Genomic DNA, 121896 nt, shown 5'->3' on the forward strand with positions numbered 1-121896 from the left:
GACAGCCAGGCCTCAGGCAAGCGTCACCAAGGCTACTAGCTGCCTGTCCCCTCCTACATGCCCCCTCCTGTTAGAAGTCTCTTTAGTTGAGTGTTCAGCCAAAGGACACCCCTCCGGACTCCCTAGCAGCCGTGCTCGTGACTGAGCGTGGTGATGGGAGGCGAGGGGGTGCGTTGTGTGGCTGTCCCGTGGAGTCTTAGCAGCAGGGGTGTCTGGCCTCTGCTCCTTCTGACCTCCTACGGCACAGAACATGCATGGGCTGTGTGGAGGCTGCTGGGGGCACGGACAGCATTCTGGCTCCTGAGGACAACGATGGCAGTCTAGGGACGATGCCACTAGAACGCTGGGGGCGGCGAGGACGGGGAAGCCACCCAGCCAACCCTGGATTGATGGTCTCTCTCCTAAAAGAGACATTAGAACTTGGATCGTGTCCGAGCCAGCACTTGTGTGCCTCTTCCGTCAGAGGCAACTCAAATTAATCCTAAATGTTATAACAATTCATGGGAAGGAAAATGTCACCCCATCTTTACATTTGACCTTTTTTTTTTTTTTAAAGATTTTATTTATTCATGAGAGAGAAAGAGAGAGAGAGGCAGAGGGAGAAGCAGGCTCCATGCAAGGAGCCTGATGTGGGACTCGATCCCAGGGCCCCAGGATCAGGCCCTGGGCTGAAGGCAGCACTAAACCGCTGAGCCACCCAGGCTGCCCACATTTGATCTTTTTTATGGCTGAGTCACACTGTTCAAAATAAGGTAGGACGGTCAAGTTGAAACATAACTATGCGCAGCTGGTTATAGGCCTCGGCAAGTCAAGTGCAGGATGTGCCTTCCTGGCATGTCCCCCATCCCATGCACTGGGCTTCTCAATGGGGCCAGTCTGATGTGTATCGAGTCTGCATTTTCTCCTTGCCTCCGTTCAAGCAAGGAGCAGGCTCCTCTTGACGCCAAGGAGTTCAGAGATTAAAAATGCAAAGACAGCAAGGTGAGAGGAGGGAGGGCCCACGTGGGGGGCAGGGGGCGCAGAGGTGGGGGCTCCCCGGGATGCTGCTGGCAGTGGCTGGATGGTGCCCTGGGGACCTGGGATCCAAACCCCACTGGAGATTCCCCAGCCTCAAGGAGGGACAGCAGCAGAGCAGCCAAGGGGCGGTCGGGGCTGGGCCACATCCAGAGTTGACATGAGGGACGAGGGACGCACACACCGAGGGACGAGGACCTTTGGGCAGAGAGAGAGAGAAGGGGCACATCTAACAGGCATCCTAACTCAGCATGCTCCAAATTCAGACTTAAGCCTGCCCCTTCCATATCCCCCTACCTGGGTGCACAGCACCCCTGCTGTTCCAGCCACTCAGGCCGAACCTTGGAGTCTTTCTTGAGCCTCTTCTTCTCTCACACGCCGCACCTAATGTGTTAGCAACTCCAGAGGGTCTGCTTCCAAAATGCAATTGAATTTGGGCACAGAGCAGCCTGGGTGGCACAGCGGTTTAGCGCCGCCTTCCGCCCAGGGCCTCATCCTGGAGACCCGGGATCGAGTCCCACTTCGGGCTCCCTGCATGGAGCCTGCTTCTCCCTCTGCCTGTGTCTCTGCCTCTCTCTCTCTCTCTCTCTCTCTGTCTCTCATGAATAAATAAAATTAAAAGGAAAAAAAAAAAAAGAATTTGGGCACAGCTCACCACCTTGGTCCATAGCAGTTTCCTCTCTTCCCTCCCCTGTCACGAAGGCCTCCCAGCAGACTCTGTGTGCTCTCCGTGTCCCCCCAGCGTTTATTCTCATGGTGGCACATGTAAGTCACATGTGCTCCAACCTTCCAGTGGGGCCCTAGCTCACTTGGAGCAAAAGCCAAAGTCCTTACGACATCCTACAAGGCCCTGCCTGACCTGATCCAGTGAGCTGCTACCTCTCCGCCTACCCTCAACCCACTGCTTTAACCGCACAGGACTCTCGGGTCCTGTGAACATGGACATGACCCTTAAGAACACGGGCCATGGCCCCATCTCAGTTCCTTTGTAACTACTGCTCCCTCTGCTTGGGGAGCTCTCCCCAGACATTCAAGGGACTGTGCCTGCATCACCTTTGGGTCTTTAGTCAAATGTCCCTCAAAGAGGACTTCCTGACTATTCATAACGCCCACCTCCCCACCTTCTCCCCCCCTTCCTGACCTTTCTTCTAGACCTCCTCGATACATATGTGACATGCTGTAGATTTTACTTATTTTGTTCAGGTCTCTCTCCCCTGACTTAGAATGTAAGCTCCAGGGGCATCTGCGTGGCTCAGTCGGTTAAGCGGCCGACTCTTGATTTCGGCTCAGGTCCCTATCTCAGGGTCCTGGGATCAAGCCCCATGTCTGGTTTTGCACTCAGCAGGGAGTCTGCTTCCGGAGTCTCTCTCTCTCTCTTTCCTTCGGGCCCTCCCCCTGCTTGCTCACTTGCTCTAAATACATCTTAAAAAAAAAAAATCATGTAAGCTCCATGAGTACAAGGACTTTGTTTCACTTACAACTGGATTCTCAGCAACCAGAATAGCACCCGATACCTAGTTGGTGTGCAATAAATATATTGCACTACCTTAATTTGGTCTCTTTTTGCCTCACTCTTGCGGCCCTGGGATGCACTTACCCCAAAATGATGTATTAGCATATAAGCTTTACTCCGGCTCTGCTTTCTGGGGAGCCTGTGCTACTAGAGTCTCTTGCCATGGCCCAGGTGGTTGGTAAGAGATAGATCCAGGTTCAGACAGTGTAATGACACAGCCACGTGGCTGTGCCACATGCTACTGATCTCCTAGGAGGTTCATGTGCAAAGACTCAAGGCGAGTGAAGAGTCATAAAGGGCACATTCCCAACAATCCCTACAACTCAAAAGCCAACTGGCTTCATTTTCACCCTGGCCACAGAGTCCTCTTGGTTGGGACACGGGAAACATGGTGCAATTTTTGACCAGCAAAGACAGCGAAACACAGGGAAATAAAAGTCATCAAGGAAACAGACAGTTCATGAAATTTATACTTAAAAATTTTAAGAATACATGTGATTTTCCAAGACCATTCATCATAGCACCGAGCCTACTATTCCTTAATAGAAAACGGTCAAATAGCAAATACTCCAGTTAATTTCCCACAGGTATAAATTATGCAAATAGTCATTTATGTCTTCATTTACAATAATCAATAAATAAGAGTGCACATTCGTACAATTTTTTTTACAAAGATCCCTTTTTACAAAGCTACGGCTATATATATATACTAAATAGACAAAATAATCCTTGTTCTACAAAATAACATTTTACTTTTTTTTTCCCAGTAGTTCTCTTAGAGCTCTCAGTATCAATAAAAATGTTCTGACATTGTCCGTGAAGCTTAAAAGAAACTATAGCACTGAATCTGTTAAACATATCACAGAGCTTGGAACAAACTCGTATCACCATCCAAACAGAACAGGCTCTGAAGAAACCGTTTCCAGGCTTAGTCATCTGTCCGGATGACATTTGGCAGGGAACAACCATTTCTCCTATTTGTCTTTGGCTGCGATGCAAGTGATGTGGGCACTAGGTTATGGTGCAATTTCAGGCACAAAAGGCAGGCCTCCTCCTCGGGGCACCTGCCCCGCAGGTGCTGTGCCCACTCAGGGCCACTCTCCGCAAACGTGCCAGCCTTTGGCTAACGGGATCCAATGTTAGCAAATAGCCCAACTTGAGTGGGATTTCTGTACCTGTTAACTGGGGGAGTCTAGAGGAAAGGGGGAAAAGATGGGAAGGGTGGGAAGATCCAGTCCACAGCTCTTTGTTTCTACGGCTGAACTTTGGCACATGGGATGGGTTTCCTTGGCAAACTGCCTCCGACACAGACTTAATTTAAGGGAATCAGTTTAGGTCCAGGAGCCCTGGGAAGCAGATCTCCCCCATCCCACTCTTTTGTTTCCCACCCCTAACGGACTATACTTTTACCAAACCCTTTCCGAAGGCACCTTTATCAAACAATAAAGCCGAAAGCAACGTTCTGAGCTTGGGGTTTCACTTCCAAATACAGAGAGATGCACTTATTTTAAGCAAAGAGGTCAATTACTGAGATTAAAAAAAAAAAAAAACTACTTTGCTAACCCTTGGGTTTTTAAAGCTAGGAAGGACTTTTACAAAGATTTTCCGACTTCTGACCCAGAGAGGTAAATGAATTATTCAAGGTGTCCCAGCAGGTGAACCAGAGCCGGGATGTGGGCCAGTGTTGTCCTACTTTGGAACAATGTCAATTCTCTAGGTTACAGAAACTCCTAGAGTTTCCTTTAAAGGAATGGTTCAATCCTTGCAGGACGTTTAGGAACAGAGGCCTTTGTGGCTGTTCTTCCTCATAGCACAGCCCTGCAGAGGATCCGTTCTTACCGACTCTGCATGGGGCTAAACGAAGTGGTAGCGGCTACAAATGGAATAAACCAATCAAAATATATTTCCGTTTTTGGAACAATGCAAAATCACAACTTTTAAAATTAACACAAAGGAAAAATAAACATTCCTATCTCACAGCCCAACCAATTATGGCTTCATCCAAGAATCCAAATCCCCCATCCCTATTTTATTTATTTATTTAAAGATTTTATTTCTTTACATAGAGAGAGAGAGAGAGAGAGAGAGAGAACACAAGCAGAGGAAGCAGCAGGTAGAGGGAGAGGGAGCAGCAGACTCTGCAGGGAGCCTGACTCAGGACTCAGTCCCAGGGCTTTGGATCATGACCCGAGCCTGAGCCAAAGGATGATGCTTAACCAAATGAGCCACCCAGGCACCCTCTCCATTCCTATTTTAATTATGCTCGGCCCGGCCCAATGAAATGCGTTTGTGTTTTGAAGGACAGTGAGCCTAATTTCCTGCTCTGAAAAAAAAAGTATGTTGGAGGGCACCTGGGTCAGTGGGTTGAGCATCTGCTTCTGGTTTTTGGTTGAGGTCAGGATCTCAAGGTCATGAGATGGGAGCTCCACCTCAGGCTCTAAGCCCAGTGCAGAATTTGCTTGAGATTCTCTCTCCGGCTCCCTCTGCCCCTCCCACCACCTGCACCTGCTCTCTCTCTCAAATAAATGAATATACATATTTTTTAAAAGTGTGTGTTGGGAGTGGAGAGGTGATTAGCGGGGACGGGGGGAAGGATGGGTAGTTAATCGGTGGCTGAAATTTTTGAGGTTAGATGCTGAGATCTTACTGCTACAGTTTCTTTAGAGGCATTCATTGTAGTTGTGAATCTGCAACCATAGGCTAAAACAGGAATCGGGGGCATCTTCAGTCATTTTTACACGAACACGAAGGAGACATTTAAGCAGTTTTGATAAGGAGTTGGGAGTGGTGTGCAGAAATTTAGGAGTGGGGAGGATGCATGATGGGGCCACCAGACCAACCAAGTCCACCACCTTCCCAGCTCTGGGAATCTCCACCCTCAGTTGCAAACTTGGCCAAAGTCTCAAGAATCAGAAACTTATTTTAGGGCATAACTTTATCTTCTAAGCAGTGACGTCCAGGGTGAAACTGAGCATTTGAAAACTAGCGTCCTCTATGTTCTGGGCTCTGGCACTCTCCGGCTCTGTTGTGATCTCATTTTTCCTCCCTGGGCTTTAGCTTTGTCTCTGCAATAACCTCCCAAGGTGGTCCTGAGGGTCCAATGAATAATGGGTACAAAGTGGCTTCAGCTTCCTAATTATTTACTTATTTTTAAGGAGGCTCCACACTCAGGGTGGAGCCCAATGCAGGGTCTGAACTCACGACCCTGAGATCAAGACCCAAGTTCAGACCAAGAGCCAGATGTTCAACTTCCTCTTTAAAAGCCTAGGATTAGATTTGAGACAGAGCAGCTGGTGGGGATGAAAGGGGGCTGGAGAGGCTGCAAGAAGCTCTGGTCAATGGAACATAAGGAGAGGAGGCGACTGCAAAGCTTGGAGAGGAGGGGAATTCAGAGCAAGGAGCCACTTACTGGACACTTACAGCTTTGTGGCCAACTTGCAAGGAAGCCTGATTCATTCCACAAGTATGTACGGAAGGTCTGCTCTGTACAGAAGACACTTAAGAGACCTACGTGATCATCCGGATACCAGGTGACAGAGCAGGGCCTCAAACCTAGGTCTAACGATTCCCAAACTTGCACTTTTTGGATCCCACACCACCTCCGGGAGGAGGAGGAAAGGAATCCTGATGGGTTCAGTGAGGCAGGCCCCTGCAGGATGAAAGATAGACCTGGCTGCTGGGTGCCAGGAATTTCAAAAGCCAGCAGTGGGACCAGCCCCCGGATGGTCGAGTAGTGTTGTGTTTAAAGAACAACGTGGTCAAACAGGACAAAATCCTGGTTGTCTCTTCCCCATACACGAGAACGTCTTCTGGCTTGTTGATAAGACAGCCCTGGGCCGACGAGAACTCTTGCCTGATGCATTTTCATCAAGCTTCTCAGAACCAAGTATAAACACACATCAGTCGTCTCCCCGGCTCTGTGGGGCCTGCTGATTCCAGGCCAGGCCAGGGCGCCCAGGAACTCAGATGGTCCTCCGGCGACTCTCGGAGAAGCAGGAGCTCCAGGTCTCTAAGCCTTGGCCCGATTACTCCCTCACCCAAGCTCACCCCAAGCCCAAGTGGGAGAAATGACAAGGCCTGCCGGCCAGTGGGGGACTCTGAAAAATTAGAGCAGGGAGGGCTGAGCCTCACACGGAGCCTGAAGCCACAGTGCCTGCACTCGACAGAAATGGAAGATCTGGGGGCAAAATGCATCCCAAGCCCATGTTCCCAGGCACCTGACTCCTTTCCCCCAAGCTGTTGTCCTTCTGCAATGAAATGCCTGACAAAAGTAGAGTCGAAAGATGCGTAGACTCAATGTCCAGCAAAGCAGCCAGGTCTCCTTTCTTGGCTCCCTCCCTTGGCTAAGGGTGAAGGCAACCTCAGCACCAATTTTCAGCAAATAAGCATGATGTCACCCCTGCCGGCTCCCAGCCTTCAGCGTTGCGCCCTGGCACCTGGACTGTGTCACCGGAGCCACCCTGCTCACCAGCTGGGAGGGCCAGACCAAGAACCTACTATTGGGTGGCAGCTTCCCACGGCGGCTGCAGGCCCAGGATGTTCAATCTTCCCCTGGTGGTTTCAGCAGTGATTAGGCAATGTCAGGGAAAGAGAAAGAGCCCAGCTGGACCTTGGAGAGCTTTATGTGCTGGCTTCCTGGCAAGAGCATTGCTGAGAAGGTTCTGGCTTGAAACTCCAACGCAACTCACTTTGGGGACTCCAGGATGTGAAGCTGAGTACAGGTGGGTAATTCGGCAGAGATCCCTGAGGAGGATCTCTAAGTGGGATGGTGGGGGCACATCTCCAAACTCCAGCAGGCGTTCCAAAGATTGAAAAACTGAGCTTGCGGGGAAAAGCATCATGTCACGTGACTGCATTCTAGTGCCCTAACCATGGAAAGGGACTAGTTCTCACCAAAGCAGCTCCGGTGGTTTCTGATACTCAGTAAGATACATTCTTCACGTGTTTACTCTGATTCGTGTTTGAGAGGTTAGCTTCCTGACATTGGGAGTCCTGGGAAAAGAGGGAGGAGCAGGGTAGCTTCAGGATGCAGTTGTGTAGAGAATGTGATTGGGAATCAAGAGGACCATATTGGGGTCACTAACTAGCAGTGTGACTAGTCACATCCCCTTCCTGCCCTTCAGTTGTTCTTGCTGCTTGGATGATGTGCTAGACCCTCTCACGAGATCCCTAAAGCTATAGAAAACTCTAGGACTTATAAAGACAGACCAAAGAAGGGGCCTCTAAATGCTTCTGCCTCCTAAAATGCTCACCCCTTCCAAGGAGCAGGCATGCACTGTGTGGGGGAGAGGGCTGGTGGCACTTCGCTGCATCCCAGAAAGGGAGAAGTGGCATCCAGGTGGCTGTCCTGGGCCGTGAAGGTGTACTGCCTGGCTCCAAGTCCTGGTGGGAACCCGTCTTCCCACGGAGGCCACGTCTGGCCAGGACAGGACGCTGTGCTCACCAGGTTCCGCACAGCTGACCAACAGAGAGGGAAGACCCTGTTTGCTGGCAAACATGAGTGGGGACTGCTTGTTTCCTAAATGTTTCCACAGGACACCTCAGACTAGAGCTCGTGGAGAGTGGGAGATCTGAGTGTCTGGGGGCAGGGGATGAATGAAGAAGGAGGGAGGGAAGGAAGGAAGGAAGGAAGGAAGGAAGGAAGGAAGGAAGGAAGGAAGGATCACTTCTTACTTGGGGGGCTCAAGTAGAGCTTTCAAGGGCCATTCCTCCCTCTCTGCCAGCTGGTATGCAATTATGCGGAGGCACCTGGCTGGCCACAGCTCAGCAGGATGGCCACTGCCACTGCCACAGCCCCAGCCGGGCTCAGGGTGGGCTCACAGACACATGCACCGAACAGCGAGCCACCCAGCAAAGCGGCAAGAAGGCTCAAGTGGGATCTGTGGTTCAAGATGGTGTGCTCTCATGCCTCATGAAAGCCCATGAAAATAATAGCAAAGGAATGAAGATAATGGGATGGAGAGGGGCTGACGGTAGGCGAGAGATGCCAACCAATGAGTAGCAGGGCACAGGACTTGACCACCACACACCGGCAGAGGCATGCCATGGAGCAGCCTCAGCTGCAGTCCTACTCCACAGCGGAATCAGGGGGACTCCAACTCAGGAACACCAGGCATAGCAAGGCAGGAGCAAATTAACGAGTCTAAGTACTGACTGTGAGGAGACCGCCTGCTTGGGTCAGGACACAAGCACTCAGGTGTATGCTAGATCTCCAGGTACAGCTCTACAGTCTGTGCACTGCACAAAGGTGCTTGGCTAAGGGAACAGCTGGGAGTTAAAATCTAGTCCCTGCTCTGCTCCTCAAGCCTTGTCCTAGCTCAGGTCTACATCTTGCTGGAGAAAGAGGCAAAAAATGCCATCTGCCAGTAAGCCAAGTACCTATGGGTGGCATCTGCTCAAAGGGGCATCTTTCTCTAAGTCATCCACCCAGAGGGAATGCCTTTTATTGAAACTGCATGAGGACACTACATAGGCCAGTAGAAGCTCTATGTATGTCCCTCTTTCTCAGGCAGGAGAGAAGTGAAAATATCTTGAAAGAAACACAATAAGCCCTAGAGAAAAGACCTGAAATTGATATGTAGGGTACTCCCATGAAGGGTCCAGGTGCTAACTTGGTGACCATACCGAAAAGCCCACCGGTTGATACACAGAGCTTCCAATTTGTTTTCTGATGTGTCACTCTTTAATATGAACAGATCCAAGAACCATCAGGTATTTGAAAAAGCCTGTAATATGAACAACAGAGCCTGAGACTAACCAGGAGAAAGGGAACTTAGAGTAAACATAGATAGCACAGAGGAGCAGAAAAGAATTTCCCCAAACCCCGTCAGGAACATCCACAGAGAGAGAAGAGCTGCATCCATGAAACAAGAACATGACACGATAAAACAGGAACAAGAGAATAGCAACAAAACATTCTGGAAATAAAGCATTAAATATTCAACCAGTACACGAGAAGATAAAGCTGAATGCCTCTCCCTGAAATCAGATCCTGACAAGAAGACTATAACTAGAAAAGATAAAAAATATTAAAGGATTATAGCCTGGAAGGTCCAACATTGGAATAACAGGAGCTTCAGAAAGAAAGGATGTGAACCATCGTAAAAAAAAAAAAAAAAATCCACGAAGTTTCCCACGAGAACCCAGCATGACATCACACCACCTCTGGTGAGGACATGCCACCACCAGAACAGCTCAGAGCACTAAGAAAGGGATCTTGAATGCTTCTTTGGAGGTAGGGAGAAACCCAAGTCACATCTAGAGGCTTGGGGATGTGGATGGTGCCAGAAGTCCTAACAACTATGCTGGGTGGGGGGCAGTAGGAGGGAGTTATTCTTACGAGCAATCCTATACCCAGCTACCCTTGGGTATGGGCAGAATCAAGACATTTTAAGGTATGCAAGATCTTAAAATATTTACGATATTTACTTCCCATGTTACTTTCCTCAGGAAGTCACTAAAAAATGTGCCACGCCAAAAAATAAATAAATAAATAAATAACCCAAAAAACAAAACAAAAGATTATCAAACCAAGGGGGAAAATTTTGGCAAGAAAGGGCGTGTTACCACAGTGCACTGCTTGGCTCAGGCATGAAGGGTCCTTATGCACGCACGCTGAACAGACATGCATGGAATGATGTGACGTAACCACATCAGGAAAACAAAGTGGGGGATGGAGAGGGGCGAGACCCCCATCCACTGTAAGAGTAAGTTGGAGAAAAAAAAAAAAAGAGTAAGTTGGAGACATTTCTAATTTAAAAAAGCAAAACAAGTATAAGCATGTTATGTAGAAAAGCAAAAGCAAATAATAAGAAACAGCTAAAAGGGTTGAAAGTGTTGCTTCCAGGGAACCAGACTTAGGGGACTGCTAGTTTTCATTAAAGGTCATATAGTATTTGTTTCTTTATATACTGTGAATAAATATTACTTGGATAAGAATTAAAAATCAATTCTTAAGAAAAAATTAAAAACCATGGGTTGGTCTTCCCTGTAGGCTTCTCTATCCACCTTTTATATCCAACTTCTTCTTCCATATAAGCCTATACTCAAATGAGAATTTTTTTTTTTTTTTTTTTTGCCTTTAAAGAAGAAATTTGTTTACAGCCAACTGGAACCAAATGATTTTTAGGCATCTTGCCACTGGGTGGTTTTAAATAATATTACATGTTGTAATGGGTGAGAGAAGCAGCCTAAAGAGATTTTTCTGAGCAAGGTCTAGACTTGCAAAATGAAACGATTTGTGTTTGGGTCGGCTCCTCCCTGGTCTTCTAGAGTCTGGTTTAGGCAAGGGCTGCGTGGTGGCAAGGGTTCTGAAACATCACGCACGTGCTCTCTACTACCTGTACCTTTGGGTTTTCAGGGATGCCGGGGAGCTCATTAATTAGCCCATTCTCCATGGGATGCTTGGCCTTCAAGATGGAACCGCTCCAAGCTCCCGGCGGCTTTCGGCTTGGAAGGCTCAGATTTGTTCTAAGAACTAAGAAGGAGAGAAGGCAGGCTAAACCCAGAATGGGATTTGGGCTGTCATCGATTAAAACGTGCTACGTAACTTCCGTGGGCCATGCTGGGACTCGGTTAAACTTGAAACGCGCTGCCTGAAATAAGCAAGCATCTTGGCTTGCTAAGAGAGAGCTGGGATTTCTGGAGGAGGAACAACTGGCGGCATGGCAGCCGACAAGCTGTCCCTACCATCAAGGGCACTCCAAAAGTCACGGGGGACGAGCGTGAAAGCGCATGCAGCTTCCTCATGGGGAAAATAGGAGTACAAAGCAAAGGTTGTCACTGGCCCCAGTTTTTGGTTTTGTTTAAATGAGGACATTTTAATCTCATCATTTAGTTTTTTTTTTTTTTTTTTTCTGGGACCTTCATGGGCCCAACACGAGTTTCCTCAAAGAGGTGACAGCTCATGGTGGCACGGGTGCCCTTGCAAGTCTGTTCCTGGTTGGCTGCGTGGCCTTGGTCAACCTGCTTTGCCTCTCTGGGTTTGGCAGACAAGAGGCTGTCTGAGGCCTCTCCTGACCTAATGGTTTGTGATCATTTGAGTACCACTTGCAGGGGCAGGAAAGATGGGAGGAGGGTCACCATGGCCCTGCATCTTGGAGGGAAGTGGGAGCTGGGGGGTGCAGGGCAGAAGGAAGATGGGAGGGTGGGGAGACCTCACAAACTGCCTGTTCTGGTCTACTTCTCGGGGTACCTTCCAGAAAGTCTTTTCAAGAATCCCATCATGACCGACCACAAAGGATGCCCACGCTGTCGCAGGTGTACGTAAAAGGCAGGTGGCGGCTGGGCCACTCCCAGCTTGAACAGCAGCCCGGACTTATTCTGAGCCCAGCCACTCCTGCGCTCCTCCTCTGGGCTTTTAAGGAGCTTTTGGCAGACCCTGTGGGGCCTTGGAGACTGGCGCAGAGGCCTCGGGAGCCATCAGTAGAAGCTGGGGGTGCTGGTGAGGCAAAGTGGGAGGGATCCCAGGCCCTGGCCTGTGTCTGCTGAGCTGAGAATCTAAATTCTCCCCTACTAAGAAGTCATTTGAAAGGAGGGTTCCGTTGGTGGCAAATATTTGAAAATCACAGCTTTAACCTCAATTCAGCCGATGCAAAAAATTTACATCCTACCCTTCCCAGCTTCCCCCCAAAAGTAGGCTGAGAGAGAGTGCACCACAGCTCACTACACAGCCCCCACGCTTCCCTCGGGCCTCCCGTTCCTGGACACGTGTTCCTGGAGCTTGCAGCTTTGTGCTGCTCGGATACAACCAACAGCCAGATGAGAGCAGGTGCACAGACCCCCAGTGCCTTCACTCAAACCCCGCTCTGGGAGGAGCTCGGGGCAGTTTCCTTCCCAGGGGATGTCTCCCCGTCTTCCCCATCAGGAGGACCCTCCTCCAACCTGCCCTTAGAAACCTGCGTGGGGGGACGAGCCACGACCCAGATTATGGCTAAATATGCAAAGATGCTTCATACCTGACAAAGCAAGGCACTCAAAAGCAAACCCCATCTAACGATCCAGCCAAACACACACCTGAGTTTCGAGGACGAAGCCGAAGAGGAGAGCATGCTTGGGACTTACAGGACACAAAGGACACCGTGGAGAAGCGGGGGGGGCGGGGGCTGCTTCCCTGAGGCCCTCAGCTGTCTGCAGAAGTGCCCCTTCCGAACACCCGAATAAAGTGAAGTAAAAAGAGCTCCCTCCTGCCCCTGGTCAGGGGCCTGTGGTTTTTATTATGCAGACGCGCGCATCAGAGTCTGTTGACGTCCAGCTGTGGGAACAGCAGCAGGCAGTACACCAGAAGCCAGAGGAAGAGAATAAAATACATCAAATCCGGCTGCTGGACAAACTGCGTCAGAGAGTCGCTCTGTGGGCTCTGGCTCTCCGGCAACGTGGCTTCACCCGAGTTATTGGCCTTCCTGCAGGAGGAAGACACAGGCAGGGCAGTTATGAGCAGGTCCTTACAGCTGGATGGCCGCCCCCCTGCCTCCCCAGAGGGCTGAGGGCTTCCCAGGGGGCCGCCCAGCGCTCTGCGCTCTGGTACAAGCTCAGTCCAACTGCACCACCCTAGCAGGGAAAAGCCGTCAGCCCCATGCCGCAGATGGGCATACTGAGGATTGTGGGGTGCAGTGGCTTTGCTTGCTCAAGGCCACACGATGACTAAGCCCCCCATCCAGGACACCTTCCTTTATGCCACAGTGTCCTGAAGGCAGAGCTGCATACTGACAGCACTCTGCTATCCTTAGTGACAGAGGGGGACGCGGTAAGTCATCTAAAGAAATAGAGTTCCCTGATTACAGATCATTTAAAAACAGCCATTGGAGACAGAGGCATGCTCTACCCCCCACCACCAAGTTTTTTTTTTTTTTTTTTTTTGGCTTTGGGATAGAACCTTGAAGATAATGATTAGTTTGACTTTAGCTTGGTTGGATAAGGCCCAGAAGGATGCGGTGGTGACTGACCACAGCTCCCAATTCCCACAACGGAGAGGGATGGGGCCATAATCTGATTGGAAAGGGGTTGGGGGGGGGGTGCGCCTGGGTGGCTCAGTTGGCTATAGGCATCTGCCTTCAGCTCAAGTCAAGATCTCAGGGTCCTGGGATCGAGCCCCATGTCGGGCTCCCTGCTCAGCAGTGAGTCTGCTTCTCCCTCTGCCTCTGTGATCTCTCTCTCTTTCTCTCAATTAAATAAATAAAACCTTAATAAAGAAAAAAAAAAAGGAAAGGGTTTGGGAACCTCTGCTTAGAGCTGCATTTATAGAAGCCAAGAATGTAAGCTTCTTAGGGTCATTTGCGGTGGAGATTATGACAGAGAGAACCACCTCATCCCTGAACTATCTCCTGATGCAGACAGAGGTAAGGCCAACGGGGGATTAAACGTTTGCCTTTTGGTCTGGAAACGGGTTCACATAGGACAATGGACAGACTTTTTCTTTCTTCAAACCTTTTTAAAAAAATGTAAACTATATTTTTTATTACCAAGCTAGTCAACGCTCAAAAACATGGAAAGCAGGACTGCATTTCTCAACCTTCTAGTTTCTTTTTTTTTTTTTTTAACTTTCTAGTTTCAATTTTCAAAATCTCTATCTCCTAAAAGTGAAAAGCACTACTTTCCTAGGGAGGATGTCATGTCGGGTGGACAATGTGAATTAATATTTCCATTTTATGGTAGGTGAGGGAAATAGGTCTTGCCGAGGGAAATAGGTCTTGCCTCTTTCTTAAAAGCCAGATGGGTAGGCTTCTAGGGATTTTACACTCAGAGATGCTGGGCGATATTCAGAGAGGCTTTCCATTCCAATAATCTAAGTCCTTCCAAGCCAACTGAAATCCGGGGCAAATAGTTAAAAAAAAAAAAAAAAAAGTCAGTAAAATTAAGTGATTCGGTCACTTTAACGGGGTTGGGGGCATCTCAGGATTGTCAAGAGTTAGTGAGATTTCTCTGGTCTCCTGTGTTCTAAATGGGCAGTTTTACAGCATTTCAGCAATATCAGACTGGGCCATCTAGTTCTCCAACAGCAAGAAATACTTTCATAGACATCCTGGCATGTTTGCACTCCCTCTTCATGTCTGCTCTGATGCCATAAAACTGTAAAATCAGCTCAGTGAGCTTCTGAGTATTGTACCTGCAGTGGCGACACAGAATGAACACGTTGTCAGGTGCTGCAACACGGGAGAGCACGCACCGCAGCACGTCACTACTGCCCGGCTCCACCCCGCATGGAGTAAATGCACCTGCAGCCTCGGGCCCGGGAGCACTTTCTGCACCGTGTCCTGCCCACCGGGGTCCAGCAATTTCCACTCTCCCTCCTGCTTTTATAGCTCATGCATTTGCCCTGGAGCGGGGCTCTTCTGCATTACCTCGGACTATTACTATTGCCATCAACAAAGGAGAGCTGGAGGGGAGCCACCCCCACCAGGTAGGCTGCATAGTTAAAAAAGAAAAAAAAAATTAAACCCCACAAAGCTGGCAGTGGAGCCACCAACCTGGTTAACATTCGGTTTCTTCGGTCATCCAGATCTGCTGCGTTCCTCAATTGAACATAGCTAAAATGATCCTACAGTGAAATTTATAAACAAAACCCCGCAACCCAATTAGTAAAGATGAAATCTCTGAAACAGAAAATAAAATGATTTTAAACACACAAAGCCGAGCACGCCATGCTTCTCTCAACATTGCAAACATTTTAGTTCCAAAATCAAACTGCTAACTGATGATCTACAGAGTTCTACTCTCTCCCCCCACCCCTGCCTAAGTGAACCAGAGGGGTCCCGCCACCCACCACCCGAACCGGGGTGCAGACCACGGTGCTTTGGGACCCAACACACCCAGCACTAAGGAGCTGCTACTGTAAAGTGGATCCTCCACCTCTGTTCCGCTTCTGTCTTTGAGGGCGATCTTCCTGGGTGTGTGCGCGGGGGTTGGGTTGGGGGTCTTGGATGCATTTTTTTTTTTACGACAAAGAGGCCTTCGGGCTTTATGATCATCACTTTATTTATTTACATCCCCTATTTGCCCAAATTGGACATCCAACTGGACTACGCTTAACGACAAGGTTTGAATTTGCTTGTCTTCTATCCAAAAGTATATTTGTTGCACATCAGTAATTTCAAAGCTCTGGGCTGAGGAGGAGGAAGGATGGAAATGAATTGATTAGCAGGGGCCACGCAGAAGAAGAAGAAATTCACATACTAACCGATTCCAAAGACCTGTTAGTATGTCGTCGAACGTAAATGCTGGAGTCACTGTGACTAGTCCTGAAAAACAAACACACATGTTGAATTGGTTGCCACCAGGAGCTCCTCACGGCTCAGTCGTACGGTCACCCCCATCCTAAGTCTCCCACAGGTGGATTTAGGCAAGCTAGGAATTCAGACCCAGCAACGGAAAGGAGAAATTTTATCCAGTATGCCCAGTTGGGGTGGGGTGCGCTCACAAATAATGGGATGGATATTAAAGATACACTGTGGCCTCATCTACAAGAGAAAAAAAAAAAAAACAGTGAGAAAGAATTTTAAATAGAAAACAGACCACGATTTTTTTTTTTTTAAGTGCCAGGGCTTCAGGGAGGGAAGGGAGGTCTTTCTCCAAGCATCCTGAGATCTGGGAATTGCTGAGGGTCCTCTGCATGCTAATGGCAGATCGGGGCTGAGACCCGCTACCTGGACTCCTTCTCTAGGTGCTCCTTCCATGCAGGATGCTGCTCTCTGCTTGTCTAGCTCTTGGGTGCACCATCTCTTTTCCTTTCCTGCGCAAGGAGACTACTTTTCTGACTGTATCGTTGAGGCTGATGGGCAACGTGTCCCTGATGATCTACTAAAGCTGGTTCACCCAGGGCTGAGGCAAAAGACACCCAGCCAGTGGCCTGGGCTCCTGATTCACTGGCAACCTTAGCCACACATTTTACATCTGTGATCAGTTTTCCTTATCTGCAAAATGGGTCATTGTTCCCACCTCCACCACGTCATGGAGCTGTGGTGCTGGTGCTGAGAACAGAATACTCCAGGTACCAGCGGCCCTGTCTGGTGCTCAACAGGAGAACTGGGTGTTGGGTGTCAGACATAGTCATCTCAGCTTCCTTAAGGTAAAGCTACCATGTGGCATCCGGGGATCCAAGAAAAAGGCATGTGACCCAAGAGTTTATTTCCAGGGAATTCATCATTGGCAGCCTTGCTATTCCTGCCCACTGCACTGCCCTCCTGAAACTTCACCGACCTCTTCCCCTGCCTTGGGCATGTTTCCAGCTAACAGGTACTGAGTACCTATTATGTGCCAGGCGCTGGGTGAGGTCCAGGGAAATTTTAGTCCTGTCCTCAAACCAAAGCCTGTGCTAGTTTTCCCCAGCAGGTACCATAGCATAGAAACAAAACAAAATGCACTGCAAAGGAAAAAGAACCTCGAGTGCCTGGGACCCAGCACTGTCCCATGAGCATCGATCAGTTCATGGAAGTACCTGGAGATGCAGGTGAGCCCCACCTGCTTAATACCCACTAGTATTTTCTAGTAAAAAAGCACATCTGCATCAGGAAGGGCTCCTGCTCTTCCCCCGCCCTCTCTCGGCACACTTTCCCATAGGTGGTTTCTGAGTTCTAGTACCATCCAGAGGAGGCTCATCCAGGTATGCCTCCTCAACTTCATCCTCTCAGCAAGCATCATCAAGAGCCCTACTGTGTGCCGGCACGGGGCTCGGCACTGAGGGCCCGGCTCCTTGGGAGCCCAGCCACTGCAGGCTGAGAGGGCAATTCATCCATTTATTCATCCACCTGAAGAAGAGTTTTTACTAAAGGGCAGCTGCAAGCCAGGGGTGGTGCTAAATGCCAGGGCTGTGCTGCAGGCCCTCCCTGCCCCCAGAGAGCTGCCTCGCCGTCTAGGGTGAGAGCAGATGATAAATACGGCCTTACACAAATGATCAGAGAAATGACTATTTTGATAAATGTCATGAAGATAAAGAGTAGGAATCTTTATATGTTCTGAGAACACATAAAGGGGGATTAAAAATAGCCCAGAGGAATCTAAGAAGGCTGCCTGGAGGAAGTAGTAGTCGAGCCGAAACACAGCGAAGTAAGACAGGGAACAGGCAGGGGACAGAGGGTCCTCAAAGGCAAAGGAGCTTGGGAGGCATTCAAAGATTTCAATGAGGGACACCTGGGTGGCTCAGTGGTTGAGCATCTGCCTTCGGCTCAAGTCATGATCCTGGGGTCCTGGGTTCGGGCTCCCTGCATGGAGCCTGCTTCTCCTTCTGCTTGTGTCTCTGCCTCTCTCTGTGTCTCTCATGAATAAATAAATAACATTAAAAAAAAAAAATCTCCACGAAGGCCAAGGTGCTTGGCAGGTAAGGCAGGTGACCAAGAGTAGATCCAGATGCGTCTGGAGAGACAGGTGTGGGAGGTCCTGCACGCTCTGAACAAGACCAGCGGGAAGCCCCAGGGGTGACCGGGTCAGGGTACGGCCAGGAAAACATGCTCTGTCCGGCGGGGAGGTGCCCAGGGCTCAGCCTTGTTCAACAGCATTGGGCCAGGCAACGACTTCTCTGAACTCACTTTCTCGGCCATCAAAGGGGTGGTGGCACCTGCTATGGCACAGGAGAGGGGCTCCAGGGGTCCTCGCTCCTTCCCTCCAAGGAGCACACCTCTGCGCCACCTGCTTGCAGAGGGCATGTGGCTTTTCCCGCAGCGAAGACGCTCTGTCCTCTGTAGAGCTGTGCCCGGGGTGGCCGGGAGGCCGCGGGAGGGGGCCCGCTGCTTGCTCTGGGCACATCTGCCTGCAGAGCCGTCAGGCCGCTGCCAGGAAAAGCCAACCGGGCCTCCGTCCCACACCCACCCAGAGGACCTATCCTTTTCCACATTTACCCGCTTGTCTCATCTTCACTGGGACTGGTTTCGCGGGCGCATCTGCTGCAGCCAGTACGCACGATGCTCCAGCCAGTGCTCCCCCTGCTGCCCCCAGACCCCCCCACATCTGCCCAACACGTCCAGAGGTGCCTGCTGTTTGCTCAGGCTGTTTCTTCCACCCGGAATGCCTTCTCTCCTGCTCCCAAATCCCAGTCCCGCGCTATCCCTCGTGCTGAGCTCCAAGGCCATCGCAGCCCCCAGGCGGCCCGACCCTCTCCACCCGCCTCTGAGGGCCTCTGAGGGCCTCTGAGGTCTGAAACCTGCGCTTGCCTCTTGAACCCAAGGAGCAACCCTCACGCCCAGCACAGCAGAGGGGGCACGCCTGCATGTCATCTCTTCCCCAGGGGACCACCCCAGGAGCACTGCCAACGACCTGCTCGGGGAGGAGACGGGAGCCTGGACCACCTGCCTGCTAAGCCACGGATGTCTGCCGGACGGTCCCCTCCAGGTCTCTGCAGGGACAGGGACTCGGGGAGTCCCGGGCGAAGCGGGCGGTGGTGTTTCACTGTGCCTCGCCCCTCACCTGGGCCCCCATCGAGGCTCCTTTTGTCCCCTGCAGCGCAGGTGCAGAAGCAGAGCGCAGGGCAGGTGGAAAGCAGGGCCTCCGTGCCCACCGTGGTGATGTGCAGTCCCTCCCACCTGCCTAAGGCCCCGCTGTGAGAATTCATGGGGGGACTAGGGGAAATGCTGGAAGCATTCAGGCATTAAATTCAAGGTTCAATAATGACCTTGGTGGCCCTGAATGATAAGGGGGAGAAAGCAGGATCTGCCCTTCGGCAGCTCAGTGATCTCCCCGGGGCGACTCCAGCTCCCCCGGCGCCCTCAGGAGCGACAGAGCAGATGTGCACTAGAAGCTTCCTGCACGTAGTTAAAGCCCATGATTCTCTTGCTTCCTCCTCCTCTGAGGCCAGTCAACCCTCCTCACTTCCCTGGACCCCCATTAATGTCCAGCTTCTGTGTGACATTCGTGAGGATGAATCTGCTTCTGGTCCCGGCACAGGACCCCTCGGCCAGATGAATTCTGTACGAACTATGAAGCCGTGTTTCCCTTGCTGTCTGCTCCCACCCCTGGGCCCCCCCTCACCCCCCGAATCAGAAACCAAGAATGGAACGAGTTCAGGGACTAACTCTCTAGCTGGGTCCCCAGGGTAAGAAGATAGCAACACAATACCTGGAGAGGACTTTGTGATCACCAGTGTCTTCTTCTAGGTCATCTGAGGATCGGACGGTGCCGGGTGCTATAAATACTGAACTTTCTACGTGGTCCACATGCTTCCTTTTTTCCTTTTTTTTACTGCTGATTGATTCTCCCATTACCTTCTCTTCTAAAGAGTTTGCTAAGGTTCCAGAGTTTCCGAATTCCTGGGCCTTAAGGACAAGACAACCGGAATACAAGTCAGCCTTTCTCGCAGTGAGGTCGCGTGCCTGACGCCCCACCGCAGCGCTCCGCTCCACCTGGAGTCCAGGAAACTAGGGTGTCCCCTCCAGTCCTGCCCGACCTGGGGTGTCCTTGCAGCACAGCTTGCCGTGGCAGAGAAGCCCACCCGCACTCGGGCTCCCTGGGCAGAGGGCAAAGGCCACAGATTATAAAAACAGCATGGATTTCAGAGTCACTACGATCTGGTTTCGAATCCTGAGTTAGTCACCTTATGCAACCGACTTTATTTCTCTCACTCTCAGTCTCATCTGTCAAATGGGTATAATAATTATCGACCTTCTGGGGCACTTGGGTGGCTCAGTTGGTGAAGCATCTGCCTTTGGCTCAGGTCATGAGGTCCTGGGATCAAGTTCTGCGTCGGGCTCCCTGCTTCTCCTGCTGCCCCCTGCTTGTGCTCTCTCTCTCAAATAAGTAAAATCTTTAAAAAATAATCATCAACCTTTTTCTCACTATACCACGGGGTTTCCCATAATGGATGTCCTGTACAGTGGGCAATGCAACCATCACCCACTTAAACAGAGGAGCGGATCCTGGAAGCCCGGTAGGCCAACAGGTGCAAAGGTGGCCCCTGAGCTGGGAGAGGTACACACACAGGCAGACCTGTAGCTTGTGGGGTGACAGCTTCCCTGTGCCTTTGGTGGCACAGAGCAACATCTCTAGCATTTATTTGACAAGGAAGATTCTTTGACCAATGTCCACAACCAGCATTCGGAAGCCCATTGGCAATGCTCCCGAGTGAAATTAAGAAGCCGAGGAGCACGGGAGTTGTTGGAGCCACCTCCCAAGAGTCCCTTAAGGGGCTGGAAGAGTCTGCTCAACAGGTGTCAGAATACGAGTAGAGTGGCCAGCTGGTCACACCCCAGGAGAACAAGGCTCCGAGCAGGAATTAAAAATGCTCCTGAAATGCTGGTCCTTCCCCTGTCACCCACGGGCCAATGCTACCTTTTCTGCAAGGTGAAATGAGAAGAGGGACCTTTTTTTAAAAAAAAAAAAAAAAAAAGAAACGAAGACTAAGAGAACAAACTTTCCATTTTCTGGTGCTGTTGGAAGATTTCTTTTTCTTTTTCCTTTTGTTATGTTTCAAAGAAGAGCCAAGTATCAGAGAAATGCTCCCATGTCATCTTATCTGCCTGGAGGCAAGACTCACAGGCCCCGCCTGTCATCCTGGGCCACAGGCCATCCCTCTGCTCACCCATAAGACTTCTAGGGGTGCTTGGGAGCAGTGGGTGCCTGCCCATTGGATGGGCGAGAGCCAGAGGGGGCAGGCCAGAGTCCAGAGACGCAAACGGTGGCTCGCTGGTCCTGAGATCCAGGAATGAAGTTCTCCCCAAAAGCTCATGCTCAGCTCAGGGGAAGGTAGATTCAAACCTACATCTCCCAATCTCATTCCCAGCCCAAGACTCGTTCAGCCACACCCCAAATCACCTGCCCACAGGCACACATACCCACACCACCTGCTTTTGGCAAATGACTTCTCTCTTTGCAAAGCAGAAGAGAATAAAGTGACGTCTGCATTTCTGAGGCCGCATTCCGTCTGCCCAGGGAGAGGAAGTGAGCGGCTAATAAGCCACATTAAATAGCAGAGATGCAACTAAGGCTTCCTTCCTGCCACCCACCCAGTCCCCTTTCTTTTGTCCTAAGAGATCTTCTGTCCCTTAACAGTCCGGCGAATTGCTGTAGCTATTGTCATGATCCGCCAACCTGGGGATCCCAAGACCTGATCTCACTGCAGGACATTTCTACCCCACTGGATCATGGGGTCTCCTGCTGGAAAAGCCTGCTCGGCTGGGCTGGCTTCCAACGTCACAGACAGTGGGTGGGTGGTGGTGGGCGCCCGGGACCGGGTTCCTCTCCCTGGCGGCAGGAGGAGCAGATGGCAGGTGGGTCCTGGCACCTGCAGGACTACCCTCACTTCTCTTCTCTGTCCGAAGACGGACATAATAGGGGTGATCCCAAAGGGCCAATGGCTCCTGCGATGCTTGCTTCTAGGCTGTCACTGTCCGAGAATTCTGCTCCACCCAGTGCATTTTCTGGGGTTGGCAAACTGGTAAGAGCAAACTTCCACTTCTAGCCTATCTAAATCCTAAACGTTGGGGTGCCTGGGTGGCTCAGTGGTTGAGCATCTGCCTTCAGCTCAGGGCATGATCCCTGGGTTCTGGGATCGAGTCCCGTATCGGGCTCCCCGCAGGCACCTGCTTCTCCCTCAACCTATGTCTCTGCCTCTATGTCTTTCATGAATAAATAAAAATAAAATCTTAAAAAATAATCCTAAATGTTTTAAGGCTACTGATAATGCCCCTTTCTCTTGCAGCCCTCCAGATGCAAGGATTTCTCATTCCCCTGAGCACCTTTCAGCCCCTCACTCAGCCTTGACTCTCCCCTGCCATGAGCCAGAGCATTGTCTTTATCTTGGGGTTCACTTTACCCTACATCCACCTTACACCCCCACACCACCATGCAATCCACCTTTGTCTCCCGCACTGCAAGCCCTGCCAGGCTGCTCTCCAGAATTTGAAGCCAATACACAGATGCTCATTCTCTCCTGGGAGAGAAAAATCACAACCACCAAACCAGGGTAGCAGAAGAGTAGAGCGCTGTCACGTGTCCCTGACTATGGAGGAGAAAGCAACTGTTCTGCCTGAGGAGAAGCTGGGCAGGCTCCTGGGAGGAGGTATTGTTGGCATTGGGATTTGAAGGGGCACAAGTGCTGGCCAAGTGGTGCCGGAGTGGGGCAGAGCAGAGTGTGGAGTGCCTGAGAGTTGGGCAGGGGGGTGGGGGAGGGAAGCCAGTTTGGCTGGAGGGGAGGGGAGGGAGAAGATGGCAGGGGCCCCTGCACCCTCTCGCTGCCCACTCCCGTGGCCCCTCGAGCTGCTGAGCTCAGTGAACTGGGAGCACCAAGCGGTGGCAAAGCATGTGCCCAGCTGCGAGAACTCAGAAGTGCCCTGTCCCCCACTTCCAAGCACAGGAGCTAGATAATTATACCAATGGGCCACCTTCAAAAATCAAGGCTGGGGTCAAAGGTGAGCTCACGTGGTTTTCTCAGGCCATCGCAGGAGGCGGGGGCTAGGGTTCACGGAGCACACGCTAGGTGTGGCTGCCAGTACCCCCGACAATGACCACGGCTGCTACCTCTCCCGGCCATCAAACATGACCCCCTTCCATCCTCTTGGCTGCCCGGGAGGCCCCGAGGTACTAAATCTCAGGAGTGCTCCTCTGGGGTGCTAGCCCTGGCCTTCCCGAGCTGGAGTGAGGGCCTCCTTAAAGTCTGGCCCGGGCCACCGGGCTGCTTCTGCTTCCCTGTTCCATGGAGGGGGACGAGTAGAGTCCTGGGGCAGGACTTAGGGTTCCCGAACCCGCCATCGAGTACCTGATGGCTCTCCACTGGGGCACAGTCGTCGGCCTTCCCCTCGCTGGCGGTCGTCTGGCGGGGACAGGGTGGCGGGTTCTGCGGCCAGTGTGGCGTCCTCCACACCCCCGTCGGGACAAGGCGCTGCGGGGATGCTGGCCTCGGGGACATCCTCCTCCGGCCCTGAGAAGCTGCAGCTACTCCGAGAGGCCTCAGCCTCCGCGGCCTCCTGGGCCTCGTCCCTGGCCCCCACGGCACACGGATAGCCCTCCGGCTCCTCGAGCTCCAGGTCTTCATTTTTCAAGTCCTCCACGCCCTCCGCATAGGCCTCTAAAACCGCAGCCAGGGGCACCTCGTAGTGCGGGTAGTAGAACAGGTCGTGGGGGATGACGGAGATCTTGGACAGGGGTGGAGAGGGCTTGAAGTCCAGGCCCTCCTCGCTGCGGCTGCACAGGGTCTCCAGGCTGTCGCTGCCTCTCAGGGGGTCAGGGGACAGCTCCCCCTCTGGCTCCTGCAGCCCCGGGGCCTCCCCGTTGTCCTCGCCCCGACGGCGCCGTGGGGACTTGCGCTTGGGCTTCTCGTACACCTCTGGCTTTTTATCCACCGGCGCCTCCCCTGGGGCTGGAGAGGAGCCCTGGTCTTCCTGCCCGGTGTCCCTGTGAGGTTCAAGGCCATCGGGCCTCTCTGGGGACTCGTCCGAATCTTTCCTCTGGTGCACAGACTTACTCCTCCTCTTCTCCGGTTTCTCAGCGTGATCCTCCAAAACCTCGTCCTCTGCTGGTTTTTTCTCATGAGGAGAAGGGACCTCATTGAAAGCCTGGCTGGTCGAGGCGACATCTATGAGGTCGCTGCTAAATTTAGAGGTTTTGAAGGGTATGCCCTCAAAATAGTCTTCCCCACCCATAGCTTCTACGGTCAGCAGCTTGACCTTGAACTCCAAGGAATTGGCCATGATGGTGTTGTCCTCAAGGGGTGAGAGGGGACAGCTCTCCTCCCCTGGGCTGCCCGCACCCTCTGGCTCCCCGTTCCAGGATGGAGAACTCTGGGAAGTCTGCGAATGATTGCTCTTGCCGTCCGCCAAAGAGACGTCACCCGGGGACTCATCAGAGGCTGCTTCCGCAATCTTGGGGGCCTCCTGTTGCGACTTTTCCTCAGCAATCTCAACTGCCAGGAGGTACCCATCCTGCTTCAATGAGTCCTTTGTCCCTCTCGGGCTCCCTTCAAAGCGAAAGTCATGACTGTAGAAAGGATCGTTACTGCAGGAAGCGTCCTTGAAGGTGTCGGCCTCAAAGTGCACGGTTTTCTTGATCGGCAATGAGTTGGACCTCCGGCTGTCCTTTCTCGATGATAAAATGGAAGATTCTGGAGACGGGTCGTTGGTGCTGCTGGCCTTACCTGGGTCCCCTTGCAGGGCCTGGTCGATGATCTGGTGCATGAACTCGGGGGCGCTGTCTGACAGCGCACAGCTGGACACGCCATCCTGGAAGCTTTCTTTCACGCTCTCGGGCTTGTCACAGACGAAGACTTTGGAGGGTGGTGGTTGGCTGGCTTCGTGGTTAATGGTGTAGGCCCGGTCCCCGTTTTCGGTCAGAAGGAAGACCGTGCTCTCCTGTTCAGAAGGAGTCTCTTTGATGCGGACAAAAGTGGATTCAATTGGAGCTTCTTTATCCAAATCCGAGAAATCCTCCTGCAAAAACACACGGGGCATATCGAAATCAGGGGAGTACTGACAAACAGTGTGCATCCCCCTCTCCTAAAACAAAAACCGACGTGGAAAAGCCACTTCAGAACTCAGGCGAAGTGTTCTAATTAAGAGACGCAGATGGTTGCTCTTGCTGAGATGTGGAGACACCAGATAAGTTAAAAAGAATATGTTTTTAAAAGCTATGGATACGAAGAAATGCTTACTTTGCTTCTGTCTAGTACCTACCACTACCTGAACTTAGAGAATGTATTTGCTCACTTGATAACTGTCTTGTCTCTCAGAACGAGGCTGTGCGAGGTCAGGGACCTCATGCATTCAGCTTACTGCTGAGCCCCCCTCTCCCACCCCCGAGGAAGCAGCGGGTGTTCAGTAAATTTTCTTTTTAATTATTATTATTATTTTTTTTGGTGTTCAGTAAATCACTAGTGAATTCAATAAAGATCTACTGTTACATTGTTGCTGTCACTAATATCATCTCAAGGTTGGGGACAGCATGGGTTGCAGGCTCAGTGGAGCTGTGGCAACTTCTGAAAGGTCTGATTCCCCTCCAAGTGTAGTCTGGGATTCTGAAAATAAGAGGGTGTGCTTCTGCACTGTCTTGTATCCTTTTTCACATTCTGATAAAACGCAGTAAACTGCTAACATGTTCCGGCCGACATCTAGAAGATCGTGTAGCCAATCCGTGTGCCAAGCAGGCATTTTAACCATCTCAGTGAAGTTTGGTTTCAGGGAAGATGTTTGCAAGAGGTATGGCTGTCCAACTTGCTATCTGCTTATAAATGGAAAGCGCCTTATCTAGGATCCTGAAATTAAAATGTGCCAAGGGGGGGTTCCCTAGGTGGCTCAAGGGATCCCGGGGTGGCTCAGTGGTTTAGCACCTGCCTTTGGCCCGGGGTGTGATCCTGGAGTCCTGGGATCGGGTCCCACATCAGGCTCCCTGCATGGAGCCTGCTTCTCCCTCTGCCTGTGTCTCTGCCTCTCTCTCTCTCTCTGTGTCTCCATGAATAAATAAAATCTTTTTTTAAAAAATAAATAAAACGTGCCAAGGCAACGCTCAAGGGAACTTGAGATCCAGTTTTGATCACTACTGCTCACTGCACAGAACCACACAGCCCGAACCCCAGCTTTGTGTGATGGCCAACAGATGGACACGTACGCTTTCCGCATCGAAGTAAAGGGAAACAAACCTACCGCTTCCAACTCCGGGAAATGTTCCAGAAACTGTGCCACGTAAGTCACAATAGACTGCTCGTCTGGCGTGTCAACCATGATGTCTGTCAAGAGAGACACAAGAGTTGGAAGGATGGTGAATATGCGATTTTTTAAACAGAATCAAGGGATGCTTGATAGAGAAGAGTCCCACAGACCTTTGAGGTTTTCTCTTTATTTTATACTTGAGGAGATTTAAACCCAGGGGGGATGAATCACTTGACTACAGTCTCACATCTGTCTGATGAAGAGCGGAGCTGGGATGCAGAATCCAGAGTTCCTCGTTCCCAAGACCTGTCCGTTACTCCCTGCTGTCCGAATCCCCCCACGGGGAGCAGTCAGCTCCCTGCCGACCCCATCAGCGAGTCTGCTGAGCCAGGCCCTCCGTCACTGCTGGAGGGAGTCCCAAACCAGCTCAAGCCACGCAGAAAGCGATCTGACAGAGCCAAGCGCCTTAAAAAGGTGCGTACTTCCCGACTCTGGTGTTCCACCCGTGGCGTCCGGTCCCGAGGGGCATGATGTGGGATGCACACTGGGCTCTACGCAGCAAGATGTTCGCTGCATGTTGTATGTAAACGTGACTACACCCAAAACAACCTCATGTCCACCAGGGGTAGGAGACCTAAGTCAATTTTGGTATGCCCACCGGATGGGCCATTGTGCAGCCATTAAAAATACATAACAATGACATGACAGCAACAGGTAAGGTGCTGCTGCCATAATTACAACAGTAAGTAAAAAAAAGCAAAATATAGACACAGGTGATGGGGATGAAGAGCACTGAGCAATGGTCAGAATTGTGGAATCACTGGATTGTACACCTGAAACGAATACAATGCTCTATGCTAAGTATATTGGAACCAAAATGAAAAACTTAATAAAAAAAAAAGTAAAATACAGAACCACAATTGATCCTTGAGCGACACGGTTTGAATTGTACAGGTCCCCTCATAGGCAGAATTTTTTTTTTTCAGTAAATACTATATAGTCCTGTAAATGTATTTTCTCTTCCTTAGGTTTTTCTGAATAACGTTTTCTTTTCTCTAGATTACTTTATTGTAAAGAACACAGTGTCTGATACCTATAACATACAGAGTTAAGTGTCCATGTTGTGGGGAAGGCTTCCAGTCACCAGCAGGCTATTGATGGTTAAGTCTCTAGGGGGTCAGAAGTTATACGTGGATTTCCAGCTGTGCGGCGGGGGGGGGGAGTCAGCAACCCCAACCTCTGCACTGCTCAAGGGTCAACTATGTAGACAGTTGATCTCAATTATGTAAAAAAAAAAAAATTGGCATGAGACGCATTGAAAAATACTAAGGGGTAGGAATATAGGAAATAGCAACATGACTTCATTAGATTTTTCTGTATTTTCCAAATTTTCCTACATGCGCATGCATGTATTACACACGTCACAAAAATAATTAACAGGGAAGAAAGAGAAAGAGAGAGAACCAGCACTACCTTCTGGCTCCAGGAGCCTGGGAATGTGAAGAGCCTCGTGTGCGATGCTAAAAGCCTTCTCTAGGTTTTCCCGCATGGAATCTTCCAGAGCCTGCTTCATGTCAACCAGGCTGGGGTCGATGGCCTTGATCACGGCCAGGAAAGCCATCCCGCTCCTCCAGCTGCCTGCAAAGTCCTGCACCGCCACGCCATACCTGCAGCAAAGCAGCCACGGTGCTTTGAGTGATGCAGGTCAGCCAACGGCCTGGACTCCCCTCCACAGTGAGCGAGTGGCACGGGGCAGCCTGCTGGCCTTCTGAGTGGGGCCAGGAGCTGCCGACTCGAGAGGCACTGAGTCCTGGGAGGGCTGGACCAGACCACCATGTCTCCATTTCCAGAGAAACAGAATAACATTAGAATAATCTAGAATAATAGAATAGAGGGACACCTAGGTGGCTCAGTGGTTGAGCGTCTGCCTTTGGCTCAGGGTGTGATCCCAGGGTTCTGGGATCGAGTCCCACATCGGGTTCCCACGGGGAAGCCTGCTTCTCCCTCTGCCTGTGTCTCTGCCTCTCTCTCTGTGTGTCTCATGAATAAATAAATAAAATCTTTAAAAAGATAGAATAATAGAATAGAAAGGTGAATGCTGCACCCAAAGGCAGATGAGGAGCTTATGTTCCCAGATTCCCAGGCATGTAAAGGAACAACTCTCCAAACTGGGCACTTTTCAGTGATGGTCAAAATAGCAAATCAGGGGATGGAGCCAGAAAGATCCAAGCTCACATCCCGGCCTCCCTCTGTGCTTCCCCAGTGCTGTGGCCTTGGGCAGGTCCCGTATCCTCTCGGGCCCTCAAGCTCCACAGGTGTAAAATGAGGACCACCTCACTACCACCTCTCTCTCACCTCTTCCCCACCTCTCTGTTGTGGGGAAGCGTTAGGTTCTGCCCACAAGAACGGCCACGGTGTGAGATCAGCCTAACGTGTGGCACACATCGCCCACAGAAGCCACCAACTAAGCGGCAACTAATGTTACTATTCACATAAATAGCATTAAATTTTTTATTTTTATTTTTAATTTATTTTTATTTTATTTTTTTTAGCATTAAAATTTTTAAAGCGAAGGACAAAGATAACCCTGCCTGGCACCCTGTGCTTTAGAATCCATCCCCTGCGATGCTGCCGATCTTCCAACTGTGGTCACTGACCTCTCTTAAAAAATAGTTTTATTTAGAAATCACTTGAGATTCCCAAGAAGCTATAAAAGTACGGAGAGCGTCTCTCAGTGTATCTTATGTCACGCAAGTGGATCGCCAGAAGCAGGGCTCCTGAACCCAGTCCACTGGGATCTCTCCAGTGTCATTCCCGTGGGGTGGGGGGCACATCCCACCAAGCTGCTCCGTCAAGTGCAGACGCCGCAGCCACCGCCACGACGGGATGGAGATCCCGAATCGTCTCACCATCTCAGGAACGCACGTTCTCCTTGACCGTCACCCTCCCTCCTGACTGTGCTCTCTCTTTCGGTTGATTTCTTTTTAAACCACATCTAAGGGTTGTCTACACTGATCAACTCTGTCATGATCAAAACCCCAAAGATCCAACTCTCTCCTATCTTCTTTTTTTCTTTTATCTTTTATTTCCATATACCGGGGAGAAGGGATCCGATGAGTAAGTGTTTTAAGGGCTGGTACCTCGCAAGGCGCTTTCACGAGCTTGCTTCACTTAATCTTAACTGTCCTGGAAGGCTGCCATTGGTTAAGTTTACCGTCTTGCAGATGCGGCCGTGACACACCAGGAAGGCCCCCAGTGTGTGCATGGCAGGGCTGGGTGGCCTCACAGCGGAATGGCTCTCATTACACGTGGCCTAGCTTTCCAGACATCCCTGCCCACGGCCCAGGCCCCAGGGGCTGTCAGCTGGCTGCCAGTACAAGACCTGATATAAAATTGCAGAGACCCCAATTGCTGGCACGGGGTCACAGAGCAGCCCAGGACCTTTGCTCCAGCTCACCTGTCTGGGTTTTGGAAAGGCCAGCCCTAACCAAGCACGACACCGCCTTTATCATTACTGGTGATTATTTAAGTAGGTACAGACTCTGAAAGATGCCCTGATGTGCATGTGTTGAGGATCCAAGAGCCTTTCTCACTCTGGCATTTAATGGGGTGAAGCCCCTTTGATTTGTACTCAGATCTTCCTATCCGTTTCCTGCAAACCAAACGGTGTGCAGATATAGCTTTGTGTGTCCAGAAAATAAACCGTATGGTGCTCTCTGCTCTCGGAGCCCATATGAAGCGACAGGCACATAATATATGCTGGTGACCCCTTCCCCTGCCACCGCCTCCCACCCAGGGAAGCCCCCCACCCTCTGCCCGACAATAGCATGTAGTTGAGGGGAGGGGGAGCGGACGGGATGGCTTACTTCCTCGTTTTCCTCTGCACCCACGCCAGCAGAGTCCTGATGGCCTTCCTCTGATCTTTCACCGATACCGCCATGCTCCTCTCTGCGGTGGGCGTGGGTGGGAAGGAAGAGTCTGAGTCTGTACCCCCTGAGCCAGGTGACAGGCTGGAAGATGGAGAGTTTCTGCTGAGATTGCCCGTGAGCTCCTTAATCTGGAAGGAAAATGGTATTTCAGGCCCTGGAGACAATCCCAGTGCCAACCCTTCTCTGACCCATGGCCACAGGGAGTCTGGCTGGAGGGACCAGCTCACACCCAGCTGCTTCTCCACACAAGGACAAGGAAGCACCTGTGATGGTCGGGCTGTTTTATGTGGCTTGTGGTCCATGCAGACATTCACAGGAAGCTCCTCTCTTCCTGGAGTCTCTCACTTTTGGCGCTTTGGCCACGCACACACAGTCTTCCTTCCACAGACCCGCTTCTGCATACCCCTTTCCTCTCATGGCCTATGGGCTCCAGAATGCATGATGCTGTTTCAAGCCCCATGCCTGTGTTCATCCTGGTCCTGCTGCCCAGATGTTCCTTTGCTCCATCACCCAATTCCTGGCAACTCGAAATGTGGCTCCTATCGTGTGGCTCTTGCAAGAAATGCAGAAGCCCAGGCCCTGCCCCAGACTTACAGAATCAGAACCTGCATTTCAACACCACCCACGGACAACCTATATGCACAGGGTAGTTTGAGAATTGGCCTAACGCACTCCTGCTCATCCTTCAAAACCCAGCTCTGGTGTCACTTCCTCCGGGAAGTTTCCTCACTCACATAGTTGCTCCTCCTCAGTATTCTAGCAACACTCCGCTCATACCTTGATCAGAACCTGCACCACACAGTCCTATAACTCGGGCCTGCCTTGTCCGTGGTCCCAGAGAGTCACAAGAGGAAGAGTGTGTGTGTGCAGAGCCTGGCACATAGGAGAAACTCAACAGACATTTACTGAATGAATGAATGAATGAATGAGTGAAGAGCTGGGGGGGGGGACTTAAGGCCTTGACTTTTTACACATTTTCAGAGTGTTTCCAGCATCCATCGGAGAGTTTAATAAGACACATTAGTACCTGAAGCCTGTATATAACAAGGGGCTTTCCTACATAGCTGACCACTGCTCCCATTTCGCAGATGTGGAAACAGAGGCTCAGGGAGCCAGCCTTTGGTTTTTTTAAGTCCAAGGCTCACACAGAACTGGATCTGTTGTCTCTAAACCTTGCTTGTACATGCTCCTCTCAGCAACACAAGCACTGGGACAAAAGCCGCAGCAAGTCACCCCTCTGCAGGTCACTGTTCCTCTCGGCAGGGCCGTTAAATAATAAGCCATGACTTTCTGTTTCAGAAAAGGAGACTTTAGAAGACGAAATGTCAGCTTACTCCCTCCTACTCAGGGGCAAGAACTCGAGCTGGTTTTAAATGCCACCCTCAGACTCCAGCCACAGATCCTGTCCTTCCCTATAAAACCCACGTTTCCAAACCCAGGCTGACGTTGCCAAGGCTGGAGAGCACGGTCTCAACCTATCACGTATGCCTCTTCCCGCAACCCTCTTTCATTCCGTCTGTGCTGTGCATGAGTCACTTTAGGATAAGTAACTCCAAGCTCAGTGTTTGGGCAGAAGTGTTTCCCTGGTTCTTGTGATACTTTATAACAAAATTATTTTCTGCGACAAATATTTAACTCTCTAAGTCCCAAGGGGATGGCTCGACTCCTCTGGAGAACCGAGCTCGTGTCACTATATTAAAATCACAGGGACCCAGATCAGTGGCAACCAGATGGCCTCTGGTGTTTTTGCAAGCAACAGAAAAGTCAAAATCTGTCGGAAACAAGATCTCACGGGGTCCCTGGACGCGGCCCCACGCTGTTCCGCGGGCACTAACCAGGCTCAAGGAGATCGTTACTGTGTGTCATGGAAATCACTTTACCTGGAAGAAGAGGATTATGTTCCATATCAGCCCAAGAACCAAAGAGGGGTTGCCATCTGCTATTTCTGCTGCGTCGATGCTAACCAGTTTCACCTGGAGAGAAGCAATTTATGAGCTTAACACGGGGAGGTCAAGTAGGTGCTGGTTTTCCGATGCCCTCGCAGGCCTCTTGCTCTTTCTCATCTGTATCGTTTGGGGCTGCCCAGGGCCCCTCAGGGACCCCAGCATGCAAGACGTATGCAGATGAGTTTCATAAACAGGTACATAGTACTTACCAGGGGCAGACACTACCCTAGGCTCCTTGTACGGATTGACTCAGTTCAACCTCACAACAACCCCACAACGTAGGTACTTCTATTATCTCTGTTTCAGGTGAGGAAATTTCACCGAGGCCAAATGTCACGCACCCGGGACACACAGCCAGGAAAGGGCTCAGTCATTCTTTTCAAGGGGAGATGGTAAGTGCCCACTGGGTCTGTCTGTATGCTACACTAATGCCACCAAACCTCCAGATTTTTTTTTAAAGATTCTGTTTATTTATTCATGAGAGACACAGAGAGAGGCAGAGACACAGGCAGAGGGACAAGCAGGCTCCCTGCTAGGAGCCCGGTGCAGGACTCGATCCCAGGACCCCGGGGTCATGACCTGACCCAAAGACAGATGCTCCACCACTGAGCCACCCACGTGCCCCCAAACCTCGAGATTTAACACATTTTTGGACAAACACAGAGCACTAACACAGGCAGTCAGGAAGCACAGATGGATAAGACCGTTACCATTGCTGGTTAGAAACAGCATGTTGGGGAGGCGCCCAGGTGGCTCAGCTGGTTGAACACACAACTCTTCATTTTGGCTCAGGTCAGGAGATTGAGCCCTGTGTGGGGCTCTGCTCTGGGCATGGAGTCTGCTCAAGATTTCCTTTCTCTCTCTGCCCCTTGCTGCCTCCCTCCCTCATCTCCCTCTGTCTCTTTCTGGGGGGGGGGGGAGAAGAAATAGTGTGTGGGGATAAGGCTTACACCCTGAGTTTCTGCATCATTACAAAATATCCTGCTTAAATTGCATCTATTATAGAAACCTTTAGGGGATTAACGTATTTATTGAACTATGTTCTGACCACAGGATGATGCTTTCAGTGAATCCCTAAGGCACTGGTTTTCTTTTCTTTTTTTCAGTTGTTTTTATTTTTAACTGTTTTAAAAATATTTCATTTAAATTCAATTTACCAACATGTAGCATAACACCCAGTGTTCATCCCATCAAGAGGCACTGGTTTTCAAAGTGTGCTCTCTGGGCCAAGGGCAACAGCATGGCCCGTGATTTGGTTAGAATGCAAATTCTCTCCTAGTCCCCCTGAATCAGGAAGGCCGAGAGTAGGGCCCGGCCACCTGCATTTGAACCAGCGCTCCAGGTGGTTGTCTGATGTGCACTCAGGTTTGAGGCCCACAGGCCCACTGGCTCAAACAGAGTCTGAGCACACAGATCGGGCACCTGCGTACTTCTGTCAAGGGTTGGAGATAAACTCAAGAGTTTGGGAGCCACACTGGCCTCTGGCACATTTGCTTCTTCCTTTATAATTCCTTTACAAAAGTAAAAACCATACTTCGGGGGCAGAGGAGAAATAAAGGCGGTCAAGGTCTCCTCTCAAATCCACCCTGCAAAGTCCTGCCAGGAGACTGGCAAGCAAGCACGAGGAGGGCATCTCGCACAAATGCCCCTTTCTCCCTTTCCCTCGGGTCTTCTGCAACTGTTCCACCCTCATCTCAGATCCTATCAGTTTGTCAGGGGTTTCTGACAACCCCACCCGTAGGGCCCGGCTCTCCTAACCTGGGGGAGAGGCTCCCGAGCTCCCTGGCTCAGGTCGCTCTTGCAGAGGGTATGACTCGCTCCTCGCCGGCAGGCTGGAGCCAGGAAGGAAGCTGTCGATGTTGTGAATAACACGGCAGATCAAATTCAGGCCCAGGGTTCCCTCCACACCTGTCCCCCGGGATGGATCACCTGCCATCGGCGGCCTGCTGTCTCCTGAGCCCCTGCGCTGACAGCCCCCTCCGTCCTGGAGGCTCATGCACTCGTTCGGGTGTGGGGAGATTAAAGCGGTCAAGGTGACCATCTCTGCCTTCACTCCCACCTGGAGGAAGCCGAGCGTGGCTCTTGGAGCTGAGCTTTACGGGAAACCTTCCAAAGCCAGAAAATGATAGGGCTGCCTTGTCGGGAGACACTGGTCCACACTGGTGACCGGCCCCGGAGGGTGACCGAGGCCAGGCCTTCCTGCCTTAGCTGTGGCTTCCCCAGTGCCACACCTGTGCGGGGCTGGTCCTACCTGCACGGCCCACCAGCCTGGCTGCCCACTGCTGGCCACTGCTGTTCGCCCCTAAGGGATCGTGACCACCCAATCCCGCCTCCCGTTTGCCCCTGGCATGACATGCACCTTGCTGTCCACCTGAGGCCTCTTCCATCAGACCCTAAGCTCCTTGAAGGCGCCGACATGCTTCTAATGCAGCTGTGTGTCCCCAACGATGAGCACAACCCCAGGCCCATGGAAGACACTTGGTCAAGATGCCCCCAAGGGCTGCTGGAAGCAAACCCACTATCTACGGTGCCTATATTCCAGGCCCATCAACGCGGGGCAGCTGACGCAGCAGGAAAGTGGTTAGGGGTCAACCAGCAGGGAGGAAGAGCGATGAATATTCCAGGTATCTGTTCTAAGGTTCTATGTTATCAGAGGAACAATGGCCCCTTTGAGATGAGAGGGGACACTGCTCGGTGCTCCCTTCCAGGAGCAGAGATGCAGGGGGCAGGGAAGTGGTCAGAGCAGGTGTTCACAGAGCCCTCGCCCAGGGCCGGGGCACTTGGTTAAACTCCACCGGGCTGGGCACACTTGATCCTCAAGACTCTGAGCTATGGCGTGGTGCTTTTATTATTTCCATTTTATAGATGAGGGAACTGAGGCCCCGAGAGTCGGCCTAATTTTCCCAGGTTGGAAGCCTGACACGTGTGCGCCAGGACCTGTGCTCTGAACCGCACAGAGGCACAGAGGCCAAGGTGAGGCCAACGCTGGGGACAGGCCAGCCATTTTCATGAGTATGTGATGTACTTTTTGAAAAAACAGCCTGGGGAGCCTAGGTGGTTAGGCTGGTTGAGTGTCCGACTAGGGATTTCAGCTCAGGTCATGATCTCAGGGTCGTGGGATCAAGCCCCATGTTGGGCTCCGTGCTCAGTGGGGAGCCTGCTTGAGATTCTCACCCTCACCCTTTGCCCTTCCCCGCCCCAAGCGTGTGTGCCCTTGCTCTCTCTCTAAAACAAATAAATCTTTAAAAAAAATCCCGGCTTTATTGAAACATAACTCACATTGCATTCCATTCACTCGCGTATGGTATATCAGTCAACGGTTCTGGCTTACTCTTGGATGCATGCACCACCCGTCACCACAATTTGAGAATATATTCATCACCTCAAAAAGAGAACCCATGCTCTTTAACTATCACCATGTCCCCCACAAACTTAAGCAGCTATGAATCTATTTTCTGACTTGAAGTTCCCCAGTGTTGGACTTTTCATAGTAACGGAATCAAAGGAATAAGTGCTCCTCTGTATCTGACTTCCTTCACGTGGCATCATGTTGCACCCCATTCTTTTTTTCATGGCTGAATAATATTCCATTGTGTGGATAGACCCTATTTTGTTCATCCATTCACTGGCTGATGGATACTTGAGTTGCCTTCACTTAAAAAAAAAAAAAAGATTTATTTATTTGAGAGAGAGAGAAAGAGAGAGAGAGAGAGAAGGGGGCGGGGCGGAGGGAGAGAAAGAATCCTAAGCACATTCCACACTGAATGTGGATCCCAACACGGGGCTCGATTCTAGGACCCCAAGCTCATGACCTGAGCTGAAATCAAGAGTCAGCCGCTTAACCCACTGAGCCACCCAAGGCGCCCAAGTTGCCTCCACCTTTTGGCTGTTGTGAATGATGCTGCTGTAAACTGCCCTATGCCTTTTGGCTGCCACCATCTGAACTTCCTCCTGTGTCTGGAGCTTTCCCCACAGTATGGCAGGCGGAGCCTACCTCTTTCAGAAGCCAAACGTGCTTTCCCTCCTTCGTGGCAGTGGAGACATGGGTGGGATCCAGGCATGGGAGCCCAGGCCTTCGACTCTCAATGTGTAACACTGAGAGTTCAGGCGAGGGGCTGTGACGGGGGCAGGAATGTCCTTCTCCCAGGGGCAGTGGCAGCCCTGTGCACACGGGTCCCTGTCTTCTGGGGAGGCGGGCTCTGCAGTGGTCCTGGCACCTCGCATCCCTGGATTCCCTCCCCGACTCCTCAGTCTAGCAAGACATTCTGTGCGCTACTCGGCATCCCTTCAACACTTTCCTTTCCTGCGTACGGCAGCCCAGGTCAGCCTCTGTTGCTTACCATTAAGAAGCCCGGGTGAGTCACACTTGATGAAGTTCTACCGCACGCGCCAACACACCGGGCAAGCCGAGGGCTTTTTACCTCTGGTGAAACTTAATGGAAGAGGAGCTCTGGAAATTTCATCCCTCCAAGACCATCTCATCCCACTTTTGTTTTTTTTTGTTTTTTTTTTTGTTTGTTTGTTTGTTTTCATCCCACTTTTGAAGGACATGAAGCAGAGCTCAAAACACAGAGCTAACAAATCTAGAACGTTACTTGCTAAGAGAAAGCCCCCCAGTGCAGCACACTCTCTGCACTACGATTCAAAGGGATAAAGAAGAAAACGTGAACTGCTGATGGCCGGGGGTCCGGCCTGCTGGTCTGCCCTTCCCATAGCTGGGTGCCCCCCAGAGTTGGCGGCCAGATGGGACAGGGAGCGGCGGGCAGGGAGTCAGGGACCATCCCTCCAGCCCAAGGATCACCGGAGTGAGTCCCACTACATTTAAATTTAAATTTGACCAATTTAGCAGGGTCCCCCTTGGCACGCTTCTCCTGTGACTGGCACTCAACTTCAAACGCTGCCCCCCTCCTCGCAAGGAAAGCGGTGTTACCACGATGTGTTCCAAATACTTACGTTGCTATCTTCCAAAAACTTAAGTGCTTTCGCTATGTTGTTCAACCGGAAAATACGATGGGATGAGGATTTGTATTCGTGCAGCTGGAACACAGAACAGAGCAAACCCGAAGTGAATCCGACGGAGGCGCTCAATGCCCGGCGGTGCGGTGGGGTGTGCCTCTGTCTTTACCTTTTTCTCATTAGTCTCAGGAGAAAGTTAGGGGCTTGCAGCTGAACCCCACCCCTTCCTTCTGGTCCTTGGGACTTAATTCACTGGAGTTGGTGAGTGGGGGAAGGGCGCCCTGGCACGTTAAACAGGGGACAGATTTGTCCAATTTTTCTCTCTGACCCGGCTCCTGGTCTAGGTGTTCTTCATCCTCCAGAGATCTCCAGGGACGTGTTCTCCCGGCCACGCTGACAGTTTTGTCAGGCAGGGAGCATCAGCTGGGGTGTCCCCACAGCTGCTAAATCATCCGACAAGTCCCTCCTGCCAACAGCAGATGTTTCTGTTTTCTGCCAGGAGCCTCGTGGACAGTTGTCCCAGGTTGGAGAGAGAGGCAGACAGACAGACAGGCAGAGGGAGAGAGAGAGACAGACTGAGACAGAGAGAGGGAGACACAGAGACAGAGATGGAGAGAGAGAGAAAGAGAGAGAGAGAGATGCTTGCAGGAGCTAGAACTCTGCCAACGGTAGCGGAGTATCCCGAGGAAGCTCCTCCTGACCCGGAGCTACTCCAGATGACGGTTTACATTACAAGGCAAACCAGTGGTGTCAGCTCCGCCAGCTGGGAACTCCAGCCAAGCCAGTGGGTAAGCAGAGGCCTGCTCTTGTCTGGGCTCCAAAATCAAAGACCACCCCCAACAGAGGCCCAGCACGGCCATGGTATCTATCAACTAGGGGCCTGGACGCCAAGTAGGAGCTGGTGTTGCTGGGAGCACAGAACAAGGAACCAGGATATACTTTTTCAGGACGCCTGTTGGGGACTGTGCTGCTGGCTCGTTGTCAGATCCACTAAGGAGCCAAATGCTATTTTTGCTGCCACAGGTCCACCCTTTGTGAGAGTTCATTATGTGACTTGGTTCAGTCCACTCAACACCCCCCCCCCGCCCCCCACAAAAGTAGCTAACGGAAATTCCCATTTTGCTTTTGGGAAGGGTCAAGGGGCATGACAAGGTTCCAGCTACATTAGATCTGAAAGTAGGACGGGCTCTTGACTTTAAACCTACAATCAAAAATCGATCTGGAGAGGTCCACACTGGCTGAGCTCTGGGCCAGTAGACCTGTGATCCGCGGCTGCACCTTTGCCTTCGCCACAATGGGGCATGGAGGCCACATCAAACACTAGACTGTAGTGTGTGGTTTTGAGACATCACCACCACTGGCATTTTGGCCAGGTCACTGTGCCCCCTCAGTGGACATCTGGCCACGTCAAGTGACATTTTTGGCTATCACACCTAGGGGTGCTACTGGCATCCAGTGCATAGAGACCAAGGATGCTGTTACCTATTCTGCAATGCCTAGGACAGCCCCCATGACAGAGCTGTTAGACCCAAAATGTCAACAGCGTTGAGAACCCCTGCTCTGGGAAGGAGAGAGAGAGAAGGACAGACCTGTGCACAGCAGACCCACACAACATGGACAGGTATGGTGGAGATCCAAAGTGGAATGAACCTCGAGCTCAGCTGGTTTAGTTCAATGTGTCCTATCGTGGTCGCCCCTTAGATGAGGTCTCACTTTCCAAGACCACAGTCAACTGTGGTCTAAAGCAGATGATCCTCCTTCTGATGTGCGGTCAGAGGGTTAGTGGTGGCCTCACACTAGGTCACATGCCTACGTCATTCCCCTCGCTTCCTCTCATCACGTGGACATGATATCGTCTCACATCGTCCCAAGAAGAAGGGTGAGGAGAGGACAATAAGGTATTTGGAGAGAGGGAGAGTCCATATTCACATAATTTATTCTTAATATATTTTTTGACATCCACATAATTTTTATAATAGTATGTGGTTATATAATTGTTCCATTTTATTATTAGTTACCCTTGTGAATCTCTTACTGTGAATCTTTAATTTCTGAATTAAACTTCATCATAGGGATGTGTGTATGGGAAAGCACATAGCATAGATGGGGTTCGGTACTGTCTGCAGTTTCAGGCAACTGCTGGGGGTCTTGGCATGTATCCTCTGCAGGTAAGGGGGAATGACTATACTTATGAGAAAGTTCTAGAAGCCAGCAGTTGTTTTAGCCTCAGGTGGATAATAGAATTTAGTTAGTAAGATGCCTTTCTCCTCCATCTTCCTGATTCTTGGCTATTGTTCTAGTTCATGTAACAGCTGGAGAGCTAAAGTTTAATGATCTAGTTTCAATCTTTACCCTTTACAGACTCCCAGAAGACACCGAGCATTTATTTATTTACATACTAAAGTATATTTACTTATTTTAAAAAAGAGGACACTGCTTAGTTATACCTGATTCTATCAGTCTTGGGTCACTGAGAAAGGAATGTCACCCCTCCACGTTTCTGGTCACAGGATCACGCATGGCCAGGTACGTGTACCTATATCCAAGGGTGTACTGAGTGCAAACCTCCAGCAGTGTTTTCCTTTGCATTTTATGCCTGCCTGACCTTTCCGTGACATACGTACCAGATTTCGCCCAGACAGGACTTCTAACAAAGCCATTAGGATTTTGCCATCTTGTATATCAACGAATAAATCTTTCACTTCTAGAGGAGGGTTGCACTGTGGAAGAAGGAGAGGAAAGAAGCCCATGAGTGGTCTGTGTAATCCACCAAACTGTGCCCGAGCTGCAGGTCTCCCCCAAGAGACGACTTGCACGCACCTAGATCTGTCTACAGGCAGCCCCTGGGGCAGCCCCTGGGATGGAGGGTGGGCTGGCAAGCCATGGAGGAGACTCGGCACCAGACGGCCCATCACTCAAGTGGCCCTGAAGACCCTTGGGACCCTGAGATCTGAGGACCCTTCCCCCAATCACATTACATCCACACTTCCCCCTAAGGGGAGGAAGAAAGGGCATGTCTTGATTATAGCCCTCCATAGAAGAAAATAATTCCAGCAGGACTCCCATGAAATTACCCTAGTATAAGCCCTTCACTTCAAGTCCTCAAAGAGGCTAGGTGACATGCCCCGCATTTGGTCAGATCAGCTCTTTAGTACAGTCAGTCCTGGTTTTTTTTTTTTTTTCTTTCTTTTTTTTTCTTTCTTTTTTAAGATGTTATTTATTCATTCATGAGAGACACACAGAGAGAGGCAGAGACACAGGCAGAGGGAGAAGCAGGCTCCCTCTGGGGAGCCCAACATGGGATTCTGGGACCCCGGGATCACGCCCTCAGCCCGAATGCAGATGCTCAACTGCCAAGCCACCCGGATGCCCCAGTCCTGTTTCTTCATCAGGACTCACTGGCTGCCCACAGGGGTTATGCAGACCTGTGCCACGATGGCAGGACCCTGGGCTGATGACCCTCTGGGCCTCAGTGCTGGGAGTTAGCAGGACTCCCTCGCCTCCAACACGGCTCCATCTCTCTATGCGACCTTCCTGAGGTGCCAGTTGACACTTCGTCAATATTCAGTCCAATTGTGGAGACTTGGGCAGATGTGGGACCTTTGGTAGAGGAAGCTGGGAAGGTGGCTAGCGTGTGTGACTCAGCTGTGGGGCACAGGAGCCAGCCAGACAGGCCGCTGGCCCATAGAGTGGCTGGATGGCTGGGTGAGGAGGAGAATCTATTCCTCCCCACCGGGTTTGTAGGCCTGGTAGGGACTCACAGGTTGGGAGGCTGAGTTACCTGTGTATATTCACGTTTGTTTATATGTTTAGCCACAAAAGTCACACGTGCCCATTATTACAAATCAAACTCATGACAATTTGATAAAAAAGCCAATGAGCATTCTGAGTATCACTCCCGCTGTTCCTGCACAAAATCCAGGCTACTTGAGGTGAACCAACGTTTTCTCAAGACGCGCTTTTTACCTGTTCTGCTAAGAATCAAGGGAGTTAGATGTACCTGAGTTCAAATCCAGGCTCTACCCTCAACAGGGACGGGGCCTTGGGTATTTTCTTTAATCTTCCAGGGCCTGAGTGTCCTGGTCGGCAAGGTCTCAGAGTACAGGGGCTAAAATGAAGTCATATTGTGCAGGGAAGGTACCCGGCACTGCACCTGCCTTCCCAGATCAGTGCTTCCGTAAAACCAACTCATTAAGTGGCTTCTTTCCTACAGCGTCTTGGGGTTCCCCCTGTAGGTAGGCATTTCAGCCTGGGGGGTGTACGTTTCCCGGCCATAAGTGGTACAAAGGACATGACCTTAGCACAGGGAATGGCCCTGAACTATTCTCTCTGCCCTATTTGCTTCTCTTTCTGGGTTTCTGGGGTCGGCTCCAGTTCACTTAAGCTCCTGCCTCTCCCTGAGGGGAAGAGGCAAGTCTGCTCACATGACCAGGGTGTGAAGGAGGCCTGCAGGGGAAGAGCTGGAGGCTGCCCTGGCTTTCCTCTCTGGGCCTAGACCCGGAGAGATCCAGTGTCTAGGTGAACTGGCACCACGCTGTGTCCACCAAGAGTCTGGCTGGACGTGTGGCCTGGCACTCCCAGGGCTGCCTGGAACTTGTCAGTTGGATGCTCCTGCAGGGGTTTTCCAAACTGTGTTTCCTGGAACCCTAGACTGGAATGGGAGCAGCTTCACGGTACCCTGTGGGGACCCAGGGGTGTTGAGGAGTCAGATCCACTGCACCCCTCCCCCCCTGCTTGGATCAGAGAGGCTCAGCTCTCCCTGGCCTTACTTTAGGCCAGCTTGATAATAGCTCTTTCAACACACTATGATTAGAATTTATACTGTACAGAATCTCGGGGAAAGGGCTCCAGAAACGTGCATTTTAAATTAGCCCTCCCCCCAGCATGAATTCTTGGTTGACCTTTGGTAGTGGGGCTTTCGGCAACATTAGAACAGGTGGGCAGGGTGCTCTCTGTGCTCCTGGGTACGATGAATGAGGTGTTCACATAGGAGACAGGACTTGGGGCGCAGGTGGCAGCTGTAAACCAGCCAGAGGCCCGGGGACGTGGAAAGTCTGAGAAACACAGAGGAGTTGTGGTCTGGGCACCCTTTCCCTCCGGGAAGGCCTCCTTCCCACGATAGCTCTGGAGGGTCTGCGTGTTCTTTTTTATTTTTTATTTTTATTAAGGAAGGTGGCATTTCCTTACCCCTTATACGAGCCCCCTGACCCCCAGTTAGTCCGAACGCAGACCAATTCCTCCCACAGGTGCACAGACAAGAGATCTGCTTCAGGGGCTGCAGACTTTGAACTGAAAGGCCAATTATTTTCTTTGCAAACTCCCACAGCTCCTTGGGCACATTCCGCTCGGAACAGGATGGCATCGGGTTACCGAGGCTCTCGTGGAACTGTTATTCCTGCTAAAGCGAGGCAGAAAAACGTGACGCCCCAACAGAACACCCCCTGATCGATGGACTAACAGGTTTCCAGTCACCAGCCCTGGCCGCCAAGCCTCGCTCGCGAGCCGAGCCCCGAGAGTAATTTCCACCGACGGTGTCTGCAGGAGCCTCGGCGGCAGCAGCAAACGGGGCCTTGGCCCGCGTCCACGCGGCCCGATGGCAGCAGGAGACATTGAACCCGCTCCAGCGAAAACACGGCGCGGGCCCCAAACGTTCCGCGGGCTTCATGGGATCGGTATGGCCGGGTAAACAGCACCCCCAGGGCTTTCTTCATGATCTAACTCCTTCGGTAAATGAAGGAATTATTCCAGAAGCCCGAGACTCCGTAAATATCTCTGACAGCCTTCAAATTGTAGTTAAGCCCAAGTCCCCGAGGGGTTCCTGGGTTTCCTTGACATGAAAGGTTGGTCTTGAAAGTCTCAAGGTTGGAAATAGGGCTGTTAATTTTGCCCTGTTTATTAGGCATCGGTTTCAGGTGCTATCTGATTTATCCCCCGAGCGGGGCTCCCCACCTGCCCCGAAGACGGGACGGGAGCACGGCCAAGGGGACCATCCCTGATCCAACAGGCGCGGACCCAGGCCCGGCGGAGGCCGGCGAGCCAGGACGCGGGCATCTGCTGCGTTACCCTCTGTCCTTGCCTCTATTTATTTTTCAATTAAAAAGCAAGCAAGCAAGCTGCCATGGCGACAGGAGGAATTTCCAGCTACCCTGACACACATCAGGCATTAATTTAGGAGTTCCGCGAACTCAGATTGGGGGAACGGGTTTTCCTTTTTTTTCCCCCCCAAAAAAATAACACTTGGCTTTATGAGCCTTGTCGAAAATGCACCAACAGTCAAAACAACTAGCAAGTGATTTATAACGCTTTATCCCGGGCAGCTCGGGAGCCCTCCTGGGTCCGGGGGACCCCACTGCGCAGGTGTGGAACCGAGGTGTGGGTGGTCAGGGCCTGCTCGGGGGAAATCGTGCAGGCCCAAAGGTAAACTGCACGAATTGGAATTTTGGTCAAGAGCTGCACTTCCGAAAACCACAATTATTTTCTTGGCCATATCATGATTTCCTCCATGAACCTTTCTTCTGGGTTAACCCTACAGGCAGGCAGTAGTTGCTCTTGTACCTTCTAGGAGTACAGGAGAGAAGAAACCCCACAAACCCGGCCTCCCCGAAGTGGAGGGCTTGAACACTACCAGCTTTACCCGGAAATGTGGCCGGCCACATCTAGCGGGGGATCCACATAGCGGAATTTAAGAAGAAATGATGGGAGGGAAAGGAATCCTGATGAATCAGCTGGAGAGATTCATCTCATTCAAGAAAGAGATTTTCTTGGAGAGAAAACTCATCTCTCCTCCCCCAGTCCAGGGCAATGTTCCCTATTTTGGGGGCTAACTGGTGTGAGTGGAGGGCTCGGAGGGCTCAGATTTCCGCACCGGGCTATTCATCCACTCTACGACCCCCCCTCTCCTCTGGTGCTCATCCTTGTCTGTTTTTCTGGAGCGCGTTCAGCCTTCACGGTGAGTGTGCACGAAAAGCTGGCAGACAAAAATGCAATTCCAAACTGCCTGGCCCCAGAATGTCAGAAAGAAAGAAAACGGGGAAAAGAAGTTGAATGCCAAGTTGAATATTCCGGAAGAGCTTCCCTCGTGGTTGCAGGAAAACCATTTCGGCCTCAAAGCTTCTCTCCTCGTTGGTAATGGGAGGGGTAACGAGGGTTGTCCCGGGGACGGAAGTGGACGTGTGACGTGCTAAAGCAGGGTGCCTGATGTGCCCAAAGGGGGCAGGTCATATCCTTGGTAGGTAGCACCATTATGCGATTAACAAGGGAATCTGGCTTTGCTAAAAGGTGTTGAGTTCTTGCATAAATCAATCCCAAATACCTACAGATGATGGCTCTCATGCCGAGAATCCCCTACTATCTATCCCCCCAGGACTGGAAGCCCAGCTCTATCCCCACCCCAGTCCCTGCGTCCAGGGAAGCCTTTGGGGTGCTCGACGACGAATGTCTCCTCATGTTTGCTCATTGATTCCTATTTAAAGATAGATCCTCTCCTTCCCCACTGGACTGATCGCCCCATGAAGGCAGAGCCATGTCGTACTTATGTCTGGGTTCCTGACACAGAGCCGGACACTTGGCAGTGAAATATGCCAAGTGCAAGTGAATGCACGACTAAACACAGAGCCATCACTTCCCCCTCGCCGCACTCCCGAATTGCACCCCGAGACAGACCAATCTCTCACTTAACAAGAACCCAAGCGCCCTGCTTACCTTCTCTAGATGTAGATTTACCCATCGCGTAAAGGTCCTCTTCTGCACATTTTCTCTCTCAACTGAAAACAAAGAAATGCTGTTAGCTGGATGAACTGAAATCCGTGCAAAATGCTGCCCTACTCTTCCCCAAGGGGGATCCAGGTGGGCGGCAGGCAGACCCGGGGGATCCCCCGTGGAAGTGAAGCCCATCCCAGAAGGGGGTCCACAATGACTTGCATGGTGGCTAGAATCCATTTCTTTCCAGCCCAACTCCATAACCTCTTAGCGAGAATAAATAACCATGAATTCAGACACACACGTGTTCTTTCAGATAGGAAAACAGGGAGCACCTGCCCAACGTCATATGACCAGCAAGGTCATTCCCATTTCACAGATGAAGAAACAGAGGGACAAGCAGCTAATACGCAGCCAAGCTGGGACTTGGAGCTGGATCCCGTGTGTTTCCCACTTGCTGCTGAGCTCTGTGGCCTTAGCGGGCTTGGTGCCCTAGGACCTGGACCACGGGTGGAGATGCCAGCGCCTAGGTCTGGGTGCTCGCTGGCTTGTGGCAGCAGTGTCCCCCCCCCCCCCCCCCCCCCGCCACACCGCAAAGCTCAGGCTGCTACACCCCGCAGGAAGCTTCCTTGAAATGTCTGAGCCAGATGACTCCTGAATTACTAAGTCCTGGATTTCAACATATTGGAAGAACGTATCACATATGCTTAAAATCACTCCACGTTTCTTTAGCCATAAGTAAATGGGAGGCAATTTATCTCTTGGGGGAGCAGAGGGGCTACGGTTTTCTGTAACGACTGTGGTTCTTTTTCCCTCTCAGTCTCATTATTAGGTAGATAGTGGTGCCCATAAATCAAATTTTAATATTGTGGCTTTCAATCTTTTTAATTGAAGAGCCAGCAGACAGTAATTATGCACATAACTGCTTTTTTTTTTTTTTTTTTACTCATTTTCCTCCTCTTCTGAAAGGAAAGGTCACTTAGCAAGCAGGCGTAGGAATTAAAGATCTAATTCCAGTAAACTGTGTTTTGTGGGCAGAAGAGAAGGAAAGGAAAAGAACTTGAAAGAAATGAGGGAGGGAGGGGGCATCTGCTGAGGGCCATGAGCTAGAGTCTCGGAGCTTTCCAGAAGACTGGAGAGCACGCTGCCCCCAGGCCCCACTTGGGACCTTTCTGCCAGAATATAGGTGTTGCAATAGCTCAGCGGCCGTCCCTCTGTGGACGGCATTTGGCAGTTGACGGTTTTTCACTGTGACAAGCAGTGTGGCAGCGAACATCCTTGCACAAGTGCCCTGCTGAGTGGTTCTTTGTGCACAAGCGTATGAATATACGTCTCATGCCTGACAACTAAAAGTGGAACTGCAGGGTCTTAGTGGTAGGCACATTTAAAATTTTAATAGCTACTTCCAAATTGCCCTCCCAAAAGGCCGCCCCGGTTTATACTTTCACCCCCACCTGTCTTTAAACAAGTTTATGGGATTGTAAAGTATTTACACACACATTCAAACACTCAGGCTGGTTTCTCCATATGGCTTCAGAGAGAGAGCAAAGTACGTCCCCTGAAACAGAAGTGCATTCAGTGAAAGCCTGAGAGAACCTGGTTTGGACTGTTGGCTTAACGATGCGGAAGGGTATAAAAGAGGAAGTGGGTGTCTGTGAGTCTATATATGCCTCATGTATCCATCCCCGCATCCATCTGTCCATCCATCTATCCTTCCATTCATCCAACCAACCAGCCAACCAACCATCCATCCATCCATCCATCCTCCCCCCATGCATCCATCCAACCATGTATCCATCCATCCTTCTACCCATGCATGCATTCATCCTTCCATCCTTCTGTCCATCCATACAACCATGCATCTATCCATCCATGCATCCATCCTTCCATCCAACCATGTATCCATCCATCCATCCATCCATCCATCCATCCATCCATCCATCCTTCCATCTTCCCAGCTGATATTGTCAGTGCTCATCATAGAATAGGAACTATGCCAGACCCTGTGGGTAAAATCAAAGATAAAGAACACATTCATGGAATCTGCACTCCATGAATTCACAGCCAAGAAGGAGAGAAGGCGTGGATGCTACAGAGCACATCGGCAAGGAGAAATAAATCAGAAATTTCCAGGGCTGGGATCCCTGGGTGGAGCAGTGGTTTAGTGCCTGCCTTTGGCCCAGGGCGCGATCCTGGAGACCCGGGATCGAATCCCACGTCGGGCTCCCGGTGCGTGGAGCCTGCTTCTCCCTCTGCCTCTCTCTCTCTCTCATAAATAAATAAAAAATTTTAAAAAAACTTAGAAATTTCCAGGGCTGATGGGGATGAGCGGAGGTAATTTAAGACCCCAGGGGATACCCTTCCAGGGGCCCTGAGAGGATCCCATAGTAGAAGTGGGACATGGAGGGGCTCCTGCAGGCAAGGGCAGTCAGTGTCCCAGCCCTGCCCTGATCCACAGCCGACCTCTGGGAGGCTTCATTTCCATTCCAGCCACAGTCTGTGGGAGAATCTGAGCACAGATTAGCTTTGACAGCAAAGCTGACCCACGGGAGGGCAACGCGATGACTGAAGACAGCAGGGGACCGTGAGACTAAATCACAAATAACAGATGAGTCCCAAACTGAAATAGGGTATGGAGACCATAATTTCTGGACCTGAAACTGGGACACATTGCTCAATACACAGGAGAGAAAGAGAGAGGCTGTGAGAATTTAGCCTGCCCCAGAACATCCACCCGAGAGCCACACACCACTAGCTGTGCGACCTTGGGCAAGTTCACGGCTGTCACTGTGCCTTCGCCTCAGTCTCCCCTCTCGAGGAGGAGGATAACTGTGCCTTCCTCACAGGCATGCAGGGAAGATTCGAAGGCATCACCCCCGAAGGCTTCCCCGACAGCTGATCCATGAGGGCCACTTACCTGGCCCACAGCGCACCCTGGACCTGCAGTATTTTGTCTGGTGTCTCGACACAAGGGTCTGATGTTCTTTCATGACCTTCTCCATTTCCAAATACCCACCCCCATCCTGCAGGCTCTTTCTACTTCTGGCCTGCCAAGACTCCATAAACTTTATATAGTTTCCATAAATCCAGTGCCCCCTTTTTTCCTCGGCATCTATCACGTTGTAAAGGTGTAGGGAACTATTTCTCTGGAAGGGTCTGGCCTTTTCACGGAGTGTTTGTGGGGCCCGGTATGGGTTTGCTGGGCAACAGTAGAGCAATAACAGTGCTGTAAAAGCACCATCCCCGGGTCTGCCTGGCTGGCCGGGGTGCCCAAGCGCTGGGGCAGGGTGGAGGACGAGGAGGGGGAGGAGCAGATCACCAGGCCTGGGACCGAAGGGACAGAGAGAGAGAGAGGACGGCTCAAACTTCAGGCACAATGCCACCATCCTGAATCCCCACCTCCCCACCCCCGACCTGACTCTGGCCCCTGCCTTGCCAAGAACTGAGAATTTCAGGGGCACCTGGGTGGCTCAGTGGGTTAAGTGTCTGACTCTTGATTCTGGCTCAGGTCATGATCTCAGGGTCATGAGACTGAGCCCCACATCAGGCTCTGAGCTGACGCAGAGGCTGCTTGAGAGTGTCTCTCTCCCTCTGCAACCACCCCACCCACCCCTGGCTCATGCGTGCTCTGTCTCAGAAAAAAAAAAAAAAAAGATAATTTCAAAATGCGACCTTCCTCCCTTCTCAGGAGTCAGGAGCCACAGAGAGACGGATGCTGGCTCGGGATGAAAAAAAAAAAAAGAAAAAAAAAAAGCAGGTTGATGTACACTAAGGCCTCCCTTCCCTATATCCACACTTCCCTTAAACCTACTTCCTATATAACATTTCCTCTTCCACACTTCCGCTCTTCCCCACCCATGAGAAAGGCTTGATGGCTTATCTATTTATAAGCATATGCTCGTTATTAAAAAAAAAAAAACCATAAACTACAGGAAAGCATAGTGAGATCTCAGTACACCCGGAGATCACCACTACTGATAATTTACGGATTGTCCTTCTAGAACCACACGAGCACACGCGCGTGTGCATGCACACACACACAGCTAAAGCACAAAGATACTCACGTAAACAATTTAAATAGGGCCAGCGAATGCCTTGATGTTTCTCAAAGTATGGCCCACAGGTCACTTGCTCTAGGAGCTTCTGGGGTGAGCGTTAACACGCAAATTCCTGGACCCCATCCTACGCCTACGGACTCACTCTTTTTGGGGTCGAGGCCTGGGAACCTGCATTTAAACAGCTTGGTGCGCGCCAGTGCTGCACACTTTGAGGGCCCGGGTCTCACTGGGAAGAGACAGCTCCTGGCTATCTCCAGGCGGAGTGTAGAGGGCAATGGGCACGTCGGCTGGTGGAGAAGGAGCAGGCCACGTCCACAGGCTTCACCACAGACCGAAGACGGGGACACATGGACGGTTCCCGGGCTTGCCTACTGGCCACGGGCAAGGAAAACGTCCTTTCTTTTTCCTTCATCGTCCAAAGGGCTCTTCCTGCCACTGCTCTTCCAGTGGCTTTAGTCCCTGAATTCATACCTATCTCTGACTCCCCAGAGAGATGAGCTGGAATTTACTAGAAGGACCGCAGACCAGAATTCCCACAGGGGGCCTGCATTCAGAGGCAGCGTTTCCTCCCAGCTTCGGAGGCAGTGCCTGGTGAGAGGAGGGAGGCAGCCGGGTGGGCTGTTCCACCTCCACCTCCGGGAAGTCCTCCAGCTTTCTGGCTGCCCTTGCCTCAGACCCCTTGCACAGGCTGGAGTCCCCCAAGGCCGAGCTCTCAGCCTGTGGTGCTCAAGCAGGGGCGCCTCTGCCCCCGCGGGACACCTGGTAGCACCTGGGGAAGTTTGGGTTTTCATCCTGGAGCAGAGGGTTCGACTGGCATCTAGTGGCTCGAGGCCAGGCATGCGGCTCCGCATCCTAGTGTGCATGGGGTGAGCAGCCCTTGTGTGCGTGTCGGGGGCTCTGGGCCACCCAGGCGGCTCCCCCCACTGCTACCAACTACACAGAAAAGCTACAGCAAGTGAGAGACCTGCCGATACCCTCCCTGAGGGCCTCTGTCTACCCATCCGTACAATGGGGATCACAGTACCCACGTCACGGGGTTGGGAGGGTCAGACGCATTCAAACTGGCCTCACCCATCACAGAAGGGCTTCCGCGTGCGAGGGGAGTGGGTGATGCACTGTGGGTACCCCCCGGGTCACCAGGCAGCTGGGGAGAGCGTGTAGGCAGGTGACAGATCGGGGGCAGGGGCGGTGACGAAGGGCCTTCCAGGGGCTCAGCACAGGGCAGGGCCCACGGGGCTGCGGAAACGCAGCTGTCACCATTCCCCGTACCCACCACCGGCGGCCGAACGTTTCTGAGGCTGGCAGGGAACCCTTCCTGTGAAATAGGAGAAGAGCCGGTGGTGCCCGTCCGTGCAGGTGTGTGACGGAGCGTAGTGACCGGACCTACCCGTCCTCGCTGTGCACGGCCCCTCGTGGGCACACGCGTGGCCCTACGTCCTTTAGTCCTTTAGCAAACCCTCCCGAAGACAAGCTCCTTTCTACCAGTCGACCTGGCCGTCGTGGAGGCTGGCTCCTTGCGGCCGGGCCAGTGCGCAGGAGGGGACACCAAGTGGCCGCAGGGAAGCGGGGGGTGTCACATACCCAGGCCTGGGAAGGCAAGATCACCCGGGGCAGAGTCCTGGCTATGGCTGTCCCCAGTGGGAGAGTCACCCTCCCCTCTCTGTCCGGGAGGGAGGGGAGGGCAGGGGGTGAGAGGGGGCCACACTGTTCCACCTTCACTTCTGCTTTCTGCAGGGGCAGGATCCCATGTGCCCCGCGCTGTTTCCCGGCCACAGCCACAGCCCCCACTGGTGACAATCGCTAGGGGCTCCTCTGATAATAACCCGGTCCAGAAAGCCTCTGCCCACCCTTCCAGCGGCAGCAGCCTGAGATGCTTACACATACCCCCCCATTCTTGCCAAATAGTTTTTCTTTTTCTCCGCAGCCCAGACTGGCTCTCCTCCGAAGTGGCCTCCTGGGCTCACTTTGGCTGTGCCACCCTCCTCCGTCGCTCGGGCGGCCACGGGGACCTTTCAACAGAGATGGACACACAGCTCCCCCTCTCTGGTCACCAGGTGGCCTGCCGCCAGCCCGTGCTAGGGCCCCTCGTGCCCACCCCACCCCGTACAGCACCCAGAAAAGCCAGCACTCGGCAGCCCCCGCCCGCCCCTCTAGTCCTGGGGCCGCTGGACCCCCGGCAACCCTCGGCCACCCCGTCTGGACGTGGTTTTGCTCCTTTCCCGTCTTTCAACACCTCCCAGCACCGCAAGCTCATTACTTGGCCCCATGCTGGTTCACTTGAGAAATAAAACTCAGAAACAAATTAAACGGCAATTTCTTTTTAAACAGGAGAGGGGCCAGGCTTCGGGAATACCAGGCCAATGTTCCCTGGTTCCGACTCCTGGGGGCCACTTCCCCCCGCCGGCTCTGGTGGTATTAAAGCCAAGGCCTCCGTGTGGTTTGTCCCAGCAGTGATTTCGCATTTAATTTCCTTTGTTTTTCCTCCCCGAATGTTTGCTCTGACCTGCATCCCTTTTATCAAGACTTTGGTAATAAAATGCAAAACCCTCCTTGGGACCACAGGCCAAGCAGCTCGCCCACTCGCTGCAAATAAGGGTGCAGAGAAGAGCTGGTCACCCTCTCTCCGGGTCCCCTGCCCCCTGCTCTCCTGTGTCCCTCCTGCAGCCTGGGGACGCACTGGGGACATCGGGGACGGAGACTGGGTAACCTGGCCCAGCCGGTGCAAACTGGTGGTCTCCCCAATATATACCCGTAGAGACTCCAATAAAACTGCCAAGCTCACTCTAACTGGGGACTCCAATCCAATTCTCTCACAGGTCCCAGAGGCCACCAATTAACATACCACGTCCTGCCCTGCCGTGGCCCCGCTCCTCCGCCGCTCCAAAGAGCTAGTCCCAATTACACACCAAATTAAGTTTTAAGCTATATATATATATTTAGGCTGGTGCCTGTAACAGAAATAAAAAATAAACCCGCTCTAGTTTTTTCTGTTGAGTGATTCTGTATAACCTCAGCGCTAAACCTCAGTCCACTTTTATGATGACGGGTGACGCCAGCCAGCCATAAAAACCCAAGCCTAGGAAAAGGGATTTTTAACGTCCACCCCGATGGGCAGGCCAGGGTGACTCGATCAGTGCAGGCGGACTGCCCTGCCGCGTCCGGCCGAAGCGAGATGGGGCCGTACGTGGCCCCGCACAGATCATGCACGTCCCCATGCAGGTGGCAGAGGGCGAGGACTGCACTCAGCCACGGACGATAAGACGTCGACCGCGTCCAAACAGGTTCTGGAAGGACGGGTGGAGAGAGGGAGAGGAGGGGGGGAGGAAGAGAAAACAAGAAAAAAAGGAGGAAAGGCAGAAAAATGATCTCTTCACACAGCACCGCGAGGCTCAGCTCTTCTCCATAAATTTTGATTTTTTTTACACAAGTGTTTTCGTGAAAGTATTCTGTTTTCTGAATACCGAGCAACTCCTAAAGCAGTGTTTTCTGAACCACCTTCTGTAGATTATTAGTTCTCACGGGCCTCTCAAAAGAGGAGCCCAAGAAGTCTGGGAAATAGCAGTATAATAAAGACTCTGATAAGTCCTGCAATAAAAAAAAATTTTTTTTTTCCTTTAACTTGGTGTGAACCAAGCTCATTTGAAGGCAGACCCCTCTTCTGGGTAAAACTGATCACAATTTCCTTGTAGGAGCCTGCTCTGGAGACACAGATGTTCGTTAATGGGGACGCCTCCACTGGGTCCTCACAGCCAATGAATTGGGCAGCCTCACATCCTGTGACAGAGACTACCATGGGTTTGCCAAACTCTGTTTCCTTTTCCTCGTGGGCGCTCAGCCAAACTACACTTCTCAGCAGTCCCCCTCCCCTTGCAGGTGGTGGGGGCCTCACGACTGAGTTCCAGCCAACAGCACGTCGGTAGGTCCAAGGTACGCCACTTTCGGACAAGACCCATACAATTATACAGGGGAGATCCCAAGGACACAGAGGATGCCACAGCCACAAGGGGGAAGGAGTCTGGACTCCCGAGCCTCCCATGGACAAGGGTCACCCGGCAGCGCCCCTGGATGAGGACTATCACTCTTGGGCCCCTGATTGAGTCAGAAACACGTCGTCGCAGGCATCGTGGGGTTGTGGCTGAGAGCTGCCCACCCTAGCTAACACCTGTCGTGAGCAAGACGCGGGCTCCCCGGGAGGAAGGGAGGAGGCCAACATTACCATGTCTCCCCCGGCATAGTGAGAATCACCCGACACCTGCCATTTACTGTCCCAGCTACCCACCCCTCAGGGGAGCGACACCGTTTCCTGCGTGGATCGGGACACCGTGTCTCAGACAGGGGATGGGACTTGCCCCAGCCTTGGCGGTAGAGCCAGGAGAAGACTCTAGTGTGGTCACCGCAAGCCCACACTCTCCCCGAGGCTGGCGCCGGGCTGCTCAAAGCCCCTTCAAAACTAACATTTTACCGAAGATCCTTCATGAAGAACCTGCTTCGGGATCCCTGGGTGGCTCAGCGGTTCAGCACCTGCCTTTGGCCCAGGGCGTGACCCTGGGGTCCCGGGATCAAGTCCCGCATCGGGCTCCCTGGATGGAGCCTGCTTCTCCCTCTGCCTGTGTCTCTGCCTCTCTCTCTCTCTCATGAATAAATAAATAAAATCTTAAAAAAAAAAAAAAAGAACCTGTTTCGTGCCCATGTTAGCTCAACTGCGGAATAACGGCTGACCTGGTGTTTTATCCCCAAACAGATCTTAACAGGCCTACTAAGAATTAGCTCGACTGCTTGGGTTCAGCTATATACATACATACATATTTTTTTTTTAAAGGAGATTGATTAAAAACATTCCACTTCATACAAATGACCCTGATTTGCATTTTGGAGCACATCTGTCTTTAATAAACCCCACACCTGCCCTCACATACCGATATTTTCAGCCAACGAGAATCTCGGTTGAGTATTAGGGTCACCCATTGTCCCGGCTCGCCCAGGACTGACGGGACCCCAGGACTCGGGAGGTGTTAGTGCTAGAACTGGGAAGGTCCCCGGCAGGCCGGGATGAGCTGGTCGGTCTGGCCGGTAGACACGGTGGGAGCAGGTTCCCCGGGGGACAGTGGAAGGCACGGGGACACCCCCCGCGGGAGACACAGACAGCGAGAGGCAAGGTGGTTAATATTTGCTTTAAATGCCAGGACTAAAGCAAACTGTGAAACCTCCATTTACAGCTTTCGCCTGCCAACAAAAAGTGACACCAGCGTGACTTTGAATTCCTACTCGGAGCAGGAGAGGCAGGGCTGGAACCTTCGGTGGGGGGAAGGCCAGAGGTGTGGGATCCTCCCCCAGATGGAAGCGTTACCAATGCTTCGCGTTAACTGGCAGGAGAGAGGACAGGCTGCCTGCGCTGGGGGCCAGGGACTGAGCCGTGCCAACGCGACACAGGCACTTCCCACAGCACCGGGTCCTTTTAGACACACATTTGCTTGAAAGCAGACGAAAGTCATCTACTGATGTGAGCCACCCCAATGGACACACTTGCGCACATCCGTGTGCGCGTGCAGGCATGGCCCTCCCCGTGACGAGGTCCACCTCCAACCCTCTTTGGGCACCTGCAGTCCCCAGGGTCACCGTGGGGATTTCATCAGGACGAGGTCTCCCGTGTGGCACGGACACGCAGTTCAGACCTACGGGCTGCACTCTGACACTGAGGTCAAGGCTGCATCACTGTCACTGGGTACAAATCCTACAGAATGGCAAATTCCAGTTCTATAATCTTAAAAAAAAAAAAAAGAAAGAAAGAAAAAAAGAAAGAAACCCACTGAGATGAGACACGTGATTCTCAACCTTGGCCGCACACGACAGTCACTTGGGGAAACTCTAAAATAAAGGGATGCCTGGGCTCCACTCCAGGCTAATTGAATCCAAATCCCTGGGGGTGGGGCCCAGGCATCTGCATTTTTAAAGCTCCCCAGGTGATTCTGACACTGAGCCTGGGCTGAGAGCCACTGCTCTAGGCCAGGAGTTGGCAATTTTTCCTGTCAAGGGCCAGACAGTAAATGTTTCAGACTTCGCAGGCCATATGGTCTCCAGCGACTAGTCAACTCTGCGGTCCTGGTGGGAAAGCCGCCAGGGCGGCACATAAACGGGCACGGCCGTGTTCCAATAAAACTTTATTTATATGAACAGGCAGCGGGCTGCAGCGTGCCAAGCCCTGCGCTGGACTCCGCAGGCCCCACCGCCGGACGTAAGCAGCCATCCCAGGTCTCACTGGGGGCCCGACCTCACAGCCCAACTTTTAAAATTCACTTTGGGGCTTCAAAAGCAGGGGTTTGTTTGCATTCTATTTACTGTCATAGGAAAACAAAACAGCAGGGGCAGGGTGGCTCGGGTGGGTGGAGTGGCAGGCACGTGGGAAATGAAAGTCGAAAAGCTGGGGCGCCTGGGTGGCTCAGTCCGCTGAGCCATCCAACTCTTGGGTTTCAGCTCAGGTCATGATCTTGGGGGAGGTCGTGGGATTGAGCCCCTGTGTGGGGTTCCATGCTCGGGGGAGGGGGGGAGTCTGCTTCGGATTCCTTCTCCCTCTGCCCCTCCTCTCTCTCTGTTTCTCAAATAAGTAAAATCTTAAAAAAAAAAAAAAAAAGAAGAAGCAGAAGCAGAAGCAGAAGCAGAAAGGCTGAGTGTTTGGTGCCTGCAGATCAGAAAATGCCTTCTCTCGGGCAGCCCGGGTGGCTCAGCGGTTTAGCGCCGCCTTCAGCCCAGGGCACGATCCTGGAGACCCAGGATCGAGTCCCACGCCGGGCTCCCTGCATGGAGCCTGCTTCTCTCTCTACGTCTCTTTCTCTCTGTGTCTCTCATGAAAAAATAAGTAAAAAATTAAAAAAAAAAAAAAAGAAAATGCCTTCTCTCCTCCCATCACCAAAAACAGTAAAAAAATAACATCTGGGCAACCAGACTTTGACGTGATTCTTCCCTTTGCTTTCCTTCCTCAGCAACCGGCCTTTCTCAAGACAAGTTGATCATACTCCTCTTCCCTCACCTCACCCCTACTAAATGTCCCCTTTGTCTGAGGAACCCAAAAGAGCAAGAGGAAAAACCACCCCAGACCATCATCATTGATTTTTTTCTTTTTTTCTATAAAGTTTAAATGGAAACAAGCTAAAAATAAATCAAATAGGCTACCTCCTCCTTGTAGGCAAAAATTCTGAGTAGATTAAATTTTGTTCAAGGGCAGTAATCTCCATTTTCTTCTGCTTCACGAGGAATCCAGAATCACTCTGCTCATCAGCCATTCAGGAATCTGGTAATCAGGCTGGAGATTCTTTTTTTTTTTTTAAGATTTTTTTTTAAAGATTTTATTTATTTATTCATGAGAGACACACACAGAGAGAGAGAGAGGCAGAGACACAGGCAGAGGGAGAAGACTCCACACAGGGAGTCCGATGTGGGACCCAATCCCAGGTCTCCAGGATCACGCCCTGGGCCAAAGGCAGGTGCTAAACCACTGCGCCACCCAGGGATCCCCTCTTTTAAGATTTTATTTATTTATTCATGAGAGTCACAGACAGAGGCAGAAACACAGGCAGAGGGGAAAGTTGGCTCCCTGTGCAGAGCCCGATGCGGGACCCGATCCTGGGACTCCGGGATCACGACCTGAGCCAAAGGCGGATGCTCAACCACTGAGCCACCCAGGTGCCCCTCTAGCTGGAGATTCTTAAATAGGATTATTGAAGGAAGCTTCCCAGCCAGCATCGGCATGAAGGCAGTCATCCGGAGTCCACCTGAATGCTTCTCAGGAGGAGAGGCTCAGCACTACTGCAAAATCAGTCTTCCATGATCTTACCGCTGTTTTTTGGGGGAGAAAGGGCAAAGCCAGTAGGGGTACAACAGTTAGGGAAGTGACAGGAAATAATCAGGCTTCAGTGTGACATCAGGAAGGCAGGCCATCAGTGTCCCAAAGACACAGCACGCTACCTGGAGAGGCCAAATGTTTCCAGTCTTTCAGATCTCAGCATTTTAGAAAGAAACTAAAAGCACACAGGTATGCTATAGCAGCTGATTCTCATAGAAAGCCGGTAAATGGTTTTCAGGCTGCTGGAAAACCTGGTGAACTGGAAGGTTCTGTTACTGCCATTATAAGTCCTCCATCCGGATAGGCTCTGACATCCCTCCTGGTCACAGATTTCTTCGGGGTGGAATCTGTATTTGAAAATGAATCTGCGTGTTTATGCGGGAGGTGAAAACACAGGAGTCCACCAAGAGAAGGGACAGATTCTATCCCTAGCAGATTCCTGAACAGCTTCTTACATGAAGGGCAGGGGCCGCTGCAAATCCTCAGGTTTTCCTCGTTGGGGACAACCAAAATCTCATAGCCAGCGGAATTTCCTTTGTTGCTCTGCTGTCAGGAAGTTCTTTATTAAACCCCAATGCCAAGTTTCGCAGAGGAACGGAACCACGGCCCAGGTAATCTGGATACTAACTTCCACCCAATTTTTACAAAGATATCATGTGATACAGACCCTTTTGTTGATTTTCTTTTTTTAGCTGTTTCATGAATCAGGTGAGCCACCTTAAATGTTTTTGTTCAACGAGGCAGGGTATACTCAGGGAATGAATGAACAGGTGAATGGGGATCTCCGTTGGTAGAAAGGGTCTTGTACGTCACTGTTGCCGCTGCTGTGCACTGCACCACCCCCAAGTGCCTTGCACATGAGTACAGATGCTCGTTGAATGAGTGGGAAACCCCCCTACCATCTGCTCCTTGCACCTGGCCCCCACTACGCCCATTCTGATGCAGCCTGGATCACTCACCTTCCAACTGCCACCTGCACCACTAACCTGTCTGTCTAACCTCCCCAAGTGTGGCTCTAGGAAAAAAAAAATCTAGGATATCTCCCTTTGTGTGTACCCGCCCTCTGAGACTCCCGCAGTCCCTGCTCACAGGTTTGCTGGGCCTGCTCCTGTGAGCCACAACCTCAGGTAGATCCAACAGGACAGGAACCCAGAAAGCCCAGGCGAGGATTCCCAGGAACTGGTGTGGGGACCAGCTCCGCGGAGCGCTGGGTTCTATCGGAGGGAGTCTGACCTGGAGTCCGAGTCCACGGGGTTGTTCGGGGGCACTGAGCTGCCACAAGGGGATCTCTCCCAGGATGGCATTTTTCAGGCCCATGTTCAGGAACGAGGAGGGCAAGCCTGACCGCGTGATGCCCACCACCTGTGCACAGCGGCCGAGGGCCACGTCTGGCCTGTGTTACCATGTGGCACTTGGCTTAAACGAACGGTCTAAGCTCTAGTTAAGGAGCTGGGGGGGCAGTACAGGCTCCATCTGGTTGGTCCCTGAATGGAGGGGGTGGCGTGGTGGCCACCTGCTGCGGGGGAGGCTCAGGGGCGGACGAGTACAATCAGGAGAAGGATGGAGCGGGGCAAAGTGTGCAAAGGACAGTTCTGTTCTGGCCTTTTCCAGAGGCCCTGCTGTACCCAGGCCTTTGGATTCAGTGGGACTGATGTATTTCTCTCAAAGTAAATACAAGTTTTTAGCTTCATCACGCTCTCGTGGGTTTCTGAGGGTTACAGTTAAGAGCATCCTCACTAATTTCTTCAACAAAGTACAAAGAAAGAGATGAAGGAAAACCTATGGATGAAGGAAGGTTTAAAGGCTTAGGAGACCCCAGGTGATTGCAATGGAGGGCCCTTGGCGGGATCCCAATCCAAACTTTTATTTTTATTTTTTTTTAAGATTTATTTATTTATTCATGAGAGACAGAGAGGGAGAGGCAGAGACCCAGGCAGAGGGAGAAGCAGGCTCTTTGCAGGAGCCTGATGCGAGACGCGACCCCAGGGTCCCGGGATCACGACCCAAGCCAAAGGCAGCCGCCCAACCACTGAGCCACCCAGGCATCCCTCCAAACAAACTTTTAAAGACCACATCATTGTGTTCTGAAAGTTTAAAACCACAGCTAAACGAAATTCTCGGAAAACCGTAGAATGCCGAAACGAGAGCAGGAAGAAATAGAGAATTTAAATAAATCAACAGATGTTAAAAACCAACAACAAAGAGTCCTTACCGCGAACATCCCTGATTCCTATTTTAGAGACGCACTGACCAAGCCAGGGACAGGTCAGGTCACCCTGTCTGGTAAGATCCGGAGCTGGGGTTCACACCCAGGCCTGACTCCAATGCCAGTGACCTAACCATGACCTCGCCCCTGACCGACTCAGACTCCCCAGTAAACCAGGATGGAAATCATTAGTTAGATATTCTAAGTCGCTCCAATTTAGGTCACCGCCTCCTGCCACGCTGCCTGCCACCTTGGCGGGTCCCTCTGCAGATGGACGCATATTTCATAAATTTTACTGAGCTCTTCCGACACCGAACCACAACTCGGGCGAGGGAAGAGCCCTAGGTTAATAAGTCTAAGAGCTGTCAAAGGACTTCCCTGTGGGGACAGGCCAGCAGGTGGAGAAACCTGCAGGAGAAGGCTACAGCAGCTTTCCCTAGAAGCTTGTCTGTGTATTTTATCTTCCTAACCATGTGCATATATTTGGGAGAAGTGTTAAGTTTTACTTAAAAAAAAAAATTGCTATGTACGCAACCCCGTGCACAGTGCAACGTTTCTGATCTTCTGTCTTTCGGACCATTGGGGGAAATATTTCCAAATGTAATATTCGACAAAAGGATTTTCTGTTCATAAAATAGATAACCTGTAACGGAAAAAGTTGGAAAAGTCAATAGGAAAAAATGCTTCCAAGACAGCTTCTTTCCTTTCATCTTTCCTTCTGCATGGGTTTGAATTTTGCTCGCTGGTTTTAACAGGCTTTTGACCATATTATGTGTGCAGGACAGTATTCTGTGTGGCGGGCACTGCCGGGTGCCGAGCCGGGATCCTTCCTCACTTTTCCTAAATGGTGGTTATTGCTGCCATTCTTTTTTTTTTTTTTAAGATTTATTTATTTATTTATGATAGACAGAGAGAGAGAGAGAGAGAGGCAGAGACACAGGAGGAGGGAGAAGCAGGCTCCATGCCGGGAGCGTGACGCAGGACTCGATCCCGGGACTCCAGGATCAGGCCCTGGGCCAAAGGCAGGCGCCAAACCGTTGAGCCACCCAGGGATCCCTTATTGTTGCCATTCTTATTATCTTGCTCCTCTTCTCCATCCCTGCACACTGGCTGGGCGGGGGGAGGTGGGCAGACAACCTGTCTTTTCACGTACAGGCACAAGGAACCAGACACATTCAAACCGGCGGGGAACCTGGCACAGGCCTTCACAATCCCGGATTCCAAGCCCTGGCTGCACCAACAGGATGAAACCTTGTAGCTCTCTCCTTGGAAGAAGGTGCGTATGGATGCTGGGCAGCTTTGGGTAGGCTGCAGCAGACAGTTCGATGCCTCCCCTATAACCGTTTTGCTCTTCTCAACTATTAGGACCCTTAATCTTGAGTGAGCAATCTGCCTAGTTTAAAAATGGTCATTTCCCAGCCTCCTGGGCTGTTAGGAGTAGTCCTGGGACAAAGCCTGGCCAATGAAGTTGGGGGTTTGGGGGTGGACGATAGGGTTGGGGCTTCCAGGAATGTTCTGCAGAGGCGTGCAGAGAACGCTGGGATGTGCCCCCTTTGCCTCCTTCCTAACCCTCTGTCTTCTTGTAATGGAGCCATGAGGCTAGAAACACAAGAGCCAGTGCTAAAGATGGTTGGACCATGGAAGGAAATAGATGGTTCCATGGTGGCCCTGCCGGGTCCCTAACCGGCCATAGGCTGCCTATTTCTGGGCTTCCTGTTGCAGGAGATAGATGAATCCTCTTGGATGAAGTCCTATAAGTTGGGTTTTTGTTACTTGCAGCTAAACACAATCCTAAGTGGTACCGCACATGTCCTCTTGTTTTTATGAACCCATCAGAACCCCGGCGGTGCTGCCTCAACCACATCCCCACTGTTGGCAGTCAGGCTAGCTGCAATGTTTCTGGCTGCTAAAAACACTTTAGTAATGAAAATCCTTTTGTTTATTATGCATAAACACCCACGGGTTCTTACATCTCTACAGCACTTTACAACCTGCAAACCTGTTTTGCACACACCCCGTCCCCAGCGCAGCCAGAGGAAAACGATTCGAGACAGAACAGCTCAGCAGCCACACGATAGGTAATGGGGCTCTCCATCCATGATGTCTTTGCTCTGTGTCTGTCCCCCCTACTCCTACATCTGAGTTATGCTCAAAAAGCCATCCAACTCCAGTGAATCGTGGCTGCTGAGTCTACACAAGAAATGAGAAACAATTACAAAAGGTGAAGAGCTAAGGGATGTGTTGTCCAGGTTCAAAACCCCGCAGCTGAGCCTTATGGGAGGGCACGATACCAAGTCAGGAAGCCTTCCTCTCACCGCAGGGTGCAAAGAATGAATGAATGCAAGAGTCTGAGGCATGGGGAAGGATGTGTCAAGACTGTATATCGCCCGGGAGCCTCTGAACAACATGGATGGGGGTAGTGGACTAGAGTCTCAGAGATGATGAGCCAAATGTTTTTGTGTTGGTGGATAAGTTGGTGGAGTGTGGGGGGGAATTGGGAAGGACGGGTATTAGGAAAGGGGGCAAAGACTGTGAGATCTTGAAAAGGCATTAGGCTTTTAACGACAATACAGGAAATCTGCTCGGGGGACCACCTGGAACCAAACATCACCCCCTCTAACCTCTGGGTTTCCTGCGCACACTTTTTATTTCCCATGTGGTAAGTGCACTCGGCATCTGCAAGAAGTGATCCCATGTGTGTGTGTTGGGGGGGGGAAGGGGTGTGGAAGAGCCAAAGGCAATGTCCGTCTTCCTGGTTCTTAGATAGTGGTGATAGGACCACCACCTGGCACCTTGCATGCTGTAAAAGCTTTGCGCCTCCGCACCCGATGGTCATTCTGCAAATGGGATCCAATCATCCTGGCTGCAAAAGGAGTCTCAGTCCTCACTGACTGACCCTATAAACTAAGAGGCTCATCTCCCAGTCAAGTGGTCTTTGCTATCTTCCGTAACACACTGGATCCCCACCTGTGCCATGCTGAACGTCTTCAAGTTTATAAATTGATCCTGTGCTCAGGATCGCACAGGAAGAAAGAGAAATGCTAAATGTAGGGAGCAGGATGCCTGGGTGGCTCAGTGGTGGAGCGTCTGCCTTTGGCTCAGGGCCTGATCCCAGGGTCCCAGGATCGAGTCCTGCATCGGGCTCCTGCATGGGGCCTACTTCTCCCTCTGCCTGTGTCTCTGCCTCTCTGTGTGTCTCTCATGAATTAATAAATGAAATCTTTAAATGTAGGGAGCAAATTCACTCTGACCCCAGAATAGGAGAATGGCAGAGAAATCGCTGGGTCTTTGGTGGGAGCCCCTCCTCCCACATTCAATCTTCTCCTTCAGAAGGAGCAGCTGGAACCCTTCAGGACGTGTGGGTTTCTGAGCCACATTCCTTGACGTTTGCTGTTCTCAGAGCTGCAGGCCCCGGTTCTCCACCCGGGTCCGAGGGCCAGAGCCAGGCCTGGGGGCCCTTCACGCAGAGAAGCGTTTTCTGCCCTTGGCCCCTGCAGAAGGGAAGGATTAGCGAGGCAAAGCCCAACTTGATTGAAAAATAACTTCCCTACAGGCTGCTTTATGGCTTTGCACCTCTTCCAGCTCTCGCTGAGTCTGGCCCCGAGACCGGCGGACTCGGGGTGGTCTTTCCTCCTCCAAGGAGCCGGAAATTAGCAAAGGAACGCCAGGGGGTGCTGGACAGGCCATCTGAAGTAGGGCAGCAACTTATTAATGTTTTTTAAAAGTTTAAAAACGAGTAGCCAACTATAAGGGGGCAAGGCAGTCTGGCTCCACTGCTTACTAGCTCTGTGACGGGGCAAGGGGCCGCCCCTCGCCGTCCCCATCTATAATGTGCGTGTGTACGTGTGTGTGTGTGGGGGGGAGTTGTCTACACCACCATGTGGTTGGCATGGGGATGAAATGAGAGCTGGTGTTTATAAAGTGCTTACAACTGACACATGGTCGTGCCTGCACATGGGACGGCCCCAGGCCTGCGCCAGAATGAGCACGTTTATATCCACCAGACCAGCCAAAGCCATGAGTTCCAAGCAGGGTAGACTCTGGCCTTGACCAAAGAGAGGCCTGGCCTTCATGCTGGGCTTCTGGGAGGTGATCTTCATATGCAGTAGGAGTGTGCCTGGAGAGGGCAGGGCTGAGCACAGCGGATCTCAGTGCAGGGCTGGCCATGGTCCGGGAAGGCCAACCGTGTGATTGATTTATTTACTTATTATTTTTAAAAAGATTTTATTTATTTATTCACGAGAGACACGGAGAGAGAGGCAGAGACACAGGCAGAGGGAGAAGCAGGCTCTCCGTGGGGAGCCCAATACAGGACTCGATCCCAGGATCCCGGGATCACGATCTGAGCCCAAGGCAGATGCTCAACCACTGAGCCACACAGGTGCCCCCCAACCGTGTAATTTAGGGTGGTCACGCGGTATCAGCTGGGCTGGAGACTGAGTTCAACAATGAGAGTAATCAGTCAATCAATCAATTTTGCCTCAATTGTGCATCAGCTTCTCTGATGGTGATGCTCTGTGTGTACCTCACACATCGGTGCCAGGAGAGTAACGTGAGTGTAAGAGCTCTCAGTGGGGATTGGGTCTTTCTAAGGAGTTATCAAACCAGAGGGTGAACGTGCAATTGGTGTCGGAAATGTGGCCTGTTCCCCTCAACCTCTGCAGTCTGGTGACCCCGGGCAATTTCTACAACAGGAACCCTCCTGAGCTTCATGCCCACTGTCGCCCCCAACCACCCAAACTGGAAAGGGTGAGGGGACAACAGGAGCTTGTGTGGGGCACTAAGTGAAGCGCTTTCCAGAGGCCAGCTCATGGGTGCCTCAGTCTACATGTCTGTCGTCATAGCCAGTTCTGGCTGGACTATTCTAAGCACTTCACCTAAATTAACACTTTTAATCTTAATCCTTCTACCCCTGGTGACCAGCACAGAGAGGTCAGGTAATTTGGCTACAGTCGCACTCCCTGGACGTGGGGATGCTGTGGTCTGAGCCCAGGTGGTCAGGCTCTGGCGCCCAGGGTGCTGAGCCCCCACCACCAACTCCTCTGTGGTCAGGGAAGGACTGCACGATGCTCCCTATGTCATTTTACACTCGTGCTGTATTGTAAGACCATGACTCTCGCCCAAGGAAATTGTAACCAGTCGCTTTGTGATCTACGAGATAATTGCAGTGCTTGCTGCTGAGAACGTGCTGTCTTTATGAACACGGTTTTGCTCCCTGAGAAGATGCTGGCTTGGAGGCATAGTCCACCTGCTGTGCCCAGGGGAGGGCGTTTGCTCTGTGCTGGCCGAGCACTCCCTGTGCCCCCAACACCTCTCTTCTCGCCCATCTCTCAATCATTCAAGACACTTAAATGGCCAGAGCACACCATGTAGCTCGGGGCTCAATGTCCCTTATTCAGTACAGATGAAAATGAACAATGCACTGGACACAACATGTGTCTTTGCTGGTCTGCGAGAAAAACTGCCAAATACAGAGTCCCGGTCCACAGCCTGCTGGATGGCAGGACAAGGACTCTGCTGGGGGACCGGGTCACCAGCCTCAGCAATGTCCCCCGGTGGGAAATGAAGCTGTAGCAGGGACTTGCAGGTCCTGGGAGACCCCACCAGGCAGGGAAGTGGGATAACAGTAATGATCATAATAACGAATGGTGGGTTCTGAGACAGGCTAAGCCCAGCTCCACGGCGGGGGGGGGGGGGGGGGGGGGGGGGGAGCGGCGCTCGGTGAGAGCCCTGAATGCCACCCAAGGGCTTCCTTTGGACCAAATATACAATGAGGCCGTTCTTCACATGGGCTCCTTAAATTAGAACGTGCGATCTTTCATTCTGGGGTGCAGTCTACACTGGTTAGAATTTGAGAAGTACACCAAAGGCAAAGGCAAGAGTAAAAGAGATGATTTATACTTTGTTCATCCAATTAAACAATTGTCCAGAACCCGCTGCCAGTTGCGTCTAGACAAGGAACCATTCGCTACTGTTTTTATTCATTTTCTGTCTTCGTTCTCTATAAGGAATGGATTTTAAGTCATTCTCTTGGATGTGAAGGACGCCAACCCTAAATGAAGGTGTCTATTCATCGACAAAGACCCAGCACCGGCCATTTAAAATATTTGGTTAATAGAATAACTATGCGCTTAAATGTTAAGGCATACTTTAACCTGCACCCCATTAATTCAAATTAATCTCCTTTAATTCACTTGAATTACATAAGGGGTGGATAGGGAGAAGGGAACTCACATTTCCAGAGGCAAGCAGTCAGCTCAGAAGGCTCATGAGCACCATCTTGTTTAATTGTCAGGGTGGGGAGCTCCCTATTTTCGACGCTGCCTCCTTGCTCCCCTGACACTGCCAGTGGCTCTGAGGGGTATGGAGCTACCCTGTCCTATGGGACCTCAGATCCTAGGCCATGACCCTACCACACATCAGAACCCAGCCCCTCTCAGTCACAGATTGCCTTGGAGGACGCGGGACCCCAGCTGAGCCAATGAGCGTCTTCCCTGGGAGCTTAGGACTTGGGTCTACAGAGACCACCAGGGAGATCTCTCTCTCAGGACTGGAGCTGTGATTTGAACATAAGGGTTCATGGTGGTCATATTTCCCACTCAGTGGTGGAAGTTGATCCAGAGAATAAGGAGGGAATTTTTTTTTTAAGATTTAATTAATTTATTTATTAGAGAGAGAGCAAGTGAGCAGGGGGAGGGGCCAAGGGAGGGGGACAAGCAGATTCTGCACAGAGCCCGGCACAGGGCTCAGCCCCATGACTCCAAGATCATGATCTGAGTGAAAATAAAGAATCAGACACTTAACCAATGGAGCCACCCAGGCTTATTCCCAAGAATGCAGAGAGTGAAATCATGGTTGATGCCTGAGTCCTGGTTTCCTTTACTCCTGGGCCCCGGCTACATCCCTGCCTGGTCAGTGGTCTGATCAGTATCTCCTCCTTGAAATTCATAAGCAAATTTACTCCTGTTATCACTTAGGTGAGTTCCAGTTAGGTTTCTGTCACCTGTCACCAAGAGTCCCAATAGGCAGGCAGCATCTCACCAATGTCTTCATTGCTTGGGATGCATGCCCAAGGCCATGCTGCTAAAAAGTTTCCCAACTAGAATCTGACCCACAAATTTCTTCATATTTTCAACATAACCTTGGATACGTGCAACAGAAAGAACAGTCTCCGTGACTAACGTTACGGGTCATTCTGGTTGGAGAGTGGGGTGTCCTCAGAGTCAAGCACATAAAGGCATCTGCAGGGATGGGCGGGCTCAGCTCTCCATCCTTTCCCATCAAGTCCCCACAACCCCAACCACCCCTCAAAGCCCTCTCCAAGATGGCTGCTGTTGGGTGGTCTTTGGAGTCTGGCAAAAGTCGGTTCTTCTCCTAGCACCACCTCCCAGCTATATGGTCAAGGGTAAATGCTCTACGATGGGCTGAATTAAGTTCCCTCAAAAATTCATATGTTGAAGTCCTAACCGCCAGTACCTCAGAACTGACCCTACTGGAGATGGGGTCTTGACAGAGGTAGTCATGTTAAAATGAGGTCATGGTAGGGGGCAGTAATCCAATATGACTGGTATCCTTGAACACACACAGGGAAGACTCAGTGAAGACACAGAAGAACACAGCTGTCTACAATCCAAGGAGAGAGGCCTGGAACAGATTCAGACCTCATGACCTCAAAAGGAACCAACCCTGACGGCACGCTGACCCTGGATTCTGGCCTCCAGACCTGTGAGAAAATGAATGTCTATTGTTAAAGCACCGGTCTGTGGCACTTTGTTACAGCAGCTCTAGAGAACTATTAGACTCTTGGAGATTCATCCTTTCCATCTGTGGAATCATTAAAACAATACCTGTGGCCCCGCAGTGTCTGGGGGCGGGGGTGATGAGAATTAAAAAGTAGACATCACGGCAACAGCAGTATCACATGCCTTCAGGGGTGGCTACCTATGTTCTAATAATGCTCCCCCAAGAACTCCAGGAGGTTCTCTTTCCTTTGCCAGTTCTTCAAGGAATCCCATTGTTTCCTTGACAACCATGTTCTAAGGAGCTGACACATGTCCATCTTTCCTGAAAAGACTGCTCGAATCTGAAGGGCCTGCAGTAAAGCCAACTGGGTCTCTTTGCACCAGGGACAAAAACTTCCAGGTATTGGCTCATCCCAAGAGAAGAGGGAACGAAGGGTGCATGGTTCACTGGATACGCCCAAAGAGCCCAAGGTGGAGGGAAGGATGACCTCAAGCACCAGTGGGTGTCCATGTGGCTGACATTAACAGGTACTGGCCAGAACCCTTAGGCCACCCCATAAACACAGTGAGCCTCGGAAAAGAAAGTCCTGATAGGAAATATCTCTGAGGAGAAGGGAGCATGTGGGGGCTGGTACTCACAGGGAATAGAATGCATCTCGTGTGTGTGTGTGTGTGTGTGTGTGTGTGTGTAGTATATGGAGGGTATGTGGGGTGTGTGGGGAGGTGTGTAGTACTTGTGGGGTGTAGGGGGTGTGTGTGGGCTGTGATGTGTGTGTTCAGGGGCTGTGGGGGGGGCCAGAGGCCGGAGGAGCCAGGAGGGCGAGCTGTAAAGGAGAGGGAGCCACACTCAGGGAGCACCTCCTGCAGGCAGCAGGGGGAGAGATGAGGAGGGTGTGTGTGTGTGTGTGTGTGTGTGTGTGTGTGTGTGTCTGGCTGGGAGCCGGAGAGCTCAAGTGCAGGCTGGACCCTGGCCATCCACCGGCTCCCCTGCCCAGGCCTGACCTCAGGCCCGGGGCAGGGAGGAAACGCTGCATGGAAAAGCCTGGCAGGTGCCAGAAACGAACTCCACAAGGACAGGGAAGGACACCCCGCCCCCACCTCGGCCCCGGCCCCCCTGGGGTTTCAAGAAACATTTCAGAGGAAGCGAGATGGCTGTGGTTCCCACGGAGCCGCTGGGAGTGGGCCAGAAAACCAAGATCTTGATCTGTTTGGGGATCCTGTTTGTAATGCCTCACTGGAGGGGCTGGGAAAGAGGTGTGCGTCTCGCCCCCCTCCTGGGTGAGAGCCCCCCCAAGGTGAGAGCCCCCCAGGCTGCCTTATGCCTCTGAGCCCTCCCACCTGTCTGCACAGCACAGGTAACCCGGCTCGGTACCCACATGTGCTGTCAAGCTAATTAAGGACAAAGGAATCATGTCTGACTGCAAACCACCGAGGACCTAAACCCCTCAAAGGCTTCTTGTCACTCAGGGCCACTCCTGTGCAAATACATGGCCCCCGGCCCTGGCCCCGCTGCTTGTTCAGCTGCACCCATCCTTTTGGCTCCCCACTCCCACCCTGGACCGTGTCCCCTTCGCTGCTGCACATCCTTGCAGCTCCTAACACATCTGCTTGCCATGGCTCTGGACCCTTGCAGGTGCTTGTTCCTGCTGCCTGGAACACCCTCCCTGCACTCCTCCACCCAGCTGTCCAATCTCCCTGGATGCCCACCCTGCAGGCGCCTCCTTTCTGCTCCCCACTACTGCAGCACCCAAAATTCTGTCACTAACGGCTTCCTCATCCCATGGGTACCTGGCACTTGGCCTCCCTCCCTCTTTCCTTCCTTCCTTCCTTCCTTCCTTCCTTCCTTCCTTCCTTCCTTCCTTCCTTCCTTCCTTCCCTCAGTCCTGCATGTAGTCATTCATTAAAAGAAGGAATCGAACAGAGAAATCAAATGAATGACTCAAATATTTGTGGAAAGAATCAAACACTCATCATATTGCCTACTACGAGTCCGGTCCAAAGATTTATAAAGAACACATTCCCAGCCTTCAGGGAGCTCATGCTATTGTCACACAGTAAGATAAACGTGTGGGGATAATGACTAGTATCTTGCAGTCGGTCATGTGCTAAATCAATGATACGCATATTGGGGGCGAAAGAAGCTAGGGGAAAGATCTTGAGGCTAGAGGCTAGAGAGACCATGGGAGGCTTCCTGGAGGAGGTGGCTTTGCATCGGTCTTGAGTGATTGATTACATGATCCAGTTTATCCCTACTGACCAAAGAAAATACAGTTGGTTCTCATTATTCAGGGCCGCTATGCTCTAGAAAGTCACCACGAACACTGACTTAGCAAATACTGAACTATTATTAATAGTTATATATGAACTATTATTGCTGCAGGAGAAATGCAGGATTAGTTTCCTGCAAACACCGGGCCGCGACATTTTTGTTGACCAATCAATCCATACCTGGTTTCAGGTGTATTTCTGTCTGAAGACACCTTAGTTAGCATAGAGTGGACTCTTGAACAACACGGGTTTGAACTGTAGGAATCTATTTATGCGCAGATTTTTTTTTTCCAGTAAATCCAGTACAGTACTGAAAGGGTATTTTCTCTTCCTTATAATTTGCTGAACGACATTTTTCTTCTCTCCAGCTTATTTTATTATAAGATAATAGCATCGGATACATATAACATACAATATACGTGTTAATCAACTGTTTAGGTTGCTGATAAGGCTTCCCATTAGCGGCAGGCTATTAGTAATTAAGTTGCAGGGGCAGGGAGGAGGAGCCCAAAGTTACACTGGGATTTTGACTGCAGGAGGCATGAGCCCCCCAACTCCTGTGTTGCTCAAGGGTCAACTGGATATTGGTGACTCATTAACACTGAACTCCTGACCAACAGCACCATAACTCTGGCCGAGACAAAGCTTATGTAATGCAAGCATTTTTTTCCGTAAGGTAGGTCACAGCCTTCTTGCGCTTTAGCAGGGGGGGGGGGGGCGCATTTTAAACAGCCAGATCACCAACAGAAAGCACAAAAATGCTGAAAATGTGCCATTGACTGGACCCCGAAAAGGACACTTGTTTACGGGATGAGAGCTGAAACAAGAAGACACACTGTCACTTTGCTCTGACTCAACTGGGGCCACGTGCCACTGGTTGCGTATCTGCAAGGGACCAGGAAAGCGCCACAACTATTGATTTTAGGGTTACAAATAATTGTAGTGAGTGTGTGAACTGCAAAGATGAGACAAGTGGCTAAGGAGTGTCGACTAGAATTAACAGCATCCCCTTTTTACGTTCTCAAAAGTTTGAGTCACCAAGGTCCCCAAGCCCCGTGTCTCTGCAGAGGGACCAGGCAAAGCACACGGTGGCTGTTGGGCAGGGTGGCTCTTCCAACTCTGGGCATCCGTGGCCGCCTACAGGTGTGCTCCCCATGAAGGTCTGTGAGGATCCCCACTGCCCACCCCCCACCTGCAGCAAGGACCCGGAAGCCATCACTGCCCTGGCCTCGGAGGGCACCCATCAACATCATTCAAAGAAGGAATGAATCCTGACAACCTGCTTCCTCTCCCAGATGCCTTTTCTGGGAGTTTCTCCTCTGAGTATTATGTTCAGCTTATGGCTCAGGAGAACCAGCATCAAAAGCCTAGATGGGGACACCTGGGTAGCTCACTGGTTGAGCATCTGCCTTCAGCTCAGGTCGTGATTTTCGGGTCCTGGGATTGAGTCCTGCATCAGGCTCCCCACAGGGAGCCTGCTTCTCCCTCTGCCTGTGTCTCTGCCTCTCTCTGTGTGTCTCTCATGAATAAATAAATAACATCTTAAAAAAAAAAAAAGATACTGGCTGGGCCAGTCTGTGTCCCCAGACACCCCAGGAAGTCAATATGCACTCTGCACGTGTCTCCCTGAGTCGCGTGGGGTGCCTGCAATCAAGAGTCGTCACCTGTTCAAAGGCATGAAAGCCATTCTCAGTCAGGTTCTGGGGGCCTCTCTGGAAGATGACTTTTCTCAGGGCCCTGAACGTGCCCCGTGCTTAACCCAGTTTTTGGCCTGGCTACTGAACACGGAGCTTTTCTCTAGCTGTTCTGCTCACCGGAAAGCCAACCCCACCTCCCTCCATAAAAGACAAATACATTTCAGTGACCAGAGGACAGCTCAGCAAGCTATGGCCTGAAAAATAATCTAGAACGAGCAGCGTGTCAGCCAAGAGATATCCACTTGGTATTTATTAAATGCCTAATAAAAATAGATACCAGGGACGCCTGGGTGCCTCAGTGATTGAGCGTCTGCCTTTGGCTCAGGTTGTGATCCCGGGTCTTGGGATCAAGTCCCGCATTGGGCTCCCTGCATGGAGCCTGCTTCTCCCTCTGCCTGCGTCTCGGTCTCTCTCTGTGTGTGTCTCATGGATAAGTAAATAAAATCTTTTAAAAAGATAGATACCATTTCTTGAGCTATTGCTGTGCGCCAGGCAGGCACTGTGATAGTACTTTATCCAATCTTGCTAAGTTCGAGGTGGGTGCTACTCTTTAGCCTCTTTATCCAGATGAGATCGGGCCTAGGAAGTCTGGGAATAGGCCCTGGGACACACAGTTGGCCCTTCTGGGAGGTGGAAAGCAAACCTGGCCCTTAATCACCATGCAGTGGGTGCCATCCCGGGCTCCGCTGCTGGCAGTGGACATGTGGCTCCTTGGGACCAGGTACCTGGCAGGACTGCATGACCCAGATACGGATGGGAGGATGGTGCTGCCACACATATCCAGAGAAAGGGCTGTGGTGCGACCCAGAAAGAGGAGGCCGGGAGATCTGCTCTCTTCACCCCAAAGTCAGAATTCAGCATCGAAGCCACAGCATGTATTTGCAATGGGATCACAGATCCCATAGAGTAACTGCATATCCTCGTTGGGTGGCTGGGTGGGGGGTGGTACCAGTGTTAGGAACCAATGTTTGTATCTCCCCAGAATTCATATATTGAAACCTAACCCCTAAAGTGATGGTTTTAGGAGGTGAGGCCTTGGGGGATGATTAGGTCATAAGTGTGGACTCCTCATGAATGGGATCAATGCCCTTAGAGAAAGGGGCCCCAGAGGGGCACCTGGGTGGCTCTGCAGCTGAGTGTCTGCGTTTGGCTCAAGTTGTGATTCCAACTTGGTTCCAGGATCGAGTCCTGCACCAGGCTCCTCGCAGGAAGCCCGCTTCTCCCTCGCCTGGGTCTCTGCCTCTCTCTCTGTGTCTCTCGTGAATAAATAAATAAACTCTTAAAAATGGGGCGCCCAGAGAGCTTCCTCATGAAGACACAGCGAGAAGGCACCGTCTATGAAACAGGAGCGAGCCCTCACCAGACACTGTGATCATAGCCTTCCGGCATCCAGCACCAGGGGAAATGGATTTCTGTTGTTCACCAGCCAGTCCGTAGGAGTGCGTCGGAGCAGCCCGAGTTGACGGAGCCCGAAGGGCGGTGAGGTGGCTGTGCGGGTGAAGGAGGAGACTCGAAGCAGACACCTAAGCTGAGCCTTGATCTCCTGGAAAATGGGGGGAATCGCTGTGCCCACCTCATGGGGCTGCTGTGACAACTAAGTGAGCTCATTTCATGAAGGGCTCAGGCAAATGCCTGGCGAAGGTGGGTTGTCACTGTCCTTGTCACCATCATCACCTGGCCCTAGATGGCAAGTCCACCATTCCTAATGGGGCCCTTTGGCAAAGAAACCTGTTAATGACTGAGCTGGGCAGATGCCAGTCTTGTGTTTGGTGGTCTACGCACACGCCTGCATCATACTTAACCAATCCTCACCCAGGTTGATGCGTGGTGGTGGGAGGTCTGGGACCCCTGGGCCAGAGCTGGCCTCCACACCCCACTCTTCCACTCCAAGCAGTCTGGCATTAGGACAGTTCCCTTCAAATGCCCTGTCTTTATTTTTTTTTTAAAGACTTCATTTATTTATTCATGAGAGATACACAGACAAAGAGACAGAGAGAGAGGCAGAGACACAGGCAGAGGGGGAAGCAGGCTCCATGCAGGGAGCCCCATGTGGGACTCGATCCTGGAACCCTGGGATCACACCCTGAGCCACCCAGGCATCCCCAAATGCCCTGTCTTTAAACTTGGGAAGAATCACGAATCCACCACGCTCAGGCCCCATAAATGGCTGGTACTTTTACAGAGGCTTAGAGAGGTTCAAGTCACATCCCTAGAAAATTCGGCTGGAAAGATTCACACCCTGGCTTCCCAGCACCCATGCATTCTGCAGGTCAACCTGCCGCTTCTGTGTGCATGTCTGGATTAAACACAGCGTGATGGGTAATTTTATTGCTGAGTTGATTAGGCCATGCACCCTAGTCACAGGTTATTCTGGATTGTTTTCTGTGAAAGTAGTTTTCTGGATGAGATTAATATTTAAATTAATAGACTGAGGGAAGCAGATTACTTTTCATGGTGTGTTTGGGCCTCACTCGATCAGTTGAAGGCCTTACTAGAATAAGAAGTGAGCCCCTCTGAGCAGGAAGGGATTGGGCCAGCAGACGGCCTCAGGACTTGACCTGCAGCTCTTTCCTGGTGTCTGGCCTGCCAGGCTATGCTGCAAATTTGGACTGACCTGTCTCCATAATCGTGTTAGTCAATTCTTTAAAATAAATCTGTCTCTCTATACATGCCCTGTTGGTTCTTTTTGCTCTGGAAAACCCTGACTAAGACACACAGGTATGAATAGGGGAGTAGATACACTACCTGTGTATCAGACCTCCAATCTGCAATAATTTGCAATCACCGCATCTCATTTTCACCTCTCAGTGAATCATACTTCAAGCTGCTGGCTGGGATCACAAAAGAACAAGGCATTCTTTTCCTGCTCAGACACACACTATTGAACATACACCTTCCAATAGCCTGGGGTAGGCAGAAGGAGGAAGGGCCTCCCTGTGACATCCTCTAGCCTAGAGGAAAAAGAACATTCTGGTTTAATGACTTTGATTTTGAATATAATCAGATTTTCTCTATAGCAACCACCTCACAACACGAGCCTCTTGGCAGCTCCAAGGGGCGAGCAGCCAACTCCCTGTGGAACGCATCTCACACGCAGGCCATGGGCGAAGCTGCCGCTGGCACATGAAACACCAGAGTCCTGCATGGGACAGTCACATCTAGGCCTCAGCTGTAGACCAGAGTGAAGGGGGAGCCCGTCAGCTGCTCCAGGCCTGTGGTTCGGCACTCTATAGGTGTTCTTGTAAAAACATGCTTCCCCTCTGATTGGTAGATCTGAAAGGGGGTCAGATGGTCTGACCCTCAGGACCCAGAAGGCTTTATCCCAGCTCATGACACATGATTAAAGCTAGAGTGCTTTGTGTTCATTTCTTGATTTCCAATTCACCAAAGGGCTTCTTCTCATGGTCCAACTGAATAATAATATGGCCTCTTGACTGGTCAAAAGGTCCCATCAACCTGAGCCTCTGCCAGGCTCCCCTCCTGGATCCATGAGCCCAGCCGCCTGCCCAAGAAGGTTCATGCTTCCCTCCAAAGTGTGGAGACATTCCCAGGGGGCAACTGTATCTCCAGGCCCCTATATCAAGATAGGGTCAATGTCATAGAGTTCTGGTCAACGGGATGGGGTGGAAGGATGTGTGTCGCTTCCAGCTTGGCCATAACACCCTCCCCTGTTCTCTCTCATCCCATGCACGGTTATAAGGTGGACTGTGCATGAGTAAGAAATTAACTTCTGCAATGGCAGCCCAGTGAACAAGAGGAGATATCTGCAAGTGATATACCTGACAAGGGATTAGTAGCCAAAATATATAAAGAACTTCTACAACTGCACACCAGACAAAATAAACTATCTGATTAAAAATGGGCAGAAGATCTGAACATTTTCCCAAAGACATGCAGACAGCAAACAGACTCATGAAAAGATGTTCCACATCACTAATCAGAGAAATGCAAATCAAAACCACAATGATACATCGCACCTGTCAGAATGGCTAGCATCAAAAAGACAAGGAATAATAAGCACTGGCGGGGATGTGGGAAAAAAGGAACTCTCTTGCACTGTTGGCGGGAATGCAAATTGGTACAGCTACTGTGGAAAACAGTATGGAGGCTTCTCAAAAAAATTAAAAATAGGAATACCATACGATCTAGTAATTCCACTACTGAGTATTGGAAAGAAAACAAAAACACTAATTTAAAAAGATATATGCAGGACACCTGTGTGGCTCAGTGGTTGAGCGTCTGCCTTCAGCTCAGGGCGTGGTCCCAGGGTCCTGGGATCGAGTCCCACATCAGATTCCCTGTGAGGAGCCTGTTTCTCCCTCTGCCTGTGTCTCTGCCTCTCTCTGTGTCTCTCATGAATAAATAAATAAAATCTTTAAAAAAAAAACCCAAAAGATCTATGCACCCTCATGTTTACTGAGCATTATTTATGATAGCCAAGATATGGAAGCAGCCCAATTGTCCACAAAGAGGAATGGATAAAGAAGATGTGGGCTATTCATACGATGGAATATTATACCATAAAAAAGAATGCAATCTTACCGTTTGTGACATGAGTGAACCTAGAGGGTATTACACTAAGTGAAATCAGACAAAGACAAATACCTTATGATTTCACCTATTTATGGGATCTAAAAAACAAAATGAATAAAACCAAACAGACTCTTAATTACAGCAAATAAAACGGTGGTTGCCAGAGGGGAGGTGGTTGGGGGGATGGGAGAAATAGATAAAAGGGATTTAGAAGGACAAGTTTCCAGTTATAAAATAAATAAGTCACGGGGATGTACAGCATAGGGAATATGGTCAATAACGTAATAAGGTTGCATGGTGACAGATGGCAGCTACATTTATAGTGCTGAGCCCTACAGAATGCACAGGACTGTCAAATCAGTAGGTTGTACACCTGAAACTAATTTCACACTGAACGTTGATTATACTTCAGAAATAAAAATAATCAACTTTTAGCTTTTGCTATGTTAAACCACTGCAGTGTGTAGGTTTAACTGTTACAGCAGTTAACACAGGTTTCCATTTAATGTAAGTAAACAAAACCCAAAAATGTAGGATGACTTGGACAGGGTCACACATCCAGCACAGGGAGGGCTGAGCCCAGGAGGCAGGTCATCCCTGGGACCCTCCCCAATGTGACATGCCACATCTCTTTGCCAAGCCACAGTCCAGACGTCACTATCTTTACTGACCATCTTCCCACCATCATCATCTAATTCAATGTTTTTAATAAAAAAATTAATTCCTCATATCTGCTAAGTGCCTTACTCATTTTTTAAAAATATAATTCCTATGCCATTATCTATTTAAAGTAGAGGTCAGTGGTTTTTAGTGTGCACATGGAGTCCTGCAAACATCACAATCTAATTTTAGAATATGCAACAAAAGAAATTCTACACTCATTAGCAATCACCCCTCAACCCCCACCTCCCCAGCCAGCCCCAGGCAGACACTAATATACTCTCTCTCTTGATTTAGGACATCTCCTATCAATGGAGTCTTAACAGGTGGCCTTTTGTGATTTGCTTCGTTCATTCAACATAGTGTTTTCAAGGCTCATCCATGCTGTACCTTGAACCATGCTTCATTCCCTTTCGGCACTGAGTAATATCCCATGGACACCATGTTGTTTACCCACCGGTTCAGCTGATGGACATCTGGGTTGTTTTTATGTCTTGAGTAATTCTGCTAAGCTGCTGTGAACATGCATGTGCAAGTTTCGTGCAGATGTATGCTTTCACGTCTTTTGGGTAGATGCCGAGGAGTGGAACTGCTGGATTTTTATGGTAACTGAAATTTTGAGGAGCTGCCAGATTGTTTTCTAAAGCAGCTGCACCATTCTACATTCCCACCGGCAGTGTATGAGGGCTCCAATCTCTCCACATTCTTGCCAACACTTGCTACTGTCTTTTTTTTTTTTTTTTTTTTTAATTTTAGCCATCTAGTGGGTGTGATGTGGTATTTCACTGTGGTTTCTCAACCGTTTCCCTAATAACTAATGATACTGAGCATCTTTCCATGTGCTTATTGACCATTTGTACATCTTCTTTGGAGAACTGGCTATTTAAATCCTTTGCCCATTTTTAAAACTGGGTTATTTGTGTTTTTATTGTTGAGTTAGAGGAGTTGCAAATATCTTCTCTATTCCCTGGGTTGTCTTTTTGCTCTCTTGATGGTGTCCTTTGGAGCACAAAAGTTTTTCATTTTGAAGACACCTGTTGCATTTTTATGTGATTCCTGATGAGCTAAATTACTCTGAACATTGAATCCCAGCACAATAGCCGTGTTCTCCTGTCCTGTCTGCAGAGACCACATCCCTGAGAAGCACAAGGACAATACCACAGATACCGGGCACCCCCTCCCTTCTCTTACATCATTTCAAAAGGATATTCTACTTAGGAACAAAGCTGGTCTGAAGATACAAATGACACCCACGCAACGGAATGCTATGCAGCCACTAAAATCATGCTGCAGATCTACAGCACAGCGGACTGTTTCAAAAGCTGAGAGCAAGTATCAGGGAACAGAACAGGAACAGGACACAAACCTCTTCTTAATTTCTGCCAACTGAGGCATAATTTGGCATAATAAAACATGCAAAAGCTAAGTGTATAGAGAGCCTCACGAATTTTAACACATGTATATATCTGTATAACCACCACCCAGACCAAGAATACAGAATATTTCTATGACCCAGAGAGCTCTCCTGTGTCCCTTCTCCGTCCATATCCACCTAGCCCTGGCCACAAAGGTAGGTATGATTGTGACATTCATCACCATAGATTAAATTTGCTTGTTCTGGAACTTCATATACATGAAATCACATAATACATCATCTCTGTGTCTTTTTTTTTATTGCTCCATTAATGTTTTCTATATTCATCCATGTTATTGTGTGTATCAATACTGTGGTCTTTTTTTTTTAAGATTTTATTTATTCATGAGAGACACACAGAGAGGCAAGGACACAGGCAGAGGGAGAAGCAGGCTCCATGTAGGGAGCCCGATGCGGGACTCGATCCCAGGACCCTGGGGTCACGACCTGAGCTGAAGGCAGACACTTAACCACTGAGCCACCCAGGAGTCCCAATACTGTGGTCTTTTAAAAAATTATTACCATGTATTATTTCAACTAAAGCATGATTTTTTTTATCTCTTCTCTTGCTGATAAGCACTAACCCTGTCTTCTTTTAAAGAAAAACATAAATATTTGAATGGAAAAAGGCATGGGAAGGAAAATGCCACAATGTCAAACAGGGATCATCCTTGGGTAGAGTGAGGTACTCAGCCCACTGGTAGTGAAGCGGCAGGAGGGAGGAGGAGGCCACTCTAGGGAAATGGGGAGGTGTTAACGTAACGCCAGCTGCTGGAACACATAACCCCCAACCTCAGTGGGGGTCTAGGGACAACAATCAGCCATCCATGCATCATTCAACAGAGCTGTCCTGCCCACCTACTATGTGCCAGGCCCTGTGCTAGGGGGCCAGGAAACTCAGGCATTTCAGCACTAAACTCATCAGATGTCTCTGTGACCTTGATGCTCCTTGATGTCTGGGGCAGCATTCAAAGAGTCTGGTGGATAGAGATTCAAGTTCACTGCTACAATCACCAGCCATACATCCTGCATCAGTTCATTCTTCCTCAATTTACCAAACGGCTCCATCAGGCTGCGTGCCCAGCCCTGACCCCGATTCTGAAGAACCAGGCAGACACAGCCCTGCCCGTGCGGGGTTCATATTCTAGAGGGAGAGATGAAAACCCAAACTCAAACTAACTAATCAATAAAATAACTGTACATTGTTCATAGGGCTCCAGGGATAAAACCCTAGGGCCAAAGTATTGAAAACCTTCCATTATTTTAATGTAAATTTGAATACACATTCACTTGGCTCAAAATTCAAAATGTATAACAAAAGTGAATAATAAAATAATAAATAATAATAAGATCATAAAAGGTGAGCTCCCAAAAAATAAAAATAAATAAATAAATAAATAAATAAATAAATAAATAAATAAATAAATAAAAGGTGAGCTCCCTCTCTCCAGCCAGTCAATTGCCTTTCCCCAAAGCAAATAATTTAGTCGTGCCATGTGTGATTTCTTCCGGAAATATTTTAGACTTTTATAAACAAATGCATGTATACCCATGCCACCTGCCCCCAATTTAGCATACTCCAATGGACTGGACCCTGAAGGGTGGGGAGAAGTCAGCCTTGCAGAGGGTAGTGAGAAGAACATTCCAGAGAGAGGGACCAGCCTGTGGAAAGCCCCAGAGGACGTTCAGACCCTGTGGACATCTGGGCGGGCTCATCCATTACTCACCCCTACGTGGGAGGATCCCTCATCTGGTGTCGGGCCATGTGCTTATCAGCGAGGGGGAGGCAGCGGCATTTATGAGACTACAGTTCACCTGTAACTAGTTGCTGCCCGTGGCCGGCTTTGTCATCTGATGGGGGCCTGACACCCCGATCTGAGGTTGGTTCACCCCTAAATAAGTAATACTCCCAATGCAATGAGGGGTGGTCAGAAAGAACAGCCCCGAGAGGCTCAGGGGTTTCTGTGACAGGTCGGTGACAATCACCCTTGTCCTGTGCGCCCTACGCCCATGGGAGCATCTGGGGAGGGTCATGGCCTTGAATGTCTCAGCCCGCCACCGGGGGGTGGGGAAGCAGGGCAGGGAAAGTGCCCGTGTATTTGACCTGTGGTCCTACACATCCTGCCTCCGCCCTCACCTACCCCATCTCCCCCTCCGACTACACACCTTAGGTCAATAGCAATAAAACAGCTAACAATCTCTCAAGTCCTCACTGTTTGCCAGAGCCGGTCCTACAATCGGCCACTATAGGATACTCCCGAAACATCATAGATGACGCTGGCTCCCTCGGATCTGAGCTGTCCAACCAGGAACCCTCCACCCGCTGTAGCTGTGTTACCCCTTCTCTGTGTGTTTGTGGCAGACCAAGGCGAGGAAGAGCCTTGCCCCCTGTCTCTGGGTGTCATCATTTGGGCTCTGGCTTGCCCACCATTTATCCTTCATTACGATTCTTCTATTTCCCAACTACTATCATTTTTCGTCCCCTGCACACCCAGAGCTCTCCCTCCCTCCTCTGGCCTTTCTTGCCTCTGATCTGCTTGGCAATGTCTGTTTTCTTTCTTTTGCCCCATCAGGCCCCATGCTGCACCAACTGTACCTCACAAACTTCCCAGAACTATGTGGCATGCCCAGAACCATGAAGTCAGCTGGTATTTTAATTGCCACCTCCACCCACACCTTGCACTCATGGCCTCGTGATTAGCGGTCACTGTGTCATCACGTGGTGGCAGCACACTCACCCCTGCCCAGCACTTCCAGGGCTCCTCAGGCACATAGTCCTGGCCACTGCCTGGGAGGGAAGCGTGTCCTGAGCCGCCAAGGAGCTGGGCACACTCAGCATGCTGCCTCAGAAGGAAGGCTCCAGCCTCGTGTGGCTCCTCGGAGGGGACACTCTGACCGGCCTGCTTCCTTCTGTGTGTGTCCTGCAGGATCACTGAACAGTCCCTTGTTGGTTCAACATTTACGATCCCTCTTACGGGCCAGACAGTGGTCCAGGAGACCATAAAGATGGGTAACTAACTTACAGACGAGATAGACAAAAATCCCAGACGCATGACACGTCAAGCCTGGTATGGAGAAGCCAACAATCCATAGCATAAATATGTAAAATGTCTACTCTGTTAGGAGGGAATAAGGTTGCTAAAGAGAAAATATTTTTTAAATCGGGAAGGGGGATGGAGATTATGGGTGGAGGAAGGGCAAGGGGTGGAAATGGGTGGCCAATGGGTGATTTTTATTTTCCCCAATTTATATTTAAATGAGTTCTTGTGAGTGGGTGATGGGCACTGAGGGGGGCACTTGATGGGATGAGCACTGGGTGTTATGCCATATGTTGGCAAATTGAACTCCAATTAAAAAAAAATATGTAAAAAATAAATAAATAAATTAGTTCTCAATCTGAGCCGATATTGCTCCCAGGGGATATTTGGGAATTCCTAGACGTGTTTTTGATGGTCACAATTGAGGGGAGGGTGCTACTGGCATCCAGAGGGCACAAGCCAGGAAGGCTGCTCAGCATCCTACAGATGCATGGGGCAGCCCCCACAATGACACGGAATCCCCCAGCCATCACGTCCACAGCACTGAAGTCGAGAAACCCTGGTTTTTAAAAAAGATTTTACTTATTTATTCATGAGAGATACAGAGACACAGGCAGAGACACAGGCAGAGGGAGAAGCAGGCTCTCTGCAGGGAGCCCCACATCGGGCTCCCCATGGGGAACCTGCTTCTCTGTCTCTCGTGAATAAATGGGTAAAATCTTTAAAAATACATACAAACGTACACTGTCTAGGGAGGGCCTTACTAAGAAGGTAACATTCGGGTAAAGACCCGAGGGAAACAAGGAACACCAGATTTGTGTGATCACACACACCCCTGAACAGACTCTGACAGATACCAGGCTCCTCATATAGGTTTTTTTGGTGAGACTCACCTCTACATCCTTGTGATTAGCTCAGACCACAAGCACTGAGGGGACGTTTAGGACACAATAAAATAAATAGAGGAGTAAGGAACTGTTTGTCAAGAAAGGTGGAAGTACAGACAGAAAGGAGAAGCTCCAGGAGTTTGGGCGAGACAGGGAAGTGACCCCATCCCCAGAGACCCTTCGAGAATTTCCAAGCCCTCCTCCCCCCACCACAAAGCACCTCTAACTTAAAAAGATCTTGAAGACAGAGCAACCAAATACAACGTGCAGCCCTTGTCTGAAGCCCCATGTGAACAAGTGGCAAAAAGCATAGGAGCTCTAAGAAAAGTTCTGGGGGGTCAATTTTACCATCCCGTCCTGGCAGGTGGAAGTTGGTGGGGGAACCTACACCAGGGTCCTGAACAGGTTCTTCTGGTGCCAGGAATATGGGAACACAGGAGGGAGCGGCTTGTCACAGCGCCAAGGCCCCTGCTACTGGGACCCTTTGTTCCCTTCCTGGCGGAGCAAGCCCCTATAACCATGGGCTGGCTATCTGGGCAGGCATCCAAGGTGGCCTCAGAATAAAATGGACTGTGCCAAGAAGCCTTTGCCAAATGCCCAGAAGCCTCTCCCTGTCCCATGCCACCGTGAACATCTTACAGACAGGGACCGAGGCCAGGCCAAAGAATAACCAAGTGGAGCTATCAGGCTCCTGATTAATTTACATTCTGGCAACGCAAACACATCAGGAGGAAAGATTTAGATGCAAGCTCACGGCCCATCTGCGACCCCCTTTGAATCATCTCAAGGAATGGCACTTCATTGAAGCGGTCACTGGGACAGAGAAGGTTCTAGATAACGAAAGCTTATCTCTTAATGATTCAAACAAACTCCTCTTGATGGAAACCTTCGTAGACACGCTTATTTCCCTTCTGATGTTTCAAATACAAAGCATCAGACCCTGTGGAACAGCTGTTCAGGCCGGGCCTAGAGAAGGTCAGGCTAATCAAGAGAAGAGAAACAAAGGAAAGACCGAAATACAGAAATGAGGGCAAAATCCAGAGAAGCAGGTTGGCAGAGGAGAGTCAGATGGGGTGGGGGACTCAGATGGCAGAGGACCCAGATGGGTCTCCCCTAAATCCAGAAGGATCAGTGAGTGACCATTCACTCATTCATTCAACAAACCCTGAGTACTACCTCTGTGCACAGCACTGTGTTAGACACAGGAAATAATAGGATGAAAACGCACCATCCTTGCCCTCTAGGAGCTCGTGGTCTAGAGGCGAAGAAGCCCAGCTACAAGCTCTGGTGGTGGTAAGCTCCTAACCCCCTTGACTGGGGGAATCAAGGAAGGCTCCCTGAGGAGGTGATGCCTGGTGGCACTATGGATATGTAGGTACTTCCCTGGACAAAGTTCTGGGGCAGCGTGGCACTGCCAGCATCAGTAGGACACCTCTGTATGCAGGGATCCCTTGGGCTTGCAAAAGCAAAGTGGTCTCTGCTCAGAGGTGCTCCATCAGGCCTGGAGGGAAATAAGGTGCCAGGTGCTTCATGCTTCCACAGGTGTGATCTACTAGTCCACAGAGCCAGAATCAAGTCGATCACTGGGAAGCAGTTCTGACATTTCTTGTAATCTGCTACGACAACACTCCTTGGCTTGAGATTCAGATGGTCCCATTCAATGCCATCTACGTAGGGAAAGTTGGAAGCAAGTTTTAGAAAACCTGACTTGCAATCTCCCATGATCCTTTGTGACAACGTGCTATTCTGGCACAGAGACGGGCCACCCAACACTGGCAGATGAAGGGAGACAGAGAAGCGGTAGGCACCTGCTCCACCAACCCCAATTTGCCAAAGAATGGCTCCATTCTCACCTGCTGTGGGCCACGCCTTTTGGACTTGGCTGTGTGTCCCTCCCCGATCATGCATGGTTAGGAACTTTCCTCAGAGCACCAGCTGTATGGGAGGTGACAATATGTGAACTGGGTTCTGAAGGATGAATAGGAGTTCACCAGGCACAGCTGCTGGAGAAGAGAATCTCCAGGAAACAGTATGTGCAAAAAAAGCACAAACCAGTTTGGTTCTGCAGGAGCAGAGGAGGGGTAGAAGGCAAAAATCAGATCTTGAATGGTTTTCCTTGTACTGAGATTTGGACTTTTTAGAGAACCATGGGAAATGGCCAGATTCAGACTTAATGCTTACGAACGTCACCCTGGCAGCAGCATATGGAGAGGAGACAGGAACGGGGGCTATTTAGGAAGTACGATGAATCCAGACATGAGTGTTGGGGGCTTGAGCAAGGTCAGGAGCTAGGAGTGAGGCAGGAGGGGTCAGATCTGAGGAAAGAGCTGATGATTTGTTCAGAGTTGACTGCAAGGCAGCAGGGACTAAGGGGGGGCAGGCTCCAATGGGCAGCTGAGTCCAGTATGCTGGCACCAGGCAAGATCCCACCCCAGGGGCAGAGTCAAGGCCCCGACTTCCAAGGCATTTCCCACCTGGGCACCGGCAGCTTTACAGTCCTGAGTAGGGGCGGCCAGACGTACGGGAGGCCAGAACAGCGCCTTGAGGGGCGCAACCGGGGCAACTTCCAACAACCTCTCCGCTTCCTCTCTGCGTAAAGCCCTCTCCTCAGCAGGTCTAGCCTGTTCTTTGCTGGAGCAGGAGTGGAGTGGTCACAGGCAGGGCTGGCCGAGGGATCACCCACCACGGAGCCCACAGCCTTTGTGTACACAGGATGACACCAGGACCAGGGGAGGAAGAATGACCCCCCACCCCACCCCAAGATCACAGAGCGGAGCTGAGCCAGAGCAAATCTTGAGGCTTCAACTCCGGGGCTGTCTTCTATTGCAGGATGCCATGGCTTTCGGAGTTTTGTGCTGGGTGGAATATTAAACCCTAAAACTCCCCATCCTTAATGGGTGCCTGAAATTATACCCATGAGAATCACTCCTTCAGGGACACGTGGGTGGCTCAGTGGTTGAGCGTCATCCTTGGGCTCAGGTCATGATCCCGGGGTCCCCGGATCGAGTCCCGCATTGGGCTCCCCGCAAGGAGCCTGCTTCTCCTCTGCGTGTGTCTCTACCTCTCTCTCTGTGTCTCTCATGAATAAATAAATAAAATCTAAAAAAAAAAAAAAAAAAGAATCACTCCTTCAGGTCACTGAATCCTCTCAAGAAGTTTCTCAGGAAATGAGAGCATGAAATTCAAGTGTGTGTGTGGAGGGGGGGTGGAGAATGAATCAGCCCGGGAAGGCAGGACCCACATCTGAATGCTGGGGTTTCGGGGAAACAGTACCGCTTCTTCTGTGCTGTTGACACAGGGCCTGGTAACCACTGAGTGAACAGGGGAACATGCCTTCCCCCCTCTGGAGACATAAGACAGGACCCATGAAGTCCAACGGAGGAAAAGGTTAACAATGACTGGATGAACTGAGAAGGTCTTTCAGAGGAGCGTACGTTGGAGCCTGGTATTAAACAGGACAAGATGTGGGGTGCGGGCCTGGGGGCAGGTGGATTGTCAGAGAGGGCGCATGGGTGACTGGGTCCCTGGGTAAATGGGAGACAATCTCCGGGATCTGTGGCTAAGGCATAGGCTCTATCCATGCCCAAGGCAGGCACCGCTAATGAACCACGGCACGCTTTTCCCACTGATCCCGGATTTGACCTCAAAACCCTCTTGTGCTGTGCACTCCAGACAGCCGCTAGCAATCGATCCACGTGGGACCACGTGATGAAGTCTTCTCGAGATCTCTGATCCGTGGGAGGAGGAGGAGAGAAGACGAGGCAGGCCTGGGGGCCAAGGGCCAGGCTGAAAAGCTTCTTCCTCTGTCTGTTTGGTGATATGCAGACACTGTCATCCATGGTGTCGTGGCCACGCTTTTTCAAGAGTCCTTATCTCTTTAAGAAACATACTAAAATATTTATGGATGAACTGGTGCAAGGTCTGCAATTCACCCTGAAATACTAAGTCCCAGACAGTGAGGCGGAAGGATCCAGAGGGGAAAGGTGATAGCCACGTCACAGAACGTCATCTGTCCATAAAAAAGGAATGAAGTGCTGACCCATATGACAACATGGACAAAAACCAGACAGTATCATGCAAAATGAAAAAAGCCAGACACAAAGGCCACATATTGTATGATTCCATCTATATGAAGTATCCAGAACAGATAGAAAATATGAATGGTTACTGGGATTGGGGTTGGGGCAGGCATGGGTAGAAACTACTATTGGGCAAGGGGATCTTCTTTGAGGGTGATGAGAATGTTTTGGAACATGAGAGAGGTGATATAGATGGACAACAATGTAAACATGCTAAATGCCACTGGTTTGTGTACTTTAAAGATTCATTTATTTGAGAAAGAGAGAGAGAAAGCATGAGCAGGGGGAGAGGCAGCGAGAGAGAGAGAGAGAGAGAGATAAAGAGAATATCCAAGCAGACTCCACGCTGAGCACAGAACCCAACACGGGGGCTCGATCCCAGGACCCTGAGATCACGGCCTGAGTCAAAACCAAGAGTTGGACGCTCAACTGACTGAGCCACCCAGGTGCCCCTGACTGGTACAGTTTAACATGGTGAATTTTATGCACTTCACTAAAAAAGGGTTTTGCTCCCAAATAAACATGTTGCTTTTCCAAATTAAAAAAAAAATCATAATAAAATAAAACATGCAGGAGCTAATAAACGCGTGAAAATGGGAGAGTCTGCGGTGGGAGGAGCCCCTTCTCCCCCCAGGCCCAGGAGCAGGGTGCCGAGAAACAAGGCGGGAGGGCTGCCTGGGTGGCTCAGCGGTTGAGCGTCTGCCTTTGACCCAGGGTGTGATTCCGGAGTTCTGGGATCGAGTCCCGCATCGCGATCTCTGCAAGGAGCCTGCCTATGTCTCTACCTTCTCTCTGTGTCTCTCATGAATGAATAAATAAAATCTTAAAAAAAAAAAAAAGAAACAAGGCAGGAGCCTCCCTGGATGCAGCCCAAGTCACATGAGTCCGTGCCTGGCAAGAGCGTGGCTCTCTGAACTACCAGCTACGGACGCTGCGGTTAGCATCCTCAGTATTAACACCCTCCTAGGCACCTGCTAGACTCTGAGCTGGAGTCGAATTCCGAATTTCTTCCTCCCCAAAAGAACGAGGACAAGAGAGAGAGCGCCGTGGAGAAGGCTTTAGCTGACCGCAGCAGAACAGGAGGGGCGGAGGTGTCCCTGGTTACTGACCAAACGTCCCCAAGCTGAGCGGGAGGTGTGGCGCTTTCCTGTCCGTCTGGGGCGTGGCTCGCCGTCCAGGAAACCACCTGCTACAGGACCGTGTTAAATGGGGGCCCAGCAGCCTAGCGATGGCTCCGTAAACAGATTCCTCCTCCCGCCCACACCGATCTGCATGCTACAGCTCCTGCCCTTCTCAGAGCTGCCTGACAACCGGGACTGTGGGCTGCCTACGCCAAAAACACAAAACCCGGCCACCCACATCCTCCCTGGAAATGTCACTGGCCAGAGTAGCCGCCTCTCGCCCCCAGAGGCTCCTGGTGACAGGCATGGCCAGGACCGATGGCTTTTGCAAATAAACATCAACCCAACCAGAATGCCGGGCGAGGGAGGGGAGGGAGGCCCCAACAAATCAGGCGTGGCGGGGGGGGGGACACGGAGTGCTATCACCCTTCTGAAAAGCAATCTGATCTCTGTCTGGGGCCCCAGAAATCAATTCTCATAGCCTGTGACCCAGTATGTCTACATCTCCGTGTCTGTCCTAAAAGATCATCAGAAATGGGGGTGAGAACCAGCGTGCAAGGAGATTCACCATCACAGGACGCATAGGAAGGAGTGAAAAAGCAGAGAACCGAATTGCAAACGGTGGCTAAAGACATCATGATTCTACTGTAGCCACAGAATAATGTTCACCCGACATTTCAGACCCGGGAAAACTCTAAGAGCATAATACAGAATAAAAAAGAAGCGTCCAAAATTATATGTACAATTGGCTGAAATCGCTACGGGTGGCTAGGAGCATTTATCTCGAGGTCACTGAGTCCCCACGGCTGGACGTGTAGTCACAGGACTTCGCTGAGCCCTGCCGCCAGCCTGTGAGGAAGGACCAACCACAGGCCCATTTCACAGGTGAAGCGGTGGAGGCACAGAGAGCAAACAACATTAGTTCAACACCACTAGGCCCTACGATCACTAAGCAGTGACTTTGGCACCAGACTGCAGGTCCAGAACGCAGCGTGTAATGACATTTAATTTAAATTAAATTAAAAAAATTTAAATGGCATTTAAATTAAAGCCATCAATGCATTTTACAGAAAAGAAAGCCCGAAGAGCAAATATATCAAAACACTAATGGTAGCCATCTCTGCGTGGTGCCATTTGGGATGATATTTGTTTTCAAAGATCTTTATATTTTAGGTATTTTTCCATATTTTATCCAGGGTACAAGGACTACTTTTAAAACCGGAAAGCATGCTATTTTTACAAGGCTCCAGAGATTTCATAACCTTCCCCAGAATGGTTTAAATAACAACAACACAAAGACCAGTAATGCGAGGAGGCCTGCCTTCCCAGGACCCCGCCCACCCCGACCCCTGGGCAGTCGGAGCCATAGCCCTACACATTGATTTTCCTTCCTGGGAGCCTGTGCCCTTGACTTTAAATAGCTTCAGGTCAAGAGCGTGAGAACAGCTCCCCGCTTCTGCCCTCTCGAGGGGTAGGGAGGACCCTCTGCACCTGCTCCCTGGATTCTCAGGCTGGTGGCAGGGCAGGGCGGGTGTGGTCACCGAGTTCGTGCCCCCCACTGAAAACACCAGCTCTCCCAGGAGCCAGGATCTGCTGGGAGCTGGCGAGACATCGTCAAGGATTATTAACACAAGCAAGCTTGGGAGGGCGAGATAAGGCTGGGAAAGGACAGGCCTGTGGGAGCACAGGACACCAGCAGGGGCGTGGGGACAGGAGGCCCGGAGTCCCTGTGTAGTCCGTGCGTCTCCAAGGGCTTGGCTAATTCAACCCCATCGCCCCCAACCAGCCATCGAACTGATCCGACAGGAGCAAGCACGGAGCAGGAAAATGGGGTAGGTGAGTGACACAGAGCAGAACGCAGTTTTGCACGTAGCCTTTCGTGGCTGTGAGGACAAAAATAAATGTATTTGAGAGACGATTCAAATAAATACATAAAACGACAATAATGATGTCACAGAGAAAGGGCTGGAAGATAGCTTGCTTTCCTTGCCTACCCCCACCCTATACTCCCGCGATGTCTCTAATTTGTTTTTAAATCAAATCAAATAAGCATATACGTTTCTGAAGCCCTCCTGGGAAGCCTACCAGGCTCCAGTCTTCACCGGCCTCTTTGCACCCAAGGCCAGGAGCAGTTTCCAGGGGGTTCTGGGTGCCTGACCTTGAGGGCCGGAGGAAGCCATAGAAACCCCAGCGCCAGCGCACAAGGGCAGAGCCAAGCTGGTGCACTGCCTCCAACGTGGCCTCGTCTGGTTTGTGAAATGAATAAATAAATCCGTGGCAACAACAAATCCCCTGGCTGAGCTTTTCCCTGAGAGGCTGAGCAGGCTCCAGGCCGCTCCCTCCCTCCCTAGGGCCATGAGACAAACCTACGGTCTCGAGAAACCTGGTGTTGGAAATGGTGAGAAAGGAGACAGTGGAAAAGAAAAAAAAAGGGGGGGGAAGCCCCTTTCCCTCTTTAGTCTCTCCCCTAATGCTGCAGCTAAAGCTTGCAGAAAGCCAACAGGGAAGGAGCCAGTCCCAGCCCTGCTGGGGAGGGGGGTCAGCCACAGACGGAGGAAGCAGGTGCTGTCCACACCTGCCCTAAGAATAGAGGGGGTGGGTGCTGAAGGGGAGGAGGGGACGCACCCCTCCTAGCAACCCCCTCCCCAAACAGCCAGGAGAGTGGTCAGCCTCCCGGCTGAAGAACCAAAAGTCAACCGAAAGTGAATTCTAGAGGGATCTGCTAAGCACTTACTATGCTCCAGGCCCTGGATGAGGCTACAATGATAAGCAAGGTGCGTGGCCCCTGTTTGCCACGGGGAAGTGGGTATTAATCAAAAAACTCAATCAGAGAGGGGCACCTGGGTGGCTCAGGGGCTGAACTTCTGCCTTCGGCCCAGGGTGTGATCCTGGGGTCCCGGGATCAAGTCCCACATCAGGCTCCCTGCATGGCGCCTGCTTCTCCCTCTGCCTGTGTCTCTGCCCCTCTCTCTGTGTCTTGCATGAATAAATAAATAAAATCTTAAAAAAACAAAAAAACAAAAAACAACCCAGGATGTTTCTGGAAGAAGAGCCAGGTGCTTGTCTGGCCTGCATGGCCTAGGACGCGCACACAGCCAGCGCTTAGGGACCTATGGGAAGTTGACACAAGCTGACCAGATGGAAGGAGAGACCCTGGAGGCCGACCCGCGTCCCCATCCCAGCTCTCCCTCGCCTGTCCCTTCTGAGCAGTATGACCTTGTTAAGTTACCCCACGGTCTATAAACACACGCAGAAAGACACGTTCAAGTGCCCATGGAGGAGGAGAACGTAAGTCCCCGTACGGCTCGGTCTCCACTTGCACGTTGCCTCCCACCCACTCATCCCCCATCCGGGAGGCTGATTCTTCCACAGGCTGCTTCCCGGGTCACCCTGGTCCTCTGGCCGCCCGCCTGCCGGGTGCCACCAGTGGGCGATGCTGGCAGGACAGCTGGGCAGGGCGGGGGCAGACGACTGATCCCACGGCCGCCACCCTCACCTCCCCAGCTGTGCTTCTGGCCTGGGCTCCACTCATCCACCTCGGCCCATAGTTCCTGCTGGGGGGCCCTCGCTGAGCTGTGGCTTTCTGGGGTTCCTCAGGTTCCAACCCTCTCCGTGCCCTCAACAGCTCCCCGCTGCTGTGAGTCCCCCACCCCCAGGTGCTTGCACGTTCCCCACAGGGGCCCTCCTCCTGCCCCCGCCTCTGAAACAGCCCTTCTTCCAACGCTGGACTCACTTCTATGAGTCTCCCTGCTGGGCTCCCGACTGATCTAAAGGCCTGTGACAAGCTCAATCCATTTGGTCCCCACAGAAGGGTGGAGGACATGACACGGTGGGGGTGGGAAGTATGCTCAGGCCGCAAGGCTCACAAGCCGGTTAGCTCAGTCTAACGTAGGAGGCTGTGGCTGGAGACGCCGGGCAGGAGGCTACGATCCCTTCTGGGGTCAGAGCGATCTCAGCGAACGCCGCACCTCCGTCAGGTGCTGAAGACGAGTGGGGGACTAAGAGCTTTTACCCCCCAGAAACAGCCCAGCGGAGGTGACCCACAAACAAGTGCAAACAAGTGACCGGGGGACCCTGGGCAGAGCCGGGAACCACCGGGGGAGGAATCGTGGGTTCTATCAGGAGAGGCTTCTCGGAAGCGACACCGGGCTGGGCCTCTTTGAATGTGTAGGAGTTTGCTGGGCTGAAGGAGCACTCAGGGAAGAGGGGAAGACGCGAGCAAAGACAAAGAGAGGAGAGGCCTGGCGGGGCAAAGGTCAGCTTCTCGTGTGGCCCAAAGGACCAGGTCACTGAAAGTGACAGCTGGCCATGACAGAGGAGTGACCCGCAAACAAATCCTTGCCCTAGCATGTTTGCACTTGCTCGTTCCTCTCTCCAAGGTCCTTTTCACTAAAAAGCTTTGTGTAGCTGCTACGTCTCATTGTTCATCTCTTCAGAGGCTCCCTCTGAGCATAAAGAGATGAAACTGTAGAAGTTTCCCGTTGCTGCTATAACAAAGCGCTGAATGCAACACAAGTTCTCTTACAGTTCCAGCGGTCAGAAGTCTGAAATGAGTCCTATGGGGCCAAAACCAAGGCTCTATTCTTTTGGGATGTACTGGGGCAAAGCCATTTTCTATTTCCAGCTTTTAGGGGGCCACCCACACCCCTTGGCTCGAGGGCTCCTTCCATCTGTAAAGCCAGCGACAGTCAGTCAAGCCTTTCTCGAGCTATGTCACTAGCTCCGGCCTTTTGCCGCCCTCTTTCACTTGCAAGGACCCTTGGGGCCTCATGGGGCCACTCAGATAATGCAGGATCATCCCCTCATTTAAGATCCTTAACCACATCCGTAGAGGCTCCTGTTCCAGGTAAAGCCACATGTTTGCAGGTCCCGGGGATGAGAATGTGGACACCCGTGGAAGGCCCACTATCTGACTCCCACACTCCCCTCTCCCCTCACCCAACACTTTCTCTTCCCTTTGCCCCTCTTGATTTTCCTCCAAGCACCTCAAACATCCAGATTTGGATTACCTGTGCACTTGTTTATGGCCTATCTCCCGCACCAGGATGTGGGGCATTCAGGGCCCTGAGGTCTTATCCGCCCTGCCCACCTGGTGTTCCGGCACCTAGAACAGCATCTGGCATATAGTACATGCCCACTAAAGATGAGCTGGAAGGACCAGAGGGCAGGCAAAGGAGGCCCACCTGACAGTCCAGCCTTGGCAGCTCCCCACACCCATGCCACCCCCCCCCCCCTTGGAAGGGAGCAGTTTTGAAAAGCCTGAATCTCACCTGCGTTTTTGCCTCAGGTGGGCCACTGTCACTGAATCCAACCTCCTCCTGGAGCCACCCAAGATGGTGTCCTAGACCGCCATGCTCTGGGCTGAGGGAGGAGGGTTCATAGTCCGGGATCACGGACAGAGAGAGGAGCCAGCCCAGCTGAGGGCCGGTTTGAGAAGGAGCCAGCTGGGTGAATGAAAACAGCTGGACTCATGCATAGCAAGCAGGTGCCAAGGACAAGATGGCACTGGGCCCAACAGCAGAGGGAGAAAGGGGCAGGAGGGCATCACAAGTCTGGGGCCCAGGCGTCTGCAGGCACAGAAGGAGTGGCCTTAAGCAAGCAGGAGGCCAGGCCCGGTCCCACCCTGGGCTCGAGGGAGCTCCTGAGGAGGACAGACAGACTTCCCCAACCCCGGCTAGGGCCTGATTCTCATTCTGCGCTGGGCTCCACCAGTTAGGTGGCCAGCCCCGGGTACAGGTCATAGACCCGCCGACTGTCACAGAGATTTCTGAGATAATCTAGTCCTGGGACAGTAAATCCTCACCCTGTGCAAAATCCTCCCAACCCAGCACCACGGCAAACATTGCTCCTCAAATCCCACAAGCCATCCCACCGAGCCCAGACCTGGCCCCAGCCCTGATCCAGGTGATCGTGACCAATGGGAACAGGCAGCAAGGGCCAACCCTCCATTCCCCAGGTGAGGAAACAGGCCCAGGAGAGAAGGCCCAGGCCCAGGCCGGCAGCTCCACCCTCTGGCTGGCCAGCTTTTTAGGCTTCGTTAGACAGCCTCGGTCAACCGACGAGAGCTCCAAAATGAGACTGCTGTCAAGCCAACGCTCCTTTCATTATGTGAATTATTCATGAGTTTTGAGAAGTTCCATTTCCATCGAGTAGGTTGAGATGGAGACAAAGGAAGCGCCCATGGGGTGGATGTGTCTGCGGGGAAGGCAGGGCTGGGAAGAACGGAGGAGGGCTGGAAGCTCGTTCTTTAAACATGAGTTTTCTTGTTGGCAAAGACTCAACATATTGTTTGTAGAATGATCAGCGGCTACTCCGGGACTAGGTGAAGTGCAGGGAGGGAGAGCAGGGCCCGGGGTGGACAGCTGCCCTCGGCGGCCTGGGGTCCAGCCAGGGGTTTATGCACAGGCCACCTGCCCCCTCCCCTCTGCTGAGCGAGTGCAGGAGTGGCAGAGAAGAGGCACCCGGCGGTGGATGCGATGCTGAGGGGCTGGGGCACCATCTCCCACTGGGAACCCCTGCTGCAACCCCCCCACCCCTAAAGGAGGGCAGCCTTGTTCAGAGGCAGGACAGTGAGCTCCCTCCTCCCCCAAGGAAGAGGGCACGGCGGGTCCTGACATGGAAGGGGACTGGTCCGCAGGGCAGGCGGGGTAAGGGGAGGCCACGGCCATGGTCAGGACAGGTCAGGGGGAGAACAAGCCGCTGCTGACAGAAGCATCAGGCCCTTCCCGAGTGGATGCGTTCAGTGTCCTCAAGCAGGCCTGGCACTAGGCCGATGACGGAGCAAAAAACAACGCAGAAGCCCAGAGAGGTCACGCAGCTGGCAGCTGGCAGGATTGGGGTTCACAGCACCCCGTAAACTCGGTGTCAATGACAGCCCCCCCCAACACGTGCGGTAGACCGACCGTTCAAATGGAAACATCGCCGTGACCTCACCTCGATCGTTCCCAATGGGCACAGCCCACTCCCCGACCTGCACCAGCATCCCCCTCCGCCTGGCATGCCCCCGCCAGCCCCTCTCGCTACTGGGCTGCTGTGCCTTCAAGGAGGCCCCAATCTAGGGGGTCCCCCTGAGCCCCCGTAACGGGTCTGCCCACCCTGGCCTGCTGTCCTGCCCTGCTGTGCACACCGTCTGTCCCTGCACAAAGCTGCGGGCATCCGGGGTACAGCGAGGGAGCCCTGCCCCTCGCTGCCCGGGCTCAGATCTCAGCCCGCCTCTCACTGACCATGCGACCCAAACGGGAATGACAACCGGGTCACTCCAGCGCACAGAAAGGCACGGAGCTCGGGCCACTATAGAGGAAAGCTCGGGGGGACACCAGAAAGCTGGGGGCTTGGTCCTGCGGGCCCATCAGACTTAACTGCTGGGAAAATAGGTCCGGGTGGCTGGATCTTGGGCATCTGCAAAGCGTATGCTCTCCGAATGGTATTCCCTGGGGTGTCCCCTCCATGGCCAGAGGCCATTTAGGGAAAACACAGCAGGAATAATAAATACGGTTACCATGGGGAAACTGAGTGCCCGGGGGAGTATACACACATCATCGTGTTTAAGTCTCACAACAAGCAAGAGCTGAAGGACTTGTGCTCACTTCACAGACAGGAAAACTTAGACCTAAAGAGCTCAGACCCTGGTCCAGGGCCCCACAGCCAAAACATGACAGAGCTGGGAGCTGCGGTGGAGAGCAGGGGTTGCCTCTTCCACTCCAAACATCCATTCTCTCTTCCCTGTGTGGACCTAGAACCCCGTTCTTAGGTGAGCACCACACACTCTGCTTCCCGGCCTGCCTCAAAGTTCACTGCAACTGTGTGAGCACGTGCTGGCCAATGAGATGTCAGCAGAAATGCCAAGAAACTTCCGTTAACGAGATCTAGCATTCACCCCTGCTTGACCTTTATTTATTGTCCCTTCTGCTACCCCGCTGCCTGAAACACTAAGGGCAATGGCTGGAGCTCCAGCAGCCGTGCTGGAAGGGGAGGCCAAGAGCTAGACAGCGAGATGGCCGTGCAAAGAGCTAGAGGAAGCCTGGGTCCCTCAGATTTCAGGATGCACACCTGCCACACAGCTTTGGATCGCCCGTGCAGAAATGCACACCAGTTTATGACACTGGTATTGGGGGTTCTCTGTAACTCACAGCCAAAACCAATCTAGACTGATCCAGAAGCACCCCTAAGTCTGTCTCTCTCGGAAGTGGAGAAGGCAAAGGCAGGCCAGTTAGCGGGCTCCCAGGGAGGGCTCTGGGCTTGGTGCCTGCTGGGGGCCAGAGTGAAAGGGTGGCTGCCAGACTCCTACCTGTGGTTCTCCCTGCAGGTCTCACTTTACTAGGCTTGAAAGAAGTCTGTAAAGTCTCATTTACAAGGTAAATCTATGCCCAGGGCTCAGTGGGGTTCCTGTGGCTTTTATGAGGAAGAGATTTCAAAGATCAGTTTAGAAAGTTCTTATTTACATCAACGGTCACAGAACCAAGAAAGGCCACTTTTGTGCAATGTCCCATTTCAACGGACATGCCAGCATCACGAAAACAACCGTGATAAAGTGACCGTCAGCTCCTTAGCGGTCCCTCTCTCTCTCCCTCCCTCCCTCCACCTACCTTTAAAGCCAGATTTATTGAGGCATGACTTACATATAGCAAAACTCACCCTTTCTCGTGTACAGTTCTACAAGTTCTGATGAATAAAGTTGAGGAGCCCTCACATTCAAGATACAGAATGAATCACCCCAAAAAGTTCCTTTGTGCTCCACGGTAGTCAACCCTCTTCCCCACTCCTCAGCCTCTGACGACCACAGGTCCATGTTTGTTGTTGTTCTATACTTCTGGCTTCTCCAGAATGTCGTATAAATGGAATCACATGTAGAGCCTTAGGAACCCGCCTTCCCTCACTTGGCACGTCTGTGCAATCCACCAGAGTCATGTGCACACGCGGTTCTTCCTTTCGCATGGCTGAGCAGGGCTCCCCTGTAGGAGGCACCATGGTCTGGGTATCCATTCACCAGCTCAGGGACATGTGGATTGTTTGCTTTTTTTTTTTTATTTTAAATATTTTATTTATTCATGAGAGATACACAGAGGGAGAAAAAGAGAGAGAGAGAGAGAGGCAGAGACACAGGCAAGGGGAGACGCAGGCTCCCTGCAGGGAGCCCAATGTGGGACTCGATCCTGGGTCTCCAGGATCACACCCTGGGCGGAAGGCAGGTGCTCAACCACTGAGCCGCCCAGGGATCCCGACATGTGGATCGTCTCCACTTTTTGGCTCCTGTGGATAGAGCACACGCACCTATGGGGGAATATACATATATATAAAGAGTGAGAGAGAGAGCTGTGAGCTTGAGCATGTTTCTGCTTCTCCTGGGAAATACCCAGGAGGGGAATTACTGAAGCGGATGGCAGTGTATGTGTCGCTTTATAAGAAACCACCAAACTTTTCCAAAGCAGCGGCACCATCCTGCATCCCTGCCAGCGGTGAGAGCATCGCGGGTGCTCCCGGCCTTGCCAGCCCTTGCTGAGAACCACCGTAAGGTCACAGCGTTGTAGACATCAGTGATCATCCCCGACCCGCCCATCGGACCACCACAGCCACCGTGTCCAGCTCCCGACCGGTACCTGCCTGCGGCTCTCTCCTCTCCTCTCCCGCCGCCCCTCCCAACAGGTTTGGCCCCCCAGCTAACCACAGAGCACGAGGAGGAGCCTGCTTCTCTCTGGTTATGGACAGGAAGATGTGGCTGAGGGAGAATGGATGGATTCTGTTCAGCCTGTACCAAGCAGCCCCCCGGTTTCACAGGGGCTCCCTCTGGCCACCACGATCTTCTCCCGCCGTCTTGTCTGCCACCCTGGAGTCTGGCTGTGTCACACTGCTGCCGCCCAGGGACCCCAGACAGGGGAGGGTCAGTCGTGCAAAGGAGATGGAAACCTCAGTGAAAGCAGTGTGACTCCCCCACCTGTCAGCCCCCTCCCCGAAAACACACGATCTGTATGACGGAGAAAGCAGCTTTCCACCCAGGCTAAGGTGATCTTGGGCCTAAACACTGGGGCAAGTGTAAACCAGGAGGCTCCATTACAAGTGAGCAGACACTGTTTTGCTCAAAAAAGGTCCATTAGGGCAGCCCGGGTGGCTCAGCGGTTTAGCGCCATCTTCGGCCCACGGCCTCATCCTAGAGACTCGGGATCGAGTCCCACGTCAGGCTCCCTGCACGGAGCCTGCTTCTCCCTCTGCCTGTGTCTCTGCCTCTCTCTCTCTGTGTCTCTCGTGGATAAATAAAATATTTGATGAAAAAAAAGGTCCATCAAAGGGGCAACTGGGTGGCTCAGTCGGTTAAGCATCCAACTCTTGATTTCAGGTCATATCATGATCTCAGGGTCCTGAGATCGAGTCCCATGTCCGGCTCTGGGCTCAGCAGGGAGTCTGCTTGAGATTCTCTCTCCCTTTTCCTCTGTTCCTCCCCCTGCTTGCTCTCTCCCTCTCTAAAATAAATAAATCTTTTTTTTTTAAAGGTACATGTATACCTGCAGGGAGGGGCAGCCGACTTGGCACCAGCAAACCTAAATAGGCATATTCAGCCTAAGCCCCGTGACTTGGGTGTCATCATCCTCACTTTGCAGAAGAGGAAAGAGAGCCCAGAGACGCACACAATCACCTACTTGGGTTTGCAGCTGAAATGGCCAATTTGTGAGTCCATCTGGATTTCCCAAATCCAACATATCTTTGGAAGGAAACTTGTTTTATTTTATTTATTTGTTTTTAAAGACTTTATTTATTTATTTATGAGACAGAGAGAGAGAGAGGCAGAGACGCAAGCAGAGAGAGAAGCAGGCTCCATGCAGGGAGCCCAATGCGGGATTTGATCCCAGGATCCCGGGATCACGCCCTGAGCCAAAACTGCTGAGCCATCCAGGCGTCCCGGGAGGAAACTTATTATAAAAGCTCCTATGATACCACCAGGTTTCAGGCATTTTAATGCCTCATAAAAAGCCTTCCAGCACCTTCTAGAATACATTCATTCATTCACGCAAATGTTTACTGAGTGCCCTCTATGCATCAGACACTATTCCAGACATTTGGGACACATGCACGAAAGCAGCAGACCAAATCCTGCCTTGGCAGAAGTTATGGCCTAAAGAGCCACTGGGTGGAGCCGGGAGACAGTGGGCTCCCGAGGGTCTTCCCCGTGGTTCCCCCAGGCCCTCTCCCAACCCCAAGAGACTTGCCCAAATCGGGAGTGAGCAGCCAGGGAAACTCAGAGCCCAGAGAGAATATTCTGAGTTCCTTGGTGCCCAGCACCCAGTGAGATCCACATCAGAGAGGAGGTGCTCGGAAGCTGGAGCAAGAGAGCACCCTGAGCACACAGCCATGCTGTGGATTCATTCTGGTGTTTGCTGAGCACTCTCTGCACTAGGCACTGGGGACAGAGGGGACCACAGCAGGGCCCATGCCCGGGGCGGGGGTGGGGATGGTGGACAGCCTCACACCTCCTAGAGGAGAACTGTCAACGCTCACTAGGGGGCAGAGGGCTCCGTGCTGGGGTGCCAGAAATAGCAGGTGGAGAACCACGGAAGGCTGCCTGGAGGTGGTGAGCGGCAAAGGTAGACAGATGGGGCCTGGAGGGAGGGGCATTCCTCACCCAGGCTTCATCGGATCGTCCCTGCCCCTGTGAGGAAGACGGTGCAACCATTTCAAACCTCCTTCTCAGGCGAGGAGACCGGGACCTGGAGGCTGGTCAGGGTCCCATGCGTCCTCGGCCACCCAAGACCCACAGCTGCTGGTTTGGGAAGGGCTGCTGTGTTGGGTCTGTGTCACACACATGGTGGGCATCGGCTAGTCTGCACCACAGTTCTGGGAATCCTGAGGGACCCTTCCCTCCTGCCCCGTGAAGCCGATGAGCACAACCTGGACTGGGAAGGGGAAGGGGGCAGGAGCACCGCACCTCGCGGGCTGACCTCACGGGCCGGCAGCTGCTGGAGCAGGAGGCGCCGCTGGGCTGGCCTGGGCCCTTCCGGAGGGAGCGCTCATCCCTGCGAGCTCACCCCTCCGTGGGGGGTGGGGGGTGCAGCCAGGCACTTAGTGTGAATCGCTCCCATGAGAATCAGCTTCACAACTGGTTTTTCTAGGAAGTGCCCAGGGAAGTGAGTTTGAGAGGGACCCAGAGCCCCACTCCCCAAAAGAAGGGCAGTGGCAGCCCCAAGTTCAAAACTCACCACAGATGTTGACTGAGAATCACAGAATGTTGGACCTGGTCATCATTTTCCAGGGAACCCATCCTGGGAAAAGATCACCCCAAAGTCGAGGTGGCCGTCCGGAGCGGGATGCTCGCGGAGGCGCTCTGTGGACAGCAACTGCACCTCTCTCAGGAGGGCGTTGGTTAAGAAAAATCCAGCCGGGGTGCTCAGTGGGGCATGGCATGGCCCTGCTCTGGGCACTGCCGGGCTGGCTCCAGGCCAGGCCCTCAGAGGTAGCTCGGGCCCCCCAGCAAAGGCCTCCCGTCACAAGTCACAGCAGTGTGACAACGAAGTGACAAGAGCTGAGACGCAGTGTCAAGGGCAGAGGGAGGCTTCATCCCACACGGGGTGCCGGGGGGGTGTGTCTCCCCAGCAGCCCTGGATGAGACATGGCAAAGAAGAGTTAAAAACCAAGTCTCAAAGGGGTGACAAATGCAAGTGTGGAGATAGGAATTCATGAAAAAGACCAGAGGGATAAGAAATGGGTGGGAAATATCAGAAAGGGAGGCAGAACATGGAAGACTCCTAACTCTGGGAAACGAACCAGGGGTGGCGGAAGGGGGGGAGGGCAGGGGGTGGGGGTGACTGGGTGACGGGCACTGAGGGGGGCACTTGACGGGATGAGCACTGGGTATTATTCTGTATGTTGGCAAATTGAACACCAATAAAAAATAAATTTATTATTTTAAAAAATGAAAAAAAAAAAAAAAGAAAAAGACCAGAGGGATGACCCAGAAGTCACAGTGGCAGAAGTGTGAGGGCAGGGACCCCACAAAGTGGTTAGATGACTTCTATAACCACATGAAAACAAACCCAGCAACTGCCACAGAGGAGTACCCCGGGAACAGCCGTGCCAACCGCCCCGCCCTGTCATGCCAAGTGCTCCCCCCGCATTATCGGTAAGGCGGGCACTGCTGTCATCCCCGCCCAGATGAGGGCACGGGCCAGGGAGGTCCGGGGGCTCACCCTGGAATCCACGGCTTCCACGGCCTATCAGGGCTCTGTTTTCAGACAGAACTCTCTGAGGGCAGAGCTGAGCCCTCCCTCCCTCCTGCCCTGCTGTCTGTCCTACACCTGGCCCCTCGTCACCACCACCAGCCAGGATGGCCCCACCAGTGTCGTGAATCACCAGTTTAATCCTCTGACCCCAGGGTCTCTAGATCTGAGCCCACGGGAGGGAAGAGACGGACCAGTGAGGGAGCCAAGGCCATTAGAGACTGGGTTACAGGTGGGTACTTAACCCATCTGCTCAGAGGCCTCTCTCTGACTTCTCGGGCGCCACGTACACAAAGTCAAATCTTTGCCTCCAACCTGCATCTCAGGCCTGCGGGACACAGGACAGGTCAGGACCACCCTACCTGACCTGAGTGCACGGGCCGCTCAGCTGCCTCTGAACACTCGTCACCCACCGTCCATCATGAGGATGACACATGTCAGCTACAGAAGGCCCCTACCAAGTGTGGGGGCTTGCCCGATATCCTCTTATCTGAACTACCCCACGAGGAGGGCAAGATTCACTTCTATCTTATAGACGAGGCGTTCGAGACTGAATGGTGAGGGATGACTCGTCCAGGGTGGCAGGTGATGCTGAAACAGCATTTTGGTGATGGGGTCAGAGGTCAGGCAGGAGAGGAGGTCGCCCGGGGGAGTCTCAGGGACAATTCAGAAGGGGGCTTGGGACCCAAAGATACGGCACAGGAAGAGGAGAAACTCAGGCCCCAAGTTTGTAAATCAAAGCCCTAACAGGTCCTTAGAAGTCCTAGTCCAACCGACATCCGCTAAGTCAGAATAGGACACGAGCCACACAGGTTAGGTTGCAATTTCTAGGAGCCACGTTATAAAAAGGCGACACGGGTGAAATGCACTTTAACAAGGTACCTTATTTAACCGACTCTATCCCAAGTGTTCCTCATTCTGACACGTAAACAAAATTTAAAGACCATTAAGGAGATGTTTCACATCCTTTTTTTCCTCTCCGATCTTCAAATTTTGTGCACTCTTCACACTCCCAGCACATCTCCATCTGGACTAGACACAAGTGACCCAGAGCCACAGGGGCGTGGTGGCGACCACAGAGGACAGCACCCATCCAGGCGGTTGGTGTACAGTGCAGATACTGAGGCCAAAGGGGGGGACAGAATGAAGCCAGAGCCATGTGCTTGTAAACCGCATTGTAAACCGGTTTGGGTCGGGGGATTGGTGTGGCTCAGTGGAAAGAGCACAGGTTTTTGGAGCAAGAACTATCCAAAGCTGAATTCTGAACTATAACTAGCTGTATGACCGTGAACTTTGTACTGGACCTCCCTGGGCGGCAATACCCTATATAAAAAATGAGCACTTCCCCTACTCATACAGTTCACATGTAAATGGAACAGAAATACCCAACAGAGTTCTTTTTATTTTTTTTAAGATTTTTTTTTTTATTTATTCATGGGAGACACACAGAGAGGCAGAGACATAGGCAGAGGGAGAAGCAGGATCCCTGCAGAGAGCCCGATGTGGGACTCGATCCCAAGTCCCCGGGATCATGATCTGAGCCGAAGGCAGATGTTCAACCACTGAGCCACCCAGGCGTCCCCACCCAACAGAGTTCTTGGCATGTAGGTAATCAATATGGAGACATAATGGTGATCTAGGTGGTGAATATACTGCCATCAGCATCTACATTTTAATCCTCCCCAACAAAGAAAATGGCACTTGAACAGAGCAGCCCCTCCTGGCTAGGGGTGGAGGGTGCAGATCTGCCTGGGCTGGGACAAGGGCAAAAGAGGAAATGAGATGACATGGGAAGAGGAGAGGACACACACCCCTGGGGACTAGAACCTCAGTGCTTGCTGCACCCCAAAGCTCATAGAGGAATAAGACAAAGGCCACCCAGCTCTGTGGCCCAGCACCAATTAGTGTATTCTCAGTGGTGGGGGGCATGTCTTCGGAGCTGAGCCGATTTGAAAGGAAGTGAATCACAGACCTTTTGATCCCTCTGATAATGGCCCAAAGCCCCACTGGCCTCGCTGCATGGAAAAATCAGAGGCTCTACCTTCAACTCCAAAGATATGCCCATCTTCCCCTTTTCCATCTGGCCAATTCCCATTTATTCTTCTCATTTCATTTGAAAATGTCACCCAAAAGTCTTTCATGGCACCTATGGGGGGGCTCACTTGCTAGACACTCACACTAGCTCCCCATCACATCATTATCCTATCCCAATGGGACCATGCATGGGGACTAACTCCCTGGCACGGAACAGAGATAGGTCTGTATCTCCCTGGTGCCTGGGAAGGTCCTTGACCCCAAGGAGACACTCAGCACGTATCTGCTGGATGTCGTCCTTGCAGGAAGTTCACTCAGGAACCAGAAGGGCTCTGGTTGGTCTGACATGGAGAGAAAACAGGGAATATTCTAGAAAACAGAAATATAAGCTCCAGCTTCTGCATCTGATGCAATCATGTTCCATGGAATAATCCAAAAGGGTCATGCATTGTTGCGTCACCTTGCTGGATGCTTCCAACAGCTGGAGAGTACTTGGTTATAATGGACACAATTCACAGAATGACTATTACATCAACTATTGATTTTCCAAGAGCGGCAGAGCTGGAGCTTCATATCAAAGAGTCTTTTGAGTGAGGGGCACATGTAGTTACCACGACTCTTCTGTGTACACAAGAGGCGATGGCTCTGGAGGAGCATGGCTTCCCCCTTCATTTGCATACATGTCACCCTATTAGTCTCAAATGGATGGTTACCACTCCCGGGGAGAAATGTGGAGGGAGATTTTGACTGTCACCTGATTAGCATTTTGTGGGCTCACTCAAGGATGCTAAACCACCTGCAACATATGGAACGGCCCATCCAAGGAAGATCATCTTCCTCCAAAGACCAACAGCACCTCCCTACTACTCACTAGAGAAGGGGGGGGAAGGAGTTAGAAAGATCACTAGATTATTAACAAACACTCACAGACACTGCCCCACTCTGGGCCCCTTTCTCACCCAGGCTGCACCAGTCAGTCACCTTCCGAGCACTCCAGCACATTCCTGCCTCTGCACCTTGGCTCACGCCAACCTCCTCACTCACCTAGAAGGTCATCCCAGCTCATCTCCACCCACCCGTCCTAAATCCCCTCTCAGCACAAGGTCCTACTACCTACACCTTTCTGGATGGCTCAACCCCAATCATCTCTCCCATCCCCAAAGGATGCCAGGCCTCCAACGAGACCACTCGCTTAATGTTTGTCTGTCAACTAGTGCCCTGAGGTCCTCGCAACATGATCCCAAGTACAGACACCAGATATGACCTTCAAAAATGGACTAAGTGATCGATCCATTCCCATCGTTCAGTTGAATGCCTATCAAAATCTCCACCACCATACCAAAATAATAATAATAATGATGATGATGATGATGATGATAAAGATAATAAATAATTCCTTGTTTAAAGAAACAAACACTTATTTAAAAGGACCTGATGAGCATTGGGCACTCGGCATTCATGACTTCATGGAATCCTCCAAACAACCCTTAGAGGGTGACACTATTATGAAAGTCACATTACAGATAGAAAGGATCAAAATTCCATAGGGACTCATAACCTGGCTAAAGTTCCACAGCCACAAAGCGAAGGAGCTAAAATTCAGGGTCATGCCTGGCTTCAAACATCTCTTCCCACTGTAGACCAGGCAGGCTCTGCTTTCTCTGGTCTTGTTCTTATTCATCAACTGTGTTTACTCAATCGGGGCTGCAGGATAGGAAAGCATCATTTCAGGGTGCCTGGAGGGTCATGTATTGATTCCACCTTTACTGGTTATCTCTGAGTTGCTTCCACAGTGCTCCTCCTCCTGGGTAATCCAACCCACTCAAAAATCTAGAAGATCAAGTACAGTCGGCCAGGCAGTGTCTGATGGGGAGGCTCAGGCAGGATAATCTTTAATCTTGCCGTGAAGAATAGCTTAACTTTCAGAACTTGGCACCAGCCAATTCTCCCCCAGGTAGCCTGTGGCTTTGGGCTTGGGATGTTTTTATGAAAGCAGGCAGGGCTCCAACATCAAACAATGTAGAGACCAAACAACCGTTCTTCCTTCACTGGTTGGTTTTCTCTCTTGAGGAGCCATTGTGCCCCGTGGGCAGCACAGGTGACAGCTTTGCATAACGCCCAACAGCAAGTGTATGATGACTAGCACGGGGTAGGAGAGCAGACAGTGAAAATCCCACCTGCCCAGCCGAGAGGAGCTTTTAGCCTGCCAGGTGGGGATTTGAGACCTGGGAACATCAGTGGCAAGTTCATCAGAGGTGGTCACTCTGTCCCTAGAGCTGCACCCCACCTGGATTCCAGACCCCCAAGCCTCAAGACTCCAGGTAACCAGAGTGTGCGGCCGAGAAAACAGCTACCAGGTGTGACCAAACCTCTCTTGCAATTTCCCTGATCTCCCTTGGTAACCAGGACTCAGCAGCAGTCTCTGGAAAACAGTCAAAATGGAAGGGAATGTAGCCAAGCAAGTGTCCTCACACTTTGAACATTCAAGGCCAGGTGAATGTGGCTCCTGCTGGCTTCCTCTCTGGCTGTTTGGAAGACCCTTTTGAGAGGCAAAGGATGGACTTCCTGCAGAAGAGGACTCGGGCTCCCACTCATGGCCTTCTAATTTCAGTCCATCTCAAAGTCCTACTAAAACCCAGAGTAAAGGGAGTCTTGTTTGTGGTGTGCACTATGTATTTATTTAAAATATTAATCCACAAGGTTGGAGAGAACAGAAGGAGGGAAGACAGCAGCAAAATCCCAAAGGGTGGAGAGAGGAGAGACCTGTGGTCACCGATTGGCATCTCAAGAAATCCACCCCTTAATGTGGCAGCGAGGAAGGACAAAAACAGCTCAATTTACAACCCAGAAGTCCCAAAGGTTCAGGAATTAGTGGTGACAGGTATCTCTGGAAATGGGGTTGCGGTGGGGGATCGCAATGAGATAATGAGCCCCCTTAATCCCCTGCCCCATGTCTCCTTGCAGGTGATGGTCCCATCCTCCATCAGGCCTAAGACCAGAAGTTTGTTCTCTAAAAAGGATAAAACAGAATGTCTGAGTATGAATTGAGCTGACAATGGCACAGTAAGTGATTTTACACACTGGACACAGAGGCACTCCTTGTCTCTAGCCCCTCTTTCTTCTTCCAGCTTCCAGCGCCCCACCTTTCATCCCCAGCACCCTGGCCTGGATCCCCCAGACAAAAGACCGTAAGGCTGTCTCAGTCTGACCAGCCAGGAGGAAAGACCTAATGATCCTGACATAGGGGTTCTGTGATACAACCCAGCAGGGCACCCAGCAGAGAGGCACCCGGCCAAGAAGCCCTGCCCCCTGTGCTCCAAGCTTACAGTACACTTTTCAGTTCCCAACTCTTAAATATGAGAAAACAATCAAGGACTATGAGCCAGCTAAACAAAGAAGCCTCTAATGTGAAAGCTCCAGGCCAAACCAATCCACATACATAAAGAGAACGGCTGATGTAACACACACACACACACACACACACAGCACATCCAATGGCTCTACGCCCTTTGCTCCAACAGCTCATGCCATCATCACAACTCTTGAGGCAGATCTCAATATTATTACTTTCATTTTACAGATGAGGTGTTTGAAGAACAACGAGGCTAAGTAACTTGCCCAAGCTCACAAAGCAAGTGAGTGGCAGAGCTGGGATTTGAACCAGGCCATTTGGCTCTGTGCTCTCAGCTACTGCCTTTCAAAGCACCACCTCAGCTGTCACTGTGCATCATTAATATGCCCAGTGTGTAAAAGGTACCACAGCCCTGAAATAAGACTTCTCCAAAGAATAAGAGCTCCTGCAAATAAAAAATGTAGTAGATTAAAATATACAATATAAAATAGATGAAATCGCCCAGAAAGTAGAACAAAAAGCAATGAGGATGGAAAATAGAAAATTAGAGAATTAGAGAATTAGAGGATTAGTCAAAAAGAACCAATATCCAAGTAAAAGGAGTTCTAGAAGATTAGAGAAAACCATTAGCAGAAATCATGATTAAAAAAAAGAGAGAGAAAAAAAAAGAGAGAGAGAGAGAGGATCCATGGATGGTTCAGCAATTTGGTGCCTGGTGCCTGCCTTCAGCCCAGGGCATGGTCCTGGGGTCCCAGGATCAAGTCCCGCATTGGGCTCCCTACATGGACCCTGCTTCTCCCTCTGCCTATGTCTCTGCCTCTGTGTGTGTGTGTGTCATGAATAAATAAATAAAATCTTTTAAAAAAAAAAGAAAATTTCTCAGAACAGGACATAGTTCCAGAAGGAAACGTCTTAATAAACAACCAGCATGGAGAGACCAGCAACCAGGCAGGCCACTCTGAAGTCTCAGGGCACTGGGAACAAAAATAGGATCCTATAAGTTTCCAGAGAGTATAAAACAGGTCATACAATACATAAAGAATGACTTCACACTTCTCAACTACAACCCTGAAAGCTAGAAGACAATGGAACAAGGCTTCCCATACTCCAAAGGAAAATGACTTCCAACCTTAAATTTGATACCCAGCTATCATAGCAATCAAGAATCAGAAGAGAACAAATTCATTTTCCCAAGGGCAAGTTCTCAGAAAATTGATCACTTAGGCAAGATGTGCTCCTGGATTCAGGCGACTAAGCCAGAAGAATAAGACAGGAAATGGGAGATCAAGCTCAGGAGAGAGGTGAGAGAGGTCACAGGGGACAGTAACAGAGGGCCCAGGTGACAGCCAGGTCCCAGGTATGGAGAGTAATGAGTCCAGACTGGAGTAGACCTAAGGACCCTGATGTGCTCAAGAGGAGGAAACTGAGAAAATTTATCTGATGCAACCAAACAACTTGAAGGGCTATCCAGAACATGAGCAGAGTTTGGGGATGAATTAATAAGCCAATATGTCAATGACAGACACCTTCTAACTCCAAGGAAACCAAAAGTAGACCAGGAAGGGAAGAGTGATCGTAAGTTACCACAGGACTCAGCTCTGAATAGTGCTGACCTAGTCATAATGACGCAAACCTCAATTACTAACCTTACCAAAAATATGATGAAAACATATCAGGTAGTTGGAAGGATGGGAAAGAGCTGAAGTTAGAAGAAGAGGAGACTTATAGCCTTATCTTCCACAGTCAGAAATCAGACCCTTGAACCAAAACATCAAGACAAAGGAATATGCATGTTACTCAGAGACATGAAGGAAAAATACCAAAACCATCTGCTAAAAAAAATCAATAAGAGATTGGCCCTGGGAAAGGAGGCATTAAGGGAGAACCACTGTTTTTCATACAAGCCTTGGAAATCCATAGTTATGTATGATACAGAAAAGGAAAAGGAAAAGGAAACATGTTGAAGAATGTGATGTCACTCAATATTCTAACAACCAAAAGAAGGTGGGATTTTCACTAAAAAGATGTTGCAAGTCTCAGAGATCTACATCTAGTCGACACTAAAGAGACTAAAACTAAAAACCCAGGTCTGCCAGAGCCTGGAATCTATACTTTTGAGTCTACATTCACATATCCAACAAACATACACTGAACACACCCTGAGCCTAGAACAAGAAGCAAGGCCCTGGGACACGGTGGTGGACAGGATAGGCCCCAGTGCCCAGCCCATTGAGCCTTCTGGTCCACCAGGCCAAACCAGCAGTCAACAAGCCATCACTGATAACAAATCCCAGTACAGCAGTGCTCCCCCTGGGAAAACGGTCTATCCGAAGGGTAGCTCTTGACTGATTCTGGCCACCTCCTCTGCTCGTCCATCACCAGTCCTGTGACATCATGGCATCTAGTTCCCCACATCCTCCTATAGGTAAGCCATTTCGTGGCACCCACCCACAATTCCGGGAACTTGACAGACCATCATCCAGGCCTGCCAACACTCTGCCACTGGTGCTGAAGGCCCTCAGCTTTGATTTGGAAGATATCACTTTTTGTTTTGTTTCGGATCAGTGTCAAGTTCAAAGGCCAGACCGGTTCTCCAAGGGAGAGTTCCACACAGTCCCTTGTGTACATAAAAGGAAAGTGAATACCTCGTACAGCCTGGCTCCCAACAAGTGCTGGGGGTCTGCAGGGCCAGGTAAGTCTCAGATGCCACAGTAGGACATGAAAGCTCATGCCTTAGTTCTGCTGACCTCCCCTGGGCCTCAATGTCTGCGTCTGTAGAGGGGATACAATGCTAACCTCAGGGGTTTACAGTAGAATTAAAGAATACAGTGAAGGTGACTGTGCCTTATAATCTGCCACTGCCCTTATCACAACCCATGATGAGAATGATAGGATGGTTTCCCACGGTTGCCTCCGGTCAGTTCCGCCATAAGGTTACAGGGATTTCATTTTGTCAACCTCTTAGAATGGGATCCCTGTCCCTACTCTTCTCAGCTCTGCCCCTGGGAATCACCAGTCGGGAATCATCTGTTAGGGATCTAGAATTGATCTTGTCGCAGTGCGAAGAACCTGGTAAGTACGTGACCATAAACAACTGAGTTGCTGAGTCCCCCTCCAATAAGGCTCACTACCCAAGGCTGGCTGGCTTCTTGTCCAACATCCTTCAGCCTGGTCCAGCTTTCTTCCTGGGTTACAAGTCAACTGCCTCCTCCGTAGCCAACTGGGCCTTGAGCCAGTGTTCACCAAGTCTCTTCCCTCCCCCAAACCTAAGTTTAATCAGTGCCTGCTCTTAACACCCCCTCCCCCCAACTTACTTCTGATTCCTGATTCTACCACTTGTTAGCTCATAGCTTGGCATCCTTGCTCAGCCCTAGCGTCTGGGGGACAGACAATAACACCCACATGGGGGTTGTTTGGAAGACATGTACAGTGTCTTCCAGCAAGTGGCCACCTCCCTTACATTTCCCATAATCACATCAATGCCCTTTAATCAATTAAGACAATCCTTGACTTGGGGGATCCCTGGGTGGCTCAGCAGTTTAGTGACTGCCTTCGGCCCAGGGCATGATCCTGGAGTCCCGGGATCGAGTGCCACATCAGGCTCCCTGCATGGAGCCTGCTTCTCCCTCTGCCTGTGTCTCGGCCTCTCTCTCTCTCTGTGTGTCTCTCATGAATAAATAAATAAAATCTTTAAAAAAAGAAAAGACAACCTTTGACTTAGTTGATTCTTACACAACCTGTACTCTCTGCTACACTCTTCACAGCAATGACACTCCAAGGTATCCTCTGTTACTCAAGTCAGGGCTTCACGAAGTCAGCCAGACAATGAAGGGGCCACCTTCAGCTACACTGGCTCCTTGGTTGTACCATGTTTCAGAAGTTACTGAAGCATCTGATTGCGTTTCATCCTTCTCTTATAAAAATAAGTAGAAACAGAAAAAAAAAGTCATTACCAGTGATTACTACTGGTTTCATAGACTTAATACCACGAAGATGATGGAGCCAGAGCATCTTAAGTCGGGAGGTGCCCTTCAACTAAGGAAGGAAGGGGGAAATTGCCAAAATAGTAGAAAACAATATGGCGGCCTTCAACCATGCTTCAACTGTGAGGCTTGATTAGAATTTTCTCTGGGAATTTAAGTTCCTCATAACTTATATGTCTAGCCTTGGACTTTTAACGTTACAAAAAGTTGAGAATTGCCCATAAGGCAAGATCCTAAGGATGTTCTCTTGTTTTCTAAACAGACTTGAATATTTCATAAGTAAAAGACTGTTTCAAGTGCCCGGGACTAGACCTGTTCTCGGTTAACAGCATTTCTAAAAAGGACACGAGGATTAGAAGGGAGGTGTTACAGCTGCCAGAACGTGTTAAATCCCAGGGTTTACCCAATAGGATTTGTACCTGGAGGCTGCTATGATGTCACCCTCTTCATGCCACAGCCCTCCCCACTGCCCAGGCCCCGGCACAGAGACAGGGCCCCGTGACATCGTCCCTGGGGTCATTCACAGCCCTGCCGGGATCTCAGATCACACCTGTGGCCTGTGGACTCCTGGGTGGAGCCCCTTCTCCTGTCTCCTGCTCTCTCGCCCTCTGCCAGGTAGCCTCCCCAAGCTCCACAGCCAAGTGGTGGCGGCCCTGTGCCCAGAGCCCTGGTCTCTGCACTCCTAGCCTGGCTCGATGCCACCATCTGGATGTCCACCAGGCTTGACAGGTGCTTGCAATTCGTGTGTTAGTCTTCTGTTATTGCTGTGACAAGTTACCACATATTTGGAGGCTTAAAACAACACAAATTTATTATCTTTCATTTCTGGGGGTCAGAAACCCTCGATGCATTTGACAGGTTTATAACTGAAGTTATCAGCAGGACTGTGTTCCTTCTAGAGACTCTCCCGGGAGAATCTATGACCTTCTCTTCTCCAGCTTCCAGAAGCCAACTGCACCTTTGAGCTCATGGTCCCTTCCAGCAAGGGCATCACTATGACCTCTGCTCCCAGTCACCTCTCCTCTCTCTCCCTCTCTCTCTGAGCCTCCTGCCTCCCTAAGGATGCTTGGGATGAACTGCACCCAGCTGGATAATCCGAGATAATCTCCCCATCTCAACACCTTTCACTTATTCAGTGAAAGTCCCTTTACCGAGTGAGGTAACATAACCCCAGGTCCTGGACATTAGGACATGGCCCTCTTTGAGGGTCCAGGGCTCATCCTCCAATAATTCAGCAAACAGTTCTGAAGACCTAGTCCATACAAGGGGCTCACAGGACAAAGATACATGCACTCCTCTCAGGGATCTGCACATGGGGGCTCCCGGAGTTCAGAGGAGGTGGCTGGGATTTCTACCCAGGCAGGTGCAGGTAGGGCTCGGGAGGCTGCTCTAGGCGGGGTTGTGGTCATCCTCTGCAGGAGTCCTGCACACAAAGGCACAGGGTGAAGGGAGGAGGGGCCTGTGGTGCTGCAGTTGGGTCGGGTTCATTCCAGGAAGGACAGGAGAAATGAGGGAGCCGGAGCACACAGCACAGCTTCATCCTGAGGGCAGAGAGGCGTCTTGCTAGAAGATCAATACAGAGAAAGATCTCTGGGGTTGCAGGCATGAAACAGGATCAGAGGTGCTGGAGGCAAGAAAAGACTGGTCCCGGCAACCAAGGGGGAGGATGTTGGCCATAGCAGGCAAGAATGGAAAGGCGAAAGGAGAGAGCAGACCAGGACTGACGTGGAGGTGAGGGAGGGCGACCAGAGGGTGCCCCGGAAGGGCCACGCTCCTGCACCACCAAACTGGCAGGTTATCTCCATGCCCCCACCCCACCCGCCGCCCCAGTTCCCAGCTAGAAGGCCTCAGAACCCTGCTTTTTAAGTATGTCATACCATAGAGGATTAAAAATAGTTTAAAAGAGGAGAGGGATATAAATATCGCAAAGGTTCCTGCCTACATGGAGAGCCCCCCAGGAGAGGGAAGCAGGAGTGGGGCACGGCGTCACTGGAGCCCTTCCAATGAGACCTCCAGTCCTGCAAGACTGGACAAGTGACTCCAGGGCCTCTGCAAATTCCCTAGGTCCTCCCAGGCTTCTCCCCATCCTGGTCCTGGGGGGTCTGGGGTATCATCTCCTGAAAGCAGTGGATCTCAGTGCTCCAGAAGGCCAAGAAGGAAAATTATCAGATGCACAGGCCATTCCTGGGGCCCACTTTCCCGTACACCCCACACCCCAACCCTGGTCACAGTGCGACCCAAGAGCCCATACCCTGCCTGCCACCATACACTCCCCTACTCCCTGGCTTCACACCACAGATACAGATTTGCCATTACAGCCTATTTCCTGTCCCCCCAGGACCCTCACCCTTAATGATGGATTGGGCCTCCCCTCACTCCCAGACTCCTGCAGTGCCCACCCTGAGCACCCTTGATCCTAACATGCTTATCTCAGCCTCCCCATACTCATGTGTCTGCATCCTGGGGCCTCCTGGAGTGGCCCCTTCACCCCGTCATGCCGGCTCCCAGGATTTCAGGACGTAGCACCTGCAGTTTGGCTGGATGGCCAGGCTTCCCGGGGGCGAGTGTTTTTCTAAGGCAGGACCAGAACCCACCTTAGGTGTGCATCACCCCTCTGGAAACAAGGCTGGGCCTGTTACACGTGCAACAAATGTCCCCTGCGAATGTCATCACGAGCATCTCCTCCTTGTCACGTGCTGAGTCTAGATTCAGAAGCCACCTTACAGGAAGCCCTCTGGGTTCCCTACAGGAACCCTACAGGAAGCCCTCTGGGTTCCCACATTCCACAGAGTAAATAACCAAATAGTAAATATTTTTGGCCTTGTGGGTACTTCTTTGTCACAACTACTCAACTGCCATCTTAGTACCAAAGCAGCTGAGGACAACATGCAAAAAATGAGCCCCACTGTGTTCTAATAAAACTTTATTCGCGACAACAGGCAGTGGGCCAGCTCTGGCCCGCAAACCGGAGTCGGCCAACCCCTGCTCTGACGGAAAACAATTCATGGAAGAAAAGGAGACAGACCAGTTGGGGGGCGGGGAGCCCCACCAAAGATTCTTTAAAGCCACGCTCATGATTTTTGGTGCTGCCTCTAATTCCTTCTATGACTGATGCAATCTACCACCGTAAAAAAGAAAAGAAAAGAAAAAGAAAAAGACGCAAGGGAGGGGGTGGGAGAAATCAGAAGAGGTTTCTATGGGAACAGGGAGTTCACTTTTCATGGTTCAATCACTAAAAAGACAATTACTTTATTTCTCTCACTTCCCCTCTGAAGCAGGGCAGGCGTGACCTCCGGCTGCCTGGGCAGGACTGTGCCCAGTGGCTCAGCTGTTCTAGTCACAAATTAAATGCCAGAGTGTTCCACGGGTCAGGGAGGGCAGTTAATGTAATCTAGGCCTCCTCGGCAAAGGGCCGCTTCCCCAGAGCTCGGTCCGGTCAGGAGTTCGGCCTCTCCCACGATGCTGCGCGGCCGCAGGTGGCTCTGGGCTGCTGGGTCGGAGTCAAGGCCAACTGGGACCGTGGCTGCTAATAAGTAACCCTGCGGTGACACCTCTTCCTAGGTCAGCTGCCAGCTGACCAAGGGCCCCTCTCGGCCCTGACAAACCTGTTTGCTAGGACTCTCGTTGTACCTGGGCTCTGACCCCTCTGGTTGTACAAACTTGCACCGGGGGAGGCAGGATGCCCTAGTTTGCCCTGACTGTGGATGACGGGTCACTACACCCACCTGGGCACCTTCAACTCCACCCAGCTGGTCCAGAGCCGGTGTCCCCGGACCTCCTTGGGCTTTTCATCGAGACTGTACTTGATCAGCCACCAACAGCTCAGCCAGGAAGGTGCACCACTTACTGCGGCGTGCTCCTACAGCAGACTTATCAACTGCAACCTTTTCTACAGGGGACCCTTAATGGGGCAGTGGGGAGTCTCTAGTGCTTGACAGAAGAATCCAGGAGCATGACCAGCTGTGCTCAGTGCTGCCCAAGGCTGCATGCCGGCTGCCCAAGTGGCCAAGGACTGACACTCAGGTGCCTCCACGTGGGCACATGCCATCCAGGCCATGCCACTCTTCACGCTACCTTCCAAGGGGCCCATCTGAGCCTGAGCGTCCAGCGCTCTGATTTTGCTGTGACAATACTAAGGCACAGCCAGGGAAAGAGATGTCCCAGGAGCCCACAGCAAGTTAGCAACAAAGCCAGGACCCAGGCCCAGGGCGTCAGCCTCCAGGTCCTGGCTATGGCTCCCCCAGATGCACAAAAGGCTCCAACCAGAAAGGCCCCTGGAGAAGAATCCATGCCCCAGGTTATGGGTGGAGCCGGGACTGGAACATGGTCGTTGGGGGGCAAAATCCAGAGCTAACTCAAAGCCTGTAGCCTAACTCCAGCAGAGACCCCAGAAAAAAATGCTCTACGTAAGGATTTATCCTTTAGAACCAAGTATACAGACCCGGGCTGTGGCCCTCAAGGACAGCAAGTTCCTACAGGACAGGAAGCCTCTGCATTCGATTTTCTTTGACTTCATTCAGAAACCTCCAGCACACAGGCTGTGCCCTCTGGGAGCTGGGGGAGGTGGAAGCAGGAATGGTTCCTCCTTGATGCTGGGTAACCCGGGGCCATCTGTGATCCCTCTGTTGTATCCCCAGGTGGTCTATAGGTATGGGGATGAGAGCCAGGAGGGGAGGGTGCTGGAGGCTGGGAGCAAGTAGGTAGGTGTCAGAGAGAAGGCTGGCTGGCATCTCAACCCAGACCACAGAGGATCTCACAGGCCGGGCTAAGGGGCTTGGCCTTGATCCCGTGAGCCGGTACAGCCCAGCATTTTTCACATGGCGACGTCCATGGTCTATGATACTATTATCCTGGGATGGACCCGGTTGCCGCCCTCCACCCAGAGCTGGGTCAGGGAGCCCTCCTGAAGGGATTAGCAAGGGCATGTGTGGGGTGACTGAGTGATGGGGAGATTGGAAGAAGTGACGTAAGACCCAGAGCCATAAAGAGGTCACCAGAGAGTCCAGGCAAGCATGGGGAGGGCCTGCTCCGGACCTGAGCCAATGGAATCAGGGGAGGTGGGGGTGGACAACACCGCGAGGGCTGATCTTTTTAACCACACACGCACTGCCCTGGCCGGAGCCTGCCATTAGGATTTCAGTGCAGTCACATTTTTCTGCTCAGCCCTCAAGGCCTGACTCCGACAACCCTCCTCTGACCAGCCTGCTCTGCCCCCAGCCAGGCGGCTTACCGGCTCCTCCCTGGGCACCCATCACATGTGATTCCCAGAGCTAGTGCCACAGGACACGTGGGCTCGGCCTGACCCGGGTTCACATCCCAGATCCGCTGGGAAGCCCATGACCTCAAGTCACCTGACCTCTCTACACTTCCGAAGCCAGCACCCACCTCAAAGGCTGGTGGAAAACCTCACGGGGGCAGTTAGAGCCGTGCCTGGTGCACGGGCTTCTCGGTCAGGTGAAGCGCTTCCACCTCTATCTGGCAGTTGATTCCAAGCACCCCAAATCACAGTTCCCGTTCTGCCAACCCCAGGCGCTGTGGCTTCGCAGCTCCTTCTGGCTGAGGCAGGGGTGTGGACACAGCTCAGGGAGTAGCAGCCAGCAGGGCCATGCTGGCCCCCCCAGAACAGCAGAGGGGACCGCCTCCCATCTGCCAGGGCCTACCCAACTCCATCCATCCACCTCCGGCTCTGGGTATCGGGTCTTAGCTGCGCTGCTCTGAAGCAGTGAGGTCAAGGTGCACGACATCAGATGGAAGAGGTGCCAGAGCAACAGGGGACCCCCAGGAGCCGAACATCTGAGCCCCTGTCTGGCTGCACACTCCTTTAAGGCAGGAATCAGAACCAACTGCCCTCCTTGTTGTCTGCATATGTTTGTTAAACAGAACAGGAAAGTACCACAAGGGACGCCTGGGTGGCTCAGTGGTTGAGCATCTGCCTTCAGCTCAGATCATGACCCCGGGGTCCTGGGATCGAGTCCTGCATCAGCTCCCTGCATGGAGCCTGCTTCTCCCTCTGCCTGTGTCTCTGCCTCTCTCTGTGTGTCTCTCAGGAATAAATAAATAAATAGTCTTTTTAAAAGGGGCGGGGGGGAGAAAGCAGACATGATAGCCTCATCATGGGAAGGGCACCAGAGCCCTTGGGACCCACAGTCGGGCCGAGAACCACGGCACAGAACCGCTAACTGACACTTTCTAGGCTCAGTTCTACCCCACAAAGCTCCAAGGAAGTAGGGCCACCAGGGGGAGGCTGCGAACATCCTGCAACTCTGTTGTCTCCTCTCCGAAAAGGTCAACAGCTTGGGTGGATCACCTCCATTTCCTTGGAAGGGACCCCATGAGGGACCCCATGCTCTCCAGCAGCGAGCCTTTCATTTGCAAACGCTTCTATGAGCCAGCAAAGTGAATGTATCACTGAGGGCTTCATCTGCCCACGTGTCAAGCTGAGTGACAGGCCTCCTGGGAGAGACCATGCTTTCTGCCTGAGCTCGCCCCAGTCTCCAAAGACAGGCCAGGAAGTCTTCGTCCCAGCGTTCCGTGGGGGATGACCTGGTGACATCACAAACATACCTGCCTGGACTCCGGAACCCCCACAGTTCAGGGCCATGAATAAAGGCTTCGATGAGCAAATGAGCAGAGGCCAACATACCTCCAAGTCAACTTGGAAACCGAGGTAGGGAGAAAGATGTAAGCGTGCAGGTATGCTACTGAACCGTTCTTCCTGGAAATGCAGTGTCCTCAAGACTGACATTGTGGGGCAAGCACCTGGTCCCAGGACCACAAGAGTGAAAGGTGTGTGAAAAGAATAGGACTGCCTGACTGTAGTAACAGCAGCCACCACCTGCAGATGGACGCTGGGCATCCTCCTTGGCCCCTGTGATTGCAGATTCAGGAAATCCCACCATACCCAACCTCCCATCACCACGACAACTGTTGACCACCTGTGCTCTAAGCAAGCACACGCCTTAATTCAAAAAAACAACCCTTCTTCCTGGACTCCTCCTGCCTCCCTTGACTACCACCCACTCGGAGTTTGGAGGAACAAGACTCCCGCCCCGCCTGTGGCCCCAGCAATACCAACCAGCTGGTTTGGGCAGATGCTCAAAGCACAGCGAGCGGCGCCTTCTGGACTCAGTCCTTTGGTTGGGACTTCCTGAGTAGCACGAAGATATGGAGGGAAGAGTAAGCACCCAGGCAAAAGACAGGGAAGCCAAAGGAAAGCGGAGAGAAGACGGATTCCTGCCCCTACCTCCTCCCCCTCTCCTAGTTTCTCCTCAGCAAAGCTGGGCATGGCAGCAAAGCCACAGGCTGGCACCTACACGGTGCAAATGCTCCCCTACACTGCAGGGACGAACAGCCTCACAAGAGCCCCGAACTGCAAACAACCCAACTGTCCCCCACCAATGAGCAGACCAACAGAGAGGGTTGCACCCGTAGGCAGAACTGTCTTCGCAGCAACAAGGAACCGCGTGTCGCCTGGGTCCAGGGCTGCGAGATGCACATGCTGACCACCAGGGAGCTGTTTCAAGTAGTGAAAACGCTCCAAAAGTGGATTGTTGGGATTTTTGTCCAACTCTGTGGACGGGCTAAAAATTACTGAACTGTGACCTTAAATCAGGTGAATTCTATGACATCTAGATCATACCTTAATGAAGCCATCTACAAAGGTACATGCTCAAATGGTAACTGGCATCGCCTAAAAGCGAGGCCAGTTCACTGGGAGCTGAGAGGAGAGCCCATTCAGTGAACACCCTACCCAGCCTTCAGGACCCATCCCAAACTGTCCCCATTTAGTGAAGCCTTCTCTCAGAGTTCCAGCTGCAACTGCTCATATGGCTGAGCCTCCCTTCAGAGAAGTCAATCCCCTCTACACTGGGAGCGGAGCTTAGAGGAATGCAGGGAGTTGATGCACTAAGAATTGGTTAGCATGTGTTTATTAACCACCCACTGATTGCCACACACACACACACACACACCCCAGGACAGCCCAAACCGCATGCCATCTCAGCAAGGGATACTAATTCCCACCCCCAAATAGGATGTCAATTCTGGGGCAGCAGGATCCGGACAGGAGGCTTACTATCAAAAGGGATCATCTGCCACATCTCCAGCCTGATCCTCCTCCTTTGACACAAATCACAGCCAAAGGAGATCAGGGGAGCCCAGAGCAAATGCAGTTTCCAGCGTCCACTGCACTGGGCCCCCCCCCACCCCCACTTCAGGTCACCTCTGTTTGCAACTGTCCTAGCAGAGCTCAGGGGTGGGAGCAGGTCCATAGGACTCCCAGGAAACATTCTATCAGGTATAATGTTTAAAGCTGATTGCCTGGCCACCCCCCCCACCCACACACACTGCCCCACTCCACCCTGCAGGCTGGGGATCCCCACCCTCCAGCAGTAAAGGCAGGCACCCAGGAGGGGGGCACCCACAGCCCCTTCTCCTCTCTGCCCGGGTCTCCCAGCATCCTGTGCAGCGCCCCCAACCTTGGAATCTCTAGAAACCCAAGCCTGCCCAGGAAACCGCGAAAGAAACTTCTCCCGCCGGGCCAGCCAGGTCCGAGCGCCTGCAGACAGGCCGGAAGTGGAAGTCCGTCAAGTTCTACAAAGCCCACGTCTGAGAAAGGCAGAGGCTGGAAATACACCTCCGGGACAGGCGGCTGGCTTTGGGGCGGCGGGCTGGGTGGATCCGAGGGCGACCCGGGTGACTCTCTCCCTTTAAACGCGGCTGTGCTTTCCAAGTTTCCACAAAGAATAAACTCTTGAAAGGTTAGCACGCCCCGCGTGTGGCGGGAGCCACCCCAGCCCTTGTTTCTCTTTCTCCCTTTCTTTCACCTTTGGGTCCAGGTGGCCGCGCCCCCCCCCCGGGGCCCCCCGTGGAGCCGCAGGCCCGGGCAGGGGTCGCTCCCTGCAGCCTGGTTGGCCCCGGGCTGGGAGCCCAGCACCCCCCGCCCCCGGATGCGCGCCCCCGGGTCGCCCCAGGTCGCAGCCCACCCCAGCAGGCGCCGCCCCCTGCGTCCACTCCCCCAGCCTCAGGGGTCCTTGGGAGGTGTGCAAGCTCACGCGCGCGCACACACACACACACACACACGCGCGCGCGCGCACGCAGTGGCACTTTCTCCTCCGTCCCCGACCTGGGCCACTGGTCCCCAAGAGCCCACACGTTCAAACTTGGCCAAACTCGCAGCAGCGGCTGCAGGGGAGTCGCGACGTCCCCCCACGCACCCCAAGAAAACGGGCCCCCACCCCGCACTCGCACGTGCGCCGGCCCCCCCCGGGCGACCTCCGGGCGGCAGTGTCAGCCCCCCCAGGCCCCCAGGCCCCCAGGCCCCCCCGCCCCGAGGGCGAGCCAGCCGGGTCAGGCCGGGCCGGGAGCTCGGGTCGGGGTCGGGGTCGGGGTCGGGGTGGGGGTCGGGGTGGGGGGTCGGGGCTCCGGGGCCCCCAGCCGGCGGCCCTGCCCGGGGCGGGGGCGCGGGGGCGCGTACCTTGCAGGTTCTGGACGCGGATGTCGCTGATCTGGCCGATGAGCTCCTCGCGCTGGAACCAGTCCCACTCGTGCGCAGCCATGAAGCGCGGCGGCGGCCCGGGGCGGGCGGCGGGCGGCGGGCGGCGGGCGGAGAGCCGGGCGGGCGAGGGCGCGGGCGCGGGCGCGGGCGAGGGCGCCGCGGAGCCGGAGCGGCGGGCGGGCGGGGCGCGCGGGGCGGGGCGGGCGGCGGTGCGGGGCGCCCGGCTGGCGCTCACTCCCCCATCCGGGGGCGGGGGCGGGGGCGGGGGCGGGGGCCCCGGGGGGCGAGGGGCGGGGCGGGGCCGGCGGGGGACGGAGGCCGGGCTCCCGCAGGTTTCTTTTTTTTTTTTATTCCCCCCCCCCGGGGTGTTTGTTGGGTCGCCACCGGGCGCTGATGATGCGCGGGGTCCCGGCCCCCCCAGATTGTGATCTCAGGGGGCGGTGGGCGGGGCGGCGCGCACCCCTGGCCGGGACCACCCCCCCTGCTGTCTGGCCTCGGGTCCCCTCCCTCCGCACGATCCCGAGGGGAGCGAGGCCAGGCGCCCCCGCGGGCACCCGGGGAGTAGGGGCGAGCGATGGCAGAGATGGACTTAGGGGGAGTCCCCCTCGTCCACCTCCAGACTGGGGACAGCCGTCGTGAGAAGGACTTCCTTCCTGAGTTTGAATATTGGGAACCTTTTCCCTGGGGATCCCGTGGGGAGATGACCCCCCCCAGATTCTGGGAAGGAAGGAAGGAAGGAAGGAGGGAGGGAGAGAGGGAGGGAGGGAGGGAAGAAGGAAGGAAGGAGCCCGCGCCCCTACCTCCACCCGGTTCAGTCCCCTGAAGCTCCCAGGTGACCCTCTCTGAGGCTTTACTGAAAAGGAGTAGGGGCCTTCCCGGGAGGGGTTTCTTCACTGTTTCTATTAACTCTTGAGAGTTCCAGGGTCTTGTCTTGTTTGGGGCTTGTGAGTCCTACTGAAGGCAAACTTCTTTTTTTTTTTTTTTAAGATTTATTTATTCATTTATGATAGACATAGAGAGAGAGAGAGGCAGAGACACAGGCAGAGGGAGAAGCAGGCTCCATGTACAGGGAACCCGACACGAGACTCGATCCCGGGACTCCAGGATCGCGCCCTGGGCCAAAGGCAGGCGCTAAACCTCTGAGCCACCCAGGGATCCCCAGCAGGCAAACTTCTTAACTGGTTTCACAAACACTGGAAAAAAAAAAAGTGAGGTCCTGGAATCTTGGAATTTACTTTACCCAAGGCTGAAGAGTGAGTTAGGGGCATGAGGTCCAAGCCCCTAGCTCAGGGCTTTGAGCCTTTCCTAAGTGCTGGGACAGGGGTACGTGCACACACACACACACACACACACACACACAGAAGGCCTTATATATGGGGTGTTCCAAGAGGGAAAAAAATGGTGGGCAGGGCTTCCTGAGCATTTAAATATAGATTGTGGGGGATCCCTGGGTGGCTCAGCAGTTTAGCGCCTGCCTTTGGCCCAGGGCCCAATCCCGGAGACCCGGGATCGAGTCCCACATTAGGCTCCCGGCATGGAGCCTGCTTCTCCCTCTGCCTGTGTCTCTGCCTCTCTCTCTCTGTGTGTGTCTATCATGAATAAATAAATAAATCTTTAAAAAAATAATAAAAATAAATATAGGTTGTGTTCATCCCTGTTCATGCTACTGAACTACTAGAAACCCAGATGGATGGGCTACTTCCTCATACCTATGCAGCCCCCGCAGGTAAACAGACCCTGTGGTCTGGAGGCAGGGCCATCAGGTGAGCGAACCTACCCTCAGACACTACCCAAGAAACAAAATCATACAGAAGTGACTTCCAGAACAGAGAAAATCCACTGGGGTAGGTAGCTGGGATGGGGAAGGGGGTCTAGGGAGTCTTCCCTGGAAGACTGACCTTGGAGCTGAACCCAGAGGATGAAGGGAGCCACCACTGGCCAAGCAACCGGAGCCGGGGCAGTGGACACAGGCCCCCCCCAGTGGCTTCCTGTGTGCTGCCCATTTCTAGGTGCTGGGACACCATCAGGGACAGGACCTCACAGCCCAGTGAGTTGACCATATCTGTGGGGCAGTTTAACCAGAGGATGAACAGGAATATAACGTCAAGGTGCGAAGCTCTGGATTGCTTTTTCTTTCTTCATGTTCTGTTTGTCGTGTTTCTCACCAGGAGCATAGATTTTTCTAATCAAGCAGAAAACCAATAAGCTCTCCTTGAACCTCTCAAGACCCGTTCCAACCTCTCCTCATCTATGGGTCTAGACACCCAGTGGAGGCCAGTGGAGCCAGTGGGTAGCTCAGAGGTGCCTGGGCCCATGCCCCGGGGCTGGAGGCAGCAGCTGCCTTCTCCTTCACTGGGTCTTCATTTCACACTCCAGGGAGCAGAGTCTGCTTCTGTGTCCTACAGAGCTGGGTGCTAGTAGCCAGGCATCACTTAATTTTGCCCCATCTGCTAGCCATCTCCTGTTTTTACACTTCAATTTATTTTCCATAATTGCTATGGAGAGGGGAGTGAGGCTGAAAATCATTTTCTTTACGAAGCAAAGAGTCAAGAGAATCAGCCTTCCTGTCCATCAAGAGTCGGGGCTCAGGGAGCAGGAGGCTTTAAACAATGAGGTGCCGGTGTCAGCTGCAGGGATGGCCTCTTTTTCACGATACAAAGATGACTGTCCTGTGCATGGAAGGCTGCATGGTTTGAGGAGCATTGTGTAGGCAGTAACAACTCCCTGGCAGAGAGGGGCCACGATCACCACTAATTGAGCATCAGCTGTGTACTGGATGCTGCTGCAGAGAAATTCTTTGTACCAGGGGATAGAGAATTTTAGGGGATTTTCAGGATGGAGTAGGACCCCGAGCTGACCCTAAACACAAGGCTGGCCCCTACCAGGTACTCGAATATTCAGAGCTAATGTGCATCACCCCTCTTTCCTTCATTCTCTCTGGACTCTGGCCCTCCCTGACTGGTCCCTGTGCCACCGCCTTGCCCATTAATCCTGGTTTTATGCTCTTCTACCCAGGATGTGGAGTTATAGGTTCTGGCCACACCCCAGTCACCTCGAGGCCTTTGCTCACTCTGTTCCCTTTGAAATGCCCTTCCCTTTCCCTATTCTCTGCACTTCCCCTTTACCTAGCACACCACTGCTAACTCTTGTTCACCTCAAGAGAACCTCCTCCAAAGCCCCTAAGCCCAGCTGAGTGCCCATCTTATACGATTCAGTACAGGCTTATGATATCCCATGAACCCCTATCTTAACACATTACATTATAATTATGTTTACTTGATGGTTTCTGCACACAAGCAGAAGTACTCGAGAACAAGGATGTCTCATTAATTTCTCTCCCTGAGCACTTAGCACAGTGCCTGGCACAGAAAGAGGTTTCGATATTGAGCGGATGGAGGAATGAAAGGCTCATTATACACCTGAACTCACAAAGCAAGGACCAAATGACAAATAGCTGATCCCAGGTCACCGGGCCTGGGAAAACTTCTGGAAAGGCAGACCAAAAAATGTTTGCATACCGGCAACGGGCAAAGCAGATGCTGCTGGGCCCCAGGCAAGTACCACACTGTGCCTTCCTTGGGTGGATACAGCCTCCTGGGTCTGGAAGTCCAGCTGGGAGGGAAGGGCATGTGACTTCCATGGGGGTTTAGGCTATTTGCCTTCTTGCCTGAATTAACA

General features: G+C 51.7%; 1 protein-coding gene across 4 annotated transcripts; it reads right to left on the reverse strand.

Annotated features, from left to right (window-relative positions):
* Positions 1-2979: 2979 nt before the first annotated feature.
* CLMN (calmin) lies at positions 2980-118305 on the reverse strand. 4 transcript variants are annotated; one of them, XM_038545648.1, is made up of 14 exons: positions 118198-118305; positions 44615-44676; positions 39538-39633; positions 36911-36994; positions 31892-31984; positions 29949-30139; positions 27556-27749; positions 26077-26159; positions 23217-24867; positions 22671-22684; positions 19568-19764; positions 15702-15762; positions 14992-15062; positions 2980-12927 (listed from the first exon to the last, which is right to left on the reverse strand). In XM_038545648.1, the coding sequence occupies exons 1-14, from the start codon at positions 118277-118279 to the stop codon at positions 12759-12761; spliced, it is 3048 nt and encodes a 1015-aa protein (XP_038401576.1). In that variant the 5' UTR covers positions 118280-118305; the 3' UTR covers positions 2980-12758. The 4 variants fall into 4 exon arrangements, 1 of the variants encoding a protein (XP_038401576.1); XR_005363730.1 differs by lacking the exons at positions 2980-12927; positions 14992-15062; positions 15702-15762; positions 22671-22684 and adding an exon at positions 15479-15627 and having other exon boundaries at positions 23202-24867; XR_005363729.1 differs by lacking the exons at positions 2980-12927; positions 14992-15062; positions 22671-22684 and having other exon boundaries at positions 15479-15762; positions 23202-24867.
* Between the last annotated feature and the right edge of the window lie 3591 nt (positions 118306-121896).

The sequence above is a fragment of the Canis lupus genome, chromosome 8, assembly GCF_011100685.1.
Source record: "Canis lupus familiaris isolate Mischka breed German Shepherd chromosome 8, alternate assembly UU_Cfam_GSD_1.0, whole genome shotgun sequence".
Lineage (NCBI taxonomy): Eukaryota > Metazoa > Chordata > Mammalia > Carnivora > Canidae > Canis > Canis lupus.

Coding starts and splice junctions, on each gene's coding strand:
- CLMN (XM_038545648.1), bottom strand. CDS start 118,279: ATGGCTGCGCACGAGTGGGACTGGTTCCAGCGCGAGGAGCTCATCGGC. Junction 31,985..36,910: donor AGTTTTTGGAAGATAGCAAC/GTAAGTATTTGG, acceptor GCTTCTCTCCAG/GTGAAACTGGTTAGCATCGA. Junction 27,750..29,948: donor GTGCAGAGGAAAACGAGGAA/GTAAGCCATCCC, acceptor GCTTTGCTGCAG/GTATGGCGTGGCGGTGCAGG.